This window comes from Styela clava, chromosome 1 (assembly GCF_964204865.1).
Source record: "Styela clava chromosome 1, kaStyClav1.hap1.2, whole genome shotgun sequence".
In the NCBI taxonomy this organism is placed as follows: domain Eukaryota; kingdom Metazoa; phylum Chordata; class Ascidiacea; order Stolidobranchia; family Styelidae; genus Styela; species Styela clava.
Window position 1 is genome coordinate 22,499,566 of NC_135250.1, and position 144,179 is coordinate 22,643,744.

Below are 144,179 nucleotides of genomic sequence, written 5' to 3' on the forward strand. Positions count from 1 at the left end.
ATGCTGCGGGATCATCAAGAACTGATCGGAAAAACTTTCATATTTGATGGAACAATGTTGTACACTCTACAACGCTTACCTGAAAAGGTAAGCATTTCTAATTGATTTTCCACTATTTTGTATCTTTGGAAAATCTCCATAGTTTTTTAGACCTTTACCTCTTTGGTTGTTTTCTTTTAGGATATGATTTTATTTTCTATCCTGGGCTAGCAGAAAAAGTAAAAACCAAAAGATAGTTTAATTATATGGCTAACCATGACCTGTCATTTGATCACCAATATATGTTGGACATATGGAATAGCTAGCCATTCATTTTTCTTTCAATGTATTGATGAATGATGAAAGGAGCCTTCAGTCGTCTATAGAAAACCATATCATTCAATCAGTATCTTTGAAGTGAAGATTATTGAAGTGTTGGTTGTTTTTAATTCATAAGTATCTTACTGTACCGTACCGTAATTAAGTAACTTATATTTTTAATATTTTTTAAGAATTGTGGATTTCTAGTTTTTGTTGACTATTTTCTTTACTTGAATAATCCATTAATCTCGCTATTTTTTCCAGGTGAATGTTGTGCACTCTCAGCGAAAATTTGACCAGACAACGGTCAAGTTGACCATTGCTTTGACCAGTGAGCTGCCTCCTAATTCACCAATCTGCATTCAGCTTTACAACATCATATTCAGGGCGTAAGTCTTTATTCTATTTTTTAAAATTTGAACAGTTGTCACTTTTTATTAGTGATTCATATGAAGCAGTATGATTTATATATCTTTTTACTTTGGATGGGCTTTCGAGATAGAGTTAAGCTTGCTTTTACTGGATCTTTGGCTATCGTCTACTTTTCAAACTACCCAGTACCCGCACAACGTTTTAATGGTGCAAATATAAGCACAACGTTTTAATGGTGCAAATATAAATTAGGTTTACTATTATTACATTACATTCTATTACGGGATGTCTGCACATCCCAAGATCTTGTTATCCAAATCAGATTTTTACAGACTAAGCCAAAGTTTTCAACAACCTATCGTCAGAATGCTTTTTAATCCGGAATTGGAGTCTGTTGTAAATTCTTCCAAATTTCGTAGTGTTGGCATACTCCAAATTTTTCTGGTTTTTCAAATCTTACGTATTTCAGTAATAAGCATAATGGGCAAACAATGAACATCTGATTGAAGATTTTTGAGGAGAGATTTTGTTTTGGCTGCATTGGAGACTGAACTATTTAAACTTTTTTATTGTTAATTAAGGGATGGAAATGTAGAAGAATCCAATATCATTACGGAAATCCAGTGTATATTAACAAAAGTTTTTTGTACAGAGCCCCCTGTTTTCACCCTTATTTCCTTAATTACAATATATTTATTAACGATTCCTAAACTTTTCTTTATTTTATTAATCTCGGCATAGTATTACTAAGCTTCTAAACTTTTCTATCATTCCTAGTTTGCGTGATAAAAATTATAAACTTGTTTTTATTTTGATTTAGAGTTCTTGCTAAGCTTGGCATGAAACAAGTCGGTCGTCATTACTATGACCCAGGTGCTGCCTTTTCAGTTGCATGTCGTCAAGTGACTTTTGAGCTGTGGCCGGGCTTCATAACGAGCATCTTGAAATACGAGAACAATGTGATGTTATGTGCAGAGGTTTCACATAAGGTGGGTGGGTAATGATGCAGGGGCTGCTATAAGTCAAATCCTACTAAATGCATTCAAATTGAAGAAACATTAGAATTTTTTTAACAACGATTTCACTCTATCGCAATGCTACCTTTTTTAAGATATTAGGATTATAGTTAAGAAAATTCAGTGTTTTCTAAAAATTTTCAAAGACTCCAAATCTAAAATACCTTTGCAAAAATCAGACAGAGAAGGGTGTTCACAGTTGGCACAAAAGAAAAGAGGTCAAGTTGACAAACTATTACACTGCGTTTTCAGTCTCAACATTACCTCATTGGCAGTTGAAAATTTGGGGCGTGGTTTGCCTCTTATCGTCTCATTGCCGATGATTGTGCCCTGGACCCAGACTTCTCAGGGTGATAATCGAATAGAATACGAGCGCAACTCAAAATGAAAATGAAGTTGACCAAACTTTTCTAAAGTCTATTATTAAAAAAGTTATACATATGCCAAAGTTATGACAAAAATTTAGTTATCGAGACTGGTGTCATAATTGTAAATTCAATCAACCTAGTGCCAATCTTAGAGTCCTTTTTTAGGGCAATTTTATTTGAAAGCTAGAGTCAACTCTGAGGTAGGATTCTCTCTTTCTTTGACTCTCTCAGAGAGCGTCTGAGTCAATTGTAGATTTTACCAGGCTCCTGCTCAATGCTAAAGAGAATGCTAAAATAATTGAGTCGTTGTGAGTGGCGAGTTTGGGCCATCTTGCCATATTGAAAACACAAACTCAAATATAATCTTACGACTTGCAGTTGATGCGTAAGGACACTGTTCTTGATGTGATGAATGGTTTGCTGAATGAATGCAGTAGAAGAGGAAGAAATTTCCACGAAGAATGCCAGAAGTTTCTAGTTGGACAAATTGTTCTCACCAGGTTAAATTTTTTTACCGTTCAAGTTCCCAATCAGTGGATTATGAGGAGTTGTAGGGGCCACAATGCTAGGCTCAAAACTGATTTTACTTTTTTCTTGCCAGTAAGACTCGTCGTTCTTCCTAGTAATATTGCTCGGTAATGTCATTTCACAGGGTGTTTTCACATAAATTGTTTGAAAATAATGAGATTTGGAATCGACCAATAAAAAGAATACTATAACTACCACTGGAATGATAAATAGTGTGGCCATGACTCATGGCCCATGAGTGCTAAAAGTCCGAGGAGGGGGCCACAAGCCATAAAATAATGGGAACCACTGCATTACTGGATAGTTTGATACTACATAGTCATACCGTTTTAATAGCTTATAATGTGTATATAAAGATGCATTACTGTGATACTGAATAAGAAAAAAAAATGGTAGTAATATACCTCACACATGTACAAGGTGAAAATTTACCATAGCATTAGTAAAGTTTTGCATTATGAATTAGTTGCTATTCCTTCAGAAGCATATAAATTCTTTTTTAATTTCAACATGTCCGCCATGTTTCATTCCATATTGATACTGCTAAATTGGTAATAAGTTTTCCGAATTCTATTAACTTCATAAAAAGGAAATTGGTACTTAATTCTTCACGGAGATTAATTAGTGGGGCATGTGATGTCGGCATATGCTTAGAGGGGGTTAAACGGGGAACTTGAGTCGAAAGCTCATTAGGGAGAAAAACTTGATTACTTAAAAAATTTTATCATCAGCCGAGTGTGTTTCGTGGATATCAAGAAATTTTACCACAAGAATAGACTTATCCTCTATGAATTAATTCCTGGGAAAAGAAAGATTATCAGTGTACCACCCTGTGGTAATCCATGCATGCTGTGAGAAATAATGATATCAAACATATTGTCTAATACCGTGATCTTAGTGTAATCATAGGGCATTATCTGGGATTATATAAGAGCAGATTAGCCAGGAAACAGATTTGTTAATCTATGTTCGTTCACGGTGTGAATTTATTACATTTTTTCCTCAAATTTCGATATAAATACAATGTTCGTTGTATTGTGAATCTATATTTGCTGTTATGTACATATGGGTAGTTTAGGACTTGAGAAATTTTCAATTTTAAGTGATATATTGCACTGCTGTTAGTTTCAATAGTAAGGTATCAATTTGACTGTTTTGATTCCTATAATCTACTTCAAAATCATGGAAGATTAAAAAAAAAAGGCATGATGAAAAGTGTGAGTTTGTGTGGCAGTGGCCACTGAAATATAGATAGAATTAATAATGGTTCCCGTCTCAAAACTCATTTATAAAAAGTAATTTGAGAAATTGAGTATTAACATGTTATTAAAGTATTTCTCTACTTTCTTTGGATATGATAGAATTTTTAATTTATTTGGAGAGAGGAAAGTTGATAACCTCCTGTATGGTTAGAAATCTATTTCAGTGTGACATATATTTTCATTTATTGTCAACGAGAATATATCCAGTATGTCCTGAATGGAATCAACAGCAAATCCTAACTATTCAAATATAAACATTCTAAGCAAGATTCTTCTTTCACAGATACAACAACAATACTTATCGAGTGGATGGAATAGAATGGGATCTCAATGTCAGCATGAAGTTCAAGAAAGGAGAAGAGCAAATCTCGTACTTGCAATATTATCAGGACGTAAGTATGTTTCAAGGATTGTTTAAACAGCGATGTGGAATCGGGTTTTGCAGTATTTTATTGACCTTATGTTTGAATTTCAAATTAGTCGGTCAAAATTTGAATTCCTGGAGTCAGAGTTGGAATTGCTGGACTTTTTTCACTGAAGTTCATTTTTTTGTTGACAAGAAATTCTCATTTAACTGTTAATTAGAGATGGCTTCTATATGCCGAATTTTTTCTTAACAGAATAGGATTTCCTCATGAATTCGTCAATGGAGTTTGAGTCCATTTTCCCTTCAGGCTGGGTTGGAGTTGAAATTTCCAATACTTAGGTTGCTAAAACGGAAATTTCCATTATATATATGTTTAAAAAAAAATCTCAATAGTTGAAAGAATTTACAGAATATATAACTGTACGCCGCTCCCTTTCCATAACCACATATTTCTCTTTAATAATTTCCCATGTCCCTAAAACACATTTCTTAAAAATATTTTGGTTTTTTGTTTGCAACATAGCACTACAACATCAAGGTGAATGACAAGCAGCAACCACTTCTTCTCTCTCGTCCAAAGAAACGAGAAGCTCGACGTGGTCTTGAAGTGATTCATCTCGTACCTGAGCTTTGTACCGTTACTGGACTTACTGATGAGGTAAGCTATGTGCTCTTGTTTTCATCTCGTGCGGGGCTGCCGAGTCTAGTTTGGCATGTCTTTACTGGACTCTTGAGTCCTGTTTTCCATCTTCCTTGATACTTTTAATGATGATGAAAGAAGTTTTTTGAAATTTACTAAGATTTCTCGACAGTCTAATGTTTTCAAACAGAGTTTGAAATTCTATTCAGACTCCACAGCTGTGTTTGATGCTGTGATCTATGATATTTTGTAGCCATTACAACTTTTCGGATCAAGAATAATCAACTGCACAGGTTTTTTATGTGTCGTGTACCATGGTAACCCCTGTGTATACGAATTAGAAAATCCTCACTTTTGTGGCTTGCATCCTTTTATATTGATAGCAAAAATCGAATATTTCGTTTTCTTCAGCTTCGTTCAGACTTTCATACCATGAAGGCATTGGCAGAGCATACCAAGCAAGGACCGACCAAGAGAGTTCAGGCTCTCTCCAATTTCATCAAACGCATTTCTGGGTACGTTTGATTTTCAACGACACATTCCCGAGTGCGCTTCGTCCATTAGACCTCAATTTTATACTGAATTTATTATTGTTCAATTCCTTGAATTTGTTATATATATGAACAGGATAGTGTCTCGTTATGTTGCTTATAAGTTAAATTACTTGCTGTTTGTGGGTCTTACTTTGTAGGATTAATAGGTCTAAATGAAAATTGCAAGTGGCAATTTTGGTATGTGGTAGTTATTATCGGACTTTGCTTATTTATACTGGTATCAATGCACGACATTTGTACCTACCCACCTACTCAATTTTTTTTTTTAGAAACAAGGAAGTAACTGAACATCTGAATCGCTGGGGTCTTCGCTTCGACAATGATCTAATCAGCTTGCAAGGAAGAACACTTCCTCCAGAAAAGATCATGTTTGGGAAGGTGATTCTTGTTTTAATATGTTTTTAATCATTTTTGAACAACTCAAATTTACATGAATGATATCCCATATTTTGCACAAATTATTTAAAATATATTGCTTTGATAACCTCTATTTAAATTTTGTCTTTTATATTTCTAATTATGAAATGTTAATTAGTCGACTTTTCAATAGTAATATTTTTCATATTCAAACTAACTTGTACTTTATTTTATTTATTCATAGCAAAAAATCTGTGACGGAGGGCCGCAGGCTTCTTGGGACAGCCAGTTTCGCAACTGCAAGCTATTGAGAACAGTAAACCTGGAATGTTGGCATCTGATTTGCACTGGAAACGATGAAGGAACGGCAAATAACCTCGTTCAAAAGATGATAAGTGTAAGACTGTTTATTTGTATGAAAAATGTCCATGTCTAAACAAGATATTCTTTCAAATATGATCATGAGTGAATTATTGGATCTTGCGATCAGCAAATCAATTTGCAATTGCAATTGCTCGATGGATTTGGCAAATTTTGACCGCCAATTTTGAAGACTGCAAATTTTAATTCCAAATATCCTAGATATTCAAAATTTCTGAAGGTTTCTGTATATCTCTGAATGGCTCAAGCTATGCCTGGCTGACTTTGTTTTGCACTTAAAATTGTTATTTACAGATTTTTGTCAAACTTTTTTTGCAGGTATCACAAGCAATGGACTTCAGGATGTCGCGTCCCAAATTTGTAACAATTCGTAGCGACAGGGTTGAAATCTTTCGTTCTGCTATTCAAGATATTGCTTCGGAATCGAAAAACTGCCAGCTGGTATGTTGATTCAATTTTAGTAAAAGTAATGAATTTAGGATTCAAAGGGTTGGTCGTTGGCGTATCGTTCTTTCCTATCCTGTGAGATAAATATGAAAATCCTATTCCTATTCTGTTATGGAAGTCTTGGCACTCCAAAAGCGTGTGTACCAATATGGAGGTAACTAATTTTGTTCGCCTACTTTACATCAAGTTGTGTAAAGGTACTAAAACCTATGGGCAGGGAGATATTCACTCGGCTAACAAAGACAGTCCCCGCACTCGTAATTGAACTAAAATAAGGAAAATCGGAATAAAGTTATTGCCTAACCATAACCTGGCACGCACACTATCGGGAGTACCAAAGTCTTTGTTGTTTTCAAAATTTTGAACTTCAACGATTGCAGCGATATCTTAATTTAACAATTTCACAGATTTGTTGTTTACTGCCAAGCAATCGAAAGGACAGATACGATCAAATTAAGAGACTTTGCTGCGTTGATTTACCCGTACCAACCCAGGTGAATACTTTATCCTATAAAGAATTATTTTATTGTTTTTATTAATGAAATTTTTATGCAAGCTCATTTGTTTATTGCATTTACTCTTTGTATACTGATGGTGGGTCAAAAGTTCCTAACATATAACAAAATGTCTTCATGTCTCTCATACGAACCTAAATTCAGAGATACTATGGCAGTATTTTTATCGAATCGCAAATTCAGGTACAAATTTTTTGAAGTTGAAATCAATCGCAGTGTGGATTGAAACTTGCAATTCAGTTTTCAGAAGGAATCTAAAATGATATAAATTTTTAAAAATTGAAGAAATCACATCCTCTACTTTAGAAAATGTGATTTAACGGTCCAGCCTTTGTCGAATTGCAAGAGATAAAATAATTCTTATTGTAAAAAAATTCTTGAATTTGGTACGCATGGGATTATTAAATACTGAATAAATAACTTTTGTTCTTGTTTCATTAAGGTTGTTCTTGCCAGGACCTTATCAAAGCCACAACGTGTGATGAGTATTGCTACGAAGATTGCTATTCAGATCAATTGTAAACTTGGGGGAGAGGCGTGGGCTGTTAATATACCGGTAAGTTTGAAGAAAGGATTCAAAACAAGCTTATTCAAACTTGGCCCTTGACCTCCGAGGGGGGGGGGGGCACAAGTAAGTGCCTTCTTTAGGCCTGCTCACTATGGCTGCAATTATTTAAAATAAATTGACTGACTTTTCAATTCTGACTGTAATGAAAATCCAATACCCACCACCTGACCCAGTGTGTAATAAATTAGCCCTTCCAAACTAAATGGCTTGTTGCCTAGCAATTGCTGCTTGTGTAGACCCTTGTTCTGAGTGAAAGTTGTAAAATGTCAAGTATAAGTATCGAAAATATGGGTGCAATTTTTTATCACTAGTTGAATAACAACTTATGTTTATCATCTCAACAGCTTAAAGGTTGCATGATAATCGGAATCGACACGTATCATGATTCTGCTCAGAAAGGCCAAAGTGTGGGAGGATTCATCGCCAGCATAAATCCATCATTTACAAGGTAAGTCGCTGCTGTCTGTAGACAAAAATTGCTAGTGCTGGATTAACTCTTGCCCTGAGAGAAAGGAGATGATATCTGAGCAAAGATATGAACACTGAAGTGTTAAAGCTACTAACACTGATTTATATTGCCTCCATGGACAAATGTCGGGTGTCCTGAAGTACATGCCCACAACCCACAAGTACACCTAGTTGGCGTAGCATAATGATTTTTGCATTTAATATTCCTAACCACACCTACGTCGTCCAAAAATTATGTCATGGTGACGTCACAATCACATCATAGCTTGCCAAAGTATAACTGCGATCCTCCGAAATGGCATCTGTGCCGACTATAATGAACTCATTAACGCCAGTGATCTCTCTCTCTTATATAATATATATATTTTTATTTTTTTTCAGATGGTATTCCAACACTACTTTTCAACAAACTGGCACCGAAATGATTGATGGACTAAAAAGATGCTTCAGTGGTATGTCATAGTTTTTTTCTTCACTTTATGATCTGTAGTTAGAGTGTAATAAATTGGTTAGAGAATGCGGGATTGGAAACATTGCATATACAGAGCTATGTTCAGAGCAAATTCATGAATAGGATATTATTATTAAATATGGAAGTGGCTTTCTTAGAAATTCATCAAGTTCTGTGACGACCTTTTACAGGAGCTTTGAAGAAATACCATCGTGACAATGGACAATTGCCTGGAAAGATATTCGTTTTTCGTGATGGAGTTGGAGACGGACAATTGGAAACCGTACGAGAGCACGAGGTGCCACAGATGTTGCAGTGTTTGGAATTGCCAGAAACTCCAGATTATAAGTATGTTACATATTGTTAAGCAGAAGTCCCGAAACCCAGAGTCACTTTGAGTCAAGTTAAGTTCAGTGTTCACCATTGAGTTAACTCTCATCTTCTCTTTGTTGATGACGGGTCTAAGTCACTCCGACTCCGTCCAATTATCTTTCGATTCTTTCAGGTCCAACTCGAGTTGGAGTTAATTACTCGAGTCTCCCTAACGCTGTTATACACCAATCAAGATCATTGATGATGCTTGCCTACCGCAATTATCATGGTGTGGATTGGTGGGAGTGTTTTGGAGAGATCAAGACATTTTGAATTCTTATTTAGTTTTCAATGTAAAAAATTATGTGTAATATGCTCAGCATTTTGGGAATTTGTTCAACATCACCAATTGTGTTGCACTCAGCGTTGGGTCTTACGAATATAAATATCACACAAAAAAATTCTTGTTTTCAGGCCCAACTTCGCATACATTGTGGTAAAGAAGAGAGTGAATGCACGTTTTTTCACCAAAGGGAGACAAGCTCTCGTCAACCCACCGCCAGGAACGATTATTGATGATGTCGTAACCAGACCAGAATGGTAAGAGGCGGTATTGGGTAAAAGTCCACAAACCAGAGTCGCAATCATGGGTCATCCGAGTCCCCAGGTCAATCACTTGAGTCTCGAGTAAGTAGTCAATCACTGTGATGTCTCACTGACGGTTAGTTGACGGAGAATTATTATTATACGAGGTATTTGCTTACACGACTCGAGTCTTTGATAAATGGTGACTTGAGTTCAACTCTAGTCGAGTCAGTGACTCGAGCCTCACTCACACTCGCCAACATTCGTGAGAAGCCTTCAATTTGTTTACCTGTGACAAATTATGAGCTGTAATTGTATGCATCTTCAGTTGTTTGCTAGCATCACGCTAGTGCAATTTGTTGTAGCTTGGTGCATTTAATTCAAGCCCAATAATATTGCACTGATGTGATGATATGCACGATCGTCATCAAGTGCGTTAAGTTTCACTTCCACTTTAAATCAGGGGTGTGTACCGCCGGCCAAATGTGGCCCACGAGGAAAAATTGTGCGCCCTGCGGAAAAGTGCCAATTTTGAATGGTGTTCTGCCCGCGAAACGAGTTTTTGATTTAGTTTGATCTGGTATATGAGATGGTTCAAATTCAATAAATATCTATGTCTATGATGTCACAATGCCTGACAGGTAGCTTGTTCGGAGCGATCAGCGTTAGTCAAAAGATCAATGACCAAAATCTTCGTACCCACAACCACCAGAAAGCCTATGTTATTTAAGGTGTGGCCTGCAGTTTAACCCAGTTATTTGCATGCGGCCCTTCTTTTGACTTCAGATATGAAAATATGACTCCCACTGCAACAAAGTTACGACGAACTCGACTCCACAAGCCATTATTTTATCACCACACCCTTGTCAGTCAGTTACCAGGTTGCATGACCTTGAAGCCTTAGGTAATGGTATCCTTTTTCCTATTTGGAAAACGTGAGAGACTAATACCATTTGCTTTTATAAGGTTATTCTTATTCATAGATTAATTTTGGATGGATTACGAAATGTTGTAATAGCGTATAAAAAACGTAGGTGAATCAAGTCTGATCGACTCAATTTAGAATGGGTAAAAATTAGATAATTTCATCAAATTTATTTTGTCACCTTATTTCCAGGTATGATTTCTTCGTTGTGAGCCAATCTGTTCGCGAAGGAACTGTGTCACCCACTCATTACAATGTGATATTCGACAAATCTGGCCTACAACCAAACCATATGCAAAGACTTGCGTATAAACTGTGCCATCTTTACTACAACTGGCCGGTAATTTTTTCAGAATTTTCAATTTTAACCATTTACGCGCTTTTCTGTGAACAGAGGAGCGTATCAACAGCCACTAATAAGTAAGAAATTATTTCAAGTGGTGAAAATTTGAAATCGTTTGGACTAATTTTTGAGGAGAAAAGCGATTTTTGTGACAACAATTTGCAAGAGTCCACTTTTTTAACCAGCATCTTGTTTTTTTTTCATTTACATCAAATATTTTAATCATGAAAAATTTGTTCAATTATTGCTCAAAATATTTTGCCATTCTGTCAATTTTCGTTTTTGTTTCAGGGTACTGTTCGTGTCCCCGCTCCGTGCCTTTATGCTCACAAGCTGGCTTTCTTGGTTGGACAAAGCATTCACAAGCCACCTTCTCCGGCTCTCCAGGACAAATTATATTTCCTTTGAGGAAATGGTATACGTTGGTATAAGCTTCAATTTATGCTTTTTCTTTATCTATCATGTACACAGTTTCTTTCAAGTTCATTCCAAAATTAATTTCCTTCCGCACGTTATGAAAAAGGGTGGATTTGGTGATCGGGAAGTTTTTTTCTCCGATGTTAGGTGAAATTTTTGGAACAAGGAATAATTTGGTGATTGTTGGATTTGTACTTTTTTTTTCTTTCAGTTTTTAGTGCACTGTTCCTATCTGACCACTGTTTCATTCATAAGTTTTCAATAAATTGTAAAAATGCTCAAGTTGTGTTATGTTGGTGAATATCGTGGTCGTCCATGGGTTAATGTTGTGGATTTGCGCTTTATTGGTATGTTATGAATATATGTCTGTTGAAATGAGAGATATTATTACCACAAAGTCATGCTATGATAAATTTGAGTAAAAAGAGTTCATATCCGTTTTCAGTAATTGTTTGGTCGTTGTTTTGTGTGGGTCTGTATGCAAGACCAGGGGCATAGAGGGCTATGAAGGGCGGGTTTTCAAGAGTTTTGGGGGTATAAAAGAGTTTCAATCTACGAGAAATTGCTATGTTTAATACTAAAAAATGCCTTTTTTTTTATTAAATTTCAAACTCTGTGGGGTGCTTGCTCCTAACCCATGCGTCAGCGATTGGCAACCTTGTGTCACTCGCGGCCAAAATTAAGGGTTAAAAGTCATTGGCGGGCCGCACATATTTTTAGAAGGTTGAAAATCGAACGGATGATATTTTGTATATTAAAAATGAAATAGTGATACATTCCTCGAATAGAATATAGGTTTATTTCCTCATTGCATCTCAAAAAATGCCTATTGAATATTTTTCTGCGTTTTGTTGCCATCCGGCTAATTATAATTAAGCTATAGGCTCATTAAACGGGTAATTATGAATTATATATTTATTAGGTTTTAATTTAATCCAGTGTTTCCCAACCCCAGTCCGCGGTCTCAAATGAGTCCGCAACGAGCCAGAAACTCACTGTGGGCCGCAAACGTTTTTGCGAAACTTTACTATCAGCCAAGTTACGATTTACAAGAAACATAAAAAGCAAGTTCATTCACATAATATTAATCGATTCAATAATTACGTGTTATTGAGTAGGGCTGGTCATATATTCGACTATTAAAATAGCAATTACTATTCGAAAATTTGGTAACAGCTGACGCGACAGGTCGCTTAATCAAACGATCGGATTTCACAACTCGCTTGCGGATTTCCGACGAAAACACGAGTCTGCACACGCTTCGATACCTAAGTGGTGTTTCTCGCAAGCTAGAACGAGGAATAATTTTTTTTCTGATATGTGTCAATGTTGGCAACCCAAATTTTTTAAATTGAATACCGGCAATACTGAAAATAAACCAAAGAACACCATATGTTTTGTTTTATGATTTTCCGCGACCGATTAAAATCTCTTTTTTTAGACATTGCAAATCGCAAAATTGGTACGTACAATACTGCAGCGTCGCAAGTGCTGTACGAACATCTCAGATTTGTCGAATTTCAGAATTCACAAAAATACGAATCAAAACAAAATTTAATCGTTTATTTATCGTCATCAATGTCAATTTACCACGCATTTTTGTGACCATGGATTGTCATGATATTTTCGTGATATGATGATATATAGTAGTATATATTGCTTTTATTTCGTCAACACAACCGCAGATGAATATGATCATAATTAGATTGATAATAAAGCAAGGCGGTGAATATGTATTTTTGATTTACTAATATACTTTAAATATATTTTTAATAAGTACTAAATCAAGTTGTACTTTTTGGAAATTTATAGCAGATCGTAGGATTTTTCTAACGACAATAACAAATTCGCAAGATCGCAAAAAATATGTATCCAAACTAAATATCATCGGGCAATATATTCTCCCATTATTATGTTCGCAGACTGCCGTGCCATTTTTAAGAAGTAATGCTTTCATCTTGTCGTAAGTCGACGCAACGTCGAGTTACCATGAACACAATTGAATTAAAATAGAAAGACATTTTTAAATACTTGTCGTTGTCATGGATTGACCATTGTGCGACAGAAAAGGCCAGCATACACTAAAAAATTCGGCTCTTTTAACGAACGCGTAATTGTGGCGAATTTCCGATTTTGAAATTTGTTAAAATTCTGTTGTGTTTGGTTTTATTGCTTCTTCACACAGAGTACGGTTGCAATAAACGCACCTTGAGTCCGCAAAGGTTTTCGCCGTCGAGAAAATAGTCCGCGACCAAAAAAGGTTGGGAAACGCTGATTTAATCTAAACGTGTCTCACAATAAATTCTGTCACGTGAAGAATATAACCGTCAAAACAGCTATTTTGTTATTATAATCGAGCGTCGCGGGCCGGATTTTATTAAACCGCGGGCTGTAGGTTGCCGACCCCTGCCATACGTGAATGCTGTATATTAGTTTCTATTCAGATGCAGGATATGCAATAAAAAAAGTGTGGCAATATTGCCAATATACAACGTATAAATTCCAATTTAAAGGCAATACTGCAATTTGAGATGTTGACAGGTCCAGGGAATTATGTAGTTGCAAACGGTCTTTTGTTTTTGTAGTTTGATATCCGTTGAACAAAATCCGTAAATTGTGTTGACAAACATGCAAAACTATTCGCTGTATACAAAATTTAAATGAGGCGTGCAAGCAATATGTTCCATAGATGTTTTTCTCTTGTAATGGGGCAAAATTAAATTTGAAAACTGAAGAACAGGGCCATTTTTACATCGATGCATGAACTTCGCAATTTCCAGTAGCGTTTTCAATAAATGTGGGAGTTCGTGTTAATGGTGAAGCCGCAGATTGTTATTCTTTTTTCCATCCATACCACGCATCTTAAAATTCTATTCCGCAAAACTTGAATTGGCTGCAAGCAATACCTGTTTCTGAGACCAGAACAAGTATGTTATATTGTAGAAGCATGTAAAAAAAACTATAAAATGAACTAATTAGGATGTTTTAGAGTTCAAAATTTGTCGTAATCTATTATTTTTTCCAACAGTTTGCAATAGTTTCTTGGATAGTCCTGGACAAGTTAGTAATAACATGTTTTAGAATAATTTGCGGGTAATTTATTTGCTCAAGCCAATCGTCAACTTTTTGGTGATTAGAGTTCAAAGCACAATATGCACATTTTGAAAGAGAGGTATAATCATCCGCGAATAATGTGGAATGAAATGCACGGAACATATTGTTGGTGTCCGCTCAACTATGACAAAATGATATGCTTTCGTTCGATTGCCACAATAATGTTTTCTTTTTCCACGAGAAATTGCTACAGTTATTTTTAATTGAACCGCACTCTAAATTCCAAGCGGACTGTCCGTCGTTGCTGAAAAACCAGACAAAAGCGGCCTAATACGAAGGCCTGTGCCCAGTTGTGAAAGCAGCTATTTCTAAAACATGCAACGATTAAAATTGGTAGCAGAGTTTTAATCGTGATTGAATTTATTAGAAACATTTCAAAATAATTCCAAGTAGTGTTGTGAGACTGTAAAACTAAAAGATTGGCAATACTGAAGACCACTGTTGTCCAACATTGGAAGTGCCTGATGGATAGATTCCAGAATATTTACGAAAAGGAGGTTTCAAGAATCGAAATCGAAATTTCCATGCAACGACTTCTGAACAAGTCCCGCTTTCATTCCACTTTTGCAGCTGATAAAGATTTTCCTGTTGCGTGAAATATTCAATCCATGTCCGATGCTTGCATTTAATTCAGTTCAATTCGTTTATTACTCCAGGCCGCTGCGGTTCATATAAAAATAACACAAACAAATGAACATAAGCAGAAACAAAAATAAAACAATAAATACCTGATACGACAATCAGATTCACAGTAGATCTCAAAAAAGAGTTAATACAGTAATCTAAGAGGCCAAAAATGAAGTATAGAATCCAAGAAAGCCCGTCACAAACAATATCTGGGAATCAAATATTGATTGTAGTATCATGTTATTGGAGTTTTTTCACAATTTTTTTTCTATGGAGTGCTTCGAAAGAGGGTATGTTCTCAGATACCATTTTGTGACGGACACTCTCAGATCTAGAAACACAGTGAAGTACAGTTACACGATAAGCATTATTAAATGAAAGTTTAACTTTTTTATAATTATAATTATTGAAAAACAACCAGAGCTCGCAGTTATAAATAGTACAACAATACGACCTAAATAAAAGATTTTTCACAGTAGTGAAACAATTGACAAATTTTTTCAAAATAGTATGGGCTATAAAATAAATTGATTTATACTAACGTTTCAAGTCAAGGTCATCTCTGCGATCATTGGATAAGAAAACACCAAGATATTTAGTGGACGAAATATATGTCAATACAGAATTACAAAGTTTGATATATATATATCAGGCAAATTATTCAGCCTAAACTTTTTATTCTGGATACACATACATTTTTTCGAGTTGAACAGGATGTCATGTCCAATAGAATATTTTTCGCAGATGTTGAGTAAGCGTTGGAAGTCTTTGGCTGAAAATGAAATGCCTAATATCATCAGCATGAAAAATATGATTGATAATATTGTTATTTGCTACACATCCAATGGTCTCTTGATTCCACTTAACAGAGAGGTCATCCATGAAAAGAGCATATAAATATGGACTTAAGATACTACCTTGTTTGGAAACATTATGGACATGGAACGGATCTGACACACTGCTACCCCATCTAACAAACAAGTATTGATTACGATGTATGTTTACAATCAGCGACAAAAATATTTTAGGGATTCTTCTGTTGATTAATTTACGAAATAGAGTCCAATGATCAACTTTATCAAAAGATTTAGTGGCATCCAAAAAAGCTATAAAAACTGGTGATGATTTTTTAGAATAATAAGTAGCTAGCTGCTTTATTGTGTCTTGCCATATTAATTTGAAAGCAACTAATAAATGTGTTTTTGTGTATTTATAGTAATATTCATAAATGAGCTCACGATTATTGAGCTTTGTTCGTTCGTTATTACCCGATCCATAAACAATGGTATTAATTCTGGCATCTTAATATATGTCGTAAACATTTACGCACTGGTACAGGAAGTTAGGACAAACGGCGTATCTGATTAAATATGCTTTGAAGACAAGGTTTGTGGGTGCTTTGTGTTTAGTGTACATAAACACCATTGTCATATAACAAAATACACATATTTGACTTCGAGATTTTTTAAATTACAGTTCATCGATTACAGCAGTGTTTCTCAAACTGTGTGAGAGATTCTCAAGTGTGCCGCAGAGCTTTTTGGAATTCTAGAAAATAAGCAGTTTGTATTACACATAGACATGCATTCAACCTATGAGATTTGAATATCCATAATTAATTAGACTGATAATATTATTGCATTTGCCTTGTCGTTGAAGTAAGGAGTATTGTTTCAGTATACTCGCATTGTGATGTCATAATGTTTTTGTAAAAATGAGATCCACCTTCCACTATGTTCACTTGCGCGCTGAGTTAGGCCAGTGGTCGGCAAAATTTGTGTGCCTGCGGGACGAATAAACACATTTTTCCCGCTTACGAACAATCGCCACAATTAATATATTATCCAACAATATATTGTTTTTATTCACTTATTGTCAATAGGAAAGATGATGTGGTTATGAAAACTTGGTTGCCCGTGGCACGTCGTTCAAATGACGATCTGTCAAGCGAGTACGAAGTTTGCAGACCCCTGAGTTAGGCTAACAGGAAAGCAAGTTTGGTCGAGTTTTGGCTATCTGCTTACAAATTCTATTCAATCATCGGTGCAAAAGCCATCAAAATAGTCTATCCATTTGCATCTACATGGCTCTACTAACCCGTATTTTCTGCTTTGGCTGTAATCAAAAGCAAAAAAGGGAGCGACGGACCCTCGTTTCTCAAAACAGGCACACACATTGCAATAACATTTGTAGAATAATTTGCCCAAGTCTAGCTCAAATTTTTCACAAGTGTGCCGCGAGATTTTTCTTATTTGCTTAGTGTGCCGCGAGCAAAAAAAGTTTGAGAACCACTGGATTACAGTGTTCATTGTCAGTATATAGGCATGGATCTACCAATGAACAACAGACAAATAAGTAATTGAAATCTTGAGACGCGGATTGTGTCTTTCCGCGTCAGTGGCGTATGCTAGATGTGGCAAACCTGCTTTCGACCGCAATCGACTAAAATCTTCAAAACAGCTCACGATCAACTGGTCAGTAAAAAGGTCATACACAAAAACTAATGGGTACTGAATATCCAAATAACTGTACACACTCCTACAAAAAAATCCACCGCTGCCAATAAGCTCGGTATTTTTTATGTAATCGCCATAAAATTTGCATTTTTTATGTTCCATTTAATTTGGTAACTTGATTATGTAATTGTACTTGCAGTAAATGTTTTATCATTTATTCGAGAATTATTCAAATCATACGATTCAGATATGAGGCCTGCCAAACTCAGTCGTATGTGTTGAAAATTCCTCAAAACACCTTGCCTTGGAGTGAGACAATAACTTTTGCATACTGCAGAAGTTATTGTTGGATCATTTGTGAGTCTAAACACACGATATTCGAAACGTTCATTTCTAAACCTTGACAGCGACGAAATTTGCACTTCCTAAATTTACTCAACATCAGACGCGATCAACTACTCGAGACGTGGCGATCGGCGTGTTGGCCACCCCTGGCGTATGCTATCTAGATGTTGCATCTACATTTTATGATATCGCTGGTAGTCGACACCTATTATGTATTAGTTCGTATATTGTTTCCTGCGGCGTTTTTACCTGTGAGAAATATGTAATTCTGTGCCATGACCAATTCTATACACAGTCCGAAATCATAGGCTCACGTCAAAATGAAATAAAGCCACAACAAACGGAGATTTTATCTGTTTATAATATAAGTTGCACCAAACTTAAAATTGCAAATAATACATAAACTGCAACTATAATGTGGTGCCCAAGGCTCTTGTATAGAGCGATTAATCGACGCCAACAGACATTCTAAGAAAAACAGCACGACAAAATTTTCCAGTTTGCAAGTTTATGAATATGTAAGATATGAATACACAAATCAATACAAAGCAAGAGGTCTGAATTGCTGTCACGTTTAGGGTGTACAACAAATACCATAGTATTTGCACAAGTAAGCTGCGTACATCAAAATAGGAGAAGATTTGCTTCTGAAATGTTTTACGGGAGGTGTACAGCACACTTTGTATGCCTTGCAATATGCCTGCGCCCTAAGCACAGCTTTAATCGGAACGTTTCGGGGTTTGGGGTGGGGATTCTCTGTTGTTTTCGGTGGTTCGGGATAAAGAGTTGGAGAGAATGACGATGCTACAGAAAGCTTTGGGGTGGAACTAGTAGGCGGGAAAAGTTTGGACTGGAATTTAGATGACGGACTTGTAACCGGAAAATGTTTGCTAAAAGATTCAGAATGCGAATTTGGTTGCGGGTATAAGGTTTCATGGGGATTTAGAGTCGAACTGGTTTCTGGGTACAATTTACTATGAGATTTCGAATGCGAACTTTCGATCTCATGCTGTTTATTTTGAGAATCTAACAATGAATTTGGTGGTGAGTTAACGTGGGTATGAGGCGATGTTGGTAGCGAGTACAAGTTATCATGGAACTTTGGAGTTGAACTAGGTGCTGGGTACAATTTACTATGAGAATCTGGAAACGAACTTGATTGTGGGTGAAGGTTCTCAGGAGAGAAATGTTCATCGTGAGAGGGGCCTACGGGTGGGTACAAGTGGCTATGAGGGTTAGTTTCATCACTTGTATCTTCCGATCTATGGGGCGTAATTTTCGGTGTACTTTGAATTTCATGTTGAATCTGCTTATGTTTGATAACTTTTTTGTTCCGGAGCATAGAGCCCGTATTCTATAGCGGTGACATTTTCCACTAAGTTGATGTTCGTTCCTACAAGCAAAACCTGATTTAGGTCCATATTTTTCGAACACATCCCCAGTCCACGAAGCAAATTTTTTGCCAGATATTGCCTGAATTGCTACAACTTTTTGATGGCAAGCAAATTGAGATGGTTCAAACACCTGTTCGTGATCGTCTGTGTGTATCCAGTCTGTCCAATAATGATGAGGTAAAATTTGAAAAGGGAAGTCAGTAGATGCTATCGTACCTGGGAGGCAAGAAAACCGAATTTGAATGAAATTACTCTTAGGTACTTCACGTAATTCGTACCCAAATCGATTTTCGCATGTATCTTCTGGTCGTTCGGCGAACGTGCGCAAAGCTTCGCGCCGAATGTCTACTTTGTGTTTGTCGGTGAACTGAGTGACAAACCAAGTTGTCCATACCGTGTAGGTGTCATATTTTTTTCTATAAAATGCTTGTTGGAATGACCTCCAGGGAAATATGTCCAAACCTTGTACACTATCACAACTGACAATTCCACCATATTTCCCTTCTTCCATACGCATAGGAAATTTTTTCACAGATTTCATATCTTCGCCGACTTCACATAATACACTTGCAAAAGTCGTTTGACGTATTGCCGCAAGCTGTTCACCAGTGAAAGAGGAAGGGGCGTTCGCAAGTTCGTGCCAGAAACGATCACCTTTTCTTAAGGCCCGGAAGCCATATGCTAAAATGCAAGCAAACGTAGGCCCGACCTGTCCACCTTCCACTGGCTTTTCTGCCAGCCCGCCAGGAAATAAGTCAATGTCATCGACTGAATGGTATACTCGTTTCAATCCTCTTATGCTTTTTTCTGGAATTTCGTCTGACAAATCACTGAAACTGTTTGCTTTCGGTAGTCCACATATTGTTCTATATTTATTATATCCAGGTAAACCATGATCACGGCCTCTTTGAATATTTATTGCGAATAGGTCTTTTCCGAATTTATCCCCAAGTTCTGTGAATAGTTGGTTTCGGAGAGCATCGACCAGTGTAGGATCAGTTTTCTCTGCTTTATCAATAATGAAACCACGCAAAATTGCACCAGCTCCGCCTCCACGTTTTTCCAATTGGTGATCGTTAGTAAAAAATGTGCCAGCTAATGGAATATCGGGTATGGTTCCACGTTTGAAAAAAGAATTTGGCCGTGAGAGATTAGCAGCTACCTGGCTGTGGCCATATCGAGAGGCTGCCGTCGCGAATTCGTTGGTAATGGCCAGGTTATATTCAGGATCATATCCATTCCAGAAGCCGAAACCATCAACCGGTTTCAAATCGAATCTTTTCACCCATTCCGGACCAAGAAGTAAGGGAAGGTATTCTCTGTAAACGATTGATTGATAAATCGCAGATACAATTCGACGGGCTACATTGAACACTTCGTCGCTATCCCATCCCATGTTTACTAATTTTACATTTCTTGCAACATAATTGTGATACCTGGCCCAAATTGTAATAAGAGAAACAAGCCCTGGGTTTTGATTTGACAATACGTCACCAGCAACAAAACACGGTATATCTTTCGGCGTGTGAATCTTTACTGGACAAAACGTTATCTTAGAAATCTCTTTACTTTTTAACTGGTCTTGATTTGGAAGATTTTTGCGTGATTCACTCGCTGGATTTTCCACCAGTTTCAATTCCCCAGCGTTCGAAGCAGGGTCGCGAAGTTCTTTTGCTTCTTTGTCGGTTGTACCATAAATGAAAGTTAGGTCCAATGCACTTGAGAAGGCATTTATTTGTTCCCGTTGAGCAAATGTACATCCTCCAACACCGATAGCAGCTTTCGAACGAGCGAGTTGCATGCATTTTCTGTTAGCTTGCGTTTTTTGAATGTCGCCTACCGGGAGTTTAATGTTTATACAATCTTTTTTAGGCCGATCGCAGTTGCAGTCTAAATCTGTGCCGTTCTCGTTTGTAATGAAAGTCGTAAGTACGATATCGTGCACAACTAATTGTCCAAACGCCACATGCAAGTGTGAAATCTCACTTGAAAACGACTTTTCAGATTCTTTCAAGGCGTTTGACACAGACCTTGGCAACGGGAGTTTTCCAAACACACCATTTGATCTAAGTTTTCCACGGGAATCAGAATATTCAGCAGGCAGTAGACGGGGCAGAACTGTATTTGTAGCACCCCAAGTGGGATGCTTCAAGTTATTGCAGGTGCCATCCACTAAAGGAAACGGTTGATAAGAAGGACATTGAACTTTACTGGTGATACATTGCTCAGGCTTGATTGCATGAGATTCGTAGTCATGGCCATACTCCCCCCCTAATGCAAATTTAACAAACAAGGCAACGATTACCACGCCTATCCTCATCATGCAACGTATCTTTGATAAATTATTGAACCGTGGTAAGGCGCTAAGATTTATTCAATTTGATTAACGGTCAGTTAAACGAGAGAATTACAGATTACATTTTTTCTCTACGCAAGTACACACGTATGCATTTAAGCATTTCTATAAATATTACCTATAACGCAGGTAAGGTACGTTAAGGGAACGTACGTTACGATGATTCATATAAACTTGAACTTTCTTATATTTTTATCAGCGCTTGAAACATCGCGGCAAACGTCAGACATAAGCTGGATTCCTCGTGACTTTGTTAAATCACTATCGCTCACTAGTTTGCCGGCATTTAAGCAGATGATTGCAATCAAAAGCATAATATAAAACACGCATACAGACGGTAACAGGTTGAGTTACATAAGAAGATTCGACTCATACCTGCGCCAAAGCGAAAGAAATTTGTTTCTTTTTCTTAGGTAAATTTCGGGTCTCATATGACCTGGAAAAATAACTATTCGATTTCTAGAGGCTTCAGTCATCTTTAGGTACTGAAAATTCGAAATTGGTTTCTCGAAAACAAGATTTGAAAAAAGAGATACATACCATGTTTTCTCGAAAATAATACTTAGCATTAATTTTAAAAATAAGACCAAGTCGATAGCGCAAAATTTTTTTTGACTTAGCATAGAAGTCGATGGCGGGAAATCTTTCCTACTCGTTTTAAACGATTATTAATCTATGTTTAGCAGTTATTTTCAATAACAACGTGTTATTTATAAGTGAATTGATATCGGTTTTCATATTTTGTATATTCGAAAATCTCGTATTTCTCTACTTTGTAATTTTGTTTTTAATGAATGAAAATAAAAGAGATCCCCCAAAATAAGCCCTAGTGTTATTTTTCGAAAGAAAATTGAAATAAGACAGCACCGTCTTATTTTCGGGGAACACGGAAGATAAACTTCGTGCATTTCTAAAATAATGCGACGTTTGCTTGAATCAAGGCTCTCCAGCTTTAAAAATCCCTTGCAGTCATAACTTCCCCTTCATTTTTCGGTAAATCTGTTTTTACCCCACTTACCCTCACCCATGAAAAATGTGACCAATTTTTATGATAAAACTCTTAAAGCATAATTGTAATAATACAGTAAATGTACAGTATAGCAAAATTAATAAAAATTCAAGTACAAGCACCGACCAGTATATATATAATACATGGTAGAAAAATTAAAATTGCGAATTCAAATTTGTACTATGAATTGTGACGTAACAGATGAAGAAACCATGATTTGTGTCAAGCAATACTTTCAAAATGGGGATATAGTCGGCATGTGTTGTGTAGACCATAGGTTCTCAAAGTGCTCCGTACGGAGCCCCAGGGCTCCGCGAGAGAAACCCAGGGGCTCCGCGAGCTATTCGATTACTCTTCGAAATACTGACTCAAAATTTTGTAACTGTTGAAAGAAGCAATAACAGCGTTGATAAAATCTGACAACAATACAGCCTCGAAATATGGCGAAGAGGCTGAATTAAAAGGAGCGCAGCCAGGATTCTTAAGAGGGAGGTGGTTCAAAATTGGAATCGGAAATTTCCGCGCAACATTCTTCGCCATTAAAAAAACGGATAACGAGATTTCTGTTGCGTAAAATATTCAATCCATGACCGATGCGAGCATTCAACGTGTCTCTTCGTTATAATGTAATTGTGATCATCGTTACTCAAGTTTGATTCGAGATTAGTATTAGTATTACTTAAATGAAAGAATACTATTCTAAAATAACATAAAATATGTAATAAACTGCCAACAATAAATAAAGTGGAGTCGTATTTTCGCGATCTTGGGATTTGTCAAACTTGATTTGTTCTTTCGCACCTGAGAATATTTTTAAGCAGGATATCGCCGTTTAATAAATCACAATGTCTGGGCAAAATACGAACAATTAGAATTTATTTTATTGCATTCGGCTCCGTCGGTAGTTTCAGAATGAAAAAAGGTACATCGTGGATCGCGTGCACAATTGATTGTGTGCGGCTTCGTCGGTAGTTTCAGAATGGGAAAAAAAGGTACATCGCGCGCACAATTGACTGTGTTTCGATTTCGCAGTTACTACGACGAAAACCTAACATAACACCAAATTTTGTGATTTCCAAGGTCTATAAAAGCGTTTTCAATCTGAGGTGAGTCTGCTGAAGCCAAACGTGTGATCTTCCATTTTAAGTTTCAGTTTTAATATTTTAGAATGCCGTTTTTCAATCAAGAAATTTGAGTTGCGGATTTATCTCTTTATTAATTATAATTTTTAACATTTCGTCGCAGATGACTATTATATGGTAACATGTTTTTCACATTGAACTCATAATTTCCCACGAGAACAAAAAAGGAATTAACGTCGTCATTGTGTAACAATACATGTATATGCCGAGGGAAATTTTTGATTTAGGGAGAATAAACACCGGCGTAAAGATGTTCAAAACACGCCATGCTGACGAAAAAAATCGGCGATTGTAACAAAATAAAATCGCACACGTTATTAGCGGCCTGTTAAGTCTTCCAAAAATGTCAAAAGAGAAAAGATTCTACCCCTAATTTATTAATATGTTCGTCAAGTGTCAAATTTACAGCTTTAGTATAAAATTCAGATTCATTTATGGCTTGTGTTAATCCTATTAAAAAAGGTTCAGCATTTTAAATAAGTAAAGTACTTTTAACTTGCCCAGGAATATTAATCTGAAAGTAACAATTTTAACATTTATCTTGGGGCTCCGCGAATAATATTCAATTTTTCAAGGGCTCCGCAACACCAAAAGTTTGAGAACCCCTGGTGTAGACTGTAGAGGAAACATGGAGGTAAGAATGAAACCCAATTGCTAAGTAAAAAACATTGTACATGTGTACAGTCCTTAGTTATACAGTATTTCACTGAACTAAAACTCTGGAATACAGATTGGGTTTAATTGAAAAATTTAGAGATTGTGATAAAGAGAAGAAAGCTGATAATCCCAATACTGATGCTATGCAGCCATCCGTCTGCTAAATGGTTCTACTCGGGTACGAGAATAAATAAAATATTTGCGTTAACAAATTTATTGGTCGAATGTTTAATTAGGTCTTGGAATTTTTGTTGAATTTATTTTATATACCATTCAAATACCCGTAAAAAATGTCAAGTAATACTAAATTTTGTCACACAAAAACCCCAAATGACTTGATACAAAAACCAATTTTAGGACAAACATTATATTGGCTTGAGGCAAGCATGAAATTACGTGTTTTTTGCTATTGTTTCAGTGATAATTAGTTATCAGTCTAAGTGTACTGCAATGGTATTCTTCTAGAAATAGTAGCTTATGTATGCATGGAGTTGAGTATGCATTTGAATTTTTGGCTTAAAATCACATAGATTATTAATTATTGGCTAATATTTTATGTGGCTAATATAAACAAAATCAAACACTACATATGATCAAAATCTTCAAAAACGGAAAAATATAAAAATGTTTTATGTGTTACCAGTTTTATCAAAAAATATGAAAATGTGTATCGGAAGCTTAGTATGGCATTTTGTATTCGTTAAAATTTAAAATATGTTGCACAAAAAGGATTATTATCATCAAAAAATTACATTGAATAGTGTTTGATAGAGTAAGTTTTTGACCACTTCATAAAAGTATTCCGGATAAAGTACAAATAGGAAGTTATACATATTTTGCTATCACAAATTGTTTGAGTAATAATGAACAACAATTTAGGAAGAAATCCAACTATATCTCAGTTCAGAAATGGGAATTTGGATAAAAATACCCTAAAGCGGTAATAGGACTGGCTTAATAGCTTGAATATTTCATATTTGACATAGAATGAAATCATTATAATTACAAAAATTATTTGAATTTTTTTGAGTTTAATTTTGGGAAGAAAGGATATCGTAAAATGGCAGTAAACAGATGTCTGTCTTTCTATCTGAAAAATGCTTGATGAGAATTATTTAAAATCAAATTTAGATTGATATTATTAGATAATAAACTTATAATTTCAAAAGGCTGTGCTGATCATGCATTATATTTTGAATGTGCGAATCAAACATGGTTTTACAATGAAAATCTGGTTACGCAAAAATATAACTTCACTAAATTTGAGTTTTTGATATTTGATAATTTTCCAAAATAAGAAAATCAAAATTTTTGATTATGGCCGGCCCTAGAAAAGCGTACCGAGCGTGCTGACATACGAGTTACGCCCGCTTCCCACTGTCGCGAGTTGAAACTGGTTTTATAATGTCACGTCTCCTGGTACCATGATGATTCATTGTAACTTTGAACTTCTTACTGTTTTTAACTTCAAGGTATTAACAAATATACCTACAATTTTATAGATCATGCAGATGGAACATCGCGATTCCTTGCGCGTGTGCGCAACAACACGTCTACAGAAAAACTACCATAACTTTTTTAATAATACAAACGTGCTGGGCGCAACTTTGCATACGTACTAGGTTGCAAAGCAATTCAAGTACCTTAATAAACTGTTTGCATTGATTCTAATGGCACGTCATTTAGCCTTTTGAATCTATTAAATATTAATTTCTTATATTCTGGAATATCTGTTTGTCAAGCGGTAATAATGACCTTACAATCAATATTGATACTTAAATTTTATCGGAATATCAGTATCAGAAAATCGGCTTTTTTGAAAATCGGCGTGTCGATATCGGATCAGTACCGGACAAGTAAGGCAAGTGGGGTATGTGGGGCACGTGAGACAATTAGGAAACGTGGGACAAGTGGTACACGACATTTTTGAGACACCCCCTGAGATGTATCAAATTTTTAGTGAAGGATAAAAGGGTGTACGATACGTACATTTTCAAAAGCTCCGATAGTTAGTATCATATTTATAAACAAAACGACAATGCTTAAATAAATGGACACAAAAGCAAAAACAAAATAGTACGGATATCTAATCTGTCACAGTACCGGTACGCTACCGTAGTCATTTCGACTGTCCGTTATGGTGTATCTCAAACAACGCAAACGCGGAACCGCCACAAGGTGCGCATTTTTTAAATTTTGATGACGTCATCGCACACAAACAAACGAATCCCATAGAGCCCACAGAAAATTTTGAACTTAGGAAAAGTAAAAGACTTCTAGTGACAACAACAACGATCAGAGAAAATTGGTCCGGTAGTTGGAGACGAAGGCGATTTTTTCACAACAACAATAACAACAACATGAAGAATACTAACAACAACATAACAACAAAACGATCCATATGTCCACTTCCTATCCAATAGGGATAATATTTTTTCATAACAATATATATCGTGAATATTTACGCAAAGGTACGAGATGTTAGAAGAAAAGACATATCTGATTGAATAGTTATCCTAAAATACGCTTAAAACAAGTATAAAATACGTTTTATGTGTATCTATAGTAATATTCATAAATGAGCTCACGATTATTGAGCTTTGTTCGTTCGTTATCACCTGATCCATAAACAATGGTATTAATTCTGGCACCTTTATATATGTCGTAAACATTTACGCACTGGTACAGGAAGTTAGGACAAACGGCGTATCTGATTAAATATGCTTTGAAGACAAGGTTTGTGGATGCTTTGTGTTCAGTGTACATAAACACCATAACAATAAACACATATTTGACTTCGAGATTTTTTAAATTACAGGTTATCAATTGCAGTGTTCATTGTCAGTATATAGGCATGAATCAACCAATGAACACCAGACAAATAAGTAATTAAAGTCTTAAGACGCGGATTGCGTCTTTCCGCGTCAGTGGCGTATGCTAGGGATGGTAAACTTCCTTTCGACCGCGATCGGCTAAAATCTTCAAAACAGCTCGCGATCAACTGGTCGGTAAAAAGGTCATACACAAAAACTAATGGGTACTGAATATGCAAATAACTACACACACTCTTTTACAAAAAAATCCACCGCTGCCAATAAGCTCGGCATTATTTATGTAATCGCCACAAAATTTGTATTTTTTATGTTCCATTCAATTTGGTAACTTGATTATGTAATTGTAAATGCAGTAAATGTTTTATCATTCATTCGAGATTTTTTCAAATTATACGATTCAGATATGAGGCCTGCCTAATTTAAATGTATGTGTTAAAAATTCTTCAAAATGTCTTTCCTTGGAGTGAGACAATAATTTCTGTATACTGCGGAAGTTGTTGCGATATTATCTTGTCAGTCAAAACACACGATATTCGGAACGTTCATTTCTAAACCTTGGCAGCGGCGAAATGTGCACTTGTTACGTATAATATGCTCCATCGGACTTGCCCAGACTCAAATACTGTAGTGCAGATCGTATTTTGCGCTTGTATTTTTCGATTTTAAACACACATTATGTACTGCATTAAACTGGTTTAAGGCATTGTCTGTGGTATGTTACTAAATTTACTCAACATCAGACGCGATCGGCTACTCGAAACGTGGAGATCGACGTGTTGGTCACCCCTGGCGTATGCTATCTAGATGTTACATCTACTTTTTGTGATATCGCTGGTAATCGACACCTATTATGTATTGGTTTGTATAACAATATGTTTCCTGCGGCGTTTTTATCTGTGAGAAATATTTAATTCCGTGCCATTACCAAGTCTATATATATACAGTCCGTCAAAATTAAATGAAGCCACTACAAACGGAGATTTCATCTGTTTATAATATAATTTGCACCCAATTTAAGATTGCAAATCTTTTATAAACTGCAAATATAATGTGATGCCCAAGGCTCTTGTATAGAGCGATTAATCGACGCCGACAAACATTTTAAGAAAAACACAAGCACCACAAAATTTTCCAGTCTGCAAGTTTATGAACATGAAAGATATGAATACACAAATCAATATATAATACAAAGCAAGAGGTCTGAATTACTGCCACGTTTAGGGTGTACAACAAACACCATAATATTTGCACATGTTAGCCGCATACATCAAAATAGGAGAAGATTTGCTTCTGAAATGTTTTACGGGAGGTGTACAGCACACTTTGTATGCCTTGCAATATGACTTCGCCCTTCGCAAAGCTTTACTCGGAACGTTTCGGGGTTTGGGGTAGGGATTTCTTGTTGTGGTTTTCTGTCGTACAGGATAAAGAGTTGGAGAGAAGGACGATGCTGCAGAAAGCTTTGGAGTGGAACTAGCACCCGGGTAAAGTTAAGAATGGAATTTTGTGGATGGACTTGTAGCTGGAAAACTGTTACTATGGGATTCAGAATGGGAATTTGGTTGCGGGTGCAAGTTACCATTGGGCTTTGGGGTTGAACTAGTTTCTGGGTACAATTTACTCTGAGATTTCGATTGCGAACTTTTGGTCTCATGCTGTTTATTTTGAGAATCTAATAATGAATTTGGTTGTGGGTAATCATCAGTATGGGGCGATGTTGGTAGTGGGTACAAGTTATTATGGGGCTTTGGAGTTGAACTGGCTCCTGGGTACAGTTTACTATGAGATTTCGAATGCGAACTTTCGGTCTCATGCTGTTTATTTTGAGAATCTGAAAATGAAGTTGGTTGTGGGTAATCATCAGTATGGGGCGATGTTGGGAGCGGGTACAAGTTTCCATGGGGTTTTGGGGTTGAACTGGATGCTGGGTACAATTTACTTTGGGAATCTGGCAACGAACTTGGTTGTGGGTGAAGCTTGTGAGGAGAGAAATGGTTATCGTGCGATTCTGTGGATGAACCGGCGGGTGGGTACAAGTGGCTATAGAGGATGGTTTCATCACTTGTGTCTTCCGATCTATGAGGCGTAATTTTCGGTGTACTCGGAATTTCATGTTGAATTTGCTTATGTTTGATAACTTTTCTAGTTCCGGAGCATAGAGCCCGAATTCTATAGCGGTGACATTTTCCACTTAGTTGATGATCGTTTCTACAAGCGAAACCTGATTTGGGTCCATATTTTTCAAACACATCGTCAGTCCACCTAGCAAATTTTTTGCCAGACATTGCCTGAATTGCTACAACTTTTTGATGACAAGCAAATTGAGCTGGTTCAAACACCTGTTCGTGATCGTCTGTGTGTATCCAGTCTGCCCAATAATGATGTGGAGAAATTTGAAAAGGGAAGTCAGTAGATGCTATTGTACCTGGGAGGCAAGAAAACCGAATTTGAATGAAATTACTCTCAGGTACTTCACGTAATTCGTACCCAAATCGATTTTCGCATGTATCTTCTGGTCGTTCGGCGAACGTGCGCAAAGCTTCGCGCCGAATGTCTACTTTGTGTTTGTCGGTGAACTTAGTGACAAACCAGGTTGTCCATACCGTGTTAGTGTCATATTTTTTCCTATAAAAAGCTTGTTGGAATGATCTCCAGGGAAAAATGTCCAAACCTTGTACACTATCACAACTTACAATTCTACCATATTTCCCTTCTTCCATACGCATAGGAAATTTTTTCACAAATTTCATATCTTCGCCGACTTCGCATAATACACTTGCAAAAGTCGTTTGACGTATTGCCGCAAGCTGTTCACCAGTGAAAGAAGAAGGGGCGTTCGGAAGTTCGTGCCAGAAACGATCACCTTTTCTTAAGGCCCGGAAGCCATATGCTAAAATGCAAGCAAACGTAGGCCCGACCTGTCCATCTTTTACTGGATTTTCTGCCAGCCCGCCAGGAAATAAGTCAATGTCATCGACTGAATGGTATACTCGTTTCAATCCTCTTATGCTTTTTTCTGGAATTTCGTCTGACAAATCACTGAAACTGTTTGCTTTAGGTAGTCCACATATTGTTCTATATTTATTATATCCAGGCAAACCATGGTCACGGCCTCTTTGAATATTTATTGAGAATAGGTCTTTTCCGAATTTATCCCCAAGTTCTGTGAATAGTTGGTTTCGGAGAGCATCGACCAGTGTAGGGTCAGTTTTCTCTGCTTTATCCATGATGAAACCACGCAAAATTGCACCAGCGCCACCTCCACGTTTTTCCAATTGCTGATCGTTGGTAAAAAACGTGCCAGCTGATGGAATGTCGGATATGGTTCCACGTTTGAAAAAAGAATTTGGCCGTGAGAGATTAGCAGCTACCTGGCTGTGGCCATATCGAAAAGCTGCCGTCGCGAATTCGTTGGTAATGGCCAGGTTATATTCAGGATCATATCCATTCCAGAAGCCGAAACCATCAACCGGTTTCAAATCGAATCTTTTCATCCATTCCCGGCCAAGAAGTAAGGGAAGGTATTCTCTGTAAACGATAGATTGATAAATCGCAGATACAATTCGACGGGCTACATTGAACACTTCATCGCTATCCCATCCCATGTTTACTAGTTTTACATTTCTTGCAACATAATTGTGATATCTGGCCCAAATTGTAATAATAGAAATAAGTCCTGGGTTTTCATTTGACCTAACGTCACCAGCAACAAAACACGGTATATCCTGCGGTGTGTGAATTTTCACTGGACAATCCATCGTCTTAGATACTGCTTTTTTTAGTTGGTCTTGATTAGGAAGATTTTTGCGTGATGCACTCGCTGGATTTTCTACCATTTTCAATTCCCCAGTGTTCGAAGCAGGGTCGCGAAGTTCTTTTGCTTCTTTTTCGGTCTTGCCATAAATGAAAGTTAAATCTAATGCACTTGTTATAGCATTTATTTGTTCCCGTTGAGCGAATGTACATCCTTCAACACCGATAGCAACTTTAGAACGAGGGAGTTCCATGCATTTTCTGTTAGCTTTCGTTTTTTGAATGTCGCCTTCCGGGAGTTTAATGTTTATACAATCTTTTTTAGGCCGATCGCAGTCGCAGTCTAAATCTGTGCCGTCTTCGTTTTTAATTGCAGTCGTAAGTACGATATCGTGAACAACTAATTGCCCAAACACCACATGCAAGTGTGAAACCTCACTTGAAAATGACTTTTCGGATTCTTTCAAGACGTTTGACACAGACCTTGGCAACGGGAGTTTTCCAAACACACCATTCGATCTAGGTTTTCCACGGGAATCAGAATATTCAGCAGGCAGTAGACGGGGCAGATGTGTATTTGTAGCACCCCAAGTGGGATGCTTCAAGTTATTGCAGGTGCCATCCACTAAAGGAAACGGTTGATAAGAAGGACATTGAACTTTACGGGTGATACATTGCTCAGGCTTGATTGCATCCGATTCGTAATCATGGCCATACTCCCCCCCTAATGCATATTTAACATACAAGACAACGATTACCACGCCTATCCTCATCACGCAACGTATCTTTGATGAATGATTGAACCGCGGTAGTGCGGTAAGATTTATTCAATTTGATTAACGATCAGTTAAACGAGAGAATTACAGAGTACATTTTTTCTCTACGCAGGTACACACGTATGCAGATAAACATTTCTATAAATATTACATATAACGCAGGTCTGGTAACTTACGTTACGATGATTCATATAAACCTAAACTTTCTTATATTTTTATCGGCGCTTGAAACATCGGGGAAAACGTCAAACATAAGCTGGATTCCTCGTGACTTTGTTAGATCACAATCGCTCACTAGTTTGCCGGCATTTAAGCAGATGATTGCAATCAAAAGCATAATATGAAACACGCATACAGACGGTAACAGGTTGGGTTACATAGGAAGATCCGACTCATACCTGCGCCAAAGCGGAGGAAATTTGCTTCGCGTAAATTGTATTATCCAAAAGCTTAGAACCTAAATTTTGTTAGCCGCAGGTCGGTTACGGCTTCCTCCACTATGGTGGCCCATCGTTGTCACGCCTAAACTAAAAAAAAAACTTAGAATAAAAGTAAAATAAAAAATAGTTGTGAAAAAACATGAAAAAAAATTTAAAACAAAATAAAAATAAACTAAAAATGCAAAAAATAAAAATAAAAACGAAAATAAGATAAATAACGGAATAATAAAAAGCAAAAAAAATTGAAAAAAAAAACGTGAATAAATAGAAAATAAAAAGGTTGAGAACGATGGGCCGATGTCCCGTTTTTTTTTTTTTTTTGAGAAAATTTGCTTCTGCTTGGGACCAACGTTGTCATGCATAATCCTACGCGCACAAACGGTGTTTCCTGGGTTTCTAACTCACTACTGACTTTCTTGAGCAATATTCAATAAATTCAAAACGAAAATGTTCTATAAATTCTTCATGCTACAAGTTCAACTAGAAGTAATATATTTATAATAATGATAAGAGAATATAGAATTGAGTACGAAAATTCGGGAAATTTGTTTTTACGTGTAGAAGGTAATTGAATTGGAGAATGATGCTCAACTGCTCAGCTGTCCGGACACTCTTGAGATACCGGTACCGTCTGACCGTACCTGTGCCCATGCAATCACTCATGAAACGAACGGGAGATACGGATAGTCTAGCTAGTAGAATATAGTGAATCAAGGGATGGATTGAGCGCAGCCAGTTACAGGTTGTGCGTAATATTAATTACCAGCATATTACCGGTTATTGTAATTGTCATGAGGGTACGGTACCGGTAACCTACGCTACCGGTACAGCCAATGACGCGTCAAACTTTTTTGCTGATAATGGTGCTCCTTTAACCTAACTTCAAAATAAATTTTTGAGGAGAAATAAATTATAAGTTAGATGTTGTTATAGACAGATAGACTACCTACCGTGCGTGAGACTAAATAAATTCAAGTACATTATACAATATTTAAATGTTTGAACATCAATATTCAAATTAACCAACAAACTCACTCTTGTGTTACATGTCTGCATGTCCGATGTGATAATCTTAAGTAGACAACAAACAGGCTTGAATATTATGGCAACGTCCAAGGCCTAATGGTTTCATATCAAGAGTGAACATACTACTTTAATAACATGTTATTCAAAAGACTTACAGATATACCGGTACCGGTACATTTGAGATCATATTTAATAATGTCTGACGAGTGGAAACATGATGAGCAGTTGGAAGCTGCGTTGAAGAGTTACGTTGAAGATGGATTAAAAAGACAATAAATGCTTAATTTTCTAAGAAGAGACTATGCGTGGTATGGTTGGAGCTTGAATACTTTGGATCGATGTCTGCGATATTTCAAAATATATTATATTGACCACCATGTCAATGACAAAGATGATGACAAACCCAGGGAACACCGTTTGTGCGCGTAGGATTTTGCATGACAATGTTGGTCCCAAGCCGGAGCAAATTTTCTCAAAATAAAAACGCGTGACAACGATGGGCCACGAGGCGGCCCATCGTTGTCAACCTTTGTATTTTCTATTTATTCACGTTTTTTTTTCAATTTTTTTTTTTATAATTTTATTTTTAATTTTTTATTTTTTTTTTATTTTTTTAATTTATTTTTTTTTACACAACTATTTTTTTATTTTACGTTTATTTTAAGATTTTCATTTTATTTTTCAATTTTAAGCGTGACAACGATGGACCACCATACTCCGCCATTTAGTCCAGTGGTTCCCAAACTTTTTGTATCATCGCTTCCCTACAGTAGTTCATACAACTTCATCGCCCCCCAGCACTACAAAAAAATGTGAAGTCAGAAACAAATATATTACAGACCAAATAAGGAGACAAATCATATTTTATAGTGTTTTTAATGAGATGGATGAGATTGGTGTTTTTCAGCTAGTTTTATTTATTATTTGGTGACATTTTCGTCAGATACAATCTGAAATCACCCAGTTTTCTGATGAAAGGCGATTTCGTTGTTTTGATAGCAATAGTAGAACGGCTGAAAACCCTCTTTTCATCATATAAGAGGTCGGAAATGGAAGAATCTAGTGTTCTACCTCCTCAAAAACCGCCGTGTACTTGCCTCATAGCATTTAATTCCTTAAATTCACCCCATTTTACATGGAAATATTGAAAACAAAGTTAATTTTCCTAAACTTATAATAATGATTTTCGTACATCTCATTCATCCTTACTGCTTGATGACCTGCACCAAAATACATGATATATAACGATCTTCGGTAAAATTCATCCTCGATTCCTCATCCTACCACGGCCTCCAGTCCATAGAATTAATCAGCCATTTGTTACTTATCGATTTTATTACGTATCGATTTTAATCGGTGAGTATGTTGATAGGTATTTGTCTGTTTGTCTGTCTGTCTGTTTGTCTGTTAGATGCACGCGATATATAACGAAAGCGATATTGAATCTGCTCCAAATTTTGCACGTGCATTCATCATATGTCGGACCAGAAGCCCTTTGATTTTGGATGAGTTATGTCGTATAATTTAGCGAGTTATTGATTAATTAGTGATGGGAAACAAGTCGTCACTATGGAGTAAGAGCGCTGTTTTGGGGGATCTCCTAACTTCGATCGATAAGTCTTCGGTCTCTGACCGATATTCTCGTTTAAGATTCGTGGAATCGGATGTGGAAAAAATCCGTGACCGACTAACGGCTACGACCGAGGGGCCGGCAAATTTTATGTCGCTCGCGGGACAAAACCTAGGGTTGCTAGTCTTTTGCGGGTCACATATATATTTTTTGAAAGGTAAAAACGGAACATCGTGCGAGACCTGCGACAATTCATGAACTCAACTCAGTCGTCTTATATATTAAAAAGTTATTACGATGACATTTAATGTGACACCGTCTTCTTGCCGCATCACGCTTAATAGCTTTACCACGCCAAGGAACATTTTCTAAATGAGCACCCCTAATCCTATTTCTTTGCTTGTTCTCTGTAATGTTTATTTTCGAAAATAATTGTTCGCACGAATATGTACTTTCAAACATCGAAGTGAGTAATTTCGCATAGTTTGTGAAATTTTGATAACGATACATTCTTACAAAAATTAAGCAGTGATGAATCTCTCGAATAGAATATGAATTTTATTTTCTTATTGCATTGCAATATATTTGTACATTTACTGCGATATTGAACCCCTGCACTCAGCCTCAACTTTTCTGCGTTTTGCCATTTGTCTAATTATAATTAAATTGTAGGCTCGTTAAACGAGTAGCTAACTGTTCACTAAATTGTTAGGATATAATATAATTTAGTCTAAACGTGTCTCACGATAAGTTCTGTTACGTAAAAAGTGTAATTTACTCCTCGAGCGTAGTTTATAAATAAAATTAATTCATCGTCAAAACGCCGTTTTTTCTGTATATATATCGGATGTTTTCCTGGGCATAGACTTCCTTGTTTGCTTCGTGACATTGGCCAATCAGCAAGATGCAAAAAGAAACGTAACAATGCCCCCTTTCGCATCCGCTCAGAAACTTTTCTCGCTCAGACAGATTTTCAGGCGTGGTCGTAAACATTACCTCAATTTCTCGGTTTTCGAATTATATTCGTATGTATTTAGTTGTGTTTCGCAAATTTAAATATAAATCAAATAATTCAATGATCACTTTCAATGGTGTCTTTCGAGGAGTTTCAGTTTTATTGCAGTAATCAAAAATTAGAGTAGAAATAGCTGTGATATACTAGGCTGAAATTCTTTACCGGTAAGTTTAAAAAACAGATTGTTGAGAGTTAGAATGAAAGTTTGAAATACCCAATTTTACAGGCAACAACTCGCGAAACCACTCTTAAAATAACATCGAAATTTTTAAAATAGTAAAGTATAGGAAGAATTTTCCGGGGTCAAAGGTCGGGGAAAGATCCATTCAGTGACGCGTCCCGGGCCAGATCATTTTACTCCGACCGTATTTTGCCGTCCACTGGGATACGCAAACTACTATACCTCACGGCGGAGACGAGTTCAGCAATCCTTTCGCGTGTGATAATCGCCCACGTGATTCAAACCTACGAAAGCACGCAGAGTACAGTAATCAAGTGCACAATGCGCCGAACAAATCCAGGTTTCGCGAAATCGCCCCCCCCCCCCCCTAGACTTTTTCGCCCCCCTCTGTATCGTTTTCACCCACCGGGGTGCGATATCGTCCATTTTGGGAATCACTGGACTAGATCACTGAGAATCTAGATGGTGGAGGATTCAAAATATTGGTTCTAAGCTTTTGAATAATACAATTTACGCGAAGCAAATTTCCTTCGCTTTGGCGCAGGTATGAGTCGAATCTTCCTATGTAACCCAACCTGTTACCGTCTGTATCTCATCTACTTAAATGCCGGCAAACTAGTGAGCGATAGTGATTTAACAAAGCCACGAGGAACCCAGCTGATGTCTGACGTTTGCCGCGATGTTTCAAGCGCCGATAAAAATATAAGAAAGTTTATATGAATCATTGTAACGTACGTTGCCAGACTTGCGTTATAAGTAATATTTATAGAAATGTTTATTTTTATACGTGTGTACTTGCGTAGAGAAAAAAAGTACTCTGTAACTCTCTCGTTTAACTGATCGTTAATGAAATTGAATAAATCTTAGCGCCCAACCTAGGTTCAATCATTCATCAAAGATACGTTGCATGATGAGAATAGGCGTGGTGATCGTTGCCTTGTTTGTTAAATTTGCATTAGGGGGGGAGTATGGCCATGACTACGAATCTCATGCAATCAAGCCTGAGCAATGTACCACCCGTAAAGTTCAATGTCCTTCTTATCAGCCGTTTCCTTTAGTGGATGGCACCTGCAATAACTTGAAGCATCCCACTTGGGGTGCTACAAATACACATCTGCCCCGTCTACTGCCTGCTGAATATTCTGATTCCCGTGGAAAACCTAGATCAAATGGTGTGTTTGGAAAACTCCCGTTGCCAAGGTCTGTGTCAAACGCCTTGAAAGAATCCGAAAAGTCATTTTCAAGTGAGGTTTCACACTTGCATGTGGTGTTTGGACAATTAGTTGTTCACGATATCGTACTTACGACTGCAATTAAAAACGAAGACGGCACAGATTTAGACTGCGACTGCGATCGACCTAAAAAAGATTGTATAAACATTGGACTCCCGGAAGGCGACATTCAAAAAACGAAAGCTAACAGAAAATGCATGAAACTCTCTCGTTCTAAAATTGCTATCGGTGTAGAAGGATGTACATTCGCCCAACGGGAACAAATAAATGCTATAACAAGTGCATTAGATTTAACTTTCATTTATGGCAAGACCGAAAAAGAAACAAAAGAACTTCGCGACCCTGCTTCGAACACTGGGGAATTGAAAATGGTAGAAAATCCAGCGAGTGCATCACGCAAAAATCTTCCTAATCAAGACCAACTAAAAGAAGCAGTTTCTAAGACGATGGATTGTCCAGTGAAAATTCACACGCCGAAGGATATACCGTGTTTTGTTGCTGGTGACGTTAGGTCAAATGAAAACCCAGGGCTTGTTTCTCTTATTACAATTTGGGCCAGATATCACAATTATGTTGCAAGAAATGTAAAACTAGTAAACATGGGATGGGATAGCGACGAAGTGTTCAATGTAGCCCGTCGAATTGTATCTGCGATTTATCAATCTATTGTTTACAGAGAATACCTTCCCTTACTTCTTGGGCCAGAATGGATGCAAATATTTGATTTGAAACCGGTTGATGGTTTCGGCTTCTGGGATGGATACGATCCTGAATATAACCTGGCCATTGCCAACGAATTCGCGACAGCAGCCTTTCGATATGGCCACAGCCGAGTAGCTGCTAATCTCTCACGGCCAAATTCTTTTTTCAAACGTGGAACCATACCCGATATTCCATTAGCTGGTACATTTTTTACTAACGATCACCAATTGGAAAAACGGGGAGGCGGAGCTGGTGCAATTTTGCGTGGTTTCATTATGGATAAAGCAGAGAAAACTGATCCTACACTGGTCGATGCTCTCCGAAACCAACTATTCACAGAACTTGGGGATAAATTCGGAAAAGACCTATTCGCAATAAATATTCAAAGAGGCCGTGATCATGGATTACCTGGATATAATAAATATAGAACAATATGTGGACTACCGAAAGCAAACAGTTTCAGTGATTTGTCAGACGAAATTCCAAAAAAAATCATAAGCGGATTGAAACGAGTATACCAATCAGTCGATGACATTGACTTATTTCCTGGCGGGCTGTCAGAAAAGCCAGTAAAAGGTGGACAGGTCGGGCCTACGTTTGCTTGCATTTTAGCATATGGCTTCCGGGCCTTAAGAAAAGGTGATCGTTTCTGGCACGAACTTGCGAACGCCCCTTCCTCTTTCACTGGTGAGCAGCTTGCGTCAATACGTCAAACGACTTTTGCAAGTGTATTATGCGAGGTCGGCGAAGATATGAAATTTGTGAAAAAATTTCCTATGCGTATGGAAGAAGGGAAATATGGTAGAATTGTCAGTTGTGATAGTATACAAGGTTTGGACATTTTTCCATGGAGGTCATTCCAACAAGCTTTTCATAGAAAAAAATATGACACTATCACGCTCTGGACAACTTGGTTTGTCACTAAGTTCACCGACAAACACAAAGTAGACATTCGGCGCGAAGCTTTGCGCACGTTCGCTGAACGACCAGAAGATACATGCGAAAATCGATTTGGGTACGAATTACGTGAAGTACCTAAGAGTAATTTCATTCAAATTCGATTTTCTTGCCTCCCAGGTACGATAGCATCTACTGACTTCCCTTTTCAAATTTCTCCACATCATTATTGGACAGACTGGATACACACAGACGATCACGAACAGGTGTTTGAACCATCTCAATTTGCTTGTCATCAAAAAGTTGTAGCGATTCAGGCAATGTCTGGCAAAAAATTTGCTAGGTGGACTGACGATGTGTTCGAAAAATATGGACCTAAATCAGGTTTTGCTTGTAGGAACGAACATCAACTTAGTGGAAAATGTCACCGCTATAGAATTCGGGCCTTGTGCTCCGGAACTAAAAAAGTATTTAAACATAAGCAAATTCAACATGAAATTCGAAGTACACCAAAAATTACGCCTCATAGATCGGAAGAGACAAGTGATGAAACTATCCTCCATAGCCACTTGTACCCACCCGTAGGCCCCTCTCACGATGAACATTTCTCTCCTGAAAACCTTCATCCACAGTAAGTAAATTGTACCTAGCACCTAGTTCAACTCCAAAGTTCCATGGTAACTTGTACCCGCTACCAACATCGCCTCATACCCATGTTAACTCACGACCAAATTCATTATTACATTCTCAAAATAAACAGCATAACATCGAAAGTTCGCATTCGAAATCTCATAGTAAATTGTACCCAGAAACCAGTTCAACTCCAAATCCCCATGGAACCTTATACCCGCAACCAAATTCGCATTCTGAATCTTTTAGCAAATATTTTCCGGTTACAAGTCCGTCATTAAAATTCCAGTCTAAACTTTACCCGGCTACTAGTTCCACTCCGAAGCTTTCTGTAGCATCGTCATTCTCTCCAACTCTGCATTCCGAACCACCGAAAACAACAAAGAATCCCCACCCGAAACCCCGTAACGTTCCGATTAAAGCTTTGCTCAGGGCGCAGGCATATTGCAAGGCATACAAAGTGTGCTGTACACCTCCCGTAAAACATTTCAGGAGCAAATCTTCTCCCATTTTGATGTATGCGGCTAACATGTGCAAATACTATGGTATTTGTTGTACACCCTAAACGTGGCAGTAATTCATACCTCTTGCTTTGTATTTTATATTGATTTGTGTATTCATATCGTACATGATAATAAACTTGCAGACTGGAAAATTTTGTCGTGCTTGTTTTTTTTTTAAATGTCTGTCGGCGTCGATTAATCGCTCTATTCAAGAGCCTTGGGCACCACATTATAGTTGCAATTTATGTTTTACCGGTGTTTGCAATTTTAAATTTGGTGCTAATTATAGCACAAACAGATGAAATCTGTGTATGTTTTGGCTTCATTTAATTCTGACGTGACTGTGTATAGAGTTGGTCATGGCACAGAATTACATTATTTTCACAGGTAAAAACGCCGCAGGAAACAATATACGAACTAATACATACTGGGTGTCGACTTCTCTCGACTAACAGCGATATCACAAAATGAAGATGAAACAACTAGATAGCATATGCCCGGGGTGGCCAACACGTCGACATGATTTGTTTTTAAAATCGGAAAATAGAATATTGTATATGCGCAAAATAGGTTCAACACATACAGTATTTGAGTCCGGGCAAGTCCGATAGAGCATAGTTATACGTAACAAATGCACATTTCACCGCTGCCAAAGTTTAGAAATGAACGTTCGGAATATCGTGTGTTTTGACTGACAAGATATGCTACAATAACTTCCGCAGTATACAGAAATTATTGTCTCATTCCAAGGCAAGACATTTTGAAGGATTTTCAACACATACATAAAATGCCGAGCTTATTGGCAGCGGTGGAATTTTTTATAGGAGTGTGTACAGTTATTTGGATATTCAGTACCCATAAGTTTTTGTGTATGACCCTATTACCGACCAGTTGAGCGCGAGCTGTTTTGAAGATTTTAGTCGATCGCGGTCGAAGGCAGGTTTGCCACACCTAGCATACGCCACTGACGCAAAAAGACGCCACCCGCGTCTCAAGATTTTAATTACTTATTTTTCTGGTGTTCATTGGTGGATCCATGCCTATATATACTGACAACGAACACTGTAATCAAAAAATTGTAAGTTAAAAAATCTCGAAGTCAAATATGTGTATATTGTTATATCACAATACAATGGTGTTTATGTACACTGAATACAAAGCACCCACAAACTTGTCTTCAAAGCATATTTAATCAGATACGCCGTTTGTCCTAACTTCCTGTACCAGAGCGTACATGTTTACGACATATAGATGCTAAAAATAATACCATTGTTTATGGATCAGGTGATAACGAACGAACGAAGCTCAATAATCGTGAGCTCATTTATGAATATTACTATAAATACACATAAAACGTATTTTATACTTGTTTGGGCCTATTTTAGGATAACTTTTCAATCAGATATGTCTTTTGTTCTAACATCTCGTACCGTTGCATAAATATTCACGATATTAAATTGATATAAAAAGATATTACCCCCATTGGATAGGAAGTGAACATATGTTTTGTTGTTGTTAGTATTCTTCATGTTGTTGTTATTGTTGTTGTGAAAAAATCGCATTCGTCTCCAACTACCGGACCAATTTTCTCTGATGGTTGTTGTTGTCACTAGAAGTTTTTTATTTTTCCCACGTTCAAAATTTTCTGTGGGCTCTATGGGATTCGTTTGTTTGTGTGCGATGACGTCTTTAAAATTAAAAAAAAATGCGCACCTTGTGGCGGTTCCGCGTTTGCGTTGTTTGAGATACACCATATCGGACAGTCGAAATGACTACGGTAGCGTACCGGTACTGTGACAGATTAGATATCCGTACTATTTCGTTTTTGCTTTTGTGTCCATATATTTAAGCATTGTCGTTTTGTTTATAAATATGGTACTAACTATCGGAGCTTTTGAAAATGTACGTACGTATAGTACACCCTTCTATCCTTCACTCAAAATTTGGTACATCTCAGGGGGTGTCTCAAAAATGTCGTGTACCGCTTGTCCCACGTTTCCTAATTGTCTCACGTGTCTCACTTGTCCAACATACCCCACTTGTCTTACTTGTCCGGTACGGATTCGATATCGACACGCCGATTTTTTAAAAAGCCGATTTTCTGATACTGATATTCCGATAATATTTAAGTATCAATATTGATTGTAAGGTCATTATTACCGCTTGACGAACGGATATTCCAGAATATAAGAAATTATTATTTAATAGATTCAAAAGCCCAAATTTGCAACCTAGTACGTATGCAAAGTAGCGCCCAGCACGTTTGTATTATTAAAAAGGTTGTGGTAGTTTTTTCTGTAGACGTGTTGTTGCGCACAGGAGCAAGGAATCACGTTGTTCGATCTGCATGATCTATAAAATTGTAGGTATATTTGTTAATAACTTGAAGTCAAAAACAGTAAGAAGTTTAAAGTTACAATGAATCATCATGGTACCAGGAAACGTGACATTATGAAAACCAGTTTCTACTCGCGACAGGGTGAAGCGGGCGCGACTCGTATGTCAGCAAGCTCGGTACGCTTTTCTAGGGCCGGCCATAATCAAAAATTTTGATTTTCTTATTTTGGAAAATTATCAAATATCAAAAACTCAAATTTAGTAAAGTTATATTTTTGCGTAACCAGATTTTCATTGAAAGCCATGTTTGATTCGCACATTCAAAATATAATGCATGGTCAGCACAGCCTTTGAAAATTATACGTTTATTATCTAATGATATCAATCTAAATTTGACCTTAAAGAATTCTCATCAAGCATTTTTCTGATAAAAATAAAGACATCTGTCTACTGCCATTTTAAGGTATGCTTCCTTTCCAAAATTGAACACAAAAAAATTTTTAAGTAATTTTTGTAAATATAATGATTTCATTCTATGTCAAATATGAAATATTCAAGCTATTAGGCCAGTCCTATTACCGCTTTAGGGTATTTTTATCCAAATTCCCATTTCTGAACCGAGTTATAGTCGGATTTCTTCCTAAAATTCCTAAGCGAAGTATGTATAATTTCCTATTTGTACTTTATCCGAAATACTTTTATGAAGTGGTCAAAAACTTATTCTATCAAACACTATTCAATGTAATTTTTTGATGATAATAGTACTTTTTTTGCAACCTATTTTAAATTTTAAGTACAAAATGCCATACTAAGCTTTCCATACACATTTTCGTATTTTTTGGTAAAACTGGTAACAATAAACATTTTCATATTTTACCATTTTCAAAGATTTAATGTTTGATATTGTTTATATCAGCCACATAAAATATTAGCCAATAATTAATAATCTATGTGATTTTAAGCCAAAAATTCAAATGCATACTCAACTCGGGGCTCCCGAAGTATGCGAACCAAGATGGCGGACATCGGAATGTAATATGTGTACTAGGTTAGGGTTAGGCCATAATTTTAGGTATAAATGCTACGGGAGGCTCTTGGTTAGTCTTCGAACTGATAATAGGACTAAAATAAGGAAAATCGGAAAAAAATTATCGCCTAACCCTAACCGGTTACCCATGTTACGTTCCGATGTCCGCCATCTTGGTTCGCATACTTCGGGAGCACTCTCAACTCCATGCATACATAAGATACTATTTCAAGAAGAATACCATGGCAGTACACTTAGACTGATATCTAATTATCACTGAAACAATAGCAAAAAACACGTAATTTCATGCTTGCCTCAAACCAATATAATGTTTGTCTTAAAATTGGTTTTTGTATCAAGTCATTTAAGGTTTTTGTGTGACAAAATATAGTATTACTTGACATTTTTTACGGGTATTTGAATGGTATATCAAATAAATTCAACAAAAATTCCAAGACCTAATTAAACATTCGACCAATAAATTTGTTAACGCAAACATTTTATTTATTCTCGTACCCGAGCAGAACCATTTATCAGACGAATGACTGCATAGCATCAGTATTGGGATTATCAGCTTTCTTCTCTTTATCACAATCTCTGAATTTTTCAATTAAACTCAGTCTGTATTCCAGAGTTTTACTTCAGTGAAATACTGTATAACTAAGGACTGTACACATGTACAATGTTATTTACTTAGCAATTGGGTTTTATTCTGACATCCATGTTTCCTCTACACAACACATGCCGATCATATCCCCATTTTGAAATTTCTGAAGTATTGCTTGACACAAATCATGGTTTCTTCATCTGTTACGTCACAATTCATAGTACAAATTTGAATTCGCAATTGTTCTACCATGTATTATATATATACTGGTCGGTGCTTGTACTTGAATTTTTATTAATTTTGCCATACTGTACATTTACTGTAATATTACAATTAAGCCTTAGGAGTTTTATCATCAAAATTGGTCACATTTTCATGGGTGAGGGTAAGTGGGGTAAAAACGGATTTACCAAAAAATGAAGGGGAAGTTATGACTGCAAGGGATTTTTAAAGCTGGAGAGCCTTGATTCAAGGAAAACGTCGCATTATGTTAGACATGTACAAAGTTTATCTTCCGTGTTCCCCGAAAATAAGTCGGTGTTTATTTCAATTTTCTTTCGAATAATAACACTTATTTTGGGGGGATCTCTTTGATTTTCATTCATCAAAAACAAAATTACGGAGTAGAGAAATACGAGATTTTCGAATATACAAAATATGAAAACCGATATCAATTTACTTATAAATAACACGTTGTTATTGAAAATAACTGCTAAACATAGATTAATAATCGTTTAAAACGAGTGACAAGATTTCCTGCTATCGACTTTCGTGCTAGGTCAAAAAAAAATTGCATTCACGACTTGGCCTTATTTTGAGGGGAGGGCTTATATTGAAATCATTTTTAAAATTTAGGTTAAATGCTAGGTTCTATTTTCGAGGAAACACGGTATGTATCCCTTTGTTAAAATCTTGTTTTTGAGAAACCAATTTCGAATTTTCAGTACTTAAAGATGACTGAAGCCCCTCGAAATAAATCTATTAGGTATTTTTTCAGGTCATATGGGACCCTAAATATTCCGCAGTAATATTTTACTTAAACTCCTTTTATTCCATCGTGCCTAGTCGCCATCCTAGCGTTTTTTCTCAAGTTTTTCGAGAACTCCGTGGCCCAAGACCCTGCGTACCTTTGCCGATATATCTTACTGCATCGGCAGTGCGTGATTAGAATAGGACTTACATATTTACCCCGGGGAGAGGAAAGTCAATAAGACGAATTAACCTTATGGCGAACCACTGCCTCTCGTCCGGTTACCGTTTCATGTCGGTTAGTGATTTGTTTTCGGAAGCATGGACTAGATTCTAGTGACTAGAATCTAGTCCATTGGTTTCCAACCACCGGTCCGCGAAGCTTTTTTGGCGGTCCGCGAGAAAATTTCGATGTTTTGTGGTATATCCCGTCTAAATCGCTTTACCGAGGACGAGGTTGCGTTGGTTTATTACGCAATTTCTCTTCCATCGACATATTGCAACATCTTGGCGCCGAGTAATCATACTTTTCGCTTTTTCGGCTCCGTTTCATCTCGAATGCGCTCCCATCTCTTTATTGAAGACGAGGTTGATTTATTACGCAATTTCTCTTCCGCCGTCATATTGCGACGCCTTTCGCGAAATCTTGGCGCCAGGGAATCACACTTTTTGCTTTTTCGGCTACGATTCATTGTGAATGCGCTCCATCATCATCTCGCAAGATTCAGAAACCTAAAAATTGGCACGCGTGCTTTTTCTGTACAGCATGCTTACCTGATTAATATGACCCTCCAAATAAAACGTTATGCATATTTCTTTGTTCAAACCAAAAAACAGTCAAGAAAAGTATAACAAAAGCGCAAAAAAGCATGGGCCGCTGAGATCTTTTCCATTATCTTGAGCAGACAAAGTAGGATTTTGAGCCTGGTGCCAAATTACCGACGACTTTGTCATTGTAATGCAAATTCATCCTGTTTGAAGCATGTATCAACTGCAGGGGGATTAATATGATAAACCCAATGAAAAAGCTTGAGTTAAATTGTGATTCTACTTTACAGTCCAGATTTAAAAAAGAATCACTGTCACAATTTTGGATATCTCTTGATTACGAATACCCATCGCTAAGTAATCGAGATATCAAACTGTTGTCCGTATTTTCAACGAGTTACTTATATTTTTATTACTTATATATAAAAATATTTTCATCACTACCTTTAATTAAAGCGAAGCAAGGAAATTGGCTGCACGCCGTTGCAGGGCTACGTGTTGCAGAAACTTCCTTGAGGCTTCGTTTGCAATCCTATATTGGAAACTAAACAGCAGCAAAATTTTCACTAGAGTTAATTGCGTTTGTACATGATTTTGCATGTACATATTTTTTATGTGAGATGTTTTATGTGTGCTTTTCTTACGCATAATGGGTACCCAGCATTGCATTTCATTACGCAAATATTTTTGGTCGGCATATTATTTGATAGTTTTTCTTCGTGTGAGCTGTTTTTGAGTGTGCCTTTTTTGTCTAGATGCATATTGAGTGCCCGACATTGCATTGTATTACGCAAATATATGTTATTATTTTATGTTCCGGTCTTTTCAATTTTTTGGAGGTCCGAGAGTACATTTAATTTTACCGGTCCGCCATGGTAGAAAGGTTGGAAACTACTGATCTAGTCCATGCTTCCGGAAACAAATAACTAACTAACCGACATGGAATGATAACCGGACGAGAGGCCGTGGTTCGTCATAAGGTTAAGTCGTCCTATCGGCTTTATTCTTCCCGGGATAAATATGTAAGTCCTTTTCTAATCACACTTCTCTAAACCGCTGCAGCAAGTTATATCGGCAAAGGCACTTGGGAGCACGGAGTTCTTGAAAAGATTGGGGGAAAAACACTAAGATGGCGGCCAGACACGATGGAATAAATGGAGTTTAACTAAAATATTGACCTAGCAAGAAAGTCGACGGCAGGAAATCTTTCCTACTCGTTTTAAACGATTGTTAATCTATGTTTAGCAGTTATTTTCAATAACAACGTGTTATTTATAAGTAAATTGATATAGGTTTTCATATTTTGTATATTCGAAAGTCTCGTATTTCTCTACTTTGTAATTTTGTTTTTGATGAATTAAAATATAAGAGATCCCCCTAAAATAAGGCTCAGCGTTATTTTTCGAAAGAAAATTGAAATAAGACACCGTCTTATTTTCGGGGAACACGGTAGATAAACTTCGTACATGTCTAATATAATGCGACGTTTTTCTTGAATCAAGGCTTTCCAGCTTTAAAAATCCCTCGCAGTAATAACTCCCCTTCATTATTTGGTTATCATATCCATAAAAATGCGACCAATTTTTATAATAAAACTCAAAGCATAATTGTAATAATACCGTAAATGTACAGTATGGCAAAATTAATAAAAATTCAAGTACAAGCACCGACCAGTAAGCATATATATAATACATGGTAAAAAAATTAAAACTGCGAATTTAAATTTGTACTAAGAATTGTGACATAACAGAAATTTCTTTATATCATTGAGGTGCATTATGATGAAACCATGATTCGTATCAAGAATACTTCAGAAATTTCAAAATGCGTGTTGTGTAGATGAAATATAATAGAGGTAAGAATGGAACCCAATTGCTTTAAAGGTAAAAAAACATTATACATGTGATTGTGTACAGTTTTACAGATTTCACTGAACAAAGACTCTGCTTTGGATTGAATGTGTAAAATACATTTTTCAAATTTCAATTCAATTTTACACTCATGTATTCTGAAATACAGATTGTGTTTAATTATCAAATTTAGCGATTTTGATATTATTCAGAGGAAAGGAAAGCTGATAATCCCAATGCTGATGCATAGTACAGATTTCCATCTGCTAAATGAAATATTTACGTTAACAAATTTATTGGTCGAATGTTTGAGTCTTGAAATTTTCGTTGAATTTATTTGATATACCTTTCCAATACTAATAACAAAATGGCGAGTATACTGAATTTTGTTATAGAAAAACCCAAAATGACATTACACAAAAATCAATTTTAGACAAACATTATATTAGTTCGAGGCAAGCATGAAATTACGTGTTTTTTGCTATTATTTCAGAGATAATTAGATATCAGTCTAAGTGTACTGCAATGGTATGCTTTTAGAAAATGTATGTATGGATAACATATTTGCGTTTTTCGGTTAAAATCACCAATATTGAAAATCATTGGGTAATATATTATGTGGCTGAAATAAACAAAATCAAACATTACATATGATCAGAATCTTTAAGAACGGAAAAATATAAAAATGTTTTATGTGTTACCAATTTTACCAAAAAATATGAAAATGTGTATCGGAAGCTTAGTATGGCATTTTGTATTTAAAAATCGAAAATATGTTGCAAAAAATGAATTATTATTGTCAAAAAATTACACTGTGAAGTGTTTGATAGAGTAATTTTTTGACCACTTCATACAAAGTACTTTGGGAAAAGTACAAGTAGAGAATTAAACACATTTGGCCATCACGATTGTTTCAGTAATAATGAACAACATTTCAGGTAGAATTCTGACTATAACTCAGCAAGGGAATGGAATTTAGATAAAAATACCTTATGGCAGTAATGTGACTGGCCTAATTGCTTGAATATTTCATATTTGAGATGGAATGAAATCATTATAAATACAAAAATCATTTGAATTTTTCTAAGTTTAATTTTGGAAGGAAGCATATCTTAAAATGGCAGTAAATAGAAAACTTTATTTTTATCAGAAAAATGCTTAAATGAGAATTATTTAGGTCAAACTTATATTTATTAGATGATAAACCTATAATTTCAAACAAATCAAAATTTTTAAATATGGCCAGCTCTGGGATTGAATAAAAACCATGTATTTATAAACAACAATTCTGACTCTCAGGCAACAGTCCATATTATATTGATATTGAGGAGGATAGCAATCAGTGGCATACACAAGATTTGGTTGAGCATTTGGTTGAGCGAGGGAGTGTGGCATTTAAAAATTGTCAATTATGGCATAAGATTAAATTCCCATGAAGTATTGTGATATCACAAATGGATTTTTAATAATCTGTGTAAACTACCCCTTTGGTACTAAATCCTGGAAAAACTTTTTTCAAAAAATGTACTGATTTACGATATTGATTAATAAACTGATAATGTACCATTATTAACAGTGTGTAAGCTTGTTATGTACCATCATATTAAAGAATATAACATAATACTACAAAGTATATGATTCCATAGCAGTATGGTAAATATAAGAATATATATAAAAAAAAAAGAGCGCCAGGGCGACTCAATATAAAAAAAACTAAAAAATAGCAGACTTGTACAAGTTTAAAAGGCAAGTAAAGCTTTATTTATAAGCGATTAAGCTTGATAATATATTTGGCTCAGTAAAAATAAAATGTTTTCAACCGGAATTAAAAATAATAATAAAAGATTCCATTTTGAAAGTAGAAGCGGATAGTGGTATGGATATAATAATCACATAAGAGTCGATGCATATTTAATGAGTTTGTATTTGGAAATTCTGGAAAGTCGAGGTAAAGAATAATTGGTAGGCTACTTCCGAAGTATGTGAACTAAGATGGCAGACACTTAAACGTAGTATGTGTACCAGGTTAGGGTTAGACCATAATTTTATTCCAATTTCCTTATTTTAGTTCTATTACGAGTTCAGGGACTAGCCAAGTGACTCCTGCAGTATTTGTACCTGAAATTATGGCCTAATCCTAACCTGGTACACATACTACATTACGGTGTCCGCCATCTTGGTTCACACACTTCGGGAGTACCGAATAATTTGGTTTGTTCTCTATTTTCTATCTAAGTTTTCAAGAATTAAATGAAGACGTTTTTTCTTATACTGTTAGACTTCAATCGTTCAAAGTGATTATTTTTTTAATGAAACTATTCTGAATTACTCCTAAAATAAAGAATTTTGGATATCGAATACAATTAATTTCCGATTGATTTGAATATTCGATTCCCTTTAGAGACACATGTTTGCGTGAAAATTTTTTTATTCAGCTGAATGAATCGAATTTAAACTGTTATATTTACAGATGACTATGAGTTATTGATTATGTGAAACTTTTGTTGATTTTCTTGCTAGAATATTCAAAAAATTTTCATTTGATCAGAATCAGTGTTTTACTTAAAAAAGCGGGTACTATTTTGGTGCTCCCATAGTATGTACACCAAGATGGCGCACAACCTGAACATAGTAATCTTGGTGCACATACTACGGGAACGCCATTATTTTAACAGTAACATTTATTTAACAAATAAAAATGTCCACTCTATAAAAATCATAAAATACAAAAGTAAAATAAAGTCAGTAAAATTAAAAAGAATAAAAAGTAGGCTAATATAAAAAGCAATTTAATACAGAATGTTGTTTTAAAGAAAACTTTGGAAGATCGTTTAGTATCATTTTGTAACGTTGAGGAATCACTGTCACAATAGCGGAAAAAATGAGGTGACTTTTTCAGAATAATACAGTTTTCTTGATTTTCAGTTGGCCATGTATGATAGCACTAAGATAGGATTCGGTATCGATATTTGTAAACTCTGAGTAGGTTACCTCACCTTAGAGCGAGTTTGCCACGTTTCAAAGCATATTTTCCTCACTCCTGAGTGAGTTTTCTCCACTTCTGAGCTAGTTTCCTCTCACTTCAGGTTTACTCATTTCTGAGTGAGTTCTGATAATCAGTGATAAAATATTACCAGTGAAAAATGTATAAATTACACTCATTTCAAATTTTACTATCAAAAACATACAGTATCGAAAAATTTGTGAAATGCTCGCTTTGTGTACAATAATCTCTAGGTAAATCCATTATTATTCCATACAGATGATTATATGCAGTTGTGTGTATCTAGTATTTTATGCATTATGCAAGCTTAGCTGGGAAGAATAGCTTTAACTGTATAAACAGGCATTGGTCACTTGGAATAGTGGCTCATAATCGATCAATGAGAATACTACTCGTTAGCTTATTCCCTTTTCATACTGTGGTCACTATGTCATCGTCCACTAAAATTTCATTTGTGTCCTGATGACCGATGTAATCTGCCATGTATAGGTCGCCATTTGATCGGCCACCCCTTCCGCTGCCATTAGTGTGGACGCTTGACCTTCCTAACGCAGCTGGTGTCGATGATTCTCTTAGTTTCTGAAAATGTCAAAAATCATTTTTGTTAATACAAGTCTTTCACACCAAACGAAGGTCGAACGTCAGTTGCCAGTGCTATGTAAGAAGATACCTCATTTTGGAATGATAGACATCTTTCTGGTTCATCATTGCCTACACAATTTCTGACGTTATGATAACTAGCAATATCCAATCTATTTTAAACAAAGTTCGAAACTAATCATATTTTAAAAAATAATTTCAAAGAATTTATTATTTCTTTGCAAAATTTTCCACTTTAATAACAGTAAAATTTTAGCTCAAAACATACCAAACATTTTCCTCATATATTATAATTTTACAACAAAGATCATAGATTAAATCTGGGCTGAAGAAGGTAAGTTTGGCCTAATTTCATTGGAGTCAGAGACTAGAGTCAAAGTATTGAATACGCTATTGAATACGTCGGAATTTCAGACATCTCATGTTAATACTTGAAAACAAAAACGAATTGAACCAAGTCTAATGAAGGAGGCTTGCATATGCGAAAGTTTTTATCAAAATTAATTTTTTTCTGTGTTCGAGTCAAAATTCTATTAAATCGTAGCAGGGAATAAATTCTGGAATAATATTTATTCGGATAGTTACTACGCACCTCTAGACAGCCCCCTCTCGCTCTTGCAATCTTGAATATGATTGTAAAAATGATGATGAAAAAAATAATTCCGATGAATACGAAAGATGCTATTGGTGTCCAACCAGACAGAGAATCCATTCTAGTTGCACCATTTGGTAACGTCGGGGCCAAAGATGATAAACCGTTCTGAACTGCACCCAAGATGATATAGATGAGACATATCTATGAAAAATTAAGAATATTAGGGTTTATTTATACTTAAAAATAAACATTCAAAAACAGCTTTTTTAATGTAAAAGATGAAATTTTGATTTTAAATTAGTTCTTTCAATCCAGTGTGTAGATGGACCTTCGTGGTAAGCGTTAGAAATACGCTTGCCCCAAGGTCCCTTCGAGATAATAATATATTAGAGATTTAGAGGGTTGCCGGGGTCCTCTCCATGGTAAGGTGGTCCACTTTCTCCATCATAAACCCATGCATCTGGACCAAATAACTGGCTAACTAATCTCATACCCGACATGGACTAGTAATCGAACGAAGGGCCATGGTTCGCCATATGATTAGGTCGCCTTATTGACTTTCTATGGAATAGTGTACATTAGATTATCAATAGTTTTGTAATTAGGAGTAACTACTTTAAATGTGAAGTCTGGTTCACATTCAAAATGCAAAAACTGTATAAAAGAGCCTTGGTGATAGATATATTTAAATATACTAGCGATGAACACATTTCCACCCTCATGATATTTGTTTCAGGTAGCCCTATTCATATCAGATTCCAGTATTTTATTCAGGCTAAATAAGTATTCCTTACCAATTGCCAATATTTACGGGAGCGAGAACAGCTAGTCATGGGAGGCAAGAAAGATATGTGCCAACGCATTGGGTGCACCATATCATATACAATAAAAAGAATCTTATATTTCAATTCTCCCGGGATATTGTATGAAATACAATACTTCCAGCATGTGTCACAGACATCAAAGATATGGTGAATGATATATAATATTGATTCTGACGTATTGAATATAATGTATGTCGGAGTAATATAGGATATACCGTAACTAGTACCGATTGTCATTCGAATGGCCTCCTCCGTAAAGGCACTCATGTTGAGACTGGAAGTGACTAGAGTCAATGAAATGACTCTGACTCGTGATCAACGATTCATCAGTGAGATGTAACTCAGTGATTGCCCCAGCTTTGGACTCGAGACATGGATGTGGACTTCTCTCTCTCTCACACTGCTATCGAAGGAAGGCTCACAAAAAGAACTTACCGCAAGTATAACCGGTGTTACGCCACCCCACAATATTGGCCAAATTAGTCCTTTCAAACAATTGTTGTTCGTCATTGCTTTGATATTTGTCCGTAATAGCGTCACACCTACAATGAGGTTAGTGAATGACATCAATATTGCAAAATAAATAATCTAAGTAAACTATACATTATGTACTTGAATAGGATCTTTTTCTTCATAGTAAAAACAAGATATGTGCTGTAAACAAGCATTCCCCAACAGAAGAAAGGAATTTTTTTTTTTTTAATTACAAATATTTTTGAATTATTTAGTATTATTGTAATGTATACATACATTGTTGTGCGCCATCTCGGTGCACATACTTCGGGAGCGCCCCCATTTATTATACCCCCTGGGTAAGTGGTGGCAACAATTTCGAGATATTTATATCTTGTGATTCCAATATAGTAAAGTTCCACGCTTCTACTAGAGTTTTGGAGCATATGAATATAATCTTGATAAAAAATAAAACTTAAACTACATATATAAAATTCTTACCAAAAGCATGAGTTATCATCAATAGTTCTGGTAAAGCAATCAATATGCAACAAACAGGCATTGTCAATGTGTCGAAGAATTCAAAAAACTGAAGAGCGCTGTCCTGTAAATATTGTATACAAAATTTTTTATAGAAGCTTGTATTAACGGCGATGTCAGATAAGACGTTTTTTTTTTGAATATTCGAAATTGTATGTTCTGAAGTTGCATCGGCGAGTGAGAACCCCTAACAAGAATAATTATGTGAGAGAGGCCTCCTTTTCAATCTAGGGTGGTTGACGTGACCATTTACATTTTGAAATATTATGGATAAATTCGATTATAGAGTATAATGTAAATAGGGTCATATACCATAACCACGAGTTCGTTGTTTTAAAAATGCAAAAAAAAAAAGATTTAATCACTATCATATATAGTCAACTTTGATTCAGATTCAAAATTTGATTTTAGACAACATCAGCTACAAAAAAAAAGTCAAAAACAGACAGAAATATAGATAATTCAACCTACTTCAACAACACATGGCACTCCGAAATAAACCGTCAACATAAACAATAGTATGAGCAGAACTGATACAATTCTAAGTCCGATGGCTCGACATGAACTAAGGGAATCAGATACAGATGATATCAAACACTCAGTAGCAGGAAGCTGAAAACAGAGAAAACTAGTTTGAGTTGTTACCTTGTTATGAATAAATATTTATGTATATACACTTAGGATTCTCAACTCGAGTTGGTCTCGAGTAACCATACGAAAATTTTTATATTGATTTAAATTTAGATTGTATGAATCGGCATCAACTAATCAACTCGACCTGTGACAATTTTTGTACATTTTTCAAGAGATTTATTTCTATTGGCCTAAAAAGTTAGGATGAACTGTTTTCCAATAATATAAACTTAATATGAATGCTACATACCTAGTATAAAAATATGGTACCAATTACTGATATAAAAAATTTGACTTTTATGAACTGGAATATCACAGTTAAAAATGCAAAAACAGCATTAAACATCGCAGTAAATATTTTCAATGTAATTCATTCTATAAAAATCACTCACAATAGCTGCTGTAGAAAGTAAAAACAAGGTTGAAAACACGATGATACTCCATGGCATGGGGTCGCCCCACATTTGTGAAAGTGCTTCGGAGTATGCAACAAATGGCGATAGAGGTCCTTTGATTCCGTTTAGAGCATTTTCTGGTAGGACATCTCGAACGTACGACAAATGACCTATGACCCCGAAGACTGAAATAGCAGATACCAATGACATAAGAGGGACGGTCACAACAAGAATCGAAGCGTCAATTTCATACCTAAAAATATAGATTCTGTTAACAAGGGCATACCTTGTGGCCAGTGATGACCAATACCAAAATGATCAACTACTCTGAATACATTGTAAAGCAGGAGTGTGCATCCTTTTTACTGGCCAAATACAAGTAACTGGGTGAAGCCGAGGGCGCCACCTTTATTCAAAATTGTTTATTTTTGCTAGTGATCTTACGGCATTATTAGGGTTCCTTGCAGAAATGGTGAGGTAAAACGCATAAATTTCTGAAGGAAACTGCTATTCAAATTTATTGTCACACCGACTTTAAACGACTTCAGTGGGAAACACGTTTTAATTTTATATCCTTCTGGTTCTGTAGTGCCATACCCACCCGCATGAGGTGGCGAGTATGGAATTGATTCTTAATATTTTCAAATCAAATGAAAGTATTTTTGATTATAAAATGGAAAGGCCTCTATTATACAAAATGATTAGAATTCCTAGAATTATTCCGAGAATTAAAAATTTGAGATAATCAAAACAATAAATTTTGAATCGATTTGAAAATCCCTGCCCGTGGCTATTGTTTCAATTGCACACAAATATACGCTTTGATGCTTGTTAGTGGAATAATATTTATCGCTGGTCAATCTGTCATAATCAGATGTCGAAATGCAATTATAGCTAGTCAGTTGATTGGAAATTTGGGCTGAATGACTGAAGATGGATTATGAAGACTCTCAGAATTAAAGATTTCAGTGTTTGTTACTATAAATAGTTTCGAGTAATCAGAATAAAACATAAAAAAGTAGTGTCAATGTGTTCATTTCAAGTCTTCTAGAAATCTTTTGGGCAATCACTCAAATGTTTTCGTGCTGGCCCTGTAGAATTAGCAATAGATATAAAAATCAAGCAATTTGTACAAAGAAAAGCGCCAGAATAGAATAATTCGCTAAATAATCTGAAATAGTATTTTGGAAATTAGAATATGTTTTAAATTCAGGTTTATTCAATAGACATCTTACACAAACACAATATATTGGTAGAGATTGATATAGAAAATTGATAATATAAAATTGGTTGTTTATTTGTTTCACTACTATTCATCCTAACTTGGCATCTATTTCATATCTTTTATACGATAGCCTCATATACTTATAGCCTGTGCAAAACAAACAATTTCAACAGATAATCTAACAAGAATAACAACATCAATTAAGAAAAACGATTCACTGGTACACATACTCAATAACTCGAACATTAGTGTCATATGACATTTGCTTACTGGCAAAACGATTGACCGTCCGATTGTCATTAGATTGTCCGTCTGGCTGTAGCCTTTTTGAAGGGTCAAATTTATCTCTAACATGACATAAGATAATTAATCATACTCACTTGTTATAAAATCGATTATAAGAAGCCCATGTACTCAATCCTCCCCATGTTACCATTAGAGACATCAAGACTTGACTTAGGGCATCTTTCCAGACCTAAGAATAAAAAATTAAGAAAATATTACAGCAATTGGGGTTGTTTACAATTTTAAAACATTCGGAATTTTTGTCTGTAACAGTTTAAGTCAAATCTTATTTATGAAAATAATAGGTTTTTCAGAAATATCGATTACTTGTAATATTTAAATTTAATCTAAATTAATTATACTCATGAGTCAATATTTTAAATTTTCTGCATGATTTAGCATAGTTTCAGTAATTGTATGACCAGAAACGTCTTCGAAATTTAGAGAACCAATCAAATCATTACTTGTGTTAACTCTCAACCATTTGCAAAACTGAACAACTACAAATATACATTGAATTCTATGTTATTAGAAGAACATAATATAAATTAGAATAATTATCATTTGAAAATAATATTTTAAATATATTTCAAATAGAGATTATTTGGTTTGAGCCATCCTTAATCGCAGCTAAAAATCTTTCGACAGCAGGAGCATAAAACAGTGATATTTCTAATCTTACTCTATCTTGACAGTTCTCAATATAACAAATATTTGATTTTATAACTTATCAGTTTGAGAGAAAATATGGAATGAAATCAAAACATATCATCAGATCATAAAAGAATTTCACTCCACAGCTGATAAAATGGTAAAACCAGTCAAAACAAAAACTTTCATTCGAATAAATATTCTTGAAATTGAGAGATTAATTTGAATAAAATTCTGATTCGTGTGAATGTGATGGAATGATCTATTCTGTAGAAAAGTGATACATGATTGAAATAATTTGTTTATTAAATACATTTGGTATAGGCGAGCCAGCCAAAAACTGAAAATAAATATAATACTACTAATTCTAATATGTAATTACAGTATCATACTAAAACAAAGTATGAATAAGAATTGAAATTATTAAAAACTTGAAATATTCAAAAGTGGATTGTTGCGAAGAAATGACTTTTTTCCTAACAACAATAGGCAGTTTACTTCCTGGCCAATAATACTGAAATAAAATTTTACGATATACAACAAAAATAATTTAAAATAGATTTCAATATTTGACTTATTTGTGAACATGACATAATCGTCCATTATACACATTTGAAAAAAAAGTGCTATGCTTCTAGCAAATTCCACCATTTTTCATTAAATACTGAAATTTTTGAATTCGATTGGTCCATTAGTTGCAGAGTAGAGCGAGACAATATATACTTATATTATTATATATATACAACCATAAAAACCACAACATACCTTTGGTTCTTGAAAGCTTGTTATATTACTTGGTACGAATAGATATTGCAATCCTGTGGAAGCTTTTTCTAGTGTTAAACATCTGACAAGAAGCATAACAGATACCGCAAATGGAACCGAACACAAAACATAGGAAACCTGAATAGGACAAAAAAGTATATTAAGTAAAAATGGTGAGGCTATATTTTCTAATGCCAGTTTTCTTGCAGTTTATAATCTAGTAATATATTAAGAGTTAATATGGTAATAACGTAATGATAATTTCATATTAATCACTAAGAGTCGAAAGTTGATAAGACGGCTTAAATATACAAAAAGTACAGCCTCTCATTCTGTTACCAGCCCATGACCTGTTATTTGTTTCAGATGCATGAATTTGGTCGCGGAGGAAGCCGTAACTGACCAGCGGTTATATGAAACAAGAATACCAGCAATTCTCTCAAACATAATTATATCACACACGATTCAAACGCAGAGTAATCAGACATGCGGGGACAAAAGTGTTCCGAGCGCTTAGCATGAAACGCCAATTTTAGAGCCCTTGATATCCCAATCAGGGATATTATAGCAAGTTTTATTTAATTTCCTCTTCCATAACAGAATGTACAAAGTTACTGCCAATACATAAAGTTGCAATTTATAACTGCTTGGGTTCGCAGGTTTGAATTTCGCGGGGGAATAATAATGTGCTAGAAGATTACTGAACTCCTAGTAGGATATGTAAATCCTATCCTAACGCTATTGTTTTCATGACAACCTTACCCGAGGGACTGAATTCAATAAAAATATAATTTAGTACAAAAGTATTGATTTGATGAATATTTAATCTACCATATTGCTCAGATAATAGGTTTATGAGCATAAAGAAGTATAAGATAAGCATCAGAAGGGGAAATCTCTAATGTGATTAACATTGGATCAATTCCTTATGTGTTTTGTCGTATTAAGGAATGTCCAAATAAGTAGACTGACTATTCTAAAAGTAGCTGGGAAAAGGGGAAACATTCAAAAATGCACGGGAAAAAAAGGGAAATACTATCAAAATAATAAATTCTTAACTCCCAAAAATAACTCATTTTTTAATTTTAAAAATGAAATACTGGTCAACCAAACTTTGGCTTAATCTGTTATGTGTGGTTCAGAAAATTATGTAAAATTATGTATTGTATTGTAATAATCAGATTTATTGAAATACCTCTATTTACCGTAATTATACATATTCAAAAATGTACCCACTTGCAAGAAAATGAAATTTTTAAAGGCAAGAAAGGAACAATATAAGAGGATACCAGTTTATGATTTTTTACCTTTCCTGTAAATCTGACATCTGAAAACAGAGAAATAAATCCAATGATCATTCGAAGTAGCACACAGCAACCAATTCCAACAGATGGTAGAAGTATAACCTGAGACGAACCTATCAACGTGTTTGTGATTTCTGAGAGGTTGTGACATACCGCTGCGTTTGATGCTAGATTGTTTCTGATTATGAAAAATAAGAAAAACTTTGAATGTTAAATTCTACGGAATATGTAAAATGTAATCTTTAGACACTTTTATTGGTGTTCCCACAGTAATATAAATTTTTTCGCGCAAAGATTTTTTTTGCAATTAGACAAAAATTTACCAAAATTGTGTTTTTATTTATACCAGGGGACAAGGGTGCGCAATGCCAATTTTATTTCAACTTAATTTAAATTAAATTGAAAAAGTGAGCTTTGGAATACCAATATAGGAAAAATAGCAAAATTTAAATTATCATAGTGTATACCTGGATTTTGACAAATTTTGGAACAAGAAATTTGGAATGTATCATCATTTCATTCATCTTATTTGAAATTATCACATTAGCAAACAATTTTACAATTTACAAAATTGATTGAAATTTTAATATTATTTATTTTTAATTTTTACTCACTGCCAAATGTGGCAGTCCGATATGCCCTCTAATAATAACCCTTTCAAATCCCATATTATACTAATATTATTAATAATAAAATCTCGTACTGCCAGAATTCAATTGCCGGAGTGGTTTGTGTTCCATCAGAAGTATAATTACATAGTCTGACGAGGTTAAAGCTTCCATCTGGTGAAGCAATACCATGTCCAACACCGATCCTGTATTCCAATCCTTCTGTGCCAGCAGCCACACAATCTGGGCCTGAATTAGAATGTATAAATCATATTTTTTTTACGACTTTTCCTCGAAACAAAGCTCTGTATGAGCTTTTGATGTTCAACGATATAAAATAAGCGGTAATCCTGAAGTATGCGTATCAAGTTGGCGGACACCAAAACATAGTATGTGTACCAGGTTAGGGATAGGCCATAATTTCAGGTACAGATACTACGGGAGTCACTTGACTAGTCCCTAAACTCGTAATAGAATTAAAATAAGGCAGATTTGAATAAAATTATGGCCCAACTCTGACCTGGTACACATACTACAATCCGGTGTCTGCCATCTTTGTACGGATGGCATACTTCGGGAGTACCAAACGCAAACTTTGTCGCTCAGCATTACCCACCCAATTTATACACCTTGGGTGAAGTGTTGGGCATGAGATTTGAACCCATGTGAAATATTAAAGGACTAATGCTTTAATTAATCGATAGGCCATAGCAATAAAAAGAATGAACTCGTGGATTTTTAATTTTAAAATATAATTCGACTTTAATACACAAAAATCTCCAGAAATTGCTAGAGGCAAAATCTGGTTATTAAGCTGTTAGTGTCTATTTATACCATAGAACAATGAAACAAACATATGAATTTTCTATGTACGACACTAAATTAAATACTTATAACGTACATCTACATTACCGGTAATTTTTTTTGTAAAAAACATGAAAAAAATTTGCCTAAAAAAAAAATAAAAAATATATTGCACTACTATATCACGTCTATTTGCAATGATGCTTATATTGTTTATCATAATTAATATAAATAATATTCATAGAAGTTGAAAAATAATAAAGGAAGTCATTCGATCAATTATACATCCATTGAGTTCCTGATTGCAGTTCACTAATTATATGTTATTGAATAAATGACACACATGAGGGATCATCGAGTCTTAAAATTGTTCAAATTGCATAGGGGATTCATCAATACTATATTATACAGTTTGCTTGCCCCTACAGGTTTACGAAATGAAACAAAAAGCCTGAATAAACGTTGATTGGAATAAAACAAACTTGGTTAAGATATATTGATAACCGACTTCATATTTTCATAACAAAATTAAAATTTAATAAGACTGTAAGAACACGTCTAACTGAATAAACTGTAATTTTAATATTATTCAAAAATATCACATTCACTATCAGAAATATTTCTTTGTAGAACGTGATCATTGATAATTCTTACTTCATTTTATCTGTAGATAGACACCTATGGGCCAAACATACTACACACAAAAACAAGCACTTCAGTAAATAAACAAAGTACTTACCTAGTTCGGTTTGACATTTAAGAGTATTCCACGAATTATCACAAGTACTGAAGGGAAGTGGATTGGCGAATGATGACAACAGGTAGAGAAGTAAATAATATGTAGCGGCTCCAAAATATAAAACAACTAAAATTGCCATTAAAATCATACACCATCCTACGCCTGTAAATGATATAGAAAAAATAAGACATAACATGTACGGTACTTAATACTACAAGAATAAAGATTATTATTACAAAAGTATGGAACATCTAATTTCTTTAATAATATTACTCGTTCAAAATCTATCAAAGAAAATAATCTGCATCTCGAAATGCATGTTCACCCAAAAATTACCGTCGGCACTTCATATTTTTACAGAGGTTGGACCTGTTATAAATGACAAGAAAAGCTGATAGCTGCGATAGTTTATACCCAGAAAATTCTGGGGCTCTAGGGAAATTTATAATCAATTCAGACTTCCGTTACGAGGTTAAAAAGATTTGGGCCCCCACTGCAGATTGAGGAAAATTTTGACACAAACCCCATCTCCGAACTCAGAGAAAATCAAATTTTGACACCAAAAACTTTGGGAGTATGCGAGCGTCGTTTTATAGTCTGTTACGAAGGCTTGGTAAACTTAGTTTGTATATATTCAGTTTCTTCAGAAAATTCAGACGTTTTTTTCTGGACATTGAAAGTTTGAAATTTAAACTCTGACGATGACGAATTAGTATTACAATTTTGACTATGATAGTTTAATAAAAATATACAATTTATAACACCAGTAAAAACATGACGAATACAGACTCAACAGCCCATATTGAAGATGAATACGATGTAGAGCGCCAGATATTGAGATTCCCACAGTAAGGTGTTGAAATATTAAAAAATACAAACATATTTCTTCCATAACTGACCTTGCATGATAGGAATGATACTAAATCCTTGTGGAGGAGCAAGATTGCTGTATTGTCCCCAAGCCAGTTCTAAAAATACCAGTGGTATTCCAACAATGATGTACAAGAACAGATATGCATAGACGAATGGAGCTGAAAAAATTAAACAAATTAAAAAAGCAATATTTAGATTGATCTTAAACGCTTTATACATCGCCAGGGAGCCGAGTCGTTAAGTTCACGGTAATTTGAGCTGGAGCCCAGAATACCAGAGAGTACAGTGTCCCGAGCTCCGAAGCATCAACTTATTTATTCACATTTATAGTCTTCTGAAACAAATAAAGAAATTGATCCTTTCTCAGCTTCTAATATTTGTTTTCAATATTTTATTCCTAATATTAATTTGAAAGTTTAAATATGTTTTAATATAGTCTAAAGTTTGATTTTTAAATTTGAAAATCCCTGCATTTGGGCTGATTTTTTATGGTAGTGGTCATACTTAAAAACATCAATGGCTATATTTGAGGTAAAAATGACTCGAGGGAGCCATTCCGAAACATAATTTTCTGGTAATTTGAATCAGCAAAATGCAATTTCCCCCCTATTTTTATTTTTCGTTCAAATCAATGTAATTTCTACAGCGAAAAATTGTTTTGACAAAAAAATATAAAAGTTATTACCTCCCCCATTCTCATATGCAAGATAAGGAAATCTCCAAAAACTGCAGAGGCCGAGAGCTTGACAGAATAATGTGAGATGATATTCCAATTTATTAGGCCAAGTCTTTCTCTCTGGTTCACTTTGACTCATATAGGATGGAGCCATGTTTAATCATAAAACAAAGTCATTTAAAATTAGATGGGTTACGCTGTAATTTAGTTGTCTAATTATATTGTATATAAAAAAGAATTAGATATTTAAAATGTATATATGTAAAGTATAATATATTTCAATTCATCTAATAATTGGGAAAGTAATACCAAAAAATATAGAATAGATTTTGCGATTTCGTGAGTTTGATCACTCATTACATCACTTAGCGCAGGGGTGTATAACCTGCGGGCCAAGTTGTGTGACCCGCGGAGAAGTGCCAACTGCCAAATTTGAATGGTGTGCGGCCATCGAAACAAGTTTTTTATTTAGTTTAATCTGGTTCAAGCGAGCTATTCCAATTTATTCGTGTTGCAAAGCTCATACCTGGGTCCATCCGCCAATTTATTTGCAGATTTGAGAAAAGTGCAGAGCAGACGCTAATAAATTAGTAAAAACAGGCAATTGAAGGTTAGACAATTAGAAAGCAATTGGAAAAATTTAGCCATTACAGCATTAATAGATGGAGTTTTGGTTCCAGCATAGGCCTACCGGTATCAGTCGATTTTATCTAAATTTAGTCTAGACTAATACGGTACCGGTACGGTACGGGTACAGATTTGACTGCAAAGTATTTGGAAATGAATCTTGGCGATTTTCACCAATAACATCTCAACCAGATTAACTTTCCACTTCCAGACATTTGAAAAAAGTCATGTCTTCAAATACGGCACTTTATGGCTCAACTTTTTTTAAATGAGTGCAATATTAAATCTGCTTCTCAATTGGAGGACGTCCTATTTTCATTTAGAGATGTTTCTGTGTTTTAACTATCTTCAAAGTTATAGCCTAGCTATATTCTATCCTGTAAATCCTATACTCCAAAGGGCATTTTGTTCATCACCTGATCATCGCGCTAAAAACATTTCCGAGTTAGCTCAACAAGCGTGCGTACGGTACCGGTATGGGAGGGAACAGTGGTCAAAAATAACATAGTGGTGTTGCGACACCTAGCGGATGCATACCCAGCACATTGTATTTCTGTCGATTTTTTTTTTGGACCAAGGAATAAAAACAAAACCATAATATTTTCATATTTGTGGAAAAGCAATGGCTAATTTTTAAACACAAGAGTGCGCTTCTATAATTTATGCAGTTGGCCAAGCATGAAACATACTGAACTGAAGTTTTTCGGTGAAATCATTAACTCTTTGAACTCTGACGGCTCTGAGCGAAGTTACTCGCTCACCCTGAAGGTTCGCGGCGCCGTATCGGTAGAACAATAAAATAAGTCTAAATACTGGCTATTTGGCACGCTTATAACTTTTTATAAATTATAGGTAGCACGTTGTGTGACATTTCAATCGAAAGGAAATTTTATCGTGCATTCAGAATGTATTTTCCATTTTGAAATACATTTTGTCAAATTTAATAAAATTGACCCTAATCTAACAGTGATTTTTCTGCATGTACGTGAGTTTTGGCTTGAAATTTTATTATTTTGGTACAAAATATACTGCCAATAATTGATGTTCATAAAGAGTTCTTTATAAGCTTTTCGTTGATATTCGAATTACTATTGTGGCTGCCATATAACCAATTTTATATTTAAATATTCAATTGTGTATCATTGTGTCGGGTGAACAACTTCGATAAGTGGCCATGACGCACTGATTACGCAGCTACGCAAAAGTCGATCACGTGACTAACGTCATGAAGATGTTGATAAGTACGTTCGAAACGTATTGCGTGGCAAAATGCGCAAGATAACTTTCACGACGACGTTCTCAGTGGGACATCGGTCGCCGAGATTCGATATGATATTAACCCTGTATGGATTGAAGTCCGACGTAGAGTTTTGCGTTCAGTAATAGCGAAGTGAAGGAAAGTTAATATCGTCATATAAAATTTCACGTGGAAAATGTTTTATTCGCCCATCAGTATTTGTTCAAATATCAACCAAAATAAGTACTTGCCTGCTCTGCAGATCAAAATATCTGATTGTACGAATGTTAGGCGAAGCAAGTGGATGAATCAATATCTGAGAGAACTAATAATGCAGAAAGAGCAACTCTTATTCCAACAAGATCATATGCGTCGCCAACCGCAAAACGCCAGTTCTAATAATAGATGCGTCGTATGCAGCAAAATTTACATTATTGCCAAAAAACCAATCCAGCTGCTAAAGACAAAGCGTTGCTGAAACGATGCGAGACAGTATATAAGTGCAAATACTGTAATGAGTACCTATGTATAGGTAACGAAACCTACAACCATTGGTATTACTGGTACAACAAAGTGCAATATTGGATTTAGAATGTGTCTTTTATCTGCATAATATTTTTATGTTCTTCATTGTTCCGGGCACAACAAAGTGCAATATTCAATTTGAAAATTTTAGCAAGCCGTCTTTTATGTACATACATTTTTCATGGCCTTTAATGTTCCGTTATTTGCTAAAAAAATCACAATCTTGTTCATATTGCGTTCACGTAACCACAACTTAATGGGGCTTGAGCGGGCAGTCAAAGTCAAGGCGTATAGTGCGAATTTTGAATGCGTAGCATCGGGTTAATTAATTACTTCCTGCGGACATTTAAATAATAACATCTCGACGTAACGTTATTGCGGATATCGTCACGTTTTGTTGCATTTGCGTAATATACGTAAAGTTGTGCGTGACGAGACGTAGCCTCTCTTCAATGAGAATATCATTTTGACGCAGCGTCGCTGTTAAATCTACAGATAATCTAATATATTTGTACATATAAGTTGAATGGCTCATCGTAAAATCGTTTTGGATACGTATATAAAAAGCTATTCAAATTCTCCACATATACTGTCGATATTTAGGCAAGAAGTCGAAATTCTTCATATTAAATATTTGTTATCATACAATAATTTCATACGCACTTTCAAATTGACAATTTTACTGAAACATCGTATATTAGAGCACCGATATTTACAATATAATTAGTCCCAATAACAAGCTTTCATGCAATATAAAATTTATTTAAATACTCATTGTGGTTCTTGAGATACGAGATCATAAAGTTGATTCCCTCCGACACGAAAAACAAGCCGGTAAACCGGCTTGCCGGGGCACAGAGCGTACTCAAACAAGCCGGTAAACCGGCTTGCTGGGTTCAAGAGGTTAATGATCATTTCGAAATAAACTTATCAGTCGAAATAAACTTAATATTATTATTATTATCCGACGCAACCAACGACTAACATACCGGACGCAACCAACGACTAACATACCAACTGACATACGCAATTGACTTCCTAGGGAAGGGAAGTCTACTATTCTCAACGATTCCAAGCGGTATGCTTACTAATTTACAACGCTATTTATTGTTACCCCCATCTACTTTGTTGAGTTAACCTGTTTTTCACAGATTAGAATAATTTTTATCTGTAATGTATTAATGACGATTCGACTTACCCCAGCACTTGCAATCTTCTTGCACCCCAGCACTTGCAATCTTCATGCAATCTTATTCGAACTCTTGGCAAACATTTATAACTATGATTACGCCGTGTTATCGGCATAATATCCCTACCGGGATATATTTAAAATCTGTTTAAATAACTATCAATTCCATAACGCTGCGATATCGGTTCGGTATCCAGTCATCGCACTGTACTGCATTCCTGCTGCCGTTCCCATAGTTACTCGCACATATGTGCTTGGAGTCGTTTTTGGTTTTGCTTCTCTGTATTTCGAGCGTCTCCTGGATTCAGGTCGTCTCGATTTTTCACTTCTTTATATTCTTTTATTCATTGTTTGACTTTTTTCATTGTTTTATGATTCATTTTTAGACTTTAGCTCAGGTGTCGCTGCTCGATAACCAATTTTGGTTTTCGCGACTCCTTTCACCTCGAATTATCCGTTTTTGTTTCCTTTTACATTCCGTATGCATTTAGTGTATTTCATGTGTGGTGAAAAAATAAACTACTGATTACTACTAATACTTTTTCTTAGAGAAAAACTGATTTGAAACAATTAGTTTCAAATTTTCAGAACTTGCGAAGTAGTCGCTAGAAGGCTATTTCAAATCTTCTCTATGCCTAAGTCCTATAGCATAGGCCATAGGCTATTCAGTAAGGACGAAGTGGCATCACAGACAATTTGGCGCCCTCGATTACATGTCCATAAGTAACGCGACGAGAACAGTTCTAAAGCTGCTTGACTGGATCGAATTAGTAACGCTCTCTATATATGTATCGGTAATAATTCCAAAAAACCAATAAAATTATATCTCAAGCTTTTATACAAATGCATTTTCTAAAAATCGTGTAGTCATTTGTAAAGAATAATGGATTTTTTTTCTGTTCAACTTATTCCACTATATTTATATCTATGATTTAAGAACAAAAATATCGCCATAGAAAGTTACTTGCGCAAAGATTAGCTACATAATTACATCGTTTTTCTAACCACGCTAATAGTCTAAGGATGGAGAGTACTGTGTATACTCTCTACATTTCAATACGACTGTGCCGTCGGTGGCATTAAAAATTGAGATGCGTAAGTACAAATAGAATTAGGTTAAGGTGAAAATCCAAAAATTGTCTAAATACAAATTGCAAATTATCTACTAAGGTTGCACTCAATGTAGCTTTTACCAATAAATTAAATTGATTATTGATTCGTTACAGTAACCCAAAGTTAGTCCCCCAAAGCTGCGATATACCACCGAATTTAGCTGAATGTATTTTTACATTGCACTTAGTTGAATATTTTGAATCAAAGTAATGACTGTGAAACAAGTAGACCAGTTTGTAAGTGTCAACCTAACAAAACATTCTCAAAATTAAGCAACCAAAATTTTACAATGGTAAATCAGATAAAGTTTTTTTGGTTCAGGGATCGGGAGACATTTATTCATGTAAACATATCATCGTCATTTCAATTTTTTTGTGTAATTTCGGTTGATCAGACTATCGCATATTATATATATATGTCTGATTATATTCTGAACACCAGAACCGTAAATTAATCTTATTACGCTTAGTAAACTTCGGACAATGTATAAGTTGAGATCTCATCGTACCGCTTATTAAAAATAAAAAAGAAGCTATTTTGTTCATTCTACAGTAAGATTTCACGAATTTTTGACCTCTGTGTTCAACTCCTGTTTTTCTGTGTGGACTCAATGTTTTGTTGCTTTGACGATTAATTCCGAGTTTTGTATTCCGAGCGCTTTTGTTTGTTATTGAGGAAGAATTTTGAAGAACCCACATAAGCATGCAGCAACCTCTGGTTTTTAAGGTTTTTATTAAAAAAACAAAGCGAAATAAATAAATGTTATTGATATAAAAAGCATTCCAGCTTTCATCCATCAAGATTTAACATGTCCTGTGTTACCTGTATGCAAAGAGATAGGTTAATTGAAAATAGGCAAAATTGACAGAAGAATGAGTTAGTCGTAAACGTCATTATATGCTACATATTACTCTGTTTCAATATTTTTATGAAGGTTTCAACTAGAAAAATGTCTGATTCCACGTGGCGCATCAATACTTTGAACTTACTTTAATTTGTCATTGTGCTATATGAAATACCGAAACAATGAAAGTACGTAACACAACCTGATATAGAAGTTATACAATATATGAATCTAAACTTACTAAAAATCAACAGGACTTTCCAGTATATCACGGATATCCTCTTCCTGAGTGATTTCGTTCAACATGGAATCCATGACGTTAGACACGTCATTTCTAATCTGTAATATAGTTGTAATTTGACTTTTATTGTCAATTTAATAAAGATATTTATTCGTAATATTTCTAATATTCGAAATACTTCGTTGTTGTTCCATAATTTTCCTAATGATTAAATAACTTACTTCTTCCAACATCACAACTTGGTCGGCTAAGTTTGCAAGTGTAGCCTTGACATCTGCTTTGATCTGTATAATATTTTGACATAATATATTAGATTTTTATTTTCCTCTTTGTTTAATAATTCATTTAATTTTTTACTATACCTTCTGATCTTCCACCGATGCTGACTTTCTCGCTTTCCGCTTTCTCTAAAATAGTACATTGTATATTGTATAAGTAGATGCCAGTGCTAACTCTGTGGTTGTTGGATGAATGGTTGAATAAAATATTGATAAAAATACCTTGCCCCTTCGTGACTTTGGGCGAGCTCTGGCACACTCTTGCAAATTGGGAAGATCATGGTTTATCTTATATATATCCTTGATCTCAATTGGAGTCCAAAATGATACCGGTGGTAAATACGGTTTCTGTTCCCGAATTGATGGCGCAGTCTTCGGTCTCATTCTTCTAGTATTTCCCTGTCATTATCCAATAGTTTATTTCTATGGTAGCTACTAGCTACTAGCATTTAGCCTAGAGCCCTAGAATATGGCTATAGTCAAGTTATATCCATCAGATGCTGGCAAAGCCACTATGACCCGATATTGCTTACCTGCTTTTTTATTATGTTATTATGCTACCAAGTTAGGTTTTTAGTGATTCAAACAATTTTGTAGGGCTGTGTACATATCACATGAAAATTATTTGTTGCAGCATACCTGAAGATTCCTGTATCTACTCGTATGTGGAACTTTCAGTGGTTTCAAACGTCTACCCTGAAATAAAGAATAAATATATAACACAAATATAAACAAAGATTGGTTATTGTGACTCATTTCTGACAAGTCATGTAGACATGTAGTATTTACTGTACCCCAATCCTTCGTGCTTCGATGCATGCTTGTATGTGCAGCTTCAAATCAGGAAGTTGACGATTGATGTGGTAAATCTGGCCTTGTTTTATATCGACAGGTGTCCAGAATGCCACCGGAGGAAAATGACTTGTCGCAGGTTCTCTCCGATTAGCTGGCGCTGTTTTCGGTCGTCGAAGTCTTGATTTTCCCTGATTTTTACAAGTAAAACAAACATATTGGTACAAATTGTACATAGTGAAAAGATATCAATATGAAAAATTACAAAAATTGATTATTTTTTGTAAAAGAAAGAACTTTTACAAACCTCAATCTTCGACACGACCAATTCATTTTCGTCGACTACAGCGCCAGGTATATTCTAAATAAATTGAAAATAATCAAAGTGACTTTAGAAGAAAATAGCAAAGATTATAAGGTACAAAGATATACCTCAAATGAATGGGTTCTCTCCGCTTCCATCATCGGGAGTCCCGCGTATTTGTTATCCTGAAAATGAGAATAAATGGGATCCATATTGACATATTTTAGCTATCTATAGTAAGTTTGATTTTGATAGTTTGAAAGGTATTATGCATTTTAAAGCTGTAATGGCCTAATGTAAAAATAGCCCTTTTATTGTAATATAACCGTACTTTTTTAAAAATAAATATCGGGTTTAATTCCAGTTTTAGGCAAGCAAAGTTTACCATCTCCTTTATTGATATGAAATATTTGCTTTCTTTCTCAAGACGAGTAAACTCTCACCTTTATGATTTTCTTTGTTTTTCTTTTTGTACCGTGGAGAAATTGCAAAGAATTTGTCGATGCAAGGCTGACCTAAATAAGTATCTCAATATTATTTCACGCATTTAAGTGGACTCTTGTTATTTGTTTCTACTCACATTATCCCTTCCATCTTCGTCCGCGTGGTCGAAGTTATGAACTGATGTAGAATCATTTTCTTCATCTTTTGAATCCCAGAAACAGCCAAAGCATAACTAAAAAAAACGTTTTATAGCAATAGTTAAAATCGGGCTTAAAAAGTTATGGATTTTTGTTTAAAATCGCATGCCCACAATTCCATTTAGGGTGCAATGCCACGGACTGTCTGTCTTCCTCAAAAACATAATAGCTTCTTACCTATTCTTGCATTCTCTGCGGACTATAAAAGCATCTTACTTAGGGCTCTCGAGTATTACTGACAACATTAAAGTCGTCGCTTTGATTACATTTCATAAATTTTAATTTAGTTTCACTTTCACTGTGAAAGTTTCACAGTGCAGCATTGTCTCTTTTTGTTGCGTATTCTCACCGAAGATACTCGCTATCTTGTAGGTAAATTTACGTATTCTAAGGCTAATGTATTCAACTATATATTATACCCACCAGAAATGCTCCACGTATCCAATTGCAGAGTTTGTATACTTTTTTCTAAAATAAATAATATCCTTGTTTGCGAGGATGTGGGACGTGAAATTATAGTTTTATTCCTAAAATTGCCAGCGTAAAGGGGCGAATAGTTCCTTCCCTAGAAAATTGAAAAGACGCTTCTTATACTAACATCTCACCCTATCGCTTGCTGCTTTTACAAATCCTTGTTCGAAGCAAATGTGTGGTTGAACATCATCATACCATTTGGGTGTTGCTTGTACACAGCCACGCTGGCTTAGCATAGATGATTATGGATGAATACCACAATGCTATTGAGTAGTTTCGCGTACAGAGCTAACATATTAATAAACACTGCCATAGAATAGATTGGGTATAGCTAAAGGCACCCTATGTTACGCGCGAGAGAACCAGCAGCATGAAAATATTGATCTCAAACTGCATCTCGCATCAGGGTTGGTTAAATGAAAGGAAAATTGCAGTTTCACTGTGACGTAATAAGGATCCATTCAGCCAATATGACGTAACTATGCTAAGATGTCTAGGCAAATTCTCTAACTAAGATATAATAAAGTTTGCCTTCCTGTTCAACGTACTAAATTCATACAAAAGCGATATAAATGTTCCTTTAACGTTGGATTCCCAAATACGCCCAAAGAAGCATTTTAATTACTCTCTTATATTTCGAACGAATATTCATCATAAAACTTAAATCATCGATTTCTTTGATTAAAATGATATTTTATTTAGACGGAAATTCGAATTTTTTAAAGATCCTAACTTTCTAATAATACTTACCTTTTTCTGCTTTTTTGGTTCATCAAAATTGACTTCATTACTTTTCTCTCCCCCCTCCTCATTGTAACTATCTCTCTCCATCTTTCTAATTTTCGGCATAGCCTCGAACGAAAGCGAATAAATAACCGTTGGTTTTATCACTTACGATTCATATAATGAAATTGAATTTAATTTAGAAATTCACTAGAAAATTATTTTATTGTTACGTCACAATTATGCGATATCACCTGACTAGTCTCGTTTGGAAAATAGTCTCTCGAAAACCAAAGCAAAACGGATAAATAAAAACACTGTAAAAGAGATCTGGGCGGATATTTTAGTGCTGCGCCCAAGAGGGCCAATGAGAGATTAACTAGTTGCTATTCGCGACATCTACAATAAATTAAAGCAAATTGACTGTAATTTGTTTAGTTCTTTGGCTGTAATACATCCATTTTTGTTTTAGTTTGTTGGCTTTTGTTATCAAACGTGGCAAATGAAATAGCTGATGGAGACGCGGTAATGCGAACTAGGTATTTTTATAGAAGAGCGGTGGCCAGTAGAAGGCCACGGATCAGGAAAGTTTGAGAATCACTGGCCTAGTTCTAGTACACCTACATTGTCCGAAAACTGCACGGAAAGCTAGTTATTAGACACTACCGGTGTTATTCATTGAAAATAGTGTTATTGGACACGAATCGGACCATTGAAAATCGATTTAAGCCTGAATGAATTATAGGCATAACAGTAATACAATTTTATATTTTCAATTCATTAGGATGAAGAAAAAAAGCAGGATGCATATGGAACTTCTGCGAGATTTACACATTACTACGCAGAACAAGTATTAAGATGGGAAACAATCAGATTGGCATTGCAACCCATCACAAATAATTTAGAAATAGACAAATATGACTACGAGTTGAAATAGATATGTGATATTAAATAACTTTTGACAAGGCTGGGTAAAATTAAATCACGATAGCCCAATATATATTTCGTTTTGTAGTAATTTATTGCATACACGAGGTAAGATGCAATAAGAAGACCAGGCTCAATTAAGTATTGAAACGTTATTTCGTATTTGCTTTGTGGGCGACAGACGTTCCGAGCCAGATGGATATAAACATCTAGTTGAGTTTGATACATTGTGGCGAAAATTTCCGAAGTAAGAATATGAAGTCAATGGATGGTATGTTCTGGGTTCGGATATATATGTAATACTTTTGACAGAAGGTTAGAATACAATTAAATATTTGATGCACATGTTGACACAGTAATAGTACTAGCCTACCAAATAGCGTAGTTATTTGAGTAGTTATTTGAAGAAGTGCAAAATATATTGAGTATATATTGATTATATGATATTGATATCCAAGCTATGGCACACCATTTGATCGAATGAAAAGAGACGGCATGATTTTGCTCAAGAAAAAAGTCAAGTCTAAATGAAATAATTTCACATATCATCGAATTGCAGCCATGTCTCATTTTGCACATATATAAACTAACCTGTTTGTAATAATAAAAATTAACATAAAGCGATATAACTCAAAAAACTGTACATATCAGCAAAAATTAACAATACACAAAAATGACAATGATTAAATGAATGATCTATAACAGAGTTTTAATTATCATTCACTTGCAATATTAAATCAGAATTAACTCGATTACTCTAAGGCAGGGGTGTGCAACATTTTTTGTCGGCGGCCCTCCAACAACTTCAGACATTTAGCTAGGCCACACTAAAAATTTAGTTTTTCTCATGTACAAAACGAACTGAAAAATTCTCCCAATGCAAAATTTTCATTTATTTAACATTTATGTTGGACACTTGAAATTTTAGGTTCTAGCATTTTTTGTTAACATCAGCTTTACAGAAGTTGTAGCAACCCTTAACTGATGAAATACATTAGCGACAACTAGAGCGCCGTGTGAAAGGCAAGAGGAAAAAATGCAGCTCTCGCTTATGCGAAAGGTTCAACGCATGGGGAGAATCTGAACGTTGACAAGGGCCAAATTAAATGTCTTGACGGGTCGGGTTGTGGCAGAAACTTATGTTAGATTATTACTTGGGTTTTATGTTGAACCACGAATAAATTCCAATTCAGCACTGAACAGTTAGCTGATTCAAGACAAGAAAACAAAAAATATCAACTTCGCTACCAGATCATGTCTCCTTCTGTGCAACTTCACAATCATCTGCCTTTGGCACTTCACCACCGTTAGGTGACTCGGTTTTCTGCTGCTCTTCTGATTTTTGTTTCAACCCTGTATATTCTTCACTGATGTCCCACAATCTTTTTGCAAAATCATCTCTTTTTGCATCGTTAGATTCTCCAGTTTGTTTGCAATTACTGAAAAAAAAAATTGGTCTATGATGGTGAATAACCACGAATGCCTCAAATAAATCAGTTTGAACTTTTATTTTATTTTACCTAGTGTTGAGTAGAAGTCCCCAAACCCCAAGTTGCAAGTAAATTCGGGTCACAGATTATCTGATTCCGAGTCTTAAGTCAAATCCGGCACCCAAGTAGAGACAATCACAGAGTTGAGTCTCGTTGTCAATTAGTTATTGATGAGTCTGATTCATTCTATTCAGATGTTTGGAGTATCTTCGATAATTAGACTCGAGTTGAGTCAATGACTCAAGCATCCTGTTACTGATTACGTCATATAACATTTTATTCCTAACATTGGACACTTCTAAACTTAAATTATTGAGATAGATGATTATTTCCATCGAAACTTGGACATGAATTTTGATTCAGTCAATCATTATAACTACAGTACTCACGCAAAAAACTTCCCAGTGACTCCTTCAAGTTCAGGAGCAACAGCACAATATATTTGTGTCTGGGCTCCTTGCTCTGGAGTTCTCCACCAACGTCTTGTCAAAGAATTTGCCCAACCCATAATTCTATCCATGAAAGTAGGATTTTCATGGGTTCCCACATGTCTCTGTAAGTCTGTTTTAACTGCACCAGGCTCCAATGAATTGCTTGTTACACCAGTTCCTAAAATAGTTAAGCAGTTTATTGAAAAAAAACGTTCATATCCATATTGAAATAAGTACTTCACACAATAAATCAAATTCTTCGAAATGTGTCCCCTTATTTATATTTTGTTTAGTGTTTTAACATCCAAAATTGATTTAAGAGTCATTGTCAGATTTTATATCATGTAAATTTATTTTTTTTTGCTTTGTGCTTTTACTGTGATTCAAGGATGGACGCATGCGTACTCGTTCGTTCCTAACTTTATATTATGTTTTCTGCCGGTATGAGCGACCAAAGTAAAATTGATCAATTGCGTCCATACCTTCAAGTCTTTTGCTTAATTCTCTTGAGAAAAGAACATTCATCAATTTGCTCTGAGCATATGCTGTCGTTGGAGTGTAATTTTTTTCAAGATTTAAATCATCCCAATGTATTGCAGCACCCAAATATTTGTAATGAGCTGCAGACGAAACGGTCACAATTCGACTGGGTGCACTTTTCTGAACACACAAAGTATTCAAGTATTTGTGTTAGTGTGCAACAAGACTCTTGCAATCACTTCCAACAGTTGTCTTCGCTCTTGCTATTTCATCCTTTGACATGGCATTATGAAAAACAACTTTTTCAAGCAATAAAACTCAACTGCATATATTCATAAAAAATCTTTTCAACATCGAACAAACATTAACTTTATTGTTTCTACAATACCATAATTTCTGATGCTCGAGATGATCTTTGTTATCCGAATAAAATTATAAAAAAAATTGGAATGTCAGATATAAAAGGGAAGTAGCAATTTTCAGGAAAAGTAAAGACAATCATCCATATTCCAGAGCTATTCGAAATTTACTGAAAAAGTTCAACACATCTCAAATACTGACTGATCATACCTTGATCAGATCCAACAACAAGTTAGTCAGCAGAAAATGTCCAAGATGATTGACACCAAATTGCATCTCAAATCCGTCTTTCGTTTTAGACTGAGGACACATCATTACACCTGTAAAAAATCAGACAGGATTAATTGATGATATTTTCCCACATAGGACAGCAATGAGGTCACTGACTAAAATGTTTTTTAGATATGCTAGCAGTTTGAAAATTTCGGGTTTGAATCCTATGCTCACCACCTCACCTAAACTGGGTAGGCAATGTCGAACCAGAGAATTTTGGAAGGACTACAATCTCTTCGGTTTGGCGCTGTTTACTCAATTTAATACGCCCTGGGTGAATTAGTGTGTGAGAGATAAAACTGCAATGCCAGCATAGTTAAGTTTAACGCTTTACCCACTAGCACATAGTGTTCACAAAGATACCTGCATTATTGATTAGCACATCCAATTTCGACTCGGTTTTATTAATATCATCTGCAAAAACACGAATTGATTCCATAGAAGAAAGATCAAGTTGTTTCACAATAATATTTTCAGAACCAGATTCTTTCACAGCCTGAAAGACAAAAATGTCTACTATTCACATAACAAAAAATAAAAAGATAAAAAACATGACATTCTACAACATTGTAACATGATACAATTACTTGCGCAGTCAAAATGAATACATTTATCATGTTTTTTATACCAACAATGTTGCAGTTTACCCTGCATGAGATGGATCTTGTGATAATGATGATAATTATGGGCGAAAGGATTTTTTCACTTTGTGTCATCATAGGATGGTTCACAGAGAAACTGGTTTATTCCCATATGGTCCATGGACTGGTAACCGGACCGCAGGCCATGGTTCACCATGATTAAGCTATCATATTCCCGTATTCAAACATTGCTTTAATCAGAAGCTAGAATGGCAGTTATTTCAATGTACTGAATAATTGATACAGTAATAATATATATACTACTTGCATAAGAAAGTAGAAGGCTTACAAGACATCAATTATTAAATAAGACAGACAGAGCCTAAAATACTGAAATACGTCATAATCATGTGAAGACATCGCTTATCCAGTAATCAATACAGAATTGAAAACTCACAGTATCTTTGGCTTCATTTCCCCGATCCATATTTCTGCTTGTCATAATCACTCTTGCACCTCGTTTTCCCATATCAATTGCAGTTGCAAGTCCCATGCCAGTATTCGCTCCCGTAATAAGAACAGTTTTTCCAGTCATTTTTATATTTTCATTTACCATTCCACCTTGGACTGTTTTTATCTTCGCTTCAGCCATTTTGTAGAGTGTAATTTTCAATTTAATTTAAAGGTTTTGCGATATACTAGAAATTTGAATGATAGAAATTTAAGTTCCGAAGCAATAGCTCAAGTATCCTTACCAACCAGACAGCGCGATAAGCAACTTCAACTTTTATAATAGCGCAAAAATGTTATACATTTTAGCATCGGCACTCACTTTCTAACCCTGTAACCTAAGACGACAAGACATTTTGTTAATTTGCTTGCCCTGATCGAACACTGTCAGACTGTGGAATCATCTCATAGAATTGCTACATATAAGTTTATTTCGACTCTAAAATCAGAATAACTGACCACAAAATATTTGATAAAAACAAATAAATAAAAACTTACTGGTATTATGGAATCAGGGAAGCAAACAAAATCATAAGCAAGCATGCAAAATTTGCGTTAGTTTATTTCGAAAGATAGTTTATTTCGAAAACTCCACAATCTGACAATACAAACAAATAAAAAATGGAGAATTCTGGACAGCGGGCAAAACCTTTAAAAAAGTTTAAAACACGATGAGTACGGTAGTCTATCAGTATCACTGTATCATGTGTTGCAAAAATCGTCACAAAACCTCACAAAGCTGAAAAGCGATACGCCCAGCAGCCCAAGATTGCAGCATGTTTTTGTTTACTCAAAAGCCAGCGCAGCAGTTTTTATCCAGCAAATTATGCTGAATCATTGTGCTCGTGTCTCGTGAGACGTGCCTCGTTAGCGACCAGAACATTCTGCGCCCAAATGACTTTTCTCCGCTTACTGTCCAAGCGGAACAGATTAATTCACATCTAATTATATCAGTAGTTTAATTAGCGTACCGGTAGCGTTCTACACGCTTGTATACTCTATCATTAGAGGTTGCTAACTTGTTTTGTGTAAAGAACATTAAAGTCGGAAGCTATTGACGTAAGCATGTCTGTATTGTTGAGTAAGCATTGATTGATCAATCAGCTCTACTAGCATGATCAATCAGCTCTACTAGCAATGTTTCAATCATTACTACTTAGCCATATTCGATATTGTTGTTCAGTCTGGCTCCATGGTAATGAAACACTTGTCTCAAAACTGCAGAGTTTTTGTAATAATTTTTTAAGAATAGTTTTTGGTAAAAGAAAACGTGATAGTGTAGACCCTGACTTCAAATCACTAAACATACTTAAGGTTGAAGACATGATGAAATTTGAAATATTATCCCTAGCTTAAGACTTCCATAATAATGCGCTGCCCAATTGCTTTAATGACATACTTGTCAAAACTACCTCCAACCGAAGAAGTAGTTCTGATTTATTCGTACCTTTCATGAGTAAATCTGTGAGTCAGCATTCCATGTCTTTTACTGGACCCAAACTTTGGAATTCTCTTCCCTTAAATTTGAAAACGTTAAAGTCCAAAAAAATCTTTTGAAAAACAAGTCAAGTCTCATTTAGTTTCCAAATATTAAAAATTACTACTGGTGGTATTCGATGACAAAAACTTGGGACACTCCACACTTGCACATTATTGTTTTAATGAAAATGTTGAACAGCTATAATAATATTGTTATATCTTGCCATGACTTGGTCAGACCTAGTCCAGCACTAAAGAAATGGTATTGTGGCATGCATGAGTATATTATTTTAAATATATAGGTAGCTGACATACCCGGATGATATTTTCTTTAAATAACTGCACGCATTCTATCACTTCACGCTCGTGTTTTTAACTTTTTCTAGCTGTGATGTCCTTATCATACACACTTGGTCCTATATTTGAGTGGGGGTATAAGGGTTGTAGATAGAATAATATAGTTACTGCAAGGTTTCTCATTATTGCAACTAGGCGAGTAGTAGAGCTATGTTGAATTCTCCCCTTCAGATTTTAATTTGCTGTGGGTCATTGTAATTGGATGTGGTTTTTATATCATTTATATATGCATGCATTTTATGTTAAGGCATGGTATTGGTGTAAGTTGACTTGTTGGCCAAGTTATAGATAGTAAAATTTCGTGTGTTTTTTGCATGGTGTGATAAATTCTTCTCTGTCCCAAGCAGAATGTCACCATAGATCAGGGGTCACCAAACTTTTTTGATCGCGGGCCGGGTATGACTCAAATTGTGTTGAAACGGGCCGGATGAATATTTTTGTCAATGCAATACAATAAATTCACAAATGTTGGGAATATCGCAGAATATAGAGGACTTGCACGGGTCACGTGACCTTGTTACTGGACGGCAATAAAACAAAAACGTCCATTTGGCTCCTGTCAGTTGCAAGTCGGATTATACGTTTCCGTTTTGTTTGGCTGTTGAAAATGGTTATTTCGTATTGTTCCGCTGGCTGTACGTATAGTATAGACAACGAAATGGATCACCAGCTATATTCCACTGTTTTCAAAAGATCCGGAACGTCGCGCAATGTGGATATCATCTATTGGCAGGACTGCTTGGTGTCAAGTCCAGAAGCCATCTTACTCGTGTTTCACTGTTTACGGACAGCACTTCGTTGATGGTGAGTCATGATGTGCCGTTATCAATTTTTTTAAATATTCATAAGCTCCCTCATTTCAATGGAAAGCAGATGACAAACTACTGTTATTGGTAGGCTCAGGTGTAGGCCTACTTGCAGACTTGACTCGTGTAAGGTATTAATCAATAATTGCCATGAGGTATTGTTTCCCTAGTTAGCAGGTAATCTATTAGTGAGTGTGAAAATTTGAATAGATAACTAAAGTTTAACGCCAGTGCCAATGCAAAAAATAACCAGAATTCAATTGAATTCTCTATCTGAGAATACGCTAGCCACCGCATCTCTGATCTCCCTGGGAGTTTCACAGGTTCCAATCCCATGCGGGGATAGTTATGTGCGAGGGGATTGCAGCTCTCCTCCCACTAAGGGTGGTTCACACGACCGCTGGTCGATTACGACATCCCCCACCATCAAGTCCATGCTTCTAAAACAAATAACTGGCTAACTAATCCCGACATAGAATGGTAATCGTACGATGTTGCACCTTGCAATCTGTCCCCAACCACAGATAAATTCTATCCTAAAAACTACCCACATTGGTAGGCATAGTTGCGTTTCAAATTAAAAGAAATCTTCATTAATGGTCAGAAGGTGTTGTTGTCTGATTGTTTTGTTAGTTAGCAGGTAATTTATTACTGATCTGATACACAAATTTGGCACTGTCAAATGATGATTAGTGTTTAATTTATTTTCAGGAAAAAGAGAAGATACCCATTATCAGCTGCTTACATGTCCCATCGATATTTGAATTTTCGCCATCCCCAGAGAAGAAGAGAATAGTTAGAAAAAGGAGGATTTTGAAGAAAGGCAAAAGGCAGGACCATTTCAACAAATTCTGTTAACTTGTATGCGTTGCAATATTAATTCGCAGTTGTTAGCATAAACATTTAATGTGTCTTTCGACTAGACCTACCACACTTTAAAAAAAAGCCGCCTACACCCCTTTTCACTAGAACCATAATACTGCAAAATATTTGATAGAAATTACCCCCGGGGCATCATATCTTCCATTTGAAAGGGCTGTGGAGGCAGATACATTTTTTACTCTAAATTATGGAATGTTACTTCCAGGTTATCTTATCCTTGCTTATAGATATCTTGAGGTTAGTAACTCCAACTGACCCATGCATGCCACTCTGAAAATTCTCTTGTGTACCCATAAAATACGGCTGTTGGAGCCTTCAGACCTTGAAAACAGTCGAATCTGAGCACGATGGATTCGTGTGAAACACGTAATATGCATTTAGAGGCAAAAATATCCCATCCTGAGCAGCACCGATCCACAACCTGCCTATGGAATCAAAACATTAGACAAATTGGTGTACTGTGCGCATTCACAAATTTTTGCGAATCAAGTGTGCCTTTTGACTAAAGAAAATTTAGCATTGAAATGGTCAATCTCAATATCAACCTAGTATCTGCAGATAAAACCAGTTTTTTAAAAATACATTTTTGATGTGCTTTATTTTTCAAATATAATTTATAATTACTGTAAAGTGTGTGATACATTTGGTACTATGAATACTATTTGCAAATTAGCTTGGGTTACACCCCTCTCAAATAAAAGTTTAGACTCTTAAGTCGTATCTCATAATATTCTTTAAACAAAAGGTTGCGGCTAGCAGGCTACCCATCAGAATTTCCTTTCAGATCACAAAGTCGCAATATTACGCCTCGCTTAAGTTTCATTGGCAACTGTATCTGGTTGTGGTATCGGTGTCCAACGTTAGACTGAAACCTTCACGACCAGACCCACCGAAACAATTTTTTTTTTGATAGGGTCGTCTTGAAGTTGATTTCGTTAAAGCACAATGGACACTTTGTCTCCACCAATCCACAGTAATCACAAGTTACTTTGTCATTACGATAAGCATCAATAAATGGATACTGAGGATGTATTATCAAGTCATGCAAGCTGAGGTCTTGTGCCACTGTGGTCTTGTTGCAACTTATACTTTGCCATCCATCTATTCCATGGTCGCACCCATATCTGTTAGATAATGGATACAGATAAGAGTTTTCATAAAATCTAACGATCAAGGAGTGTGAAATTTATATCCATATCCCACCACAGCCACTAGTCGTAAATGAATTTGATTCCGGGTAGCATATATTTTTTACCAATGACAATAAAAAGACATTTTGAATCAGTTGTACAAGCACCATTAGGATAGGATTTATCTGGGGGGAGCCAGTTATTTGTTTTCAAAAGCATGGACTTGGATGGTGGGGAATGATCGTAACCGATCAGAGGTCATGTGAACCACCCTCGGTGGGAGTGGAGCTGCAATCCTCTAGCACATAACTATCCCCGCATGGGATTGAAACCTGTGAAACTACCAGAGTGATCAGAGATGCGGTGGCGAGCGTATTCCTAGATGGCGAATTCAATTGAATTCTGGTTATTTTTTGCATAACCACTGGTGTTAAACTTTATTTATCTATTCAACCTTTCACACTTAGTGATAGATTACCTGCTAATCAGGGAAACAATACCTTACAGCAATTGATTATTAATTCCTTACTGTCTTACACAAGTCAAGTCTGCAACTGCAAGTAGGCCCACGCCTAGGCCTACTGATAACAGTAGTTTGTCATCTGCTTTCCATTGAAATGAGGAAGCTTGTGAATATTTAAAGAAATTGATAACGGCACACTATCACCACATTTCCACTCACCATCAACGAAGTGCTGTCCGCAAACAGTGAAACACAAGTAAGATGGCTTCTGGACTTGACACCAAGCAGTTCTGCCAATAGGCAATAGATGATATCCACATTGCGCGACGTTCAGGATCTTTTTAAATCAATGGAATATTACTGAAGATCCATTTCGTTGTCTATACTATACGTACAGCCAACAGAACAACGAAATAACCATTTTCAACAGCCAAACAAAACGCAAACGTATAATCCGACTTGCAACTGACAGGAGCCAAATGGACGTTTTTGTTTTATTGCCGTCCAGTAACAATGTCACGTGACCCGTGCAAGTCCTCTATAGATCGAGAACATCCTAGGAAAAAAAAATTAACAAGATTTCTATATCTAGACAATTATCCTGAGTTTAGCTGTTATCAAAACGTTGCCGACATGAATTAGAAATGTTACAAAATCCGCGGCAAAAAATGTACGCATCACGTCTGCTCGTAAATATATACTACTACGGCCTGCTAAGTACCGTTACGCCGAGTTGAAATACCTCTCATAAAAACGACTACCTGCTGTAGCTTGGATTTCTATGAAATTTTGATATAATTTAGATAAAATAAACAACTATTATCTGGTATTTGATTTTTTTCATTAGCGCATAAATTTCCCAACATTCGACGCTTTTAAAAATTACGCTCCAGTTATACGTAGTGCAAATTAATGATATTGTCTATGGACACCAATAAAATGTATGTGGACGTGTGTATTTCTTTCCTAACTTGATACAATGTTTATGAAGTTCGTACAATCAGCACATCGTTAATTATTACCCACAATGAACCACTGTCAAACTATCATGCACAACTCCAGCGTTTATTTGCGACGATCTTTCGGCGGTGTCAATGACCGTTGCCAGAATAAAATTCTGAAATAGTCTCAATATACCATAGATGTGACGCACATCGAAAGATTAGTGATTGATATGTGTTATTTTTCCATATTTAGTTCAGTTCTTATCAAAAAAGTAATACAATCATTATGGAAAAAATTGGCCTGTCGGGCGATACTAAAATTCCGATATCTCCGTTATTTCTTGACCGTTTATTATAAACTTGGTATTGTTTTCTATTTTTACTCAGATCTTTCAACTAAAGCAGTTTTTATTTAAATCGGATGGACTTCAATTTTTTTGTAACATACCTACAATATCCGCATTAAAGCAGTACAAAAGTTAGTGTGGCGTTTGAAATTGGAGCAGTACGCGAGGGATTACAGTACTGCACAAAATGCACATTCGACGTTTATTTTAGCACAAAAAACAAACAGTTTCGTCGAAAGCACGAGCCACGGGTGTAGAAGTGTATCGCAGAAAAGTTACGTACTGGTAGCATTCAAAGTCGCAAAAACGAAGTTTTGTTTACAACCACGACTGAAAATCTGTCAGGGTGACGAAAGTGTCTGAGCGGACGCGGAAAGGCCTATTATTACGTCACTTTTTTGCATCTTGCCGATTGGCCAATGTTACGAAAAAACAAAGACGACGATGCTCGTGAAAATCTCCCTTGGAAAAAAATTTAGCCATTTTTGTGTGTTATTGCGGACCGGATAAAATGACGCCGCGGGCCGGATAAAATGACGTCGCGGGCCGGATCCGGCCCACGGGCCGTAGTTTGGTGACCCCTGCCATAGATCATCTATCCATCGCTATATAATGACAATACATCTCATTTGATTAAACATATTTTTTTTTCCTGTAATAAATAGTTCAGTGCGTTCCCCTTCACCCAATCATTAAAACATCTACTCGCAGTTTACTTTTTGTTTTTCAGGTTGCTTCAAAGTGATTAAATGTAGTAAAACACATAAGGAAAAAATCAAACAAAGACCCCGATATCCTGTGAAATAACAACCTTATTCCTATTACCTTGTCTGAAATCAATACCCAAGAATGATAAACCTCACCTTTTGTAACCAATTTATTTCCATATCCCACTTTACTTAATTATAGTAATTTTACTGTTACCGGTAACTTTAATTACTTATTACAATCTGGACTATAATTTGGTAATAATGGGCTCTAATTTGGGGAATGAAATGGTCTCGCCCACCTCTTCATGCACCCAATTCTGGCAACTTTGATTGGGCAACTTGGCAATTGACTTCAACTTTTATCAGCTTGGCAATATGTTTTCAATAGTTTCTTTCTTTTATATTTTAATTAACGATTAAAAGATCGATCAATTTGGCAATGGCAACCATTATAAAAATATCGATATGGTGTGGCAAATTATTTTTTTTTCCTTTCTAGTATTTATTTATTATTTTTTGTTTACTGTATAGTATACCCTAAATTCATTGCGTTTTATTCTTACTTAAATAACTTCTCAGTGATTGTATGGCTGGTGGGTGCATGTGAGCGTGTGTGAAATAACTTAATAATTTTAGGTGAGTAAACACGTACCACTTCCTCTTGGCAAAACCTTCCATCTTATATTTTGTACGTTATAAACCTTATCTAAGGTTTTGTTTGCTCCCCTGATTTCATAATCAGTTTTTATTTATTTGTTTTCATCTGTCAAATGTATTGTTATGCTGATTATGGAGTCGAAATAAACTTATACTTATAAGCATTGACCTGCTGCAGTAGGCTTGGGCAGTAGAAGACATCGATACCCCAAATCCATACTTACGAGCGGTCCAAGGAATCAGCACAAGCAGATTCGAGTTTGATTTTAAACAAGCCTTTGGACGCCGGCAGCAGGCTACATCAGTTCCATTAATCATTGTGCCACTTGGTACAACAGACGTTTGTTGCACATTAGCTGCTACGCTAGTTTTTCGTAAATAAACGTTCTTGGATTGTTGAGATGATTAGCGAACCCGGTCTTGCTTTTGACTTTAGACGTTCGATGGTCGTAGCAAATAGGTAGGCCTATCGTATCGTGTACTGCAGCTGGGCGTTTAGATTATTAGGCATTAGATTTATGTTAAGCGTGTCATGTTAAGGTAGCTTTCGCATTGACATACATACACTTCCGAAATGAGAGAAACCGTTTCTCGTGAGTTCGATGCAAAATGGAACTCGTTCTTGGCATTTGTAAGTCCATCTCTGTGTGTGAGGTTCTTGTAATAACCATGAATACTTCTAGTAGTAGTTGTACAATAGAGACCAGCACTTCAAGAATATTTGCCAGATTATTTTGTGGTATTTCGAAATATATTTTGACGATTTAGCGGTGTTGCGACAACATTATAGATTTGATATTTTGCATCTATTTTCCTAATGACCCATAACCGAACCTCAAATATCGACTCTAAACCGAAGCACATTGGTCTGCTTAAAGTCAGCAAGGTAGAAATCATTCAATTAACAGTGGTGTAAATATTTGGTTCAAGTCAGAAAAATTCCTATATTTTTTAACGTTAATTTCATTTGTAATATTATCTGGTCTGCAACATGGTTGTCGGTATTGTCATCTTCCAAAACATGATCAGGTAGCTTTTTCGCAGACCAGCAATAGAGCATGGATGATTGGAAAAACTGAGGCAGTGAACGCTGCATTACCTCCTAAAAATTGTCAAATTACTCATTTAGGGGTAATTACCTTCAGTTTGGAAACCATTTACATGCATCACAAGCCCAGTAACTCTTACATATATTTCTCATCTATCATTTTGCAATATTCGTTGCACATATCAACGGTAAATGTAGGGCTATGTTGCTAATCAATTTAGATAGTTTTGGGTTAAAGGAGAATAAGGTTGGATTTTTCAGCATTTTCATATTGCAGCAGTACGACTTAACCGGAATACCGGTAGGTGCTCGCCACTAATACAGTCTAGTAATACTGTAATTAGTTCAGAAGATCCCGTGTGCTGAAAGCCACACAAATAGGTTCGAAGTTCACGATGCAAACGAAGAGACTTTATTGAATTAGTGTAAAATCCTCGCCTAAAGCAGATAAAATAAGAGCGACAAAATACAAAGCTTACTCTTAGGACAGCAAAGCAGAAAGAGACTGACAATGCGAATTCGCAGCACAGTTCACAATATGCAGTGGTGGTTGGAGTCGAGTAACTGAAACCAACTGTCGGGCGAATTAGGCTCAGACTCCACACACCAATGCATATGCAATAACTAGACACGAAATATAAATAAAATACAAAACAATAAAAAATAGTACAACTCCAGTCCCGCACAATATTCTGAATAATCTATTCCAGTTCAGAAGTGAGTAGTGTCCTAGCGTATGCATGTACTTTTAGCAGGGCAGAGTATATTTGAATATGGGGTGATGTAGCTTAATCTAAACCGTTTGAAGCAAAAAAAACTAATGCGTTTATTAAGCCTAAGGTAAGTCATATACTGAATTCAGTACTTTATCGTAGTTTAAAACTATAATATCGTTCGATTTGTATAGGTTTAGGGCTTAGGCTGTTGAATGGGCGCTAGATGATTTCAGTCACTTCTTTCCGGTTTTCCTATTGGCCCTTTCTGCTGCCTTGGTTTGTTTCACATTCCCGTACTTTTTGGTAGTAATGAAAAAGCTGCTTCATATTCAACTTTCTGTATTTCTTTTAATATTATGTTAATATAAAATAATATTTTTTTTAATTTATTTCAAAAATTTTCTTATTAAAAGGCAAGGTTGACTTGATCATAAAATCGGATTATTTGGAACATGAAAATAGCTATCCCGTTTCTTCCGGCATTCTTTTTAGTTGATTTTATCTTTTTTACTTTTGGTTCGTGTATGATGTCGTTCGGCTTTAATTCCGTCGCATTCCATTCTCTGTGTACGGAAAATAATATCGTACGCTAAAACTAGTAATAAAGGTTTTTACTGCTCATATATATAGATCGGTATGCTAAATTTTTTTCGTTGAACTTGTTGTGGGGTCACTTAGAAAAAATCCCCGTTACTTATAGCCCAATCGCCGAATTTCAAGTACTCAGAGACGGATGAGGTCGCTAGAAAGCCAGAATTTCCTCCGAGTCCGATATTTAAACGAACATTCTGCTGTTTATTTTGAATTAAAGGGGAACTCCTTTATTTCGAACTTCTCCACCGCTTCCGTATTGTTTGTCCGTCTATCTTGTTAGTGGACGCGATGCTTTCAGACTTTGTCTTACCAGTACCAATACCCGACCTTCTTGCTCATAAATTTGAGCATTGCACTCTTGTTTTTGAGTGACTGAATTTGAGCATCCATTTTTTTATCAAAAGTTGGCATTTGTTCGGGACAAAGTATATATGAAGTATATCAGTGAATTTCGCTGAAAACCCAAAGTCAACAATTTCTCGAGGTTGTTAAATAGTTACATTTTTATCGTAGAATGTAAATGATTGAAAATATTTTAAGATGAAAACAAAATCCTATAACTTACAAGTATCATTTTTTCGTCTTCGTATGCCCATTCCATTTTTAATTGCCTGTCGCCTGTTTGGTCTTTCCATTTTTGAATTTCAATCAATTTGCTTTCTCCGTCCCAAGTCACAACTGTCTGGATTGTAGAGATACACACATAGTTCAATTTTAAATGTACTACATATCCGGCATCTGCGCCGTTTTTTTGAGTTTGGTTAGATGTCACAACATATGTTTTTTTAGCTTCTAATTCGTCTATTATCGGCTATGATTTTGCGTGTGTTCTATTTTCATATGTACATATATGAGATCCAGTTTTCGCGACCTGTGACCTTGCCTTATAATATTTATTTAAAAACGCTTAATGTGATCTTCGAGATCACGTTCAGGGTTCATAAATATTATGGGCAAAGAGTTTGATTCAAACGCGATCCTTCCAAATTTTGCGGACCTAGACTTAGTTTATATACTTTGTTCATTTTAAACCCCATTCAGCAGAAGTAGTTGGTGTTTTTCACACAACATTTCGATTTTGATATTTTCTTTTTCAAAAAAGCATCAACTGACTCACCTTACAATCACGATCATCCATAGTATGCTCATCTATTTCCTCTCCTATTGGAAACACAACATTTGCACTCTTGAACGTACTTTTTGTTTTGATTCGTACCTGGTTATTGCCTTCGTCTAATATTTTTGTAGTCGAAGATATAACCGATGCTATTTTTCTTGTTGCCGCATCCACACCTACAGTAAGCATTGGTCAATACGGTGATAACGAAATCCGGTGCTCTAGAAGTATGCGCACCAAGATGTCGCACAGCCTGAATCCTAACTTATACACACACATACTATGTTCAGGTTGTGCGCTATCTTAGTGCGCATACCTCTGGAGGTCCCCAAATCCTAACTGATATTTGTGTTGTGTTTTGACACCTTAGCCACAAACAAGGGAAATCACGGTCTCCGAATGCTATTTTTAAAGTCTTTTGCTACAACTTCTCACCACGATATCTTGAGTAAGGCTTTACTTTTTCAATTTTGTTCATTCAACCGGTATATGTAAGTCTTGAATTAGATTTACGGTCGGTTGGTAAGTCGGTATCTTGCGTACGTAACTCGTTCTTGTATGTCGTTTTAAATTGCAATCATAATTACTAGTGTGGAACTAGCAACCTAGTACAGTTTGGAAAGCGATTTAACAACACGGGCCGCTATCTGCAAGTGCTGTTCAAGATGCGATAACATAACATCAAGATACGTACGTTCATGTATGTATATGATTGCGAATGACAAAGTGAAAACTAAAATATTTTATTCCGTAGCTAGAGGGGTAAAATTAAATATTTTACTTACCCACTTTTTTCATATATTCGTCAAAATTGTGGCTTTTAGATAACTTCCATTTTCCGAATAGTTTAGATGACATTATCAAATATATATATATCTCTATAGATTTCAATAATATTGCACTATCTACAAAATTCTGCAACAAAATTCCCATTTAACTATGAACACAGCTGCTTATCACACAATTCCTTCTACATAAGATAGTTATCAAATGAAACTACGTTGTTCCGATTGAAACTTGCATCGTTTGGTTTTGAATTACGTAAATTTTGTCAAAACCAGTCGAGATGAATGCCACGTGAAGTACATAATTACCTCCCGGCTACGATTCTTTGTTTCGATTTTGTTAAGGAAACAAACAGACTGAAATTGTTTAAACTAAGAACCTATATTTGATAGACATTTGAGGTAGATGTACCTATTACATTTGTATATGATTATTCTTTCAAATTGGCAATGACATCAAATTTTGAATCGAATTTCAACATTACCATAACAAACATTATTTCTACGCTCTAAATAAGCATAAAACTAGACGAAACAACTTATCGACCGTTTTTGCTATCTCATAGTCATAGTTGTACGGGACCTTGGAATTATCATCCAAAACTGATTTAAATATGGTGTTGTCGCGCGCGCATTGGTTAATTGTCAGAAAACACTGCAAGATATAGTACTGTTGCCCTTATGCTCGAAGGCTGTCGAGTAGTTAACCTGCATACCGTATAATTGTAATCTTGATTATAGGTAGGTTATTTTGTAGGGCGTTAGAAAACAAGAAAACATCATTTAAAATCGTTATATTCGTTGTATTTATAAAAGTCTGAACACTACTTCGTTGTCTGAAATCGGTTTGCAAACGCTGTTTACTGTTAATTTTTGTTCACCTTCATATGCTCATCACATTTTTTAAAACTCGTCGAAAAATAGACGCGATCAAACACAAAACATGAACACCAGTGAAAACACAAGGCAGTAAGTAGTTCCCTGAGTAAAATGCTAATGGCGTTGTTCAGATTTTCGCTTTTAATGTATGGAATATATTATAATCGTGACAACCGTTATTACTAATGCGGTCGGAAAAAGTGAGGTAGAACGATCAGCGGCGTTCTTCAAATGTATTATGATTTACAAATATTCAGTTAAAATGCATGAAGTCAATTATAAAAAAAAATTATTTTTGATGACTTGCAGTGTACGTCGTCCTTGTCAGTCATTAATGAGTAGCGATCACATTTTTTCTCTGATACGAACTTTCTGGTTCGTGGGAATAAATCTACTTCTATGGACACATAAAAAAGTTTGGCAAAACATACATTTTATTGGTCCGTCTTTGTATGTAACGTAAATAGTAAAAACGCCAATATAAAAGTGTCAATATAGTACACGGAACAAATTCTTAGTACCCTCGATTTTTGAGATGTCAGTCCTCGTTTTAACTCGGTTCTAACCTGCAATAATGCCAGTCAGTATAATTGTTTCAATAAATTAGTCTAATGTCTTGCCTGCTCATTTTGAACAATGGCATATATGTCTAAAAACTTCCTGCAACTTGACCACTGCATTGTATCACCTAACTGGCTTTATTTCAGAATATTGTTTGAATGAATGATTGTGCATTATGAAATTTTCTTCACCTTTATCGCTAAAAATATACTCCTATTTACTGCATTCCACTCGATTTAAAAAGATTACAGCAGTTATTACTACATTCCTTTGTCTTCGCTTGGGTGATAACTCGTCGACCATGTAGTTTTGTAAAAGAGAGTTGAGGAAGAGAGAAGAGATTTGGCGGGTATTTCCACTGTGGACTGTCGTTGTGCTGGAGTTATCGATGTTAAACTCACAGACAATACAACAAGTGTTTGGTGCACGTTTACAAAATATCAACTAAATTTCCATTACTAAAGTACAATTGTGACTTCCACTTTTCTGCTTATTGGATAAGCATTTATTCAAAAATAAAACGCACTTTTTTATCGTTCATATAATGCCAATAGAATAATTCACATCTCTATTCGAACACTACTCAGCAGAAATCAAGTCTGAATTTCAAACTCTTGTCTCGCAAGCAATATCACAGATAAATATAGTACACGATAAATATTCAATTTTCCACTAATTAGTTGTCGGCTTAAGCGAATGTTACCAAAAAAACTTTCAGATGAGCTTGATGAACAATGATATTGAAAAACTAATAAAAATGATTCACAGTACTGTATATACTAGCATTGCACCCCTTTAGATCATTGAATACCACAACATATAAAATTAAAGCAATTTAGTTATAATAGAAATAAGGGTTCGCAGATGAGATTAAAGCTTTATGAAGTAGCGCCTTTTAACTCGGTTTTCCACACTCAAGACTGGCTTTTGTTACGGATCCCCTGACGCTGGGAGCTTATTATTGTAGAATCATACAACAAATTTCAACTTGCCCTGGGCGTCATCTACGTGTGATAGGAAATTGATTTTTTAGAATGTATGGAAATTGTTTGAATCAAAAATTTACTTTTTATATACGATTAGTTGCTTCAAATTTGTTCTAGTTACGTTTTTTAATAACATCGTCATGGGGATTTTGCTGAATTTCCGTTTGAATTGTTTTGTATCAAAGTTGAAATTATTTAACGCTGACAGCAGGTTGGCCGTTTTGAATTCACCTTTAACCTAAGTAAAATGTTGTCAAATGAAATTGCGTTTCAACGAAAGGTTTTCTTGAAAATTAACAATCTCCGATTCTTTCGTCTTTCTTTACACCATTCAATTCACAAGTTGTTTTGACGCAAACTTCTTTCTGTTGGTATTCCAGGATAAGTTCGCCTGAAATGGAGTTGATAAAATATGCATTGATAGGTATATTTTTCTGCGTTAAGAATGTTAGGATTGCGAATGATATGAAATGAATCAGCAGTGTCTCCTATCACCCTCAGGGTTACGGTTAGCGAATGCGTAATTACTTCAAACGTGGGGGGGGGGGGGGCAACAGCATAATAAAGGATGGTTTATATCTTCAAATTGATTCCTCACTAAATTTTGTTAATGGACGTTCAAAATGGCATTTTAAAGTTATCTGAGGCAGAATATGGTTTGTAAAATCGGGAGCCAGATTCTGAATTTGACATGTTTACTGGAGTCAGCACCGATGTCGCATTTTCAAACTCTTCGGAGTCGGAATGGCAATCCACAAGTCCCCGGAGTCTATTAAAAAAGACTTGTGTATTTATGTCAATTTTTTGTCATCACAATTAGAAGCTTTCGGAGTTCGGAGCTGAAGTCGTAGTCAAAATTATTTTTTTTTCACAACCAGAGTGGGAGTCAACATTTTTTGTTGTTGAAAGTTGAAAGGAGTTGAAATCAGAGCAAAATTTATTTTAGCCGGGGGCCGGAGTCGAATGCAAAGTTTCTCCGACTCCACAGCTCTGCATCTGGGCGTATAAAATGGTTTATTATTGACGGACCAATCACTTTCATATTTAGTAATAGGGGTGAATGAGTCTCTCATTTTTCTTAATTCCCCGGCTATCAAATTTTAAACATCTTGAGAAAAATACGCCCAACGTGGATTTTTTGCAGAATTGTTGATACAGAACATGCTCAACGAACGTCTTGGATATACGGCGCGGGTGCTTAGTACCTCGTATCTATATATTGCACTGCTTTGCTGTCTTTCTGATACTTACCTTCAAAGGCCACTCTTGTTATATTTACATGGCTAGCAATAGTTTATTCTGATGTTACCTGGATTATAAAATATCCCGTCATGGTGACATCCTGGCCTTTGTGTTGGCGGAGTTGTAGGTGATGTCTTTTGCGTAGAAGTTGTTGTACTTGGCGTAGTACTGGTAATGTCGCAATCATAGTCTTCAGATATTGAGACTGTGCCGTCATATTTACATTTAATTCCCGTAATTTTGCAACCGCTATGTTCGTAATACACATCTTCACCTAAAACCAGAATAGTTAATACTTTTTTGGAATATATGAAAATTAAGTTTCATAAACTTGTCAAGAATGGCGGCATTCATTACCACATGCAGTTTAAAATAATACTTTTGTCGATCATACGCGCATATAGTTTTTCATATTTATGTTATTACTATAATTTTGGAGTTATAAATACGTAAATCCGAGATCAGCTCGGTCGCGTGTTACCAAACAAACACGCACTTTTTGGCATTCGATTTAGAACCAAATGAATTAGATAACATCAATTATTTCAGTAAGATAATATTTACAAATCTATAATAAACCTAGAAATACTGAAATGAGTTGTTTTACTGCCAAATCAAAAGTCAGATTCGTCAAATTTATAACTATTTCAAAAGTGATATATGATCTAAGTAAATAATTCAAATAAAAAAGGCCCGATCCGCGATGAACTTTGTTTATCCCAATATAAACATCATCCTAACTTAACTACCTGCTGCGATACTTACCAGGAAAAAATGTCATTCCATTGTATTCGCAAAGTATGGGATGAGGATCTTCCAAATTGACTGAAAGAGAGATTTATATGAAATAAATGAGTCTTGTACAAGATCATGATTGACTAAATACATAAAGTATACTTTTTCTCGAATTTGTATGTTTTAATATATTTATTAGACTAAAATATTAAACTTTATTGATGTGAAATAAAATGAAATGACGTATAAATAGGCAATGACTACACCAGTCACTAAAAAATTATCAATTCCTCATAGAAAAAAAAAAACGATTTTGCTTAGCTTGGCTGAAATGATTCGTTTTTTCGTTCGTGATTCAGTTATAATCTGTTTTGATTAGTTTGTGACGCAATAGCCTAGCGACATCGCTGTCAAACGAGATTTCACCCGCGATACACAAAGTTAATTCGATAGCTTATTAAACTTCAGGCTATTTGGTGTTACGACGTGGCAAGAACTGTGGTTGGCACGAATAGATAAAATTATATTTTGTTTTATGAAAATAATTTCAATCAAACTACCGTAAAGTTAATTTTTAAATTTTCATAATGCAAATTTTACAATGATAAAAATATGGCTCATAAAAGAAGGTAGCCGTGAACGAGAGATATATTAGTGACACTCTTACTTATAAATTTGTTCCGCGCTAAGTTGAAAGCAATAGAGCAATGAGTTCATACATATTCAAAATGGAAAGCGGTTGTGGAAAGTACGATTGAAAATAAATTTTATCACAATATGAGTCATAATTGCGTTTATGATCATCAATGATCATTCACAATAAAATTGGACTAAAAATGTATAAGCATAAAATAAATTGGGTAAATTAGGTATATATATATTCGTCAACACAAGAAATTTTCAACTAGATATCATTTCCTTTTGAATACCGAGTATGACGATTGTACAGACGGCAATCATATTTCTTAAGTAATTTAAACTCTTCGTGTCATGCTTGAACTGTAGATAATAAAATTTGGATTGCCACTCAAATGAAAAATCCCCCTCCCCCACTTCACCATGAGTGTGATGAATTTGGTGATGCAAAGCCATAAACGTACCATCTTTCTAAAAGTATCATCTGTCCATGAATATACGTAAAGACTAAATTCTGAGAAAGGATATGTAACGTGAAACACCACATATAAAATTTGTTGTATTTATTCATTATATAAATATCATTAATAAACAGTCACTTCAGATTCATGCCGCTCCTTATATTATTAAAACACAGATGACAAGCTACTGCTAATATATCTCACCTGATGTCAAATCCACTTCGAATTTTTCGACTGAATATGAAATTAATGGAAGTTAATACATTAGTTAGTTTTAATCACCATCGTTGACAATTGTCACCTTTGCACAATTGTGTTATTTTCTTCTTTATTTTACGAGAGCGGTAAAACGTGAGGTTGTTACTGAGTTACTGACTCAAATTTGAGTAATTGGGATAACAATGGCAGTATTAATGATAGAACATGCATGAATGTCAGGTCGGCCTAATCCGAACCGGGACTCAAAAAAAGTGGATGTATACGTATATAATATAATATTTCCGGAGCTCAAAAGTAGTATACCGTTGTCAATTTTTAAAACATTTTAACAAAAAAAAAGTTCGAATTACTTTGAAGAATAAGGAGAGATATTGCATCGGAGCAAATTTGTAAGTTAACATTTGTGCTGTCTCACTATATCTCTTTTTTGGTACTCCCGAAGTATGTGAATCAAGATGGTGGACACCGGAACGTAGTATGTGTACCAGGTTAGGGTTATACCATAATTTTATTCCAATTTTCCTTATTTTATTTTTATTACGAGTTCGGGGACTAGCCAAATGACTCCCGTAGTATTTGTTCCTGAAATTATGGCCTAACCCTAACCTCGTACACATACTACGTTCCGGTGTCCGCCATCTTGGTTCGCATACTTCGGGAATACCTCTTTTTTGCCATTTTAGAAACAAAACTAAATTAAGATTAGATTAGACAATAAAATGTCACCATGTTATTTATTGAATAATAAATGTATTTTGTTTAAACTTCACCAAAGTTTTTTAATAACATAACAAACATAGAAATGTTGACGTGAAATGTTAATACGAATACTGTACTGCAACACGCGTTAATTTTTATTGATATTTAATAAACTTTCAATATTTTTAGTATTTATTAATATTCAATTAAAATCCGTAACATAGGCTACGGAATATTATTAATATTAAGTAGAATTACCTGGTTTTGCGATGCCGATTCCTACACTAAGTGAAAGCATGAAATACAGAACTGAAGTCTTCATTTTGAATAATGTTGATCTTTGCCGTTATATCACCAGACCCTCTGTCCTATTTTTTTTAGCAATGAAGTCTTATAAAACTAAAAATAATTTTAAATCAAAATTCAAAAGCGAAATGAGGTTTTTCTACTTCCTTATAGATGGCCTGCAGGAGCGTATGCGGATGACCGCAGTATTTCGCTTCTATATTAATGCGTGACGATATCTTGTTTTTTCTTCCAGAAAAAGTTTATGCTTACGTCATTATGCCGTACGGAGAATAAAACACGATCTAAACTCCGTAACTGTTTGGATAAACATTATATCAATGACGAATGCACGAGGGAAAAATATTCTGTTATAATGTTGTGGTCTTATCACAACGCACTATCAAATAGCAATCCATACGTCATAAATAATATGTGGAAATTTTAATGCAAATTTAATGTAAATGTCGTGACTTAAATAAGATGACTGAGTAGTCTGATGGCAAGTTCAACGCGTGTAAAATGAAAAATGTATAAAAAGCACTAAAGTAACAAGTGTTCTCCTGGCTTGTCGAAAGACGGAATCCGAGCAAACGCGTAAAATCCCGAATCTCATTGTGCACAACATAATCTTGGGAAAACATAATAAACGTGAAAATCAAACGAAAAGATCGGACCGATTTTTGTGGAACAATGATTAAAAGTAACTACAACTGCCAGATTTTACTTCTTTGTAAATTTTCACAAAACAACGTAAAATCTGAATGAAGATGTCATTAATAAAAACGCAAGATGTCAGTCATTCAAACCAAAATATCAAATAGTTGGGTTTGAGGCTCAATTCCCATATCAAAGGCATCTCCCGTAAGCCGACGTACTGGGATGTCATTTGGTAGCAAGTTTGAATTTAAAGGCGGCAACACATGAAGTGTATCAATAGTGATGTGTACTGTTGTTTTTCTATCAATGTGTTGAAATGTTTCTATCCTAAATGAAAAATGGTGATAAATGTACATTACTTCATGCTTGAAATTATGTGTAATGTAATATTATTGATAGATGTATGTGAAATCGGAAACTGTGTTGTAAAAAGTTATTTTTAAATGAAAATAATAATGACATCGATTTTATCCACAAACGAAAATTTTGATGTTTTATCGTTACGACATACTACTTATACTACACATACAGTTTGGAAGGATTTTCAGATTATGAAACAAATAATCCACACATTTGATTCAAATTTAGAGTTCAATAAGTTGTTTGGAAATCGGCGATAAGTTGTCATACCTCATACACCCCAGGCAACAACAGCACATCATAGGTTGAAATACGTTCGACTTCAAACGATCGTTTGTTTATTCATGTCAGTAGCTTCAGGTGTATTTTAATCTAAATTCTAGATTAACCTCTTAGTTTTCTTGACAATCAATTATTTTTCAGTGTGGTGATTTATTTTTATCAGTTTGTATTTTGTAGAATATGTTGGAAAAAGATAAGTCAATAATATTCAAACAAAACGGGTTTTTGGAAAAAAATGCTGAAATTATTTGTTATTACTTTCATTTTAAAAAAATATTTGCGTCAGAGTTTCACTTTTTGTATGAAAGTTTATCCTAGTGCGAAATAATAAGTAATAACATTATTTAAAATTAATTTTATTTTCTATACCGATTTTAATGTAGTTGCAAACGAAGCCACTTCTATACAAATCTCGTGTACTTGTATGGTGCTCACGTGTGTACAAAATTTTTACTTATATCAAAAAGGTTATCTTATTGACCTTGAAATTGGATTCAAAAGAAACATGTTTGTGTAACCTTACACGTCATTGATAATAGAGTCCATTCATCGCTGATTTTTATCTCTAAACGCCCTGCTATGATTTTCCTGTTTGTTTATTTTCTCAAAACATCCTACGTTTTGTGACTCATTTTGATATTGTCTAGTACGTGCGCAGTATTTGTATTTGGTATTGCAACCTGAATGTGAAAGCGAATATTGGAAGGATTGAACTAAACATACTGAATATAAGAAACTTTATGCTCAATGTCTTGAAACCGGACAAGTCTAGAGTGCATTCTTGGCGGCTATTTCTATTGAGAGTATAAATTATTCGAAAGTTTCTTTAAGGTTTAAATGAGATATACATTTCAAAATTTCCTTTAATTGTGTTCTACGACCCTCAAACCAAAGCCGTTTTTAGTGTATACCTTATATGGTATCTACATAAAACACATATAACTATTTGAAATGTCCGCCACAACGTTTATATCTGCATCTAGTATAGGTATTTATAGTCCCAATAACACCAAACCACAGTTGGTGCGTCATGCGTTAAGTCATTTACCTGAAATACCATTTTTTTTTAAAGAGGTGTAATTTAATCTTTTTGTATTTACGTTGGGCATGAGATCAGGTACTCATTTCTTAATCCTGGTAAAACCTTTCCGAATCTCCTTGAATATAATTATAAAAATCATATTTATATATTTTTATTGAAATTTGGTATAAAAATACGGGCGTTTTTTTGTAAATAAATACGTGTAAAAAAGATAAAATTTACTGAGTTATTTCAAATAAGTTCACAAAAAAAAATACACTTTCCAAACTAATCTAATAAAAAGGTGCGTCTAGTTACGTACATTAGGTTGGTAAAATTAGCCAGAGACTAAAATAATACTGTGATAAGACACTGATATATTGATAATACAAATAGAAAAAATAAAGCAGTGGCTTTGATGGTCGGGTGGCATTGCCAACTACTCTATAAGCCTTCACAATTTGTCTTCTCGAGAACGTGCGATGTTCACGGTTAACAAGAAGATAAATTGTATACAAACTGAAGAATCACATGAAGGTGCAGCGGCTATTCTGCATTACACAAGTCTACACTATAGTTTTGATTTACTATTATATTAAAATATCCATATATACGTGTATACACATTATAATAATATATTTAAAATTTCAAATGTGGGGATTCATGCTGAAAACCATACGGTGTCATACGAGGAACAATATATGATATTAAAATTCAACATGATTTGAGGTAGACTTGTCTGGTTGAAACCGTAATTTTATTAACTTATATTATCTAGTAAAATTCAAATTCTTCAGTGATTTCTTTTTTCTTTTTCTTGTCGGTTTTAGTGGTTGATCGCCGTAGTTACTAAACAATGTGTTTGGATGCGTTTGGTATCTGCAAAAACAAAGAAAATATGTATAAATTAAGTGTTCACTTTGTTAAAAAATACACAATTTTAAAAGTGCACAATGTTGACGAAATTGTAGATTTGCTAGAATTTTCAACTTACTCTGTCATAGGCTCTAAATCTGGAGTAGAGGTTCTTCCAACCGGTTCTGGTCGGATATCCGGAAGTGGCGAAAATCGATCTCGTTTGAGGGCCGGTGTATCGTCGTGGAACGTCACTCTGTGAGGCTGCTTTATTCTCTGCAATTTATGACTTGTTTGTATTGGTGTTGGTCTAAAAAATATATTCTTAATGTAATCAAAAATCCTTCACGTTTTTCCTGCATTGCGTTTATTTAGAAACATACCCGAAATCTTCATCTGTTCGTAAAATATTCTCAGCTAATCTATGTTTTTGTTGAGCGATCAGTCCTCTTATAGCGGGAAGTAAATTGCTGCAAACAAAAACAAAATTTATCAAATCAGATTCATTTAAAATATAACTTTTGTACAGAGCTATCAAGATAGCTTCACCTTAAAAGGACATCAGAATTATTGCTATCTTACTACTTTTTTGGCGGTGGCATCAGATCGCACTGACTAACAAAAAGAAGAAAATGTTACATTGGTAGCAAGCTAACTAATCTTATTCTAAGACCGTGGTTTCTAATTTTTTTTTCATAGTATAGAGCTGTATTATACAATTGAATAGCGACTTATTTGGTGATTATGATCTATTGATGTATTGATTTCTTACATTTATTTAAGGTAAATATTAAAGAAACATATACTGTGGTTTAGCATGTTTGTGCAGATTCTAATTTTTTCCAATTTATATATTCAAACTGATGTTATGTATTTGTAATGGTGATTTATCAAAAAGCACCTTCGCCTACCTTTTCTGGCTAGTTTCGTCCTTCAGACCAACGTAAATAACTTGCAACATCATTCGAATCTGTTCAGCATTTCTATGGTGTAGTAACAATGTAAGACAAGCATTCATCTCCATTGATGATATCTTGGCAACTTTTACCAGCGCTTGAATGACTTTCAAATTGAGTTCACGAAGTTCCACAGCCTTGTGTGACAAAATATAGTTTAGCAGATGAAGTGTGTGCAACAGTATCATTTTTACTTTTTTTTTATTTGAGGACAATTTTCAACAAAGATATTTAAGAGTTATTTTCTAACCAATTTTTAGAATACCAACTAGGCATTTAACACCAAATCGTCAATTTTGAACTCTTGTGTTGAGGCATATGGTTGCTAAATTAGTTTGTTGTAGACTTTTTTTTTCTGATGTCTGTATATGTACGTTATTGCTGCATTTATCATTTGTTTTTGACAGTTATTTTTTTATCGAATAACTTTTCAAATCCACGTCGCTTGTATACGATGAATAGTTCCACATTACCTGTTGTTCATAAAGTTGCAATAAAATTTCATATTTTTCTTTAGCAGCAGTGTTGTCTTCTTTGATCTTTCGCTTTGCTTTATCCCCGACACCTTTTGTGACATTGAGATGATGTTTAATTTGAGAGTTGGCAATGTCTTCTTTTGTTTTCTCATCCTGAATATGCAAACGTACAGTCAGCCATAAATTTGGAATGTAACATGTCGGAATTGAGAGTATTTTCGTCACGTATTTTCAGTGTCTCCTTCAAATTATATATTACCTTCAACGAGAGAGAAATTCTCAAATCTCTCAAAAAGATTGGTAGACAAGCACTACGGAGACTGTCGAACAATACGAAATAAAAGGGAAATGAGCTCCTTCAATTAGAATGAAACAGCAAAGATGATGGCATCTGGGACGCTTGTATAATTTGCAAATTGCCCTATCATAATTCACACGTAAATATAACAGTATGAACTCACTTTTACAAATGGACGAGGGGGTGGAGAATGAAGTCGTTTTCGGACAACTTGATCAAGCCTTCTCCTTGTACGTTGTGACGCAAGTTTTTGTAGCTCCGCTATCTGTAAGTTAGAAGTAGAATTAGAAGATTATAAAACACAAAGTTAATTGGACGTTGTAGGGTCAATAAATATACTGCTTCATTCCCCCTTTCTCGTACCGCTGAATTCTTACGAGATCACGAAGTTATTTCCACCTGATGAAGTCAGGAGATGTTTTTTGCAGTAGGCTATACTTTGTTCTTACTAGTACGCTGGGATAAAGATGACTATGAAATCTACATAAAATGTACTATCCATTTAATTTATGGAACGAGCATATTGTTTACTTTACTTTAACGAGGTTAGAATAAAAAAATACAATGATCGGGAATAAGAGTATTTTTATGGGTTAATATTTTCAATAAACAAATCTTCATACAACAAATCTCGTTCAGCATATACTTTAATATGTAGAATTTAGTGGAATTTCCATACCATAACACCTCTATACAGTGAAAATAACAAGTAAAAAATCACTTTAACCAATGCGAAATTTGCATCTTATTTATATTTGGTATATACGTAAATAACATTTTTTAAAAACATAGTTATGATTATTATGAAACATGCAAGTTCCTTTATAAATTGCAATCACCTGATTTTTGTGTTCTTGAAGTACAACATTGCATTCTGCTGTTGTCAATTTGCGATCAGAAACCAACGTATGCAATAATGTCATCATCAAACGTTCAAGGGCATTCAGATCAAGATTGATGAGATCCAGCTATGAATAAAATGATTTCACCTCATTAAATATAAGTTTTCAGCATTTTATGTTATTGGACACGTCATTTTGCTAAATTGTCGTTGTTATGGTGACATTTGTTGTTGGGAAATTTTTTTTCTCAGAACAGATTAGCCAATCGTTTTCAAATTTTCGGCAATTAAAAATTGTTGGAGCTGCTGAATGGCTGTTACTTTTTTTCATTTTTAATATTTTTTAAGTCGTGTTAATATTTCATTCCAAATTTCGATTATTTCTACAAATATTGCCCCACCACGTGGTATTACGTCTGGGCAGTCTGACAAAGTGGTTGGTTACCGACCAATGTCATTCTTACCGTTACGTATGTAAATTGCTGCGACGGTGTGACCTCATTTGCTATTTATTTTGTGGTTTTGAATGATTAGACAATAGATTCCAGTCTAAGTAGCATAGGATACCGGTACTGCGGTACTAGTCAGTTATTACAGCTTCCTATCCCTATATTTCAATACTATTCTCTTGCACCCGCAACAGGTTTTAAAGCATGACACAATAAAGTTTAAGCAAAATACGTTTGAATATTTCGAATCGAAATCTCTTAGCGCAAGGAATTATCCCAGGTAGAAGTCTAAATGTAACACTTACTGCTGATTTTTTCTCCATCTGAATTTCTAATTCTGTTGAAATTGCTTTTGTTAAATTCTGTTCTACTGATTTCATATTGTTTCGGAATTCCAGCACACTTGCATTACTTTGTGTAGTCGGAACGATGTCATCACCTTTTTGCCACTTTTCCAACTGTGTTTGCAATCCTGATCGTATTGTGTCCTGTTATTCGTAAAACACGAGATGAAATGAGAGAAGGGAGAGATGAATGTACCAGTGATGAGAAGAAGTCTACCTCGTTGCTGGATGATTCCAGGTAACCCTTTTTCCCTCTTTGTTTCTGAATCTTGTTTTTTCTATCAATCGCCATGGTGTGACGTTCTATGATTTCGCGAAGATGTCGGAGTGATATTCTGTCGAAAATAATGAAAATTCAATGTAAAACTGAAAAAAGAAAACTTTGGTTTGCAATGGATAAAAAAAATACGGAAGAATCGTAGTATTTTGTATCAAAAAATCTAAAAATTGACAAACTTTGTTTTTCTGTGTTGGGCAGCTTGTACGTGGGTGAAAGCTTCGTCTGCTGTTTTTTCTGTTGAAAAGACTTGACTATCCACGAAATGTTTCAATACTTTTGAGTGGCAGTCAATAATGATTTCCTGCGCTCGCATTCTACTTCCGGGTTGAGCGTTTGGCTGAAGAGGAAAAGCAGTTTCTTCTGACTTCTCAATTTTTATTTCTGCAATTTCTTTGTTGATAAAATCTTCAGCAGAGTTTTTTGACGCTCCTGATTGGAATAACAACGCATAGTTAAATAATATTTTTTTGAGAGATTTTTTCAGTACTTTATTATTTATTCAAATCAAATATTTATTCTATTCTGTTCAGATTTACTGGATAAGGTTTTTACTAGAATACATGGAACAAATGACTACCGTTCTGAGCTAGTTTTTGAATGACTTCTGCTTTCAAAGCTTCCATTTTTTCACTTGTTGATTGAAGAACGACTTTTAATTTTGTGTTCCACAAATCGATTGCATATTGATCATATTGTTGCTGAAAAAGATTACATACAAAATTTGTATAAATACTACATAATTTACCAATGACACTGTGATCATATTCGTTCGGAAAATTTTGGACCAAACCAAACATACAACTTTTTAAACTTAACAGCTTATTGCGTTGTAATTTATAATTTGATTAGTAATTTGGCAAAATGTAAGATAAGAAAAAAAAAATATGTTAAGCGATTTATAAACCGAATTTAACTGAGTTTATATATTTGCTGATATTGAACTCAACTATGATGAATTATTGATATTTTTGTTAAGATTTGCGTGACTTTATACAACAATAATTAACGTATTAAAATTACAAAGCTGAAGTTTTTAAGCGATTTAAAATCGTTAAATCACATAACATAATTTTTTAATTTGATACCAACTTGCACATCAATATTTGTCAGGAGATCGGAATTAATTGTCCTTATGCAATCTTCCATCCATCCGATTGGATTCTCATGTATCCCTCGTGTAGAAATATTGCTTGTTGTAATTTTCTTGCAAATTTTATGTTTTTCTTTCAAACACGTACGAATATAATCAGCACGTTCTTTTGACATTTCTTGATCAAAAAATGTTTTGATTTTCATCATTTCTTCTTTTATAAATGCTGTCATAGTTTTTCGAACCTCTGTTTCAAGTTGCAACTCTCTGAAAATATAGCAAAATCATTGACGGAATGTTTACAAAAGGGGACAATTAGAACGTCAATATTGATATCTAAATTTAAATAAAATTTGCATTGGTTCCGAGAAAACATCATGCATATTTATATGGACGTAAAAGTGAATTTGTTTAAATATATAATTTGATGTATTGTATATTTATAAAGTCATTTGTCTTATTTATTATAACATATTATTTTTAAATATTTACCATACTCGTGAGTGGTGGCAGTAAGCTACGTGTTGAAAAAGTCAACAATTTTAGTATATATTAAAAATTTTGAGCAGTTAAAGGTATCAGGCGACCAAGGCACACTTTTCTGAAAACTAGCCAGCCAAGCTCTTTGACAGAAACCAATTTTTCTTTCAAAACTAGATTAATATTCATATGAAATGATGTAACAAAGAAAAATAAATTTGCTCTCAATTTGCTAACAAAAATCCGACTTGATTGTTTTGAATGGCCTCACGACTGCTGCTACTGTTACTGTGTGAATTCAACTGGATTGTAACATGATTAAAATTGTATGAAGCAAAAAATTTGAAAAAATCACCTGCACACATTTTTTACCGATTCAATTAGAACTTGGCCAAATTTATTCCAACTTTTTCTTGTGTTCAACTCATTTTCTCTAATTTTGTCAATTTCATTCTTCCGAGTTCTTTCAACAATATGTATCCGGGTACATTCATCTTCCATTATTTTATTAGCCTGTTCCATCAAAAGCATATATCCATCTCGAGTGGCAGAAGGGTAATTATTGTCTTCGTTATTGAGAATAGCGTTCAACTTTTCGGAATAAATCTGGCAACGAACATCGCTTCCATCTTTCGCTCTCCTTTCTGATTCTCTCATCTTCAAAACTGACAGATATTCTTCTTCTTTTTTCTCTAAATTATGTCTCTCGTTTGCCAAGGACAGAAGTTCATCTCGGACCTAACAAAAAGAGAATTTTATTATGAGATACTCTTTTGAAAATAATACAAGTTGGAATAAAAGTTCGACAGGCCAACTAATGCTGTCAATAGAAACCAAATTTAGCGTCAAATTTTATAACTTTCACATAAGGGTATTGTCATAATTTCACATAAATTTAATTATCAACATTCTGGGAAAATATTGGATTCTCACTTCCGGATTCAAATTTGCCAATTGCGATTTAAGTTGCTCCATCTCATTTTGTTGTCGACTTTGAATCTCTGAAAGTCTCTGATAATTCTTTTCTGCAATTTCAGATTGCATTTTCTGTGAAAACATAAAAGTAATTAAATTTTCAATAAATTTACTTTATAAGTGATTCAAGAGTCTTGCTGCACACTAACACAAATATATTTCTGTAACGTTTCGTCTGACCAAGGTCAGACTTCTTCAGACATACATAGTTCAACTACAACACGAAAAGCGGTTACATGCATATTTAAACAATCAGTGTAGAATTATAGGAGTCACGCATGTTAAATAATCAATAAAATCGGTGAATTTCTTGATTAAATAACAGCGGGTGGCCGAAATACTTTATATTTATATATTTACATTTATATTTACTTTATATTTATATATATTTGGCACGAAATGGACCTATAGATTGTTTCGCTAAGTTCTTATTGTCATTATATATATATATATATATTGGTTGTTTGGGATGTTAGCATATACGGGGGCCTTTCTCCGCAACTGATGGACCAATGGATTTCACATCTACAGATATACATATAGGTGACCGTACATTTGAACCCATGCGTATATCCACGGGTTCAATCTATATGCGGGTGCTAAAACCCATGGGTTAGGGTTAGTATGGGTTTAACTATCCGTGAAACAAAAAAAATTCCATAGGTGCAATAGCATACAGGTGCAATTGTCATGGGTTCAAATGTACGTGGGTTCAAATGTAATGGAACCATACATATACGTATGTTCTCTAAGATGAAGAAGTCGCACGGATGCTATTTAAATTTCTTCTGATTCATACCCGATATTCCACAAATAATTCTGTTGTTCTAAATAAAAGGGAAGCCCTCTGAATTGAGAATTTCCCGACCGTATCGTTTATCTGTCGATCTTTTCAGCAAACTCGGTACATACAGGCTTTTCCGTACCGGTACCGATACGCGACCGTCGTTCCTATATATTCAAGTATATTTTTTGTATATTTTATTACCTGCTTTTCCTGCAATGCCTTCTCGGTTTCTTCGTGAATTTCGTTTTTCAGCAAAGTAGCGTTTTCTCTCCTTGAGGTTTTGTTCTGTAACAATATGTAGTATAAATATACTATTTATTATATTATACAGATCAAAATGAATTCTGTGTCTTATTTTGGGATGAGATGTTTTCGTGAGATTTGAGTTTTAAATTGATAACTGATACTAACTGATATCGACTTTGGTTTATTTTTCAAAAAAAATGTATGTTGCGAGAACATTAAAACATTCAAATCATCAAAAAATCATCTTCCAGTTGTACAAAAAAATTGTAAATACGTACGACCGATAAGCACCGTAGTGAATTTATCTTGAATTTTAGACATAAAGTCATAGAAAAGTACTAGTTTCTGATTACTGCAAAAGCAGCATAGAAAATCGCTAATAAATCAGAAAATGTTGAAGGTCAGATGAGATCACGAATGAAATGTGTATAGGTATTTAAACAATATTCCACAAGTTGACTTTCAAAATGCTACACAAGCTTTGACTCATATAGGTTAAGATACTGCTCTGAAATGAACAGATGACATTTTGAGCATCTATGAATGTAATATAACATATGCCTTCAAAAAACTTTGTAAAAGCTGTTTGACAAATTTTCTGTTTTTCTACGGACCACCCTTGTATATACGTATCTGAAACAACATTAATCTGATATAATACCGCAAAATAGTTCTTTGTTTTACAACGCCAAACGCGATACTCGGGATATTACAACTTCTTGTTACAGAATGAAAAAATGAATGTTGTAAATATGAATAAAATACATGAAGAAATAAGAAGAAAGTTTCTTACGCCATCGGTGCTCAATGAATCCAATAGTAATTCCAGTATTTTGGCTTTTTCGTTTTGAACTTGATTTTCAGATGTTATGATATCATTAATTTCACACAGTTCAAGAATACGACTTGATTCTTTGGCTCCGTCAATCGCAATAGCATGAGATAGATCAGCAGTATTTTTCTTCGACGAAGAACGTGAATGATGGGAATCTTCGGCAACCATTTTGTCCTGTTGATTAGAACAAAATATGATTTATATTTATCGCGAAGAATGTGATTTTTTTTTTGAACATATGACGAGCCCAAGAATTATACCAGATGTGATATAATATATTATAACCCCGATATTGTTGCTTATTTTAAAATAAGTAGCATCGATGGTATTGAATTCTTCTATGAAATTTGCATCACTGCAAAAGTATTATCACACATAACCATTAACAAAAATGAAATATATGTGATATACTTTCTGGATTTAATCTAAAAATTTAAATACCGTGTGACGTACGGTATGGACCAAGATGTACCCGGGGTCTATGGATGTAACGTATTCAAGACATACCAAATATAGCTACAATTTACTTATAAATACTGTACTCACTTTATTATCATTTTTTGTTCCAACAAACGAGCGACCAATACAAAATTTTTGTATCAACCAAAGAATCAAAATAGCTATTATGAATCCAAGTAATAGACAAGGAATCAGCACAATTGCAATATACCTGAAAACAAGTAAGCAAATATGTAAAAACGAGGTCGGCATAGGAACCCTTACGGTAACGTTCAAATGCACCGAATTTGATGAAAAGCAAACGGGATAAAAAGTATTTCTCTTTATTTAAAATAAAACTGCAAAATTCTTAGATATGTAAATGCGCGAAATTTGAAATCGTTAGTCTCATTAGTTGTACATTTCTTGCCCAGTAATAACTTTTACAGCCAGTATTCTATGTGGAAATGTGATGGAAAAATTAAGTCGGATTTACAGTAATATTAAATAGAGGAATTCACAAGACAACTTATACTACAAATATTTAAGCGTCATTTTATCATAGTGCCCCAAGGTTATTAATTATTTGCTAGAAATTAATTAGAATATATATATTTTACCATTGTTGAACTTCTTCTATTGTTGTTTCACTTATTTGCTTCTGTAGACATACTGATGTTGTTGATGTTTGAATTTGCTGCAAATATGAAAGGAAATCTTTATAAGAATAATTCAGAGTTATAAATTCTCAAAATTCTCGAAAAAAGTATCCCACATACAGCATATGGTAAAACTAAAAATTAGTCAAAACTATTTTTTTCATTTATACGGTAAAGAAAAAAAAACAATATGCTAGATACTGAGATGTCCCAAAATACAACAGCGTAGGCTTGAAAAGTAAACAAATAAACGGTTATGGGTCACATTATAACAGAGGGACCTTGTAAAACGCTCGGGGAAGTTTGTCCAATATACACAATTGAAGAAGTTCAGTCAATTAAATGGAAGTCTTGCCAAAAATTCGATTTGAGACGAAACGAAGAGAGAAAAATTATTGAAGTTGATGAAATACATCGTTATACAAATTGATGTATTGATGCGTGGAAACTCGAAAGTGCCTGTCGGTGATTATTGGACACGTTTAGTAGACATAACGATCGTTTCAATATTTTGTTGTTGTTCTTGTTGTTATTTTTTGTCATCATCATAAAATCGCTTTTTTCTTCGAATATTGGACTAATTGCTTTGACCAATTTTCAGTGAGTGAAGATTATATTTTTCGCTAAAAGACCATTACTTGTATTCATCGTATTTTGTGTGCTATGACGCCATCAAAATTTGCCACTATGTGGCGTTACGTGTATATATATTTGAGCATAGCTCTCTTGTGTTTTCAAATATACATTTCAACTGAAAGAATTATGTAACTACTTAAATAAAAGTCACTATAAATATTGTATATTTTAAAATTAGAATATTAGGAAATTTAAAGGCGATTACGAACGAACGAGACTTGAGATAACAGTATCAATTTTTTAATATATACCATAAAGTTTCAATTTTGTCACTTACCGTTTGGTTCACGGAATCGAAATACGTAAGCATACTGATTAACGTTATTGGGTCCGTCACACCCTCACCCCGATTTCGTAAGGTCACATTGTAAGCAGCAATTTGTGTATCTGGTAGAATTGAATGTGGAATTAGTAAAATGATTTCACCATAATTGTTACAGGTCATATATACATGAATTAAAAATTAGTTTGAGTCAAAATGGGAAACTTAGGGATCAATAATGATTTTGAACTCGACCCTCGGCAGTCTGGCTGCATATAGGCATCGTACGAGTTATTGTACACGACACTAAATTGGTATTGCTGGGTGACATCTTATGTTGTGAAGAATCGCTTTTTTTCCGGAGCTAATGGACCAATCGTTTTCAAAATGTTCATACAAAAAGATAGTTGTAGCCGCTAGGAGGCTATTATTCATTATTTCAATTTTACTTCAAGTATAATGAGAGACAATATTGCACCTCTGTTCGGCTGCGGTCTTACGAGTATCTGTGTGAATTGCTACGGAAGTGAAGCTTTTGAAGCTTTTGCTTGACCAAAGGAATAATAGGTTTATGGTATAGAACAGGGGTGGGCACAATTTTCAAGTATAAGAGCCGCATGCTGCAAGTCAGAACTTTAAAAGAGTCGCAGAATTTGTGAATTTATTAATATTATCAAAATACCATGAACAGAAAAGAAATTCACACAAGAGTCTAATAACAATAAATAGATAAACAAGGCAGCTATACTCAAATATATGCACAATTTGAGCTCATTTAATTTGTGTTTCCTTATAGCTGATTTACGAGGGTAGTCTCGTAAGAAGTTTCCATGATTAGTTTCACGGTGCCGTTTAACATTGCTGACTTTATTCTGACTTAGTAGCTTATGACAGATTGAGCACAAAGGTTTATTCTCCTGACTGGTAAATGCGTATTCTTCTTCCCATTCTGACTTGACAACTCCGTTTTCATTTTCGTATTTTCGTTTTTTAGTTGAGTACATATCGCACAGTAACTTAGATTAACTAACCGCAATCAAGCTGCAATACTGAAAGATTTGCTGACTTGAATGACTTAAATTCAAAATTCAACGCTACAGCGATTTTCATACTAAAACATAATTTGTCCTTATCATTGACGAAAACTTCTTTACGACTTTTAAAAGAGTTTACATTAAAGTTTTCTCTTAGTTAAAATTTGGATAATAATTTATGTTAGCGAGAAGAGCCGCGCAAAAAGTCTGGCGAGCCGCGGTGTGCCCACCCCTGGTATAGAATATACCCACTTTTATACGAATTACCATCCAGCTTAATTAAAGTTCTACATACCTGTTTCCAATGCTGTTTCAAAGTTGATGTTTATAGCGTCAGTAGTCTGAGAGACCGTGCCAATACTTTGAACTTGTGAATAAGTTAGCAGTGTACCATTCGTAATATCGGTGAGATTTGAATTTCCAATAACATTTGAAGTAACTTGAAAAGATATTTCCACCAAATCTGGGTCCGCATTTGCGTCGATCACCTAAATTAAATAGGATTTTGTGTCAAAAGTCAGTGATTACTTTCTTTTATTTGTGAACTATGATTTTCTTTCTAAACCTATAGCCACGCCTTAGTGTTTAATTCTAATGACGGAGTAAAAAAATTTTTTTTTCTATGTTCAATTAGTCCGTAAACCGTGAGTCGCAAGTCAAGTCACAGACCATTCAAGCCGATTCAATCACCGAGTTAAGTCTCATTGGTGTCCGAGTCATTTCTCGAGTTGCTTCGAGTCTGTGAGATGTGGTTACTCAAGTCCAAAATCAAATCGAGTCAACGACTTAATTCTCTCTTACATCGTGTGAAATTACTCCCAAAAGTCATAGATTTTTCGTACCGGAAAGTTGACTTAAAGCATAAAATGGCTGTCGTCACAATTATTTTTTTACTGATCAGAAGCAATCTGTTGGCTAATTTTGGTGCTGAAGAAAACTGCGTACTTGTTTTCACTCTTCAGGCCAATAAATCATTCACGTCACAGCAAATTATTTCACAATGAGGCACATTTAACAGCGGATGTCATCATATATATGATAATTTTATCATCTCCATTTTTAATGTCTGAAAAAGTGATGCACTTACCTTGGCTGTTTTGGTCAGGATATCTTGACCCATTGAGCATTGTACAATCACAAATAAAATTTGCAGCAAGAAGTAAAATCCTTCCATTTTTTTTTATAAATTGTTCACCTATTTAATACTTCGTATTCAGTATTAGCTGAACGTTTATATTATGTGATTATGCCAATGGAGTAAATGCCACGCCCCCACTCATAATTGACTAATCACCGTCAAGAACATTTTCCTGTGAGATACACGATCTGGAAACGAAGAATCTGATGTATTCTGACAGCATAAAGTCACCAATAAATTTGCCTGGCCGAAATTTCACCTACATTTACTACTGTGTCAAATAAAAGCCTTGAATTTTAGTAGTTACTACCTATAACCTACATGGATTTAATACTCCTAACAACACCACATACTTCGTGTGAAGCCGCCGAAATTCTTTTGTCGTTAATAACAATGGGTATTGAATAGTTAGAGATAGGCGAGGCTCCACGATAATGGTACGACTCAAGCAAGTTGAAAGCTCATAAAATAACTTGAATTTTACTGTTTCAATATGACATACCCACTCAACCAACTCGTCTTAATATAACTAACACATCAGCCTAATACTGTATATAATATAAATAATATAACAACACCAAGGTATTTCGTTAAAATATCCTCTAAGTGAAATTGAATTATTGGTAAATTTGAGTAATATTGGTGATTTCATTTAAAAGTTCTCTTTTGAGTAGGATTTAATGTCAACAAAGGCATATTATCGGTCTTTAAAAACCATAATTTAAATTTACTTGCTGTTCAGTGACCGCACTCTACTGTATATACTATGTACTTTTTATAATCAAGCTGAGCAGTGAGTTATGATGGGCTAAGTGTGTCGTGGTTTTTTGTCAATATTGACTCGAGCGTTAAAAATATATATTCTATCACGCAATAAGATTGGCAAAACCAAATTTGTATCGTACGTAAGAAGCCAATTTTACTCAAAACCGTTTAAGAATACGATTCAAGTCAATCCATTTTATACGTTTCACAAAATTCCATTTTGTATTTTTTGCGGAATTCCTGGCGTGCCAAAGTGCAAAGTCTATTTCAAATTACCTTCGTTTGAGCACAATCATAAGCTAACCACAAAATTTCAATTTCTATCGTCACAAACTCCGCTTCCGACTAGCAAATAATATTCATTAAAAGTTTTACTAGGACGTTATTGTTTGTTTTAGGTTTAATATGTCACGCATATTCAGCTCGCGAGGCGGTTGTCAACAACAATGGTGTTACGCTAGAGTAACTTTTTATTCGTCAAATAGGGGCGTTTGGTTTCATGGTTCACGACGTTTAAATTATGCCCATAGATTATGGGCACGATTATATATCGCTGATGCGGGATTATGGTATGAAAAGCAAAACGACAAATGAAAAAAAGTGGTAACGTTTGTCATGTGTGGATGGTGGGCCCTCCTCCTTTTGAAATGTAAAACTGCTACCGGACCCGCCAGCTGTTACGGTATAACTTGGCAATTAGTAAGTTCAGAACCCACCACCCTTGAAAATTCTTCGCTACTTCTCTTCTCAACAACACATTTTAGCGGCAAATTGCCACCTGAAGTATGTTCATAGGAACATTCCCCACGGACTTGCAATAAGAATTAGGCGAATATGCTCAACTCTAGACTTCTTCGACAAGCGCAGTGATAATGAAACTCAATCTATAAATTGACAATTATTATGATCCTTCATAATAAGGAACGTCTGAGGAACGTAGACTATGATCTGACGAAAGCTTACTAATATACTTTATATAAGTTAAATAAGATGATATTTTTTTTTATCTTATCATACTATTTTGTGCAAGCATCTTTGTGGCAACTGGCACATTCGTAAACACGGAGAAAGGACTTGTAGTCTATTACACAATACCCTAGTACCCACATAATAAAAGTCGAAGTAAATGTACGACAACCCCATCAAAAGGGAATCTTGTGATGGAAGCGTCTCACCCCCTTGGGAGATTCAATGTCACAGTCTGTTGTTGTACTATCGTTTATTAAATTTTTCTTGAAGAATATTTGCTCAATTAATTAAAGGCCACGAGAAGTCACTCAACAAATAAATAGAAAGGTCCCTGACCACTAAAATACCAAGAGTTACTGACACTATGAAGAATTTGACTATGGTGTGGGATTTCGCGTCAGTAAATATCGATTGGGGGCGAGACTTGAAACTCCCGTCATTTTCCACATTTTTCCAATGCAAATTTGCAGTATGACATAGATTCTCACGCAATTCCGATGGGATGTCGAGCTTTTTGCAATTAGGTAACGAGTTTGTTTGCATTCACTAGTACTAAGGGAAATATTGAAACAAAAAAACAGTGCAATCTATTGCCATTTAGAACAACATAGCAACGCTCAAATATAAGGACACAAAAGTCGCGCACCAGTACCGGTAACTTCAACAGCGTTTGCTGAAAAAAATTGGAGCGCAAGAGTTACGGAATAAAGTGTTCTCAAACGTTAAAAAAATGTGTTTACGAATATCAATAGAACGGCAAAATTGAAAATATCGGGTCGTATAATATTAATAATAATAGCCTTTTAGTGATCTAGTGACCTAGTCAATTCTTTCATTTCTCAGTACTGAAATCGAGTGTACCATTAATTACGGAGGAAAGGGATTTCCCCTACAACAACAACTTGCAATTTCGACAAGTAGCAGTTAATCTTAAAACAATATTGTGTTTGCATGTTGTCACTCCCAACTTCCGTACACATATTCGATGTTTTTCTCATGTTCAACGGGAGCAGTCAGGTATAAATTTGAAGATGAATCACAAATCTTCCTTCATTTTCTGTTCAATTTCTTTTTCAATTTCGATTACAATAATTCTAAAAGCAATACTCCATATGATACGAATCAAGAACAACAATTTGTTTATATTTATAAAATATCTTGTAGCGGTCTATCTACATAATTGGGATATTTAAACTTTTATTGTGGTGTTCTCTATTTTCCCCGCCATGATTTACGCCTGTCAATTTCTTTTTCGCGATTGTTTTTTATGAGTAGAAACTATTTCTTATCAAGTTACATTGTTAACAACGTCATATACATTACTACTTACAACACATCAAAGACGCAATAAAAAAGGATGTAATTGTATGTATTGTATAAGTGTACAGATTAAGTTTAATATTCAGTACATGTCTACTTAATTATTACAGTATATGTACAATAAATTGTTAAAGAAGAAATAAGAAGAAGGAACTTGTTAGCAAAGAAGTTCTTAAATCTCTAAGATTGGGCAAAAATGGTTTTTACATACCATAATGCAGATTTATCGAATTCGAAATCGATTTTTTTTTCGAGTTTTATTTAATGAAAATTTTATATTAACCGGATAACATTTTTTATCAGTCATTCAGGGAAAGCACAATAAAATGAAAATCACGAAATATTTATATATATATATATATTCCGTATGCTCCTGGAATGGATGACTATTCGGTCTACTTGTCAGCGGTTACCTTCCAAAGCGTTATGAATAAAACTTAGGGATACAAAATTACCACAACGCAAACGCTTTTATGCTAGTACAGTACCGCCGCAAGATGGCGCCACAATGCAATAATTCACTATTATAATTATTATTACCAGTACTCGTACTAAACTGAGATAAATATCAATTAGAAAAACGAAAAAAATAGGAAGATCCACAATTGTGTCTATGAGACACTGGAATCATAAAAATTTGATATGGGGGGAAAGGCAATGCATATATGTAGAATATAAGGCGAGTATGTGATCGGGTAACCGTGTTTTAAAATTTGGATAAATTGATTAAGTAAAAACAAAATATGTATAAAAAGTTAGAGATGAATAAAGAAAATGACTCTTAGGCCAAAAACAGAGCATTCCATACACAATAAAGTGTGGTATATTATGCGGTAGCAGCCAGTCTCACAGGTACATTATAGAAATGTTAAGAGTCTGTGTCTTCGAAAGTAGAGCATATATCTGTAATATAAATCACTGTAATTTTTTCTTTCATAAAGTCGTTTTTGCTTATTCTAGCCACGAATCACTTGAGCTGTCGTCTGAACTTGATTCGTTTTCAGATTCTAATACCACTGGTTTCTCATCTGCCTGCAGGGGAGGCTGCGCTTCTTGTATGTCATCCTCCAAGGCTGCTTCGTCCACAACTTCCGGTCCAACTGTGGCGGATGTGGTGACCACTAAAACAAAAAAATCAAATATCTTTTATGGTGACACTAGAACGCAGTTATGTTATGAACAGTTATCAGTTTATTTATTTTGTGTTTGACTTAATACTTCGACGATGCCTAATGACCATCGATGAATCTAGTGTAACCCAATATTAAATACAGAAGAGAGTTGAATGTTTCATCACAACACGTCAAAGAGGCAAGCACTAATATAGATCTGAATTAGAAAAATAACTGGGTTTCTACTAAACTTTTTACTAATTATAGTTTGTGAATTACCTGTATTTTCTTGAGATATATTTACATTACAACCATTTATGTTGTAAATATTCTTATGGATGTATTGGGGTCGTTCCGGAACTTCCAATTCAGGTCTCCAGCGAAGTGTAATCGGATCTTTAAAGTTTCCCCCATTTGCGCCCGTAACTTCATGATAAAGATCCTTTATTTGTTCGTTTTGTGGATTTGCTCGATTTGTCAACCTCGCGGTAAATTTGACTTTTGGAGAAGTTTGACTAAATATCTCCGCGCCGGTATATGTTAAGGGTTCAGAATGTCTGATTTGGACTTGTGTGGGATCTGCCTTGTTATGAGACATAAGGAGAACTGAAATTTGATCTTCTGGCATTATGGTAAGTTCGTTTAAACCCAAGGCATAGAGACACATTCCTGAAGCTTCTAGCTCTCTTTTTTGCTGTTCTTTTGCTGCATTGTTATTGGGAACGAATTTTGACAACAGTAAATGATCGTTGGTTGTCAGTGGATCCACTGAAAGCTTGAACAGCATGTTGCAATAGTTAGCCTGAACGTTATTTGCGTCGGCAGAATTGATAACGACCTCAAAATCACTGAAATGGTCAATTTGGAACTCAATAAAGTCGTCATCACCATGTTGAATCGTGGCCTCTTGATCCCATTTCTTGTGATTGTCTTCTCTTGTTAGAAGATGAAGATTTAACTTTTGATCACTCTGTGCTTTCCTTTGTTTAATCCATGTGTGAAGTTTTACTTCAATATATTCACTGAACTTGGCGCCATTCGGTAAGCACCTCAGAATGGATGTGACAGGATGCGACCAGTCAGGAATGTTGTCAAATCTTCCAGGATGTGTTAATTTGAACGTTAATTCAATCGGCATTTGAACGGCATTTGGGGGAATTGTTACTGAACAATTCTTTGTGGAGAAATCGATATTCACCCCTTGCTTATCCACGAGCACAATTACTTAAAAACATAAAATCACACGGTTAAGGTATAATCTTATTTCAAAAATTTGTTAAAATCTAGTTCACAACGTGAACGATAGCAAGTACTGGTTGAAAAATACTTCGAAAGATTAAATCAACACGAGCAAGAAGTGTTTACTTGTTGCTTAATCATATGACAACAGTTGACTAATAATCTAATTTTGATAATAATAAAAAACACGTTGCAAGGTGGCTACGCCGGAGCTATCTTATAGGACCTCGTAGACCATACACGATTTGAAAATTATGGAAGGAGTAAGAGAGTGCTTAGATTTAAGTGATCAGATTGCTGGGCCTAACTACGTTCGTGTCGCAGGTCAAAGCAACTTGGCCATTTCATCCACAAGATTTTTAGGTCAGGTACTAAATAATTTAGATATTCTTTTGAACAATTTGAATTTTTTACCTTGGTCTTCTTCATATGTGATTGTAGTACCAGCCTAGAAATTAATGAACTTTGTAAGCTATTAATTTTCATACTTGCTTCCGATTTATTAATTTATTTCCATGTGTATAAACGTATTCATCTTTAATTGATTTAATTATTCATAGTTTGGTATTCTTGAAATTCCTCGCAAGTAAGTTTATGTATCAAAAATATGTAATTCAAGATTTACTTCATTATAAAAGTTATTTAAGCTACATACATTCAAATACATCATGTAAAATTTAAACTATCAGTTTATATACAGTTATACACATACATCTCGCGGCATGTTTAGCATTCCGGGAGTTATAATTTCTTCATGCCACTTTCCCAGACCACATCCGATAACTTTAATATTTTTGATGTGACGCCTTTGGAGAAAATCCGATAATGATTGTGCTGATTTCTTCCCAAGTTCAGGATTGTTGCTCAAGTCTAGTAGAAACATCTAAAAAATTTCACATTAGATTTTATGATAATACCTCTCCATTGCTCTTTATTTGTGTATTTCTATATTACTTTTCACAGACCATTTTCTACAGTCAACCCTTTTGTACAATCAATTACATATTATATTGCGTATATTTCTAGAATTCAAACCTTATTTTTATGTATCGAAAGTGAATCCGTAATATTCGAAACATCTTGGTCTTTCAACTGACATTTAGCAACCAGGAGTTCCTCAAGTGTTAAACAGAATCGTAAAATTCCTCCAAGAGAATGTATATATTTTTCATCTAAAACTTTTCCGGATAGATCCATTCTTGTAACATTGGCGAAGTTTGCTTCCATATCATTGATAGTGCTGTGTAACCACCCGAAATCCGCCGGCTTTGTCCTGGTATTGATAACATACTCAGTTAAAAACTTCTGGCATTAAGCGGACTGTACATATAGAGCCAAAACATGCACAGACAAACTTATATACATATACAGCCAATGTTATATGCATGTACAACTACTTTAATATGCATATAAAGCAATTCAAAGTGATGTTTCCAGTATGACAAGCATATATAGCCAACACCAATATAGAGCCATTAAAGTGACGCACGTATTCAGTTAATGCATTTTATAGACTGGTATTTCTTTGATCTAAATTCTAAATGTCATTCAAGTTCTCCCGTGATGTGCGCATAATGTTGATTCAGTCTCTCCTACTACATAGATACGTAGTCATACTGCCATACAACAGCTGATCGTAACATGAGGAATGTGTCATTGACAATATCGTTTGTATGTCACTTTGGATGTACATCACTTAAATGGCTTAATGCATATGGCATTGGCTATATATGTATGTTGGGTTGGCTATATATCCATATGATTTGGCTCTATGTGCATTTCTGGATGTATATGTAAAGCACGTTGCCAATCCTGTCGGATGGGATTATCCCAAGAATGAATGCTAATCAAAGCTCGAAATCACTGATATTAAGAGAAATTGTTTTTTCAGAATACAAATAACCAATAATGTAATTTTTCCTCCTCATGAAGAATCTCAAAGTTGAGGGATAAATTTTCTTTATAATTAATCAGTTGAAGAACAAAAAACCCATTGGTCACGATTTGGACATACGAATCGTTTTGTTATTATTATTATGTTGTTGTTGCTAGCATTTTCATTTTTGTTGAGTGAAAAAATCGCTACTACTAGACCAATTACTGTGAAATTTATAGTGATTAAAGATTGCTGTTGTCACTAGGAAGCTATCATTTTTTATTTATTTCTCAAATTTTTGTGGACTCTATTGGATTCGTTTTTCACTTTGAAGTTTTATTCGATGATGTTATCAACATAAAAATTGCGTTGCTAGTGGCGGTTTCGCCATCGCATCCAGCAATCTGGAACCCAGACTACCGGTACTGTAAATGATTCGATACTATGTCGTTCTGGCCTCCGTGTTCATATATTCGAGCATTGCTTTCTTGTTTTTACAACAGCGTGAGGGAGGTCATACAATAATATTTTTGCAAGGCCTTACAAATGAAGGTTGTATTAATTTTCTTAAACAACAATGCGAGAAATTACACAAAAACAAAACAGGCCCTTACCGTGACACAGTTTGGTTTTTGACAAATATTGAAATGCCAACATCAACCTGTTTCACTTCGAAATTCTGAAACAAGATCACATATTATAAAAATTGTTGTCAAGTTGTCATTTCGACTTATTGGGGGTTTACTATCATTATTTATTCGCCAGAAATATAAGTTGCTCATTAAATGTTCAAATGCTTCTCGTCGATGTGAAGATGTATTTTATAAGATGAAATTTAACAAGATCGGTTGTTGAAATAATATTATTGCAGTGTAGTCCAGGCTGTTCTAATTTGCATTAATACAAGCTACTTATTTATGACTTACAAAGGCTTATTTCTGACAGACAATTGAATACATTATACATGTTAGTCCTGTATTAATGTCCAAAGTAATCGGATTATTGCAAGTCTTGAAAACGAACAAATTGTAATTTTGTATACCTTAATTCCTTCGAAACTTTTCCGCAATAATGGTAACATATGACTGGCCCATTTCTTTAGCATTTCAAAAACAACCGCTTCAGCTGCAACTCTGGCCAATGTGAGCAATCGATCTATGTTCACATCTTCCATGTCCAAGACATCATCTGGTATTGCTTCATCGAGAGAAGCATCGGAAAAATATTCTCCAGGAGAAACTAGTCTCGTGATGATTTGTTCTACCTGTGGACCAATATTTTTTCCATAATGACCGTATTGATTTTTCGATTAGGAGAATGTTTTACAAATTTATGCCAAGGATTGGCAAATATTATAAAATATTGAATGTGCAATTTTCAAACCCCAAAAAGCTAAACGCGGCCATGTAATCAATTACATGTCGACACAACTTGGACGTAGGTGTCGCTATATTGCGAATTGAATCTTACTAAAAATGATCTCAAATATTAACGAAATTTAGCGAATGCCATTTTAAATTTCTGCGAGAAAGTTGATCGTATACTGTCACGTTAACTGTTGAATTAATAAAAAAATTATAATCTAATTCAGCGTTTCCCAAACTTTTTCGGTCACGGAACACTTACACTTTTTATCTCGCCTCGCGGAACACCATAATATGAAAGGGTAAAATTGATAAAGAAAAACGGTGTAATGTAGCGGTTCCCAGTGGGTTCGTCGCGGCGAGTTGCTAAATGCGCCGCAAAAACTAGCAGAAATATGTTAAACATACCTAAAATATGATTGAATATTTTACATATTTCATTTATTATAAATGTTTTATTGTTTCCTAATTTGAATGCTGTGTATATGAATCAACAAATTCATTTTATCTTTCTATGTCCTTTACTTTCCATTACGTAGTGTTTGCCTCTAATGGTACGTCTAATGGAGATAGAAGTACTTGCTGCAACTTCGCGAGCTGCAGTTTATTTATCTGCTGAATCGAGTTTTTAGAACATGAGTAATTTTTTCAGCATTTCGAAGTAAAACCAGGCAGAGATGGCGGAAGAAGAGTTGACCATTTGCCTTTATTGTTTAGACCTACTTGTTTGCCTATAGCAAAATCAAAAGGATTGCTGCAAACTTGATAATGAACTTAACAGTCAAAAAGCTAGGCCGACGGTTAACGAAAATGCCACTACCCTACCTTAGTTAGTCCGCTTTTGGCTGACGGTGACGCGATATTAAACGGTCAGTTGGGCGACAACTTCACGATCCCTATATCGCCATGGCGACCCATTTAGACGCATTTTTGATTTGTTTTCCACGGAACACTCGGAGGACGCTTATTTTCCGCGGAACACAGTTTGGGAAACGCTGATCTAATTAATACCTTGTAATGTTTTTCAACTGAGAGTTTGTTAAGTGCCGACGCCAACGAATCAATAGCAGTGACATCGTAACTAACAAGGAAACGCTTTACTTTGCTATGAAATACAATATCGCCAATGACGCTGGCACACTTCTTCGAAATGTCATCTTCGAAAAATATTCCAAAAGACCTCAGCTGAAAGTAATATTAATATCAAATAATAGAATAAATATATATCAGTCAGCGTTCAAGACGGAATATTATTTTATTACATACGTTTATAGTAAGGGTTAGATGACCTTCGAAAAATTAAAGAAATTATATTGAATAAGTGGTTTCTGAGATTCCATAGTAGAACAGCAAATTTTAAAGATTTCGGTATTGCTCTAGGCAGAACTTTAGCTATGAATCGCAGTTATAAAAAACAGTTATGCAATGAGATTGGACGAATTTTTGCGTTGGAAAGAGACTTTTCTAGCCAAGTATGTGGCGTCTACGAGGGGGTCATTCCAATTGCAGTTCGAATCACATACCTATTTCTATTCCCAACTAATTAATCAAAGCAAGCTAAAATTGTGAATGCGGGTGAAGTCGAATGACACTCACTGAGTAATTGAAAAAGATATTTATGTGTTAAATACCTGGTGTCCGTGCTCTACTAAGTTTTCCAGTAGTAATTTTACGCAGGATGTCCTCAATGAGTCACTTTGGTCCGATACAATGAAGTCTTCAATGTTCAACATTATAACAAGATTGACTGCTCTTTTGTAATGCGAAACGGTCCCTTCAACTTGTACACTCAGTTCCTTCAGCTGTATAATATTTCATTTCAAGAGATCGATGCTCAAACATAGGGACACGAAAGCTAAATGGGGCGGTAGGCTACCTTACCTAGTCTACTGTACGTGTACGGTACGGTCAAAAATTTTCGAAGTGAAAAATGAATTACATAGAGACCACAGAAAGTTTTAAAATAGATAAAAGTAAAGCCTCCTAGCAAAAAATCAATCTTTAACCACTGAAACGTTCGAATCAATTAGTTCAGTAGTTAGTGAGAAAGACGATTATTTCATAACGACAAGATTATGAAAATGATTTTCAACAACAACAACATAATAATAATAACAAAACGACTCCTATGTACACGCCGTGTCCAATAACCAAAGTCGCCAACTCACCTGAGTGTAGTCGCTGTTTCTCAAAATTTGTGCAAACACAGTGGGATCACGTGCCAAGTCATGAGAAGACGAAAGACTAATTCCGTGTACTTGATACAGAGGAACCATTTTACCCCAAACAGACGAATCTATTCCTTGTATGTCCGGCTTCATATCAAGAATGACTTTCTGCAACATAACGAAATAACCTTGAAAATATCATTTTGATTTCTCATTGTTTATCTTATACCATTACTAAAATTGTCTTGCCTGATCTTGATTTATCTTTAGAGTAAAACCGTCAAAACAAAACATCCTGAACCGACGAGACGAAACCAGATAATCCAGAGATGAATATGTATAATCATCAAACACAATTTCGTTACCTCGTAGGTCAATGATTTCGGATGATACCTGAGACGTGCGATGTTGAACGATTAGTTGATTAGATTTGTGAAATGCATTGGCTGTGCTTGTACATTATTTAAATGCATATATGTATAATGAGTTGGCTGTATATGTGAAATGTTTACAATGTGTCAATGTGTTTATTCTATTTGTGAGTGGGGTAAGAAACGTGATGTATATATATACACAGTACAAAATATGCATATACAGCCAATTCAATGAATTATGCAACCAGTTACGTGATATACATATATATAAACATACACAATGAATTTCATTAGCAAGTAGTTATTGTACTTGCTATGCCTCCACATGTTGTGTGCGCATAGCGATGTAGTGTCTGCATATGAAATGCATTGGCTGTGTTTGTACATTATTCAAATGACTATATATGTATATTAAGTTTGCTCTATATGCATATCCTGTATGCATTAGCTGTATATGCATATATGGTTGGCTGTATATGTAAAATTTTTACAATATCCAAGTTTCATTCTATTTGTGAGTGGGTAAGAAACGTGATGTATATATACAGTACAAATTATGCATATACAGCCAATTCAATGAATTATACACCCAGTCACGGATGTACATATAAAACATGTGTTATATGCATATAAAAAAGCACAGGTCAATAATTAAACCCAAAGTCTAGCAATGTAAAGGACTGTGAGCATTCATCATTGTTAAGAATATATTGTTTCATAATTCTCACCGTAGTTACATTTGATGCAACAGGGCATTCTACCATCCCAGAGCAAAAGTATCCAAAAGTCCATGAATTGATTCGGCATTCACATAATCGCAATCCTTTTACTCTATATTTATTCACGAACATTCCAATCGCTCCCCAGTCATATTTTTCAGTGATAGAGCAGCCCATCAAATCCAGAAAATCAATCTAAAAACGTATATTTCTATGATTAAGTCACATTGGATAAAATCATTTTAATTTTTGCTGAGTCAATTGACATCTCCCTCAAGTGTTTTGGTATCCCGTAAGTCCTTTGATGACATTGTTCTTAATCACTGATAGTGAAATCGAACATTTGCATTTTCCCACTCTGAATAAACCTATTTTGAAAGTTTTTGTTCAATACATTTTGATAGATAATGAGCCTGTCTTTTTTATAATCTCTTATTTTTATTCTACCACAAACCTCACAAGATGCTGAAACTTCTTTCAACGGTTGACACCAATTTTTTTCAAAATCACATCCTTCGAATGAAAGTATTTCAACATGTGATGCTTCATTCAAATGAAGAACAATCTGACTCATCCGCTCAAGAGTAATTTTCTTTTTTGTGAATATTAGACTATTTAAATCTTTTTGCCATTGCTCTTCGTGAATATCCTGATGATAGGAAACAAATCACTTGGAAGTATATTTCTAGCTTCAATTTATAAAATCTATTCGTATTCTCAACACTGTGAAAAAAAATAGCGTTCATCGGCTTATTCGCAATCTTACTTCATCAACATGTAAGACGCAATAAATTTCACCAATTAAATCAGAAACAATTACGCTACATCAATTAGTAAGCTTCAAAAAAATATAGTAGAGATTGAAAATACGATATGGCTGTTTTATATACCTCAATGCCTATTAGTGCTTGATGCAGTTCACGCTGACCAGAAGACTCTAAATTTCCATCGTGCTTCGTCTTTTGTGCTATGTAAAAAATGCAGCTTTGTTAAAGAAATTAGGCCCCAATTTCATTTTTCGTTGAAGACTAATTAACGCCCTGTATTAGCAACAACACTTTATTACTTTAAATACTGAATTTAGTTTAATATGGCTCTGCATCTCTGGTTTGACTGTTAAACATTACCCCGCATTACTCCAGGATAATGACGATTACCAGATCTGTCCTTTTCTGTATATTTTTATGTCTTAGTTGTAATAAAGCTTAGTTTCTAGTCAATTTTGCATGGAAATTTTCAGTCAATTCGGCAATCTGCGTTTCATTTGTACACGGCCAATACGAAAATTAAATTTTTAATTCAAAAGAGAAAAAGGTCAAGAAATTATTGTAAGAAGACTTTGTACTCAAACTTTGAGAAACCACGCCTACTTACCTTTAATTCTATGACTTTTTGAACGTTTCAATTGCTTCAGCCATTCGGTTTCATTAAAACCTAAAAACATATGAAGTATTTGTACATAGATTAGGTTGAAAACGAGATTAAACAAAAATAGTGGGAAAAGTAAAAATTAAGATTACTCACGTTGACTTCCATGTGTAAAGCTCGCCATCCTCCTTTGTTATTTCACACTCTTGACAAGTTACGAGTTGAGACGACCTAAAACTTGTAGCTATGCGCTTTACTTTTCAGAACTACAGAGATTCAGAACTACATGAGAGAAACAATGGAGGCATCGTAACTTAATATCTAGACCAGGGCTGCCACTTTTGTCTGAATAAAAACATCTAGAATCTAGATCTAAAAATATCTAAATTTTAAAAAACATCCAAAAAATATATCTAAATATGAAATTACTAAATTTAATAAAAACGAACCAAACGAGAGAGTACAATTAGTGTATTATAATACATCATAGTAGATTTCGAAGATCATTAGAAGTTGATGTTGTTGCTACAGTTGCTTCAGAGGGATTTTTAAAGGTTTCTGCTGTACATATTTTTCTTTGAAATCGAAAAATGTTCTTTCATGAACCTTACATCTAATTCTAAATAATATTCGTTTAATTAACAATTATACACATCTTTTTTTTTCATTTCCCACTGGATAATATTTAGAACGTTCAAAAAATATATCTAAATTTTATAGCTAACATCAAGACTCCAAATTTTTTATCTAAATCCTTAACCAAACATCTAAATCTAGCTATATAACATCTAAAGTGGCATCCTGATCTTGACTCAGACACATAAATACGTTAATAACACGCTTCAGTTGATTTCTCGCCACTGTCTTTTGTTGCTTAGTCTACTTTTTTTCAAAAATCTATTGTTCAACAGAGCATTGATTGGCCCATAGAATTGAAGCGAGGCGGAGCAACTTGAATAAAACATACAAAGCGTATGTATAAATTTGTTGTTACACATTCTATTAACATTTAACCATGATCAAGGCATACTGTACTGTATTTATTTTGTTAGTGCATATATTTGACTGTATTTGCATATTTGACTTCAACGTGATGTGTAAACATAGAAATTAATATCTAAATAATAAGTCTTATTGACTACCAGCCTTATATAAGTCCTAAACCCATAGCCTTTGAGAATCATAGTCAAAGATCAAGCGCCAAATCAATTTTTATGTAACGGATTGGTCACATTAATTCTCGATATATGAGCTGTTTATGTTCCAAGCACCCCAGCCAGGTTCGGTAAAACTATCAGCTTTTTGAAAGTTTGAAAGAAAGAAAACTATTAGACTTTCCCTTTTCTAGCCCGGCAACGAAACTAATGAAGGCAAAATGCGAGACTTTGCATGTCGATGACCACATAACACGCATCACCCTGTATCAAAAACATCGAGTTTTTACTTTCATCGTTTCGCATTGTATCATATTCCTTGGTTGAATGAGCCATTAATTGCCCGCAACAGGAAACTTATAAGTATTTCTCTGTTGGGGAACATGATGCTTGCCACCATATCGTTTTTCAGGGAAACACAGGAAAGTTGAATATCCACTATAAATATTAGGCTACTATTTTGTCAACAAATCTTGAAATAGTTCCATCTCCTAGTATATATCTTCACATTGACGAGAAGCATTTGTACATTTAATAAACACTAATTTTCTCTTGGTCCAGATGCATAAATCATAATGAAAACCACAAAAGTCGAAATGACAACTTGTTCAATACTTGTTAAAAATCAAACTGTGTCTCGGGGTAAGGACGAAGCTGGCGTGATTTTGATGGTTAGACCGAAGTATCAATAAAATGGAAGAAAGCTTCGGAAATGTTACAAGAGTAGATTTAAACAAACGATTTATGAATGAAAAATATAGAATTACGATTCTGTTTGAGACTTGAGGACCTCCTGATTGCCAAATGTCACTTGAAGGACCAAGATGTTTCAAACATTACGAATTCAATTTCAGTGCATAAAAATGAGGTTTGAATTCTCGAAATATACGCAATATATGTGATATGTAATTGATTGTACAAAAGGGTTGACTGTAGAAAATGGGATTGTGTGAAAAAAATAAGAGAGAAATACATATAGAAATTCTGGGATGTGAAATTTTTTAGATGTTTCTACTAGACTTGAGCAACAATCCTGAACTTAGGAAAAATACAGCACAATCAATATCGACTTTTCTTCTTCAATGGGGGGCACCTCAAAAATATTTAAGTCCTCGGATGTGGCCTGGAAAAGTGGCATGAAAAGAATGCTGTACATGCCGCAAGATGTATGCATAACTGTTTATATACTGATATTTTTACTTTTAGATGGTAGCATTCAATACTAACATATGTACATAGCTTGTAAATGATGTCTGAACCCTCATTTTATTTATTGCTCTTCATCGCCACACGGTGGTGCTTTGTATTATTGCGCAAGTTTATCTCGTTGTTGCGCCATTTCATGTTTTTGTTAATTAAACAGGCTGGCAGGGTTTGTGCTTCTCTAATTTGGTCTCATATTATTGGACACGTAGTGGACATAACGATCGTTTCAATATTATGTTGTTGTTGTTGTTGTTGTTGTTCTTGTTCTTGTTCTTGTTCTTGTTCTTTGACACGTTTTTAAAAAGTCGCTTTTCTCTTCGAATACTGGACCAATTGCTTTGAAATTTTCAGTGGTTAAAGATTAATTTTTTCGCTAGAAAGCTATTACTTTTATTTATTTCAAAATTTTGCGTGAATTCTATGAAATTTGATATTTCGTTTAAAATTTTGCTGTATTATTTTTTATCCATGGGAACACGGATTTTAGTCAGTGTCGTGACTGGCTGTACGTTTTGATTCTGCAAAATTCTTGCTACTGGAAATTCAGAACTTTTTTGAGGGTACCGGTAGCGTCAAAGGTACCGGTAAGGACTGATTCGCTCTGGTCTAACGTGTCCATATATTTGTGCGTAGCTCTCTTGTCCTATTATATCATCTTTTTCCATGCAGTTAATATTGTAATATAAATCTCAAGTATATATTGAAGTATCTATCAAATTCTTTGTGGTATTATCGGATAAATCGGTAAGTTAAATCATATTTTGAGTAAAGATATTTCAGCGTTCCTGTCGCAAATTTTGTGTTTCCTTATGATTGGTATGTTATTTCCGCAGCACTATTTTGTATAAGTGGACACTGTCTGATCAAATTATTGCAGCTCTTTTTATTTATAATATATTCTGCCATGTATAGATGTCCTCTTTTGTTGCGCAATAGACCTTATTCATTAAAAACCCAGCCTACGCGCAAAAAATAAAAGTGATGTAAAATTTTTAAAAATTAGCTCTCATGGGAAATGTGATCACCAGAGCAGAAATTTGCATTTCTTGTAATTTTCTAGATATCTTTCATTGTATACGTGAGCAATTTTGAGGATAGAATATTTTTTACATCTTTTTTGATATTTATATCATGATAAACATGGTCAAGATTTTTGATAATCGTTCATTAAAATTTTAATGAGCGCGGTGTTTTCGATGACGTCATTCTCACTAGACCATGAGATTCTGCCAACGCGCCGTGCTCTGTGGGATATGCGCTGCAAATGTCGCTTTGGGTCCGTGTCCGTCCCGGTACTGGAAGCGTTCAACATTGACAATCTATAACCCGTACCATTTATATCACGTTTGTTTACTGGTTTTGCGCATTTATACCTGTACAGCTAGCAATCATATTTACTGAAGGCATGCTGACGTGTTATTTAAACTACCGGTACCGTACCAAGGCTGCAAGAGGTGAAAACTAAATTATTTAGTAAATACTGAAATAGGCCTACGAACAAAAATGTTGGCCATCCTGCCAATAGGCAGGGCAAGTTGTACGGTACCGGTATACAAAAAAGATGAATATCTCCAACCTATAATGGTACAATACCGGTCTCGTAACTAGGTTAAAAAACATGACTGAATACGAGAGGGAGATTTGTTTTGTCAACCAGAATACAAGCATTGAATCAATAAAAATCATATACAAAACACACAGTTATTCGGTATAGACAGGGGAGCGATACGACCATCACAGTCAGCTCCCCCCTGCCGCCCATATTTGCTATCAAGATTAACAGTTAATTAAGATGTTTTAACAAAACTCCTCGGAGGAAGAGTTGGCCAAGTTACGGAATATTTTTGGATTCGGTTAAAAATGTAGTCCATTATTAAACACTGCTTTTTTTGTAGATTTTCACTTAGTGGACACTTAGCAAGTACGACAGTTAATTTATAAAAAAAAATTGTAAATTAATAACAAATCAGTAGCAGTCAGCTCGGGTATTCAAACATGTGATGATTAAAGTGAGAAAAAAATTTGAAGTCACGTTTAGGATATTACATTAAACAACAATGAAAAAGATACATTGGAATCAGTCAAGTTTCAAATGCTAATGGTATTAATGAAAAGAATATGCAAAATGAAGACTGAAGTTTTCATTTGAGACATTGGAAGACGCTAAAACCTTATATACTTGATAGTGTGGAAAGCCTTCTTATCTCACAATGCAGTAACGAGAATATCGGTTGGAAACCGAAGACTTATCGATCAATAGTTAGGGGATCCCCCAAAACAGAAACTGCAGTTTCGATTCATCCGCTCTTGTAACTTGCGCACTGCGCATCGCACACACACACTCGGCGGGTTCCAAAATTCTCTCGCTTTACAAAAATCTAGATCACTATATCAATAATTGATTGATAACTCGCTAATTATACGACATAATTCGCCCAAAATCAATAGGCTTCTGGTCCGAGATAAGATGAATGCACATGCAAAATCTGGAGCAGATTCAATCTCGCTTTCGTGAGATATCGCGTGCATCTAACAGACAGACACACAGACAGACAGACATACATACATACAAATACCTATCAATATACTTACCGATCTTAAGATCGATAAGTAATAATGGGACATATATTTATAATATCATTATACAGGCTTTAAGTTGAACTATATGTTTAATTAAAATATCTATCTTTGCTAATAAATGCTGAAAACCATTTATTTCAATCTACTGAGTGATTAGGGCCAGAAATTTGCTGTAGGGACCCCCACCAGGGCTGGATTTACCAATAGGCTAGGCAGGCTGAAACCTAGAGCCTCGAAATTCGGTTTCAAAGTTTGTAATTCTTTTGAAAACTTGACAAGTTTAAACCCTACAAAAAGTATATATATATATATAAAGCTTTTCAGAGTAGAAAATTCTGTATACAACAAGTTTCAACCACATTGTAAACAGCCATTATTGCGTCGTTTGCATCATAATAAGGGAAATTATCATTATGCGCATTCTGCTGGAAGTTTCTATGTTAAAGTATGGCTGTAGCGGTTGTTTGATCAAAGAAGTTGAAAGCAAAACTGCCTCAAGTAAATTATCATTCTTTTAATTAAAAATTCACACCCATGAATGGGGAGAATTAAAAGTATTGCCAACCGATATATCGGGCCGATATTGCGTGTTTGCCGATATATCATATCGGCCCAACCGGCCGATATATCTGGCCGATATATATCAGCGTTAGTCGCTTTTCCACGTTCTAAAAAATGAGTATTTTTCCCCGGGAAATATCTGCGGCCGAGCGTTTTCTTTTTTTGGCTTCTCTCATTTTGCCTTTCAATGAACAGAGAGTTCTCTTCTATATTTCTCTCTCTCTTTTATCTCTTCGTGCGGCGCAAAATCCTCGCCTTCGAATATCTTGCGTCCCCACTAGGCTTGCACGTAATCGACAAAAATCAATTCCGTAATTACGGAAAAATTGATTACGTAATGACCCCGTAACTGCGATATTTTTTCACACGTTTAAACCTATCATAAAAACCATTTGAATCCACTTCTTTTCCGAATGGGACATCGAAGTTTGGTTTTCATATTACCGACAGTACTACACGCCGGCGACAGATGTTAAAGACAAATAGCAAGGAGTGAATTCAAATTAAATTTATTCTGATTTTTATCTTGTTTTATTGTGTTGGCTTTGATTTTCTTTATCACCTTCGCAAATTAACCGTCCCAATTTTATGCGATCAATTTTATCATTACCGACACTGGTATACGGATATTTATGAAACGATAGTTGCCTTTTTTAAAATCGACTTTCCTATTGAATAAAAATTTCGGGTTTTTAAGTTATTAATCAACGACAAGCGTATTCTCTCGTTTAATTATACCTGCGCTTGCCTCGCGACGAAGACTTGTTATTGCTCCGTTTTTTATATTATCCGACTTTGCTACCTAGTTAGCAATTTATAATAATTATTGATGCTGAATTATTGACGATATTCCGATTACCAAGCTTCATTTTATATCAAATCATTTCGCGGCCTAAATGTCATAACATTATTTGCGATAAATTTAGATTAAATATTAATTATTTAGCCGGCGATAAATTCTTACCTGTAACTCGTTGTAAATTAATGCTAATAAATTTTATTTTGTTTTTTAATGCGCCGTGATTTGTATTAATTAAAGTGATTGAGTCGGGAAAAGAAAGTAGCCCAGCCTTCTCTCCTTTTGAGCGCTTATAGCGGCGGTAAAATTCGTTTCATGTCTGTTTCACGGAGAGAAAAAAAATACGCCTTCCGGAATTACAATCAACTATCACACATTCCTATTTATCATTATCAGCGCCGAATAAAAAAGATATCAAATCGTGGACACAAAAAAGTCTGTCGGTGTTAATTGTATTACAGTGATAACGCTTATAATAATATCGTTTTGACCGTGAAACCAAACGCTCAAACGGGGTGGCAACGCGTCATGCCGCCTCAAAACGGCTGCGAATACCGGAACTCTTAACTTCTTCTACGTGTTAAACTTTAATTTTTTACAATCAACGGAACTGACTGCTTGGAAGGAGCACGTTTCAAATGCGAAAGCGCTCGACCAATAATTACGACTTTACGTAACTTGTAACTTCCCTTCCGTAACTCGAAATAATTCCGTAAATCCGTAAATTACGTGCAAGCCTACTCCCACCTACTACTGTATGGATCAAAATAGAGTTCTATAAACTTTTTACTGACTGCCTTTTTTCTTTTGTGCATTAATGTGTGTTCTTATTATTTGCTGTGAAACTTTTATTAATGATGCAAGCACTGTGTAGGACTGCTTTATTTTTCAACATAAACTTTTGATTGACTGAAACTGAATGTTTCTTTATATTTGTATTTACTGCGGGTTCAGGTTGTAGATATCGGTTATCGGTCACTAGTTGGCCGATATATCGATATCGGTATCGGTGCCAAAAAGTGATATCGGTCGAGCTCTACAGTTTCATATTTTTAAATTTTAAGCAATTAAATGTGGTGCTGTTTAGAGAGAAATTCTGAGCTCAAAAATATGAAGGGGCCTCTCATGGTCTAAATCCAGCCCTGAACATCACCAATTTTGGGATAGGTACCGTAGCCTACATGGTAGGTACCGTCAACATATGAGCTGAGTTAGGCCATTGGATTTTGAAAGGTGTACCAGAAATGTACATGGAATTCATGAAATATATAACATCCAATTAAAACCAAAATAGGTCTTTCGTTGAACGCCAGTTGTGGTCCCGGTACCGGTATTCCAGTATTCTGTTATCACAAGCAGTTGGAGCACATATCCCACAGAGCACGGCGCGTTGGCAGAATCTCATGATCTAGTGAGAATGACGTCATCGGAAACACCGCGCTCATTAAAATTTCAATGAACGATTATTAAAAATCTTGACCATGTTTATCATGATAAAAAATTCAAAAAATATGTAAAAAATATTCTATCCTCAAAACTGCTCACGTATACAATGAAAGATATCTAGAAAATTACATAAAATGCACATTTCTGCTCTGGTGATCACATTCCCCATAAGAGCTAATGTTAAAAAATATTTTTTTACATCACTTTTTTTTTTTGCGCGTAGGATGGGTTTTTAATGAATAAGGTCTATTGTATATATGTTAAGGTTGAACCAATGTTTAGGGCACGTTGAGTTATTACTACCAAGTCTTGGTTGTAACTGTGATTTTATACGAATATCATTAGACTGTGGTGTATGTTTATTTGATACTTGCCATATTTTACATTGCAGTTTACCCACTTCATAGGAACACTTCACTAAGATCTATTAAATTTCATTCTGTCATTCGAGCACAATTTTGAAGTAAAATTGCAAATCAAGTTTCAAGGCTGCCTTTGCTTATTAGAACATTGTCTTGGACAGTTTTGGGGCTTCTGTGACTGAGTTGAACAACGGTTATTAAACCACACACTCGTACATCTTGAATAGTCGTAATATAGCTTTTAATTAAAGTAAAATCATTGATAAATATTTTTTTTTGATACACTCAAGTTTCAAGAATACCCCACTATTACTAAACGTATCAATCAATAGTTGAATAAGTTCACACATATGAGTATAAAATTGTCTGTTAAATCAGATTTTATCTCAAGAATTCCGAATCCCATAAAAATGGCGATTTTGTGGGACATGCACATTTTTGCAATTATTCCGTCATAATGAATTGTCGTTGGGAACGGAGGACCATTGTGACGTCACAACTGCAAACTAACATTGGCTAAGTATTTTTGAGTTTTCGCATCTCAGATTCTGGCTTAGCGCTCATAAATTTGAATTTACACTACAGCGTAGAAAAGAAATGGGAAATTATTGACTCTCAGCGGCATGACCAATTTATTGCATACGATGTAACAATTTAAAATTGTATGGAGTCACGCAATGAATAAAAAACTGTACATTCCTTATAAAGAATCATTTTATATTCGAAAAATGAGGCGTCTTAGATGTGTTGTGAGTAGAGTAGGAAGAAAGTAGTTTATTGTAAACAATATAACTTACTCAAAACAGAAAAAAGTACAGATTCATAAAATATTGTAGGAAAGAAAATTATTGTGTGTAAAAAAGTAGAAACACTTATACAAAAAATATACAAATCGTGTAAATAAACTGGTTAAAAATATTCCACAAATAGAATAAAAAACATGGTTTTGGATTTATATTGCAATAAGTGTTGCTTTCAGCATTGAGCATCACACTGGCTATAGCAAAATTTGCTAAACTGCTCGCATTCGTAGCAGGAATGACTTTTGATTTATCTTTTATTCAGTAAATTTATACCTGGCATTCTGAATATCATTACTGCTCTGTCAGCAACATCAAATATATATATAGACTAAAGTTGGAAACGACAATGTGAATACACATAATATTGTTTAGAACTTAAAGTCTAACTTGTTTATCGTCATAATTGGTGTTGCTGTAAAGCAACAAAAATGAGGTAATATCTTTACAAAAAAATTCATAGCTATCACTAAAATAGTCTCCTCAAAATAAATTGATTCAGAAATTATATAATATATGATTAAATAATAAAAATATATGAACTAAGATGAACTAATTATGACCACTTAATGAAGGTATTATTTGATTTGAAGTAAAAAGAAGAAGAACAATCAGTATTGAAGTGACATGCTATTTGCCACACGCCGTTTGTTTAAATACCCAGCCGTTAAATACCCTTGTTGTTGTTGTAATGGGGGCTCAATGGATTTCAGTACTCAATTGTGTGAGTAAGAATTTTTGGGGCTCCCGAAGTATGTGAACCAAGATGGCGGACATCGGAATGTAATATGTGTACTAGGAAAGGGTTAGGCCATAATTTTAGGTATAAATACTACGGGAGGCTCTTGGCTAGTCTTCGAACTGATAATAGGACTAAAATAGGGAAAATTGGAAAAAAATTATCGCCTAACCCTAACCTGTTACCCATGTTACGCTCCGATGTCCGCCATCTTGGTTCGCATACTTCGGGAGCACCGATTTTTCTTTAATTCATGGAAAGGAATTTTTACGGCGCATGGGAACACTCCAATCCGTCATAGTTATCCACCTATATTTTCAGAAAACTTGGTTTTCCGCTGCGGCCTCGAGATACGGGTGCGCAATTTTCATGTCCATATATTTGAGCGTCGCTATCTCGTTAAGATGGCAATATATTGCACTTTCTGTTATTTCAATATACCAATCACGGGTAATTCTTTTCTAATCACGCCAGCAATCACTTTTCTTTGCTTCCTTTTTGTGCTGAATTTGCTGGTAAAGTGTCACTGCCTGTCCCGTTATTCGGTTGGTTCAGTGCATCAGAATACGGGCGTTTGTGAGGAATAAATCGTACTAATTCACGGACACATACCAGTAGAAAAATCAGAAATCCCTAGAAAATATTTTAACTGTTATTAGAACATTTGCAACAACATTGCTATAAATTTTAGACAAATATATGGTATTTAATGCCAATTGCATACCAACGTTTTGTGGCAAACTTGTTGTCTATAGTCTAAACGTCACATTGCCAAGTGGGTAACAAAGTGCCTATGCTATACCCTATTTCTAGTCATTCAAAGCCTTCGGATGTCTAACTTGTTACCTGTACAAATGCTCGTATTTACCAAAGTAGTAGCAAATCGTTGATAACAATTTTAACTTACCTGTAGTGAAGTGACGATAGAAAATATCCAAGCCATGGCGCATAGTCCTTCGCTATCGTCTTCAACAAGTAACATAAGAAAAGCCGACGCCCACGAAAAACCCATTGTTGTTGTTAAAGCAACTGCATTTAGTAAATGGTGTGGGAAGCTTTGATCCTTTTTAGATGAAGATATCTGAAAATGTGTATAGCGTTGTGATGACTGGATTTTTTTGATTTAAATTATCCTCGAATTCGAGAAGATATTTAGCAAAATATATGACGGCTTAATTACATAAGTTGGAATGGTACTGCGTGCCAGAAGTTACTACTTAGGTTGATGACTTCAAACAAGAGAGTAATTCTAAGTAGGGTGTATAGAGCCTAAGAAAGCGCATCGAAACCTGTGCCGGTCGGTCGGCGGTCAAGCGTGATAGAGGCGATCAAGCACAGCAGAATAAACCGTGTTCCTCTTTGAATAAAACAAAACAGCACATTTCAATCAAGTCATTAAGACTAGTTACATTCATAATACTGTCTATCTAAATTCTAAAACATTTACTAGGGAACATTGTTTTCGACACAAAACTAAATGTTACATTATGTACATAACAAACCTTTTCTCTCAAGCATGTTAGTTTCGAAAAAACAGCAATAAATACGGCGATATTGTACAAAAGTAGGATGATAACTGGAGTTAAAAACCCAACGATTAACGATAAACCGGTCAACCAACACAGATCATCTGAACGGTATTCTGACGGATTCAATTGATCTAAAGATAAAGCTCATATAATTTTTGTTTGAGGAAAAACAAGAGAAAAATACGCATTCAAAACTTATGGACGTAAATGTACAATTACCAATCATAGTACCGGTAGCCTATGCGACTAAAACTGAAATCCATTCAAAAGCTTCAAATAAATTTTTTAAAGAAAATTCAGAGTCATCCGAGGAAGTAGAACCAAGCCCAATTCCTAAAATGACGCTATATGCTTTTAACAAAGATACATCGAAACCTCATTCAAATGTAAGTTTCCTCTGCTTTTAATGAATGGTTCTATCTATGATACTGCGTTTTGATGTAAGGCAAAGGCATCGAAATTTTTAGCCTTATAGTAAATAGAAAATATTAAATTGAAATATACTTGCCATCATTGTTTTCTTGGCAGTCTTCTTCACTACTGTTTCCGTCGTTGTTTTTCATTTTATCGATGTGTCCTAAAACTATCCCTGCATTCAATGCAACTATAACAGTAGGCACTCCGTAAGCAAATACACATGCCAGTAATACATTATACGATTTTCCGAAGTTTTTTACACCCTGTTGAAAATAAAGTGAAAAGTTAAGTTCATACAATTCGTGCATCGATACTGGTAAATAATTATCCACATCGTAGCTGCCAAGCATCAAAGATTGACGGACGACAATCATGAAGGACGTAGACAAGTGTGACAGAATAAAGTGTTACCAGATTTCATAAAACGTGTTCCCATGCGGTAAAATAAAACCAAATGTTATCTTACCCGTACGATTTTAAACCACAAACTGTGTGCATACACAGCCATCCAGCACCAGGAACAAAGGAGGAAAAAATGTAGCATAATTGTCATCGCGTTGCATAGTCCTTCTCTCACTACAGCATTGTTTTCTGTATACCTAGGTTCTATGCCAGCGACAAATATTGAATACGATGAGGCGAGACAAAAACATAAATGCAAAATGATATGCATGGAGGATCGGGAACGAAGTTTTCTGCAAAATTTTATCATGATTACGATGGTGATTATCAATGTTTTGAACGAGGAAAACAATATCAATAAAAGAGCTATGTTCATATATCCACCGACGAAGGTTTGATACTCTAATAATATCGGCAGCCTATGTGGCGCAAGATAAAATCCGTTATCTGATATCTGATAATTAAAAAGCTTCACATTAAAATTTCAAATTACGTCCCACCGTTACAATTCAAATAGGTATACCGGTGAGACTATGGACCTTTCCCCGACCTTTGACCCCCGGATAATTCTTCCTATACTTTACCATTGCAAAATTTTCGGGGCTATTTTAAGAGTGCTTTTGCGAGTTGGCGCCTGTAAAATGGGGTATCTGTTACAAACCATCATTATGATTCATCGCATACAACAATCTTTTTTTTAAAAGTACCGGTAAAGAATTTCAGGCTAGTCTATCACAGCTATTTCTACACTAATTTTTATTACTGCAATCAAATTAAAACTCCTAGGAAGACAGAGTTATCATTGAATTATCTGATTTATATTTAAGTTTCCGAAACACAACTGAAAACTAACGAATAGAGTTCAAAAACGCGAAAACGAGGTAATGTTTACAACCACACTTGAAAATCTGTCTGAGTGAGAAAAGTGTCTGAGCGGATGCGAAAAGGGGGCATTGTTACGTCACTTTTTGCATCTTGCTGATTGGCCAATGTCACGAAGTAAACAAAGAAAACGATGCTCGGGGAAAGGTCCATTGTTGGGCAGTGAGCACGACATTGTCGTGAAGATTAGTCTGACGTATTGCCGCGTGGTGGCGCATTACCCGTAGAAATTGAAAAGGTTGAGTGAGCCCTACAGTTATTTAGCAAAACGATATCTGTATGTGCATTTCGTATCCAACAATGTATCAATAATGTTTGAAGTATTCATTTATACTTATTTCGTAACACGAATATTGTTTTGGTAGAATTTTACTACATTTATCCCGGCACTTAAAACAATATAACTTACTTGAAGGCCACGATGCATATAAACGTAACTACAAGTCCACCAATAGATATCAAGCAGCCTATACCAGTCGGCAGAGCGTCAAGTCCACATTTCGTCAAATCTTTGAACGCCTGAAAATTATTGAAGTTGTTGGTCACAAAAAATCTTTTAGAGGTAAAGTCAAAAACGAACAACCGCTACACACATGAGAGCAATTTTCGAATTTATGGACACAGTAGGCTACCGGTACACAGTGGCGTAGCATCCCGCATTGGGGGGGCACAGCGAAAAGGGGCCCCGAGCGGTTAAAATTTAGAAATTTAAGCCGCAAAACCAAAAGCTGCATTGCAAAAGCAGTAATGCACATCTTATAATGTCGATGTTAGTTTTGCTGAAATCGTTTTGTTACGTTTTAGGGTCATTTCCACGAAATATTTTTGCGGGGGGGCCCACGAGAGTCTTGCTACGCCACTGCCGGTACATCACTAACAGAGACCGGTATAACGTAATTACTTACAGGGAAATATGGCCGAGTACCGACTTCGTGAAATGATAAGCATGGACAGTCGTGCCTCCTGGCGTCACTCCCATTTTTACTGAAAATGTAGATATCGATTCGCTCACTGGTTATGGAGAAAACAATTTACCGCACTCCAACAATAACAACAACAACTTTAGCTATTGGTACTTCGACTAATATATATTTAAAATATAATTCGTGTATTTGACAAATATGTGCATTTACGTACGATCGTTTATGAGTTCCAGCTATGCAACCTTCCTCGCAGTTCTTACCATTACAAGTACTGCAAACGAAGTCAAGTGGTCACATTTACACGTTGTTGGATATGCAGTGTTATCTGAATAAAAAATCTGGCATCCCGCAGTTGTCCAATATGATTGCTCCACGTCCCAATACATGCAAGAAAGATATTGATCTGAAGAAATCTGAACAAGATATTAGATCCTGGCTTTAATAAACAATTTTATGATTTGTAAATGAGTTTCTTGATTGAATCATTCAAAATTAGGAAAATTTATTTTTGATTGGAGTTTTTAATTGACTGATTGTCCCAATGTATCCCTAAAATTAAAATGCCCAAGATGTATTGTTTTGAATTGAATTTTAGGTTTTTTTGAGTAATTCGAAAATGCAGCACATCAGGAAAAAATTACCTCGGTGTCTGATAAATAGTTCCCTTCAATTTCAACTGTAGTATTTTGTAACTTTATATTGTTAACTGTTTGATCCAGGTCTCCGAGTTCAACTGTTGAGATCTGAAACAAAGTTTTGAGAAAGAATAAAGCAGAATAAATATTACTTAAACTGCGTCTATCTTTGATAGAAATATTTGTCGACTTCCATCCAGTATACGAAGCCAAAAATAACAATAAGTTTGTTTCATGTTATGGCGGGCCATTTATCACCGGAGAAAAAAAAGTCGATAAAAACGACTTGCTTACTAATGATATGGCGTACCACGTCCACCAGTTCAGTTTGGTAAGTAATGGGTTAATTATTGTACACGAAGAGGAAGTTTTGCAAAATCGCTGTTATTCTTGTTGGTATGTGTGGGGATGCTGTAGAAGATTTACAACCAATTTTATGTATACAAAAAGTTGCAATAACCATATGACTTTATATATTTTCCTATGGAAAAAGAAAATTGTTTTCATATTCTGTTATTTTAGGGAATATAGCGCCACCACGTGGTATTTCATCAGATCCTGTCCTGTACGGCGTACGTTTTCTTTTCGGCAAGCGAGTACTGTTAAAGTTTACGGACTATGGCGATGGCACGTGATTGGATATTTTGATTTAAGGATTTATTTGTCTACTAATATTAGTCGAATAAAACTTTCATCCAATTTATAAATAGTTTGAAATCTGTATTTTCATCAGAAAACCTACCCATTCTGTTGTCTGATCTGTGGAAGAAACAAACAAAACACTATATCGATGAACGAGGAACACAGATCGAATATTCATGCAATATCCTCGGTTGCTGGAACCTATAGCAATTGTGAATACAGTTCCTCAATTAGAGTTATGAAGAGAAAATATTCAAAAGATTGAATATGCCTTGACATGGACAATTACTCTAATACAGTGGTTCTCAAACTTAAAGCCGCGCCCCCCTTTTAGAATTTGTCAAGTCTCGCGCCCCACCTCAAAAATAACTAGCTAACAATAAGCTATAAATAACAGATGGTAAGGCGAAAGCATGTTTTATTCAAAAACACGTTGAAACAACGTGAATGGAACGTAAATAATGAAATGATTCAAAAACAAGCAAAATTTGTTTTTATTTTTTATTGTTTCAGTTGTTTTTGGCTGATAAGATGTCTAATTCTAAGTTTTGTTGTAGATATCGCACATCGTAAATCGCTTTTACAGATAAGCTGGTTCCAGGCTTTTGTATTCACGTGTACTAGAGAGGAAAACCCAATTACGCATACGATGATCAAAATGGTATTTTTAATTAGTTTCACTTGATGAGGCGCGCCCCGCCGTTTGTGAACTACTGGTAATATATTCATGGCTTTATATTATTAAAAAGAAGAGTTTATATGCATCGTTATATATTGAACGCGAAGTGCATCTCAATTCTTTTTACTCAATTTGAATGGCTGTGTGATGTGGGCATTGATTTTCTCTTTGAATTTGAAGCTTTTGAATGATCAAAAACTTTCAGTATAGTCACAATGCCTACCGGAACTACGGTTAGTCCTTTTTCTCTCTGCGTCCAAATATTGGAGCACTTCACTCTTGTTTTATGTAATGAAATTATTCCTTATTCTGTTCTGCGTATCAAACCTGACTTTAGAATTGTATTACGGTTATAACTCGGGGCGATGTTTAAATTGAAAAAAAAAATAATTTCGTTTCGAAATATAATGGAAATTTCATTAACAAAATAACCTATCATAACTTCACTCAAGAAAGTGGATATTTCCAATAATATTACCGTTTGCTAATGTTGTTTTAGCAACCATCAATGCTTCAGCTGGAACGTTGATAGTGACTGGATATATGGTGCCGGCTGAGGAATTAGTCGATATCTCGAAAAATTCCGGCGCATATGAAATGATGTTATATTCATTTGTTTCATTGCAAACTAATGTATCCGTTACCTGGAAGGAAACTATAACTTACTATAACTTAGCATCCAGTTTTATACTGTGTTCGTTTACGGATAAACTGTTTAGGATTAGTATATAACAAGAACACAATAAATCATTCCACTGGGCAGCATGCAGTACAGGCAAGATATCTTAACAGTGACATCAGGCGACATAAAGAGACTGAAAGCCATGGGCAAGGGGTATATTCACTTGGCTAACACAGACAGTCCCCGAACTCGTAATAGAACTAAAATACAGAAAATCGGAATTAAATTATGGCCTAACCTAGTACACACACTACGAGAGTACCCTTTTTTGGAGACAAATTTCCCGCATTGCCACACAATCAATATAGATATTTATAATATATACATTACTTATTTTTAATTTTCCAATTTATTTTAGAAAGTAGACAACAGTTGATCAGTGTACCTTGGAAGAAATATGGGGTGAAGTTGTTTCAAAATTTGAATCCTCCTTTTGTCCTAATGCACGGCTCATGTCGAGATTTCTTCCTATGACTGGGATGGAAGCCAGCAGAGATTCCTTATTTTTGATTTCTGTGAAATATCAAGCCAAAATAACCAAAACAACATAATTTTAATAAACTGTTACATTTTTTGTGTAAATTGAACGGGACAGCGGTTATTATTGAAATATTACAAGTAGTAAAATACAAATTTGATACCTATTTGTTCAAATTTTGTAAGCAACTATCGAATGTACTCTTTTATTTCGCTTCCTTGCAACATGGGAGCAAATATTCGCCATCTGCAATTCGACCATTTCAAAACAACGATAGCCACAATAAATTATCATAAAAATCATTTTAAAGAAAAATTGTAACGTTTTTTGGCAAATTTGATTTCAGGTTATGGTTGTTTATTTCCTGGACATCTATAAGCTATGTCATAAACCATATGTTACGCCATAAATAGTGTGTACATTATTGACCGATTGTCGGTTATATAAAGGAAAACTATTTTGTTTGAATGGACCCCACGTTAGAAATATTTGGCATTAAATTCGATAAAATTGCCAAAAAAGCGTGTTCGGAACATGTTTTCCCGGCTATACATATCTTGGAAATTTCGGATAAGTATCAGGTCATTAACATATAGTCGTCAAACGATTCATTGCAAATATTTCAGTGTTTCAGTAATAATACAATATGTAATACAGTATCAATAAATGCAAAAGGAATGTAGTAAATGCATTGCTAATAAGGTGTGCATAATCGGGCAAACAACGACATCAATACATAAGTGATTTACAGTATAGGCTCCTTAGAGGGATAATTTTGCACGTGAGGGACGATTTTTCGGACAAGAAATTACTTTTCACTAATACACAGATTCAAATGTCCAATTGATGGGTTGATGCTAGTTAAGATATTATAAAATATTAGCTTTATTTAGGGTGCTTTAACTAGGGGTGCTATGCAAACACAACGCATCTATATTCGCAATTTCACGGAAAGATTTTCTTTTTCAATCTTTGAATGAGAGATTAAAAGCTGGGTAACCCCTGCCATAGACATAGGTATACACCGAAACTGTAATTTGAAGAGTTTCTAACAGTACTAAATGCACGTCATGGAATTTGTTGTCCAGTAACTCATAATATTTCACTGACCCTGTTCCGTATTTGATGGATTTGAAATGATGTAATATTGAGTTAAATGACTCGCAGTTAACACGCAATCTCGCCAGGTTGATTTGGTAATCTGAATAATAAAAAGTATCGAGAAACGTTATGTTGGATTAACTCATTGTTACTGTTCATAGCACGCAAGAACAACTTATTGCTGGCAAACATGGTTCACAAAATTATTGACATCAGGACAATCCTTGTACTACATACCAACGCACAGAATGAAACACTTTGAATAATCTATGATCATCAACGATAATAATACGAACATGTTTTTGAAGTGCGCTTATTTAAAAGTAACTACTTCGACAAAAAGTGAGAAAAAATGTCGCTTGAACTAGATTTTTGTTTGATAATATGGGATAATTATTCATAAAGATTATGAACGGTTCAACTCAAAAGAGATGAATAGTATGTAGACAGATTAAGTAGGAAAACGAGCGAGCTGAATGGAGTTCAATGAAAAATACCTTGACGCCAGAATTCGCAACTTCTTCGTAGAAAACGACTATAGTTTCGACATCTTCTTCGCTGATTGCTTCTGGGTCTGACGTCAGCAATTGAATTTCTGCAAAAGCATCTTCGACTTCTTGCGACGAGGATGTGTTGACCTGACAACAAAACGTTATGCATAAATAAATATATGGACTGAAGGCACCTTCTGCTAAATAAACGTGTATTCATCACAAGTTCGCACAAATCCACGTAATGGCATTTTCTAAAAGCCGGCAGCATTTTATGTAAAACAAAGGGTCCGAGAATGTCCACAATAAATTTTATATATTATTGGAAGTAGTAGCCTTACCGGTGCCTAGCATTTACGAAAGTAAACATTGCGATATGAACGCGCGTATCGGTATCGGACAAGACCTAAAACAGCTTGGGAGTTTGCTGAATAGACCGACGGACAAGCAACATGGAAATGATCGAGCAATACAGAATAAAAAGTAACCTTTTTCAGTAAAAATAAAGCATAAAAATTATTGGTGAAACATCGCGTGTCATATTTCAAAACAAAATAAATTTGATTGTCTGCCAGCGAGTTCTTGGATCGTTAAGTACTAAAAAATGATTGGTCCAATGATTTATACCAACCGCAACATTAACCAAAATAACGATTCATATGCACATTTCATTACCAGTAATGATTAGACTCACCGAGGCAGTAGTATTTTCTATTGTTGTATCGCACTCTGTTTCCACAAACCCCTCAAATGTTGTAATATACTTCCCGGCAATGACGTAAATAGAGCAACTCAGTGACGCACGAGCTCGGCCTGAATACAAAACCATTTTCTAAAGATGTACGTACAAAAATTTATATTTTATAATATTATAAAGTTTTCTTACTATTAAACAAATTTACATGTAATAAAGAAAATACCTGAATCGCAAGTTTCTTGTGAATAAACAGTGTATCCCGGAAATCCTTCCGGAAAGCTGTAGCCGTTCATTTCGGTTGCATTGCAGTATGCTGAAACGTATTTGACACAAATTAACATATGCGAATCACATTTACTCATAAGCGAAAGAAGAAACAAAGTCGCCATATTCAGAAATAAAGTCGTCATCAACTCACCATTATTATTTCATTTTATAAATTGAATCGATGATATTAGAGATACAAATCTATAATTAAAAATTACCATTTTCACAGCATACCAAATTTATAATTTTCCAAGGTTCACAAATAGCTCAACCAGGAAATTTATTTATAGCAAATAATAGGATATTCGGTTTAGGGCAATGGAATATTTAATATAGCAGTAAACATGGGAATCCCTATTTCTACAATTGTTGTTTGGTGAACCTTCCTCTAACGTAGAACAATTCTATTAATTGTGTTATAACTATGAAAGAATTTGTCTCCATTTTATTTGCTTTATGAAGATTGATTCTCATTAGCTGAAGAATGATATTTTCGAAATAGTGGTTTCCAGGTTTCAACAAGCTTTCTCCGACTGCACGCGAGATATATTCACGATTAATATTTCGCAAAAGTAACTTTGAGAACGATAAATTACCGCATTTTTTGAACAGTTTTATTTTGATTATTCAATTTTTTAACTATATAAATGTCTAATAAATATTACTCATTTTAGATGGTACCGACATCGCTCAATAATGAGCAAAAATGGTTTATATTTCGATGAAAAAAACGCACGTAAAATTTTTTTCAAAATAGGCAATCAGCGACGGACACATCTTATGTAAATTTAATGTGAAACATTATTACTTTATATCGCAGTCAATTTGAATCACGTCTAAATGCAATATATCAAACTATATGACATTACCAAAGCTTTTAGTATGT

At 35.0% G+C, this 144,179-nt stretch overlaps 12 protein-coding genes across 13 annotated transcripts in view; 2 read left to right on the forward strand and 10 right to left on the reverse strand.

Annotated features, from left to right (window-relative positions):
- LOC120347655 (piwi-like protein 1) overlaps positions 1-11,458 on the forward strand; it is an 18,327-nt gene extending 6,869 nt beyond the window's left edge. For both annotated transcript variants that reach the window (XM_039417721.2, XM_039417713.2), the window contains 18 exons: positions 1-87; positions 565-689; positions 1,493-1,661; positions 2,435-2,556; positions 4,130-4,238; positions 4,737-4,871; positions 5,265-5,368; positions 5,677-5,785; positions 6,009-6,161; positions 6,464-6,586; positions 7,000-7,086; positions 7,550-7,663; positions 8,020-8,123; positions 8,525-8,595; positions 8,786-8,942; positions 9,381-9,506; positions 10,609-10,756; positions 11,051-11,458. The exon at positions 1-87 is cut by the window's left edge and continues 46 nt beyond it. In XM_039417721.2, the coding sequence (XP_039273655.1) occupies positions 1-87; positions 565-689; positions 1,493-1,661; positions 2,435-2,556; positions 4,130-4,238; positions 4,737-4,871; positions 5,265-5,368; positions 5,677-5,785; positions 6,009-6,161; positions 6,464-6,586; positions 7,000-7,086; positions 7,550-7,663; positions 8,020-8,123; positions 8,525-8,595; positions 8,786-8,942; positions 9,381-9,506; positions 10,609-10,756; positions 11,051-11,167 (2,160 nt within the window). In that variant the 3' untranslated portion in view covers positions 11,168-11,458. The remainder of the gene's footprint in view (positions 88-564; positions 690-1,492; positions 1,662-2,434; positions 2,557-4,129; positions 4,239-4,736; positions 4,872-5,264; positions 5,369-5,676; positions 5,786-6,008; positions 6,162-6,463; positions 6,587-6,999; positions 7,087-7,549; positions 7,664-8,019; positions 8,124-8,524; positions 8,596-8,785; positions 8,943-9,380; positions 9,507-10,608; positions 10,757-11,050) is intronic.
- A 6,661-nt stretch (positions 11,459-18,119) lies between these two features.
- LOC120325522 (peroxidasin-like) lies at positions 18,120-21,411 on the reverse strand. The gene has a single exon (XM_039391639.2). The coding sequence runs from the start codon at positions 20,911-20,913 to the stop codon at positions 18,925-18,927; it is 1,989 nt and encodes a 662-aa protein (XP_039247573.2). The 5' UTR covers positions 20,914-21,411; the 3' UTR covers positions 18,120-18,924.
- A 6,717-nt stretch (positions 21,412-28,128) lies between these two features.
- LOC144422945 (salivary peroxidase/catechol oxidase-like) lies at positions 28,129-31,636 on the reverse strand. The gene has a single exon (XM_078113011.1). It carries the CDS (start codon positions 31,634-31,636, stop codon positions 28,601-28,603), a length of 3,036 nt encoding a protein of 1,011 aa, XP_077969137.1. The 3' UTR covers positions 28,129-28,600.
- Positions 31,637-36,781: 5,145 nt separating this feature from the next.
- LOC144422960 (salivary peroxidase/catechol oxidase-like) lies at positions 36,782-39,337 on the forward strand. Its single transcript, XM_078113069.1, has one exon. The coding sequence runs from the start codon at positions 36,782-36,784 to the stop codon at positions 39,335-39,337; it is 2,556 nt and encodes an 851-aa protein (XP_077969195.1).
- Positions 39,338-47,067: 7,730 nt separating this feature from the next.
- On the reverse strand, positions 47,068-62,591 carry LOC120340304 (sodium- and chloride-dependent glycine transporter 2-like). Its single transcript, XM_039408548.2, has 13 exons — positions 62,377-62,591; positions 61,718-61,849; positions 60,819-60,980; positions 59,371-59,524; positions 58,671-58,845; positions 57,364-57,501; positions 56,043-56,137; positions 54,435-54,690; positions 53,881-54,021; positions 53,371-53,473; positions 52,852-52,958; positions 51,590-51,793; positions 47,068-50,976 (listed from the first exon to the last, which is right to left on the reverse strand). The coding sequence occupies exons 1-13, from the start codon at positions 62,519-62,521 to the stop codon at positions 50,809-50,811; spliced, it is 1,980 nt and encodes a 659-aa protein (XP_039264482.2). The 5' UTR covers positions 62,522-62,591; the 3' UTR covers positions 47,068-50,808.
- Positions 62,592-67,771: 5,180 nt separating this feature from the next.
- Positions 67,772-71,515, reverse strand: LOC120325521 (uncharacterized). The gene is made up of 13 exons (XM_039391638.2): positions 71,383-71,515; positions 70,582-70,626; positions 70,098-70,193; positions 69,961-70,032; positions 69,646-69,702; positions 69,521-69,574; positions 69,216-69,404; positions 69,061-69,117; positions 68,644-68,820; positions 68,506-68,550; positions 68,365-68,427; positions 68,144-68,241; positions 67,772-67,880 (listed from the first exon to the last, which is right to left on the reverse strand). Coding segments are annotated over exons 1-13 (1,053 nt in total). The 5' UTR covers positions 71,482-71,515; the 3' UTR covers positions 67,772-67,879.
- On the reverse strand, positions 71,383-77,047 carry LOC120347111 (retinol dehydrogenase 14-like). Its single transcript, XM_039416957.2, has 7 exons — positions 76,906-77,047; positions 76,355-76,595; positions 75,680-75,812; positions 75,254-75,363; positions 74,686-74,863; positions 74,162-74,381; positions 71,383-73,721 (listed from the first exon to the last, which is right to left on the reverse strand). The coding sequence occupies exons 2-7, from the start codon at positions 76,547-76,549 to the stop codon at positions 73,535-73,537; spliced, it is 1,023 nt and encodes a 340-aa protein (XP_039272891.2). The 5' UTR covers positions 76,550-76,595; positions 76,906-77,047; the 3' UTR covers positions 71,383-73,534.
- Positions 77,048-85,440: 8,393 nt separating this feature from the next.
- LOC120347695 (fatty acid-binding protein, brain-like) lies at positions 85,441-88,640 on the reverse strand. Its single transcript, XM_039417761.2, has 4 exons — positions 88,443-88,640; positions 87,658-87,833; positions 87,106-87,222; positions 85,441-86,509 (listed from the first exon to the last, which is right to left on the reverse strand). The coding sequence occupies exons 1-4, from the start codon at positions 88,588-88,590 to the stop codon at positions 86,435-86,437; spliced, it is 516 nt and encodes a 171-aa protein (XP_039273695.2). The 5' UTR covers positions 88,591-88,640; the 3' UTR covers positions 85,441-86,434.
- Positions 88,641-91,161: 2,521 nt separating this feature from the next.
- LOC120342923 (uncharacterized) lies at positions 91,162-93,016 on the reverse strand. Its single transcript, XM_078113105.1, has 3 exons — positions 92,876-93,016; positions 92,178-92,384; positions 91,162-91,259 (listed from the first exon to the last, which is right to left on the reverse strand). Exons 1-3 carry the CDS (start codon positions 92,889-92,891, stop codon positions 91,162-91,164), a joined length of 321 nt encoding a protein of 106 aa, XP_077969231.1. The 5' UTR covers positions 92,892-93,016.
- A 4,654-nt stretch (positions 93,017-97,670) lies between these two features.
- LOC120325520 (uncharacterized) lies at positions 97,671-110,818 on the reverse strand. Its single transcript, XM_039391636.2, has 21 exons — positions 110,497-110,818; positions 109,705-109,897; positions 108,391-108,500; positions 107,439-107,515; positions 106,927-107,050; positions 106,339-106,554; positions 105,501-105,584; positions 104,471-104,584; positions 103,893-104,275; positions 103,057-103,324; positions 102,545-102,665; positions 102,144-102,396; positions 101,905-102,022; positions 101,649-101,831; positions 100,893-101,021; positions 100,217-100,318; positions 99,753-99,908; positions 99,235-99,416; positions 98,707-98,793; positions 98,463-98,633; positions 97,671-98,347 (listed from the first exon to the last, which is right to left on the reverse strand). The coding sequence occupies exons 1-21, from the start codon at positions 110,581-110,583 to the stop codon at positions 98,239-98,241; spliced, it is 3,267 nt and encodes a 1,088-aa protein (XP_039247570.2). The 5' UTR covers positions 110,584-110,818; the 3' UTR covers positions 97,671-98,238.
- A 2,815-nt stretch (positions 110,819-113,633) lies between these two features.
- LOC120342567 (uncharacterized) lies at positions 113,634-124,235 on the reverse strand. Its single transcript, XM_039411449.2, has 16 exons — positions 123,978-124,235; positions 123,828-123,887; positions 123,344-123,420; positions 122,908-123,102; positions 122,463-122,648; positions 121,610-121,753; positions 121,361-121,528; positions 120,824-120,994; positions 120,204-120,377; positions 118,871-119,092; positions 118,443-118,507; positions 116,988-117,225; positions 116,665-116,835; positions 116,367-116,400; positions 114,993-115,937; positions 113,634-114,722 (listed from the first exon to the last, which is right to left on the reverse strand). Exons 1-16 carry the CDS (start codon positions 124,003-124,005, stop codon positions 114,553-114,555), a joined length of 3,048 nt encoding a protein of 1,015 aa, XP_039267383.2. The 5' UTR covers positions 124,006-124,235; the 3' UTR covers positions 113,634-114,552.
- A 9,312-nt stretch (positions 124,236-133,547) lies between these two features.
- Positions 133,548-138,492, reverse strand: LOC120325519 (adhesion G-protein coupled receptor G7-like). The gene is made up of 9 exons (XM_078113160.1): positions 138,415-138,492; positions 138,263-138,364; positions 137,882-138,034; positions 137,108-137,217; positions 135,881-136,109; positions 135,506-135,677; positions 134,971-135,128; positions 134,376-134,549; positions 133,548-134,101 (listed from the first exon to the last, which is right to left on the reverse strand). The coding sequence occupies exons 1-9, from the start codon at positions 138,490-138,492 to the stop codon at positions 133,946-133,948; spliced, it is 1,332 nt and encodes a 443-aa protein (XP_077969286.1). The 3' UTR covers positions 133,548-133,945.
- Positions 138,493-144,179: the final 5,687 nt, after the last annotated feature.

Coding starts and splice junctions, on each gene's coding strand:
- LOC120347695 (XM_039417761.2), bottom strand. CDS start 88,590: ATGGGAATTTTGTTGCAGAATTTTGTAGATAGTGCAATATTATTGAAA. Junction 87,834..88,442: donor CGAATATATGAAAAAAGTGG/GTAAGTAAAATA, acceptor TGCTTACTGTAG/GTGTGGATGCGGCAACAAGA. Junction 86,510..87,105: donor AAGACGAAAAAATGATACTT/GTAAGTTATAGG, acceptor TTCCGTACACAG/AGAATGGAATGCGACGGAAT.
- LOC120325519 (XM_078113160.1), bottom strand. CDS start 138,492: ATGAAACAAACTTATTGTTATTTTTGGCTTCGTATACTGGATGGAAGT. Junction 136,110..137,107: donor ATATGCATCGTGGCCTTCAA/GTAAGTTATATT, acceptor AAAATTTTGCAG/AAAACTTCGTTCCCGATCCT. Junction 134,102..134,375: donor CTATCGTCACTTCACTACAG/GTAAGTTAAAAT, acceptor AATATTTTCTAG/GGATTTCTGATTTTTCTACT.
- LOC120340304 (XM_039408548.2), bottom strand. CDS start 62,521: ATGGCTCCATCCTATATGAGTCAAAGTGAACCAGAGAGAAAGACTTGG. Junction 58,846..59,370: donor CCGGCAATTGAATTCTGGCA/GTACGAGATTTT, acceptor TTTCATAATCAG/AAACAATCTAGCATCAAACG. Junction 54,691..56,042: donor TATAATCGATTTTATAACAA/GTGAGTATGATT, acceptor CTATATTTTTAG/GTATGAAATTGACGCTTCGA.
- LOC144422960 (XM_078113069.1), top strand. CDS start 36,782: ATGAGAATAGGCGTGGTGATCGTTGCCTTGTTTGTTAAATTTGCATTA.
- LOC120325520 (XM_039391636.2), bottom strand. CDS start 110,583: ATGGAAGGATTTTACTTCTTGCTGCAAATTTTATTTGTGATTGTACAA. Junction 101,832..101,904: donor TGGAATCATCCAGCAACGAG/GTAGACTTCTTC, acceptor TACGAATAACAG/GACACAATACGATCAGGATT. Junction 100,319..100,892: donor TTCAAGAACACAAAAATCAG/GTGATTGCAATT, acceptor TCTAACTTACAG/ATAGCGGAGCTACAAAAACT.
- LOC120342923 (XM_078113105.1), bottom strand. Junction 91,260..92,177: donor CGGGATATTTTATAATCCAG/GTAACATCAGAA, acceptor ACTCCATTTCAG/GCGAACTTATCCTGGAATAC.
- LOC120347111 (XM_039416957.2), bottom strand. CDS start 76,549: ATGGCTGAAGCGAAGATAAAAACAGTCCAAGGTGGAATGGTAAATGAA. Junction 75,813..76,354: donor GAAATGAAGCCAAAGATACT/GTGAGTTTTCAA, acceptor TTTGTCTTTCAG/GCTGTGAAAGAATCTGGTTC. Junction 75,364..75,679: donor TGTGCTAATCAATAATGCAG/GTATCTTTGTGA, acceptor GATTTTTTACAG/GTGTAATGATGTGTCCTCAG.
- LOC120342567 (XM_039411449.2), bottom strand. CDS start 124,005: ATGGCGAGCTTTACACATGGAAGTCAAC. Junction 121,754..122,462: donor TTGCATCAAATGTAACTACG/GTGAGAATTATG, acceptor CGCACGTCTCAG/GTATCATCCGAAATCATTGA. Junction 115,938..116,366: donor CACATATGAAGAAGACCAAG/GTAAAAAATTCA, acceptor TATGTTTTTAAG/TAATTGTGCTCGTGGATAAG.
- LOC144422945 (XM_078113011.1), bottom strand. CDS start 31,636: ATGAGGATAGGCGTGGTAATCGTTGTCTTGTATGTTAAATATGCATTA.
- LOC120325522 (XM_039391639.2), bottom strand. CDS start 20,913: ATGCAACTCGCTCGTTCGAAAGCTGCTATCGGTGTTGGAGGATGTACA.
- LOC120325521 (XM_039391638.2), bottom strand. CDS start 71,481: ATGCCGAAAATTAGAAAGATGGAGAGAGATAGTTACAATGAGGAGGGG. Junction 69,575..69,645: donor AGAGAACCCATTCATTTGAG/GTATATCTTTGT, acceptor CAATTTATTTAG/AATATACCTGGCGCTGTAGT. Junction 68,551..68,643: donor CAAAGTCACGAAGGGGCAAG/GTATTTTTATCA, acceptor GTACTATTTTAG/AGAAAGCGGAAAGCGAGAAA.